This window comes from Oryza glaberrima, chromosome 2 (assembly GCF_000147395.1).
Source record: "Oryza glaberrima chromosome 2, OglaRS2, whole genome shotgun sequence".
NCBI lineage: Eukaryota > Viridiplantae > Streptophyta > Magnoliopsida > Poales > Poaceae > Oryza > Oryza glaberrima.
Window position 1 is genome coordinate 26919219 of NC_068327.1, and position 137278 is coordinate 27056496.

The 137278-nt window shown below is 44.7% G+C and overlaps 10 protein-coding genes across 13 annotated transcripts in view; 3 read left to right on the forward strand and 7 right to left on the reverse strand.

The window, feature by feature from the left end:
* LOC127763489 (mechanosensitive ion channel protein 1, mitochondrial-like) overlaps nt 1–3638 on the forward strand; it is a 5569-nt gene extending 1931 nt beyond the window's left edge. Inside the window, exons 2-7 of one of the 2 annotated variants that reach the window (XM_052288209.1) lie at nt 1–348; nt 765–1036; nt 1208–1308; nt 1987–2094; nt 2236–2445; nt 3335–3638. The exon at nt 1–348 is cut by the window's left edge and continues 504 nt beyond it. In XM_052288209.1, coding sequence (XP_052144169.1) covers nt 1–348; nt 765–1036; nt 1208–1308; nt 1987–2094; nt 2236–2445; nt 3335–3412 — 1117 coding nt within the window. In that variant the 3' untranslated portion in view covers nt 3413–3638. The remainder of the gene's footprint in view (nt 349–764; nt 1037–1207; nt 1309–1986; nt 2095–2235; nt 2446–3334) is intronic. The other variant, XM_052288210.1, reaches the window with a different exon arrangement.
* A 39-nt stretch (nt 3639–3677) lies between these two features.
* Nucleotides 3678–5590, reverse strand: LOC127763488 (uncharacterized). The gene is made up of 2 exons (XM_052288208.1): nt 3906–5590; nt 3678–3796 (listed from the first exon to the last, which is right to left on the reverse strand). Exons 1-2 carry the CDS (start codon nt 5331–5333, stop codon nt 3683–3685), a joined length of 1542 nt encoding a protein of 513 aa, XP_052144168.1. The 5' UTR covers nt 5334–5590; the 3' UTR covers nt 3678–3682.
* A 1400-nt stretch (nt 5591–6990) lies between these two features.
* LOC127761548 (brassinosteroid-responsive RING protein 1-like) lies at nt 6991–8063 on the reverse strand. The gene has a single exon (XM_052285857.1). The coding sequence runs from the start codon at nt 7942–7944 to the stop codon at nt 7306–7308; it is 639 nt and encodes a 212-aa protein (XP_052141817.1). The 5' UTR covers nt 7945–8063; the 3' UTR covers nt 6991–7305.
* A 17059-nt stretch (nt 8064–25122) lies between these two features.
* LOC127764251 (serine/threonine receptor-like kinase NFP) lies at nt 25123–28941 on the forward strand. The gene is made up of 2 exons (XM_052289104.1): nt 25123–26540; nt 27891–28941. Exons 1-2 carry the CDS (start codon nt 25341–25343, stop codon nt 28641–28643), a joined length of 1953 nt encoding a protein of 650 aa, XP_052145064.1. The 5' UTR covers nt 25123–25340; the 3' UTR covers nt 28644–28941.
* Nucleotides 28942–40982: 12041 nt separating this feature from the next.
* LOC127761007 (scarecrow-like protein 8) lies at nt 40983–44693 on the reverse strand. Its single transcript, XM_052285211.1, has one exon. The coding sequence runs from the start codon at nt 44487–44489 to the stop codon at nt 42633–42635; it is 1857 nt and encodes a 618-aa protein (XP_052141171.1). The 5' UTR covers nt 44490–44693; the 3' UTR covers nt 40983–42632.
* Nucleotides 44694–64411: 19718 nt separating this feature from the next.
* Nucleotides 64412–72402, forward strand: LOC127763292 (MADS-box transcription factor 6). Of its 2 annotated transcripts, none has more exons than XM_052287947.1 (8): nt 64412–64765; nt 67520–67598; nt 69508–69569; nt 69801–69885; nt 71228–71269; nt 71579–71620; nt 71720–71865; nt 72042–72402. In XM_052287947.1, the coding sequence occupies exons 1-8, from the start codon at nt 64584–64586 to the stop codon at nt 72139–72141; spliced, it is 738 nt and encodes a 245-aa protein (XP_052143907.1). In that variant the 5' UTR covers nt 64412–64583; the 3' UTR covers nt 72142–72402. The 2 variants fall into 2 exon arrangements, with proteins under 2 accessions (XP_052143907.1, XP_052143906.1); XM_052287946.1 differs by having other exon boundaries at nt 64417–64765; nt 69801–69900.
* A 3343-nt stretch (nt 72403–75745) lies between these two features.
* On the reverse strand, nt 75746–76800 carry LOC127763674 (brassinosteroid-responsive RING protein 1-like). Its single transcript, XM_052288450.1, has one exon. It carries the CDS (start codon nt 76645–76647, stop codon nt 76153–76155), a length of 495 nt encoding a protein of 164 aa, XP_052144410.1. The 5' UTR covers nt 76648–76800; the 3' UTR covers nt 75746–76152.
* A 6434-nt stretch (nt 76801–83234) lies between these two features.
* On the reverse strand, nt 83235–86468 carry LOC127763589 (protein TRANSPARENT TESTA GLABRA 1). Its single transcript, XM_052288339.1, has 2 exons — nt 85044–86468; nt 83235–83671 (listed from the first exon to the last, which is right to left on the reverse strand). The coding sequence occupies exon 1, from the start codon at nt 86113–86115 to the stop codon at nt 85048–85050; it is 1068 nt and encodes a 355-aa protein (XP_052144299.1). The 5' UTR covers nt 86116–86468; the 3' UTR covers nt 83235–83671; nt 85044–85047.
* A 143-nt stretch (nt 86469–86611) lies between these two features.
* Nucleotides 86612–88942, reverse strand: LOC127763590 (mitochondrial import inner membrane translocase subunit Tim13). Its single transcript, XM_052288340.1, has 2 exons — nt 88676–88942; nt 86612–86966 (listed from the first exon to the last, which is right to left on the reverse strand). Exons 1-2 carry the CDS (start codon nt 88778–88780, stop codon nt 86817–86819), a joined length of 255 nt encoding a protein of 84 aa, XP_052144300.1. The 5' UTR covers nt 88781–88942; the 3' UTR covers nt 86612–86816.
* Nucleotides 88943–97898: 8956 nt separating this feature from the next.
* On the reverse strand, nt 97899–107676 carry LOC127761232 (B3 domain-containing protein Os02g0683500). 2 transcript variants are annotated; one of them, XR_008015218.1, is made up of 2 exons: nt 105473–107676; nt 97899–99282 (listed from the first exon to the last, which is right to left on the reverse strand). XR_008015218.1 is itself a non-coding variant. In XM_052285496.1 (2 exons), exon 2 carries the CDS (start codon nt 107318–107320, stop codon nt 106085–106087), a length of 1236 nt encoding a protein of 411 aa, XP_052141456.1. In that variant the 5' UTR covers nt 107321–107409; nt 107485–107676; the 3' UTR covers nt 103250–106084. The 2 variants fall into 2 exon arrangements, 1 of the variants encoding a protein (XP_052141456.1); XM_052285496.1 differs by lacking the exon at nt 97899–99282 and having other exon boundaries at nt 103250–107409; nt 107485–107676.
* Nucleotides 107677–137278: the final 29602 nt, after the last annotated feature.

Below are 137278 nucleotides of genomic sequence, written 5' to 3' on the forward strand. Positions count from 1 at the left end.
TATTTTAGATAGTGCCCCTCACTCTACCATAGATGCTACTGCAGCCGCACTTAAGAAACTGAAGGCGATGACTGATCCAATTGTACCTTGCATCCAGGAGTTATACGCTACCTATCCAGATCTACAGAGGATGGTCATCCCACTTGGTGGGACACTGATGGGTACAGCAGTTGCATGGTTTGTGATGCCTATTGTTCTAAGGAAGCTCCACAAGTACACTTCAGAAAATCCTCTCATAACGCTTGAAGGGGAGTCAACTAAGAAATACATGTCCTATCAAACAAGCTTGTGGAGTGCATTGGAAGATCCTGCAAAATGTATTATCACTTTTATGGCATTTTCACAGATGTAGGTCCAATTTCACACTTCAAGGAGAAATTTATTCGTTTGATGCATAGTATTGTTATAGTACAGGTGCTAGAAATGACATCTAAATTCACCTAATCTTATTCTAAGGGAAATTCCGAAATTCCTCTAGTGTATCTTATATTTTTTAACAAAGATGCTATATGATGCATTTCACACTTGTTTTGTCCTCTAAAGCATTTGTCTGCAGCATTATGTGCAAGAAATTCGTTGGCAAATATATGTTCTTCACTTTTCCTTACAGATTGGTAGCATGATGTTATTTTCTTCTTTTGTACAATATGATACAAATTATAGATACTTTCTTAGTTAGATATAAATATGTAACTGAAATGATTTTTAGTGCTGTAATTCGTTCTGTATGTATGGAATGCATCTAATTCTTTCTCCTTCTTCAGGGCTGCAATTGTTGTGCCAAGTATTTCAGTTTATCTTCCACAGGCATGGAGAGGAGCATTTGTTGTATCTCTTCTGTGGTTTCTTCAGAAGTGGAAAACTAACTTCATTGCTAATATTATGACCAATCAATCTGCTATAGGGATGGACAGAGACAGATTGTTAACATTTGATAAGGTGTCATCGTTAGCACTAATTGCACTTGGAGGAATGGCTCTTGCTGAAGCTTGCGGTGTACCTGTGCAGTCAATATTGACTGTTGGTGGTGTCGGAGGTATGCTCAAGTTTTCAGGAAATAGTACACATAAGAGGCTGTTTGTTTCAACTCATACTTATTTCTTTTCATGACAAATTCCTCTTCAATCTGTATTATGGTAACTTTCCTGCCGATAACTAAAATCTGGATAAAATGTGAACTAACAGCTTTTCCTTTATGCTTCTCTAGGTGTTGCTACTGCTTTTGCTGCTAGAGATGTCTTAGGTAACATACTGAGTGGGCTCTCTCTACAATTTTCAAAGCCATTCTTGGTTGGGGATAACATAAAGGTGCATGCTCATTTTTTGGAACCATGAATTTATTTTTACATAAAATCTGTATGAGCTACCAAGTTTAAAGTCTTGATTCTTCAAATACTCTGGATGAGACGTTCTCTTGTCTTAATAGCTAATATGGTGGAAAGTTCAGATATATGTTTTTTATTATCTAGCCAAGTCACGGTCTGTTAGGAAGATAATCATTTTACAACAACAAAGGAGATGAAAAACGTTGGAGATTTAAATAAAAAATAACTCAACTACTTGATAAAGTTTGAAATAACCCATCCTATCTCAAGCATGTTTCGATTAAATGCATCCTAAGTCTAGAATAGTGCATTATGATTTTTGTTCTTTCAGAAAAAAAAAGGTGCAATTGATTCAACTCTTAGAAAAAGGACTAAGTATTGAAACCATCCAAAATTGACTTGTGAACGCTATATCCTGGCCTCCTGTGTAACATCAGATTCTTATTGGACTTTTTTCGAAGAGTGAGAACGTCAAACTATCAGTGGAAGGAGTAAATGTAGGCTTAGAAAAACAAAAACGTTCACTAAAATTATCAACCATTCAATATTCCATAATCCTGATCAGCAAGCATGCCTTGAGGTGTCTCTTTAGCTTTGATACTCCTATATCGAAATTCAGAGCAATAATACCTGAGTAATTTGAAGTTCTTTCCTTCTGCAGGCTGGGTCAATAGAAGGAAAAGTTATTGAAATTGGACTGACATCCACGTCATTGATTAACCCAGAAAACCTCCCTGTTGTAGTTCCTAACTCACTGTTCTCCAGCCAAGTAATTCCACCTTTGTGGTGATTCTGTTTTACTTTTGTTTCCTGAAAGACAATGCTCCTTGGACATGATTTCCATTTCATAGACCATTGTTTTGACACTGCTTCATGTTGACCCTCCATATGATTTCGTCTGATGATACAGATTATAGTCAATAAATCAAGAGCTGTGTGGCGTGCTAGTGTGGTAAAAATTCCTGTTATAATTGAAGACCTTGAAAAGATTCCTACTATATCAGAGGAGATAAAAGTGAAGTTAAGGTCCAACCCAAGCATTGATGCTCCTTACTGCTATCTCTCACGGTTAGAAAGTTCACATGGAGAGCTTACCATTGGTTGCAACATCAAAAGCATGGTATGTTAATTATACTCTTATCATAGTTCTGACAAGTTTGGAATATTAGTGATTTTTACCTCTCTTGCACTTCGATGTGAAATAAATCAGGGCTTCACAAGCACTTGCTATGGTAAACTGGTACCGACTGGTATGTCCTAGTGGTATAGTCTGCACTGATGTGTGTATGCATGTTTCGTACACAACTGCATATTGACACGAGCTCTACAGAGAACCATGGTTTCGAGCGAAGTAATAGACCGTCCAAAACAACACACATTATTCACTATAGTAGGAACATAATGTCATAGGCTCCAGTGATGTCTTGCACTCACACTGCAAGAAGTCTAGGAGCTCCCACAGCACAGTTGTTGACTGCTTCGTATGAGTAGGACAATTTGTGTATTTTGTTAGATTTTGTCAAATCTTGGGATTACATCATGCAGTTTTATGTTAGTTGTTTACAGATAAATGCATTTAGAGCATTCAAAATGCAGAATGACTATGTTATTATACGCACCTCAGCCTTTCATCCGGAATGGAGGAGAGATGGCGATGAGATAAGAGAGAATATATAGTGAAAGTCTCTACACACCCACCAATGGAGATCACAAAATGTGACTTGACACATATTCGAGGAAGAGGCAGAAAAAGCTAGAAACAGTGCGTTGTATTGTAAAAGTTGTTTCTACAACTCTTTCAGGTTATTATGGCAAAAGCGCTTTCTACGTTGTGAAATGCTCTTAGGAAGCAAATTAACAAAATGACTGCTCTTTTTAGTGGGGCTTGATAACTCAACCTGAACTTGATGATGTGTTTATAAAGAGCTGTTAGCTTAGAGAGTTAGAAAAGTCATTTGTATTCTATTTTCTTGATTACTCTTAACAATATTTTTATGATACTTTTGTAGAGAAGAGACGAATGGACAACAGTGGAACAAGATATTCTTTTGAAAGCTGCCAGCATTGTCAAGCAATACGAATCTTGAACTTGCGAGCACATTACAGTTCTGTTCTATCCCTCTCCATTTTACTGCGAGAAGAGGTTAAAGTGGTTACTCTTTTTCTAGTTTGGTATGGGTATATGGGACTGTAAATAGAGTTCTCATGTCCCATACTCTAATGTTTTGATCACATGTGCCATATGCCTTTCCTATTTAAGGAAGTGACCCTTTGTCATCCTACTGTTACATGGATACAAGAAAAGGAGAAGAAAGATGAATCACCTATGCACTTCTGTGTTCTGTCCGCCTAATGGATTATACTTGGCTGAATTCCCAATCCTTGCATACATCCACGTCTATGGTCATCGTCTTGTTTCCTTCCTGTCCTTTGGGAGACGACAGCACCCTGCAGCAATTTCGCATTGGAGACTGCAGATTCATGTAAAACTGACAGTTAATATACTTTGTACACTGCTGTGATTAAAAATTGCTCAATCCTCTGTTCATAAATCATCAATGTGAGATCGGTGAGGATTACCCGGTCCCATAAGCCGGGGTCAGGTTTCTTGAGCACGACTACGGTGTCGAGCAGCGCGTCCGGGTCGGCGATCTTCCACCGGCACGGCGGGCGCATGTCATTGCGGTGGCGCCACCGCTGGTACGTCGTCACGGTGGTCTCCCCGTCGCGCGCCACCGTGCGGCGCGCCGACGAGAGGTAGTAGAACGACGGCTTCTCGCAGGGGCGGCGCGCCAGGGGCCTCGTGTTGAAGGCGTGCGCCTTGTAGTCCGCGCGCTTGTACCAGTTCAAAAATGTCCGCGCCGGCAGCTCCATCTCCCGCGCCGAGATCCTGCCCCTCGACGCCATCACCACGAACCCCCACGACACGGACACCGTCCACCGGTTGCGCGCGTCGTAGCATATCGACTGCTGCACGGCCCCCGCCGAGTCCAGCGCCACCGGCCCTTCGAACAGCCTCCGCAAAGCCGCCGGCCGCGACCGCGCGTTGGGGAAGAGCGGCCGCACCACGTCGAGGTGGTGCAGCGACACGAGCGGCGCCACCGGGTGGGCGGCGAGGAGGCCGAGGAGGTCGCCGTACACGTCGTACTGGTGGAACCCCGGGTGCCTCGTGAGCGGCACGCCCAGCTCCGCCATGCACGCGTGGATCCGGTCGTCGCTCCCGTACAGCGACGGGTACCGGTGGATGCAGGCGTCCTGCATCCGCTCCAGCCTCGCCGCCAGCGGCTGGCTGATGGCGAACCCGCCGCCGCCGAACGCCATCCCGTACGAGAAGAAGATGTTCTGCAGGTGGCTCTCGGAAGGGTAGCCAATGTAGTACGGCTGCCGGTGATCCAGCTTCTGGAGGACCGCGACGAGGTTGTCTGGCAGGAAGACGGTGTCGTCGTCGCCCATGACGTACCAGCGCACGCCGGAGAGGCCGAGGCGGAACGTCTCGGAGACGATGCGGGAGATGCGGATGGCGGAGCGGTGGCCGCGGCGGTTCTTGTAAGGGAAGCCGGAGGTGTTCGACGAGATCTTGATTGGTGGCAGCCCGTCTGGCACGCCGGACTCCCGCACCGGCTGATCCATCCACACGAACCCGCGCATTCCGGCGTTAGGGCGCCACCAGATCTTGATATAATCCTTCCGCTTCTCCCACAGCCGAGCGGACGCCGCGATGCCGAACACCACGTGCTGCAGCGTCGTCGCCGCCATCGACACCGGGGCGGGTGGCGGCGTAGACAAGGAGGACGACGACGGCGTGTGGTTGCGGGTGGTGGAGAGTTGGGACAGAGAAACGGAGGAGGTGACGATGGGGCGATCAGGTGGGCAGGACGGCGTGGAGGAGAGAATGGCGTGGAGGGTGTACAGGATGTAGAGGACGGTGAACGGAACAATCAAGATGATGAGGTAGCGGAGGAGGGTGGCCGCGAGGGTCTCCTTGCCGCCGCCGCCGGCGGCCTTCATTGCGCGCGCCGTCTCTGACCGTCTTTACGGTTTCACCTCCTCGTTGCCGTTGCCGTCGCCGTCGGCGGCGAAAAGCGAGAGCTCTCCTGGCGAGAGGAACGGATTGGATTCGCTGGAAGCGATAGATTTTCACGGGGAATGGATCGGATTGGGATGGCGTGGCGTGAGAGCTCGTCGGGTCGCGCATTCTGCTCGCGCGCCGCGCGTGGCGCGTTTGATGGGAGCGGTTTGGCTCCTCCTCGGCTCCGTTTGTTTGTTTCAAGAGATCTCCCCCTCTTCGGTTTCGATTCGCAACCTTCGCTCCGTGGACCTCACTGGTTATGGTTTCGTGGGCTTCAATTCGTGGTTCATGGGCTTTCAGAAACAGTAACTGGACAGCAGATGGGCTCATGGCCCAAACCAGTAGAAGAGACTTGGACTTTGAGCCCAGCAGAAAAGAGGAATAGTCGCTCTGATTCCGCTCTAAGGCTGAACCTGTGGTCTCTTTCTCCGGACGGACAAACGCCCAATCTTGACAGGCACAGGGGCGAGAGAGTGCTCGGGTTGTCACTGTTACAGCTAAAAAAGCATGTGATTCCTTCCCTTGTCGTCAGGGCGAGGCACATGGATCATGAGATGCACAATATCTGTCTGCGGGTGGCATCTGTGTCGAGTGACCAACTGACCATGCATGGTCAAGTTCGGGAGTCCTGCTGCTAGAGTGTCTCTACATGCCAGCACGCATCTATATATATGATATGATGTATGTCCCTCTTGTTGTTTCAACAAGGCTGAAGTGATGCAGATAGTAGGATTTTATTGTTTATGAAGTTCCTTAAAAAGAAAAAAAGGGTTAGATCTCTGCTATTCAATCTACTACAGTTTGTAGTGGGTCACTTGATGTCCTTTGAACTGTAGTCGTACCACTTGAGCTATCGGAAGAGATTCAGTAGAGATCGTCCTTAGATTTCTTCCCTCGTAGACAAACTCGGGAAGGATATTAGTCCCTTTCTACGGGGTGAACCCGCGACAGCGAGACGGGAATCGGGCGTAGTCCACCCGATTCACGGCACGTCGAAAGCGTGTTGGGCCTCAGTTCGCTTGTTAATTGCTGGCTTGCTGCTTCTCAGGTTGAGGAATCCGCCACATTTTGCCACACGCGATGGGTTCGTCGCTCTAACTGTGACGGAATGACACGCGATAGTACATAGCTGCTCTGCCGATTTCGGTGTAGTGTAAAAGATGCGAAGGCACGAGGCGGCTTCTGGACTTCACTTGTCACTTGAGATTTCTTCTTGTTTATTATACTCGTATAATAGCTGTGTTGCGTGCAGGCTGGCAGCCGCGAAACCTACGATGGCCGCCGCGTGAGCTTACGAATGTTCGACGCAGCTGCACGGGGACGGAATTAGATTAGTGCCCGGGCGTGGCTGCTGCTGCCGCTGCCTGCCTGGAGCCGGTAGTCTGTCGCTGTCGAGAGCAACGCGTTGACCGGATTTAGCCGCATATTTAATGGATGTGCTCTCTATCTACCCGTCCGTCCTGTTAGCCGCGCGATGACGTGAGTGAAACCGGTCAACACAGGCCGTCGGTCGGTTAGATCACGCGAGATCTTCGTGCTCAGATGAGGTAAAACTCGGTGACCGTTCAGAATCGGTGAGCCAAAGGAGACGGGTAAGATTTGAATAGCGTGGGGAGATTGGATTAAACGGCTTGCCAAATTAGCAAGCACCAAACTGTGGCACTGCTCTGCTTCAACAAATTTAATATACTACTAGTAATCTGCAAAAAAAAAAGGATTCACAACTTCGCAGGCTTGGAAGGTGGAATCGACCTATATAGCAGCAAACTATTCCTACTTGTGTTTTTTTGGGGGGAGTTCTCCTTGGCGCCTATGTACAAATCAGGACGCCTATGTGCCCGTGTGCCGTAGTTGAGGCAGCTCTGTCATGCCGGTTGCAACGAAATTGACCGGGGCGGTGGATTGGCGGGCTCACTGGAAACCACCCAAGCCGTTGAGCAGCAGCTCGTGTGGTCGCAGCAGCGTCGGGGTGGGAGCCAGCGGCAGCGGGGATGGGTAGTACGAGAGGTCGTAGTCGGAGGGGTCAGGCAGGCCGGAGGCGGCGGGCAAGAGCTCGTCGGGGATGAGCGGCGCGCGGCAGAGCGGGCAGGTGCGCTGCTCGTGGGCCATCCAGCGGTCGAGGCAGCCGCGGTGGAAGACGTGGCGGCAGTTGGACAGCCGCCGCACCTCGTCGCGCCCGCAGATGCCGCTGAGGCAGACCGCGCAGTCGCCGCCACCGCACACCGCCGCCGGGGCGGACGCCACCAGCTCGTCGAACCGCACCACGGGGAGGGCCTCCTCGATGGCCATCGGCGGAATCGCCCTGAACTCGGGCCGGCGGTGCTGGAGCGCCGACGACGACGCCCAACCCTCCGCCATCCCGCCGCCGCGCCCCTGCAGCATCAGGTCCTGCTCCGTAGCCGCCAGGCCGGGCGGGTTGTCGATGAGGTCGCCGAGGCCGACTGCGTGGAAGGCCCAGAGGAGGAAGCGATGGAGGTGGCCGAGGAGGAGGAGCACCTGGAGCAGCAGCCTCGGGAGGAGCAGCTCCGAGTAGCCCACCGGGAAGCCCATGGCGGCGTCGATCTTGGATACAGCCGAATTGTGAGCTGAGCTGAGGTGAGCTTGCGTCTGTGCGGTGCGTGCGTGGTGGGGAGGGGAGCGAGTGAGGAGGCGGCGTTATATAAAAGCGGGGAGGAGGTGAGGGAAGCAGAGGAGAGGAGAGAGGGGGCGGAGAATTAACGCGGAAAGATCGTCGAGGCTGGGGGGAGTCGCTGGTTGGTTGGTTACCTTGTTGGTTTGTGCGTGCGCGTGGGTGTGCGTGTTGCGGTGCGGGTCGTGGGCTTGGCTTGGGTGGACTGGACTGGCTAGGCGCGCGGTCAGTAGCAGAGTGGAGTAGCAGCAAGGCGTAGCAGCGTGATCTGCTTTAGCCGTAGCAACTTGCCTACTCCTACTTGTGTAGGTAGGCCCTCCCCGTCCCTCTTGCGTAAGTAGGCCCTCACCGTCCCTGCAGGCTGGCTGCAAACACCGCTCCCAGTTTACTTCGGCCGCCTTTAGTTTTATTTAAAGTTTTTCTTCAAACTTCCAACTTTTCTATCGTATCAAAACTTTCCTACACACAAATTTTCAACTTTTCAATCACATCGTTCCAATTTCAACCAAACTTTCAATTTTTGCGTGAACTAAACACAGACAAACTGATGAAAGATTTGTTGCCGAGGGCTCGTGCAGTTCGCGGTAAACCTGGTAAGATTCTTACATCTAGCATAACGTCCATACTGTACGTTACATGGGACTGGATGAAATTGAGTAGGCTCAGTTTTTTTAGGGCAGTAGCAGTGCGCCCTACCTCCCAAGAAGCTCAAGGACGTCCACGTAGGAAAATGCAAACATGGCTTCTATATACACAGTGCGCGGAGCTTAATGTGGGCAAGCCCAAAAAACTTTTTACCCATATCTGTTCCACCACGAAAGCATTTGTTGCTTTCTCCGTCGCTCCTTCGCTCCTTCCCCCTCTCTCTCGCTCACACGGCGACCTCCCTCCCCCGCCCCCTTCTCTCCGTCCTCTCCACGCGGCGCATGGTGGCGATCCCCCGTCCCTCCACTCCTCCGACAGGCGGCACAGATCCAGCGCCGCTTGGAAGAAGAAGCGGGCGCTTCTCCCCTTCCTCCCCCCCCCAAAGGATCTGCCGGTGGCAAATGGGTCAGCGGCTAGTGGCGGCACGGATCGGGTCACGACGGAACAACGACGACAACAAGGTCAGGCGCCAGATCCGCTGCCTCCTCTTCTTCCGCTACCGCCATCTTCCCTTCTTTCCTCGGGATGGTGGCCTCACCGGCGACCACCGCTGCATGGGATGTGGGGGTGTCGCACAAGGCCATGCCTCTCCCAACGTGTCGTCCGACCCATTCCTCACCCCACCCTGACAAACCAAGAAAAAAAACGGGTGGTTCACTTTGGCTGTGCGGTCCTCAGGTTGGTAGCGGCAGATGTGTACATGGAGTGGAATCTCCGATGTGGCAGCCTGGGGCCGAACGCCAACTAAGCACATTGTGAACGCCCTTATGGAGCTTTCTTCGGTATTTATTTATTTATTTATTTTTCTCTATTACTTGATACTATTTTTTAGCGATGCGAGACAGAGTAATACCAGCCTTTGTTAAAAATTGAATAAATTTCGCTTTAAAATAAAAAATAGTTCAACGGGGCAAATTTCAACAGAGTGAGGTAAGTGAGCTTTTTTTTAATAGTGGATCCAATTTTCAATTAAGTTTGTAAGTCAAGAATATAATATATAAACAAATCTAAAACTTATACAAGCATACAATATTCTAAAACTTATTCATATGCAAATGTACAATATTTGTCTAAAATCTACAATCTTACGAGACCATGTCTGGTTGACAAATAATCACTACCGGAGAAACCATCTTTCATCGGTCGTCCAAAAACCACAATAGTCCGGGACTAAAGATTATTTTTAGTCCCAGTTAAATTTTTTTTGAAGATCAATTTTAGTCCCAGTTAAAAGAAGTTATCAGGTCTAGTCAGGCCCTAATTAACTTAGTCCCGGCTAGTATAAACAACCGGAACTAAAAATATATCTTTAGTCCCAGTTGTTTATCCCAAGCGGGACCAAAAATCCTCCCGAGCAACGCGCGCGCTAAGTCCTCTCTTGGGGACTCAACTGGTCTTATCAATCCCCTCCCCCTTCCTCTATCTTTAATATCGGCCTTATCCCTTCCTCTCATCTCGATGCAACATCGGCCGGGCACTTCCCCTCTCCTCTCCCCTTCCTCCCCCTCCCCGCCAAGTCCTCTCCTCTCTTGCTCTTTGGGTCGGCGGCGGCGGCCGGGCGGGAGTGGCGGTGGCCGGGCGGGCGCGGTGGCAGGAGAGGCGCGCGTGGTGGCCTCGCGCTCCCCTCCGCTAGATCTGGTGGCGGCAGTGGAGCGGAGGGGATGGCGGCGGCAGCGACGGCCGTCAGCCGGCAGTGCCCTCTCCTGCGGGTGCACGCATGCATGGAGGCCGGCCGGGCATCTCCTCTGCTGGAGATTTGTCATTTCTTTCTCTTTTTTTGGAGAATTTATGATTCATTGTATGGATTGAGATGAAGAATTTGTGATTCATTGGATGAATTGAGATGCATAATTCTTTTTTTTGAGAATATGTGATTCATTGCATGGATCTGAGATGTATAATCTATGATGTATTTGATTTGTGATATTTAAGATGTTACTTTGATTTTGGGTTTGATTTAGGGATATGTGTCCCACTCGATTTGGGAGAAAATCACTTAGGGATTAAGTAGTAAGTAGCAAAAAAAAAAAGAAAAAAAAGAGAAAAGGAAACTAACTGGGACTGACGCTGCCCTCTTTAGTCGGGACTAAAGATCCAACTTTAGTTCCGGTTATTTCACTCGGATTCGTAGCCCCGGTTGAAAGGTTCTCAACCGAAACTACAAAAGGTTTCTCCAGTAGTGAATTTTGCCACACATTCTTCCGCCAGATGACTATCCATAGCATTTCCATACTTTCGTGGCAACAAAATTAGCCACCAACCTTAGGCAAAGTTGGACACGAAGTTAAGGGTGAGTTCGGATCAACTGTTTGGCCAAATTTTTCAGTGACACGTAAAACAAGGTAAACCGTTAGCGCATAATTAATTAAGTATTAACTAAAATTTAGAAATGGATCTATATGGTTTTTTTAAAAGAAACTTCTTTATAGAATAATGTTTTTTTTAGAACCCACCGTTTAGTAGTTTGAGAAACATACTAATGGAAAACGATAAATCACCCTTTGGAGTTATAAAATAACTCCGCTAGTCTATCACAAATGGACCAGGAATCTAAGAAGTTATATGGACTGACCAACAACCCTAAGATTAGGAGTGGCACTTAGTTTGAAAACCACAAATAACCTTATAGTTAAAATATATGAAGTTGGTTTATTAGAAGTAAACTAATCATAGTCCATCTTTCTACTACGGAGGGTGTATTTGGTTGAGAATCACACTTTGCCATAACTAAGATCGGACAAGTTTTTGGTAGCTATAAAAATATTGTGGATAAATATATTGCTAAACCACAAAGTGTGGATAAAGTTGATGAGAAAATTAAGTCTATAATGTGTGAAGCATGCTATTAAAAAAAATATACAAGCTATAACTATAGCAGTGAACCAAATATATACCTAATAAACCGTGATAGTAAAAAGTGTGGTGTTATAAAGTGTGCCTATAAATCAAATACTTCCGTAGTTTTAATGGTATACAGGTAGAGGGAGCTAAGAAGGGGGCCGATGCGAGCTAAAGTGGAGAAACTTTGACCTTGTGACTTTGTGGGGGGATTGGGGCTGCAAAGCCACCCTAAGCTCACTCATCAAACCAGTTTTCAGTACCACTACGTATTGAGCTTGATGTGTTTCTTTCATCAAAGTGATCTTTTTATTGTCAGGTGGGACGACATGTCTTTTTGTTGGATTTTATTTATTTTTTATACAAACGAAGATATTGTAATTTAAGCTTTTTGTCTCTTTACACGGCTAATTTGCTCACAGTCAACCACGTGATACTTAACAAAATAGCCATGTGAAAAACTTTGCAACCTGCAATTAGTTCTATCAGTATTCACTTTTCTTGTACGTAGCATTGAATTATTGAAGTGCCACAAAACTCATAAACTAAAACAACCTTTGAGGTTGCGTCCGTGCTACAATTTCCTAATCTTGACTGCCTTGTTTTTTTTTTATGTCCGCGCTTCTCAAACTATATATTTCTTTAAAAAAATCTATAGAAATCATATTAATATATTTTTAATATTTAGTTAATACTTAATGAATGATGCGTTAATTCATCGCTTTGTTCTGCGTGCCGGAAGAAATGGTTTCCAACGCAGTCCGAGATTCTTCCACAAGTAAAATGAGTTTACTGTAACCATCCAACTGATCTATACAGTTAAAATATATGGAGTAAAATGCATGGGCGATCCTTAAACTTATAGGGGTATGTCATTTAGTTTTCTAAACTCTCAAAAATGCATATCTAAGTCCCAGAACTTGTCATAGTGTGTCATTAAGTCCCAAATCACCACAACCCCTATAAGAATCTACGTGGCGCTGATGTGGCATGCCACACAGACAGAACGTGGCATCATTTTGACTAACAAATATAACCCATTTAAAAATTTTACTTTTACCTTTTCTTCTCCTTTTCTCCTTCTTCTCTCTTTTTTTTTCATTTCTTCTCCTTTGTTTGTGACCCAAATAGAAGAAAAGAAAAAAAAGAATAATGAGAAGAAAACGAAAAAGAAAAAGAAGAAAAAAGAAGGGGAAAAAAGAAGAAAAATGACACGTCAAGTCCATATGGCATTGCCACATCAGCGCCACATAGGATCATATAGGAATTAGTTATGTTGATTTGGGATCTAAATGATACACTTTAACAAGTTGTGGGATATGAATATGTATTTTAAGAGTTTAAGAATCTAAATGATACAACCTTATCAGAGCTATGCCCGGATGTGTGGATCTGGATTTTCTCCTGAATAGTAGAATTGATTATTTCTGGATCGAAGATAGTCTACTGCTGGGGGGTGGGTTGTCCTGTCGGGCATAGAAAAGGAAGGGATGGTTGATGGTTGCGGGGAAGGTTCTTTGGATTCTTCAGGATTTAGAGCGGGGAGACGCTAGTTCTAGCAGGTTGGTCCCGTCCCGGTTTGTCTCGTCGCAGCAAGTCGCAAGTTAGCCAATTCCCACTGGGTTTGGATGTCATCATCCGCATGCTTTCTTAGGCGATAATTTGACCAACTTTCTCTGATCAGGGTTGCTGCTTCCACTTTTCCCCTGATTCAGAAATCAGAGCAGCAATTCTTCGGAAAGCATTTGGTCGTTTTAGTGAGGAATTTGGTCTTGACTTGAGTTCTGTTCCATTTAAACTAGTCACCTCAGGCGAAACAGTGGCTCTTTGTTCTTTTCTTTTGTTCTCCTTCGTTTGTCTCTCTAATTTAGCACTAGGTCAGGTAAGCTGAAGACGCTAATGCCTGTGATTAGCAGATGATAGTATATTATTACTTTTAGCTCGCTGCAGCCTTCTGATTGCTGAAGCTAACTTTATGGCCACATATTAAAAGCTAGCCCAATGCTAGCTCTCCTCAATAAAACGACAGAGGGATTAAGCACCATGCATGCATGCCACTTGCTTAATTAGGATTATGTTAGGTGCCGGTAGGTGACAAAGATGACATACATTGGCATCGCTCCAGCGATCAGCTTGCAGCCTCCCTCTTGGACCGGCTAACTAATAGCTAGCAGGTCTTTATTTCCTCCTCGATCGGCATTTGGCCATTTGCAAATTGCACACTTGCACGTACAATACCCTAATTTGAGTGGCTATACTTCTATCTCGAAAAGAAGGTGGCGTGCCCCGTTCTAAATGGTCAGGCAAGATTTTTTTTTTCCTTTTAATAACTATGCCGATTTTCAGGTTGGCCATCGATTATCTCTCTCTCTCTCTCTAACTGTCATATCTAGCATTTGTGGTTGGTTGCTATGTCTGAAGATTCAGATATGCTCGCACCATTGTGTGGCTAATACAACTCTACTAATGGATCGGAGCACATAACTACCATTGATAATATTGGTTGTTTGTGCGTCAATTGTGGGTTACTGCAGTTTGATCCCATGACTGCTGATCGACGCCTAACCAGCTCAGATTTTCACTATAGATGAACGTCTACGATGCCAATTTAAGACCAGCAATGGCTGCCAAAGCTGCTTGTCGATCAAAGTTATTGCATGATTAAACCAAATCACTTGAGTTGTTTGCACACATGAACTGGTTAAGAAGTACTAGCTAGTACTCCCTTCGTTTCACAATGTAAGTCATTCTAGTATTTTCCACATTTATATTGATGGTATCTAGATTCATTACCATTAATATAAATGTGGGAATATCTATCTAGATTTATTACCATCAATATAAATATAAAAAATGCTAGAATGACTTATATTGTGAAACGGAGGGAGTAGTAGGTTGCAAAGGTAGGCGAGAATTTGGTTTGGTGAAGAAACGGACGGAAAGGGACGTCTATGGCCAAGCCAGCTAGGCCCCAGCCGGCGGCCGGTCAATCGGTCCTTGCCATGACTTCCGGAGTCTCTCCAGCTGCTAGTGCCAAGAATGGCCACTGACCCGGCGGCGGCTAACATATACTACTCCTACTATAGGAGTAGTAAACATCAATAGTACAACCTACTCTTGCAACACACTCGTCGGCTTGTTAGCTACGATGAGGGGTGACGGTAAGAAAATTTTCGATCGTGCCGATGTCGTTCCGTAAAAATATTATCATTTATAACAGTTTCAGATTTTGTCATATAAAATTTAGCTTTTTTATTTTTAACTCGATCGTATTGAAATCAATGCTAAATAGTTAAATACATAAAAATATAAAACTCTGATCATATCATAACATAACAGTTTTCCTAAAAGTTAAAATGTAATATTGTTTCCGACTATTTTCAGTTATGATAGGATATGAATGGAAGTGTCAGCTGACTGCTAAATGAGAAACAACAAGGCACGATAGGCATGAGAGTTTGGCTATAGCTCTCAAACCTAGCCAAAACGCATGTGGGACTTGGCGAGCGATTGGTTGCTGTCTTGTTTGGTCCGTCGGTCGCACATCCAACCAAAATAAAGGCAATACGATGATCAGATGACAAATTGACAATATATTACTCCCTCCTTCTCTAAATGTTTGACACTGTTGACTTTTTTAAACATGTTTAACCATTCGTTTTATTAAAAACTTTTGTGATATGTGTAAAAATATATGTATACATAAAAGTATATTTAACAATAAATCAAATGATAGAAAAAGAATTAATAATTACTTAAATTTTTTAAATAAGACGAACGGTCAAACATTTTTAAAAAAGTCAACGGCGTCAAATATTTTGGGATGGAGGTAGTAGTTCTCTTGTGATGACAATATTTGTCGCAGGCATGCACACATGCATATCATGTGCGTATTTTAAGATGATGTGGCACTCAATCAGATATGCACACTTGCTAGTAGCTTAGTTAGCACTATAATGTAATTACTTTCCGGCCGGTAAGCACCATCAATATGACGCTTGAGTGGTGTGTATATTATTTTAGAGTGAATTGTATTTTAAACCATATTTTTATTACTAAAGTTTACTTTGAAACTATCCTTCTTTTTAATTTGATGAACTACGTAAGTTTGCATTGCCTTTGTCATACTTTAGATCACTCCAAAACACTTCTTCGCGGCATCAAAGACCTCAAGCACATCAACTCTGACACGCTAACGAACTCTCCTGTTTCCTCTGTTTCACAATGTAAGTTATTTTAACATTTTCCATATTTATGTTGATGTTAATAAATCTAGACATATATATCTATATAGATTTAATAACATCAATATAAATGTGGGAAATGTTAAAATGACTTACATTGTGAAACGGAGGAAGTACATATATGCATGTCCTTGTTTACCGGAGAAGAGGCTACATATAACTAGAGAAGATAATTAAGGTGGTCCTTTGGTATAGCAGGGACCACACACCACCTCCGATTTGCCAAAGACAGGCAGAATGTGCATCTTGCTTGTTTCAAATTGTGTTGCAGGTACCAAGTTAGAGGCGCGGCTGGTTCAAACCCAAGAACGTTCGAATGGACAAGTGACGGTCAAATGGTTGCTTATAAAGAAGAAGAGGTTGTCAACGAAGCAAGGTGGCTAGCTAGCAAGTTTCGATTGAGGGTCATTGCACATCAAGACGTGGCGTTAGGGGGACCAAAGCAAGGAAAGCAGCTATATTATGAGTAAGAGCTTCACCTGATGAAGTAGTCCCGAGGATGATTAGAGCATCACCAACAGTCTACCTATATGATTCCCAAAACTAATTTTGAGGGATTTTAGTCTAAGAATTAGCTCTAACAGATCCCCTACTCTCCTGCCCGAGTTTTGGAGTTCCCTTCCCCCGGTTCCTCGCTCCGTTTATATGCGGGCGCGAAAGTAGCTCCCAATCACGCAATCCCGCCTCTCTCCTTCGTTCCCGTGCGTGGGAGATAGCGATCTTTCTGCGCGTGAAAGAAAAAAAACGGAATTTTCTCTTAGTAGTTTAGCAGAAGGGCCCACTTTTAAGTTTTGGGGATTGAATTTAGGCTATCTGTTGGAGGGAGGAGTTTTTTCATTTCCGATATTCAGTTTAGGAAACCCAAAAACAAATTTTTGAGGAGAAAATTATAGATAATATGTTGGTGATGCTCTTAGTATGTATTATGTTCCCCACTTAAAAAAAATGCACTATAATACCTTAGACCTATATTCCTTTTTAAGAGCATTATTCCGTCAAGGGTTTGGAGGCCTATGTATAAATGCATCCGCCCATCCCATCGTCAGGGGAAAGGTAATACAACTGAGAATCTAGATCCTAATCCCGAATATTCACATCTTTCCTTCAAATCCTCTCTATCCCCACTAAGGATAAGCGGAGTTGTATGGCTTCTCTGCTTATCCCCGATTATCTATGATTCATTGTCATAATAGGTTCAAATTAAGTGCAACAAAGACAAATTTACCCAACCTAAAATGAAAATACCGGACAAATAGTTATCCATAGTAAAACTTTGATAATAAAAGTTGGCGCAAATTACAAGAATTTACTCTATATCCTACCTATGTTCTAATTTGTTCAGGGGGACATAGATAAACAAGGATCCATCTTTTTTTCACTTGCCCTTTTAGCTTGAGATGTTGGCATTTGCAACACTTGGGAAGTATCAACTTCTTCCAAATGATAGTGCTGGCTCAGATGCAATTCGGCATAAAAGGTTTTTTTTTATCTGACATGTGGGCCCAAGGGTATTTTAGAAGTTTCACGCAATTTCTCTCTCCTCTCTAACTAGAAATTATTATTTTAATGGGTGCGGTGTCCACCAGCAAATATCCAACTTTTGCGAGTGTCTTTTCCCAAAAGTCAATTCGCGCGGTGTCCTACAGCTAAAACCGTAAAGTCAATGTCCTGTAGCAAAATTTGCCTTACGTTAAAAGGGAGCACTCCTGCGATATATATATATAGAGAGAGAGAGTTTAATAGTTGTGAAAATAATTCTTTTTCATCGTGTGTGGGTACCACAAACCCACCGGCATATATTAGTTTGGCAGTTCAAGGCGTGATTGAGCATAACTAATGAAGATAATCTAAATGACGCTCTATCAAACTTCAACCTTTACCCTTTACTCGTCCTAGCTAAGCTACCTGCACAAGATAATAGATAATGTAGCACATCTATCGATCCAAAATGACATATACGATCTTTTTCCTGATATGGTGCCTCTTTACACACTGGATAGGCAGATAGCTACAACGAAAATGACATAAAGTGGTGAGTGCGCGAGGGGAAAAGTGTTTAATTAATCAAGGCTGCAATGCATTTTCGTTCGTGGATCACACGGCTAGGATAACTATTTTTACATAATGTAGTTCATTTATACAGTCTTAACGACTCTGTAAATGCGAGTTTCATGACAGTCTGAACCGCCTATAAAAATAAATGGTATGTCACATTTTGTTTTGTGGACCATACTACGTCTGCGAAAATAAATAACACGTCGCATTTCATTTGTGGATCACAATACTGTATAATAACTACTATAATCCAAGCTCTCCCTCTCTCTCACACATACACGAAATCCAAACTTGTAGTTCGGTGGAGAGAAAGAAGTGAGAAAGCAAGGTTCAAAATAAATCTCAAATTAATACAAGCCAAAGGCACGATTGCACAAAGACAAGCAATAGAGCCAACAAACCTAGTTTGTGGGTGGAGGGGCTATTTATAGCCACACCCTCAGATTTGCCTGTTGGAGGCAAAGATTTTATTTTTGAAAATTTCTGAAGTGTTTTCGTAAATATCCGAAAATCACCAGAGAGGAAAACAACTTTTGGAACTTTCTACGGTACTTTTGGAGTTTGCTACAGTACTTTTTGAATTTTCTCTGAGGTTGCTACAGTGGTTTCGGAATTTTCCTAACAGTGCAAATTTTCAGCAAGAGCATAGCAAAAAACTGGGCAAAATAACATTTAGGAAATTATTATATATGGTTTCTTAATAGGACAACCGGTAAAATTACCCTATTTCGAAAAAAAAAGAGAGTTTGTATCGAATATTTGTGCTCTAAAAAAATCTCAAATGAAAAACTTTCTGCTACAAAGTGGTAGGTCTTATCGAGAGGTATAATTTCACATAAATTTTTTCATCGTCCGATTTCACATAAAAATCACCCTATTTTCTTAAGAAACCGCTTCTAAAAATTATGACTTTTCACATGTGGTTCCTTGGGAGTCACAAACCGTGCATAGAAATATGGCTTTCATGTGCAAGTTTGAATATGTGAAAAATCATAATTTTTAGAAGCGGTTTCTTAATTTTTTATATGCAAGTTTGGCTTTCATATTTTTCGCATATAAATTAAAAAACCGCAAGTGTAAATTATTTTTTGTCATATAAATTAAGAAACCACATATTTTTCATATGCGATTGTTTTAAGGAGTCGCAAACCATACGTAGAAATATGGCTTTTGAAAGGCTCTACGATTACAATATGTCCTTAACCACCTTCACAGGTGGCTGCAAATTTGAACCGCCTGTGAACAAAAAAAAAAGTAAGGCCTGTAAAAACGCTTTTATACAGTGTCACTGATGAACTAGTTAGTTTTCTTGGCCCTCGATCATTGCATACCATTTCACCGTTTCACTTTCAGTTTGGCGGCAATCTGTCGCTCTTACTCCTACTCCCTCTGTACAATGCAAGTGGACTCCTGGAATATCAAAGAAGAAATCAGTAGATATGAGAAAAGACCCAAATGCCTCTCATAATGTAAAAAGTAGTAGGAAAAATTGATTTATGCCATTGCAAATTTACCATATTAAAATAGTATTATTACTATTCACCTATTTTGAACCATATCATTTCACAGTTATTTGGTATATGCCACTACTTATTCTTTCAATATATTTTGTAAAAAAAATTACCCATCTTCCTTCATTATCTCCTATATCCTGTTCTTCTCCAGTGAAGCAATGCCGGAGCCGGATAGATCCAATGAGATGGTGGCGGCTGGCAGCAGTGGAGTTGATCAGATGGCTGGTGACAGATCGCCGTTGCAGCTAGAGGTGTACAGCTGCTAGCAACTGGTTGGATCCAGAGAGACGGAAGTAGCTAGAGAGTAGAGACGTTGCTCCCAGCGAGGTGGAGAGGACTAACGGTGTGGAGCAGATTGGGCAGCTTGCGGTAGATTCACGGAGAGTGATCACGAACTAGATACCCCCGCGTCGCTCTCGTGCGGGCGGCTCGGGGGGCGAAAAACCCTAGCCACCCACGCCTCCCCTCTTCCCCCCACCTCGCCGCTGTTGGAGCTCGCCGGCAGCGAAGCTGGCAGCGAGCAGGGATGGCGGCGGCGAGGCCCTTCTCTTCTTGGCGTCTTCTTCCTTGGCGCTACGTGGATGGGGCGAACGATGAAGACCCCCACCGCGGTCGGAGTTGGCGACGTCGGGCCGGTGCGGGAGGCGGTGGATCCAGAGTCCCCAAGTCCTGATCCGGCCATCCTCGCCTGGATCTCGGCACGAGGTAGCTAGGGGTGGTGGTGGCGGCTCGGCGGCGTTGTCGCGGCTCGGCGGCGGCGGCAGCTTGGCGGCGGTGGAGTCTCAGCGGCATTGCGTGGCGGCGGTGCCGGCCTAGATGCGGAGGCGGATGCGGTCAGGGTGCATGGCGGCGGCATGCGGCCGAACCGTGCGGCGGCGGCAGCTCGGGGGCGTGGCCCGCCCATGCTGGCGGCGGTGTTGGCGCTGGTCAGCGCCCTGCCACCTCCCCCGCCCCCGCCTTCGCCTTCACTACCGCCGAGCCCTATGGCGCGGCTAGGCCTCGACGACCGGGCAGTCGGGCTGCCGCAGTGCCCTTAGCGGCTAGGTGGAGCGGCACGGTGCGGCTAGGTGGGGCAAGGAGGCCGGACAAAGGGGGCGCCGGCAGGTGACGCCGGAGCCGGAGCGGCAGCGTTTCCAGCGTCGGCGCAGGCCTAGATGGTAGTGAAAAGGGAGTTGGCGGCGGTAGATCATCTTCCTCGTTGTCGGTCGGCACCCTCGCCCTTCCTGGAGCTCCTTCCCTTCTTTGTGGGGAGTTTCTAAGCTGGATTGAGGCGGCAGCTTGTCAGTGGGGGAAGCTCAGGCTGCTGAAGCAATGCTACCTAGTCCCGGGTTCTCCTTCGGCCAGATCTGGCGAGGAGGTCGGCGGGTGGTTGAACGGAGGGGTCTTGGGTCAACACTCAGGGATGGTGGTTCAATGAAGTCAGCCGACGGAGGGGCATCAGTCGGGTGTGGCGGAAGCCATGTACCGCCGATGCTCAGATGGTGGATTCGGATTGGGTGACGGACCACGGCGGTAGAAGGTTCCGAGCGAAAGCTTAGCCCAATTTTTTTTGGGCCAACAGTGACTTCGCCTCCGGGCGTGGTAACCCTCATGAGGAGTGTTGAGGTACCCTTCCTCCCTCGGCAAGGAGCTCTGGGTGAAAACCTTGTCCAACTTTGGACGGATGATGACGACGTCTTTCGGCGTCCCGACCTTCATGAGGGTGTCATTTTAGAGTCTTCGTGTCGTGGTGGTGTTGTTGGTCCGGTGGCGATCGGTCTCGCATAGCGATGTCCGGTTCGGTGCTTGGCTTCCCTCTCTGTAGCGTGTGTTTAGGCGATTGGCACATGGTTCGGGGCGTGTGCTCTGGTGCACATCCTTCCTCGACAGCCAGCTGTTGATATAAAATTTTTCTTGTAACCTTTTCTTCCAATCTTAATTACGTTGAATGACCTCCTTCGGTCATTCCGGCAAAAAAAAAAGATTCACGGAGAGTGATATGACAAATTTGTAATAGCATAAATCAAAATATATTTGCAATGATATGGATAGTAATGAAATATTTTTTAATATGGTAAATTTGTAAATTGTAAAGGTATGGGTTAAAATTTATCATTTTAGGAGTACGATCGTTTCGTAGGTAGCAAAGTTTCAAGCTCTACTTCCTCTCCTCATGTCCCGGGCTCCTGAACGGTGACCTCTAATTTGTCCGTCTGTACCAGAGAGCAGCCATTATCGTTGCTACTTCCTCCGTTTCACAATGTAAGTCATTTATATATATGTCTAGATTCATTAGTATCAATATAAATATGAAAAATAGTAAAATAATTTATATTGTGAAACGGAGTGACGAGTAATTTTCTCAAGGACAGTGGACGAACAATCAACCCTCACAGATCAAACCCTCACTAGCTCGTTGTCTCGGCGGCAACGACACACGGAAATCTGTAGGGTAACGGACGATCCACCGGATGTCAAAAATGTCCGACTACGAAAACGAAAGCACGAATCAACAGCAGGCACGGGCGCGCAGCGGAGCCCTGCATCGTACGCGTGCACAGTTGCATCGGGTCGGTATATATCCACGTCGAAGCGTTCCTGCCTGCTGGCTGCTGTGCTGCTGCATGCACACGCTACCATACCAGCGGTATGGGCCGGCCATGTCATGGCCGCTGTGCCGGCCGCCGTACCACGATGATGGGTTCAGAGTTCAGACCATGAATACGACGGGCAATCGATCGCTACTAGTGCTCGAAGCCTCAGGGGATATGACCCTACGGAGTAGTAGGCGACTACAGTTATCACTCAGATCCAGGGCTGGATGCTGTTGGTACCGCGAGTTTTGGCCGCTGTTCGCCTAGTATTTGCCAGGTACGCACTCGCGCGGCACGCGCTCCGCGAGGACCGACAGCGACTCGAGCTGGCGCACAGTGCCACAGCACGTCTCCGGGCCCCAGGGCATAGCGATCGAGGGGCCGGACAGCGACGGCGGCCGGGGATTCGCGGGGCCAACCGCGCGTCATGCGCGTCCTTTGCGATCGGGATCGATCGAACGGTGCTTTGTCCCCGCCACTCAACGGCCTCGGCGGCATGGCCAGGGTTGAGGACTTGCCCTTTAGTGTACACCAGTCATTGCACGACAAAGCTTGGAGGCTTATCAATCGGTGAGATGGTCAAAAACCTCTATTTTACCGAAATAACATATTACGGAGAGATTTTTGAAAGTTACATACAAGTTACACTATAGTTATAATGTAATTATATGCAAGTTACAATGTAATTACACTATGATTATACTGTAATTACATTTGTCAAATTTTTAAGAGAAAATTTGTCGACAAATATATAGTAAAATCGTAGCCAATTATGCCGAAAATTTCCTGTCATCCTCCCGTGATATGGGCCAAAATTTAGGCCTTCATAACCAAGGCCGAGGGTTGGGCTGTATGATAGTGTTCTGGTGTCCACGGAGAGTTTCTGAGTTGGGCTCTTGATTCTTGACGTAAGAGGGAAGGACTAAGTCCACTATAGGCCTCTCAATTTATCATCAAGTCTGAAATTAGTCCTCATACCGAAATACAAGATACAATGCGTCTCGCAACTCTCAAAACCACTGCAACTAAGGTCCAAAGTGGTTTGAACAACGGTTTCAGCTGATGTGGCGCCTACATGAATGGTTTGATTTAATCGCCGTCCCACGTAGCTTAGCTGTGGCATTAAAATCAAGATCAACAAATTTTAAAATAAAAATAAAATATATGGATCCATATGCCAGTCAAATAAAAACATAAAAAATATAATACAACCCACATGTTGATGGATCCCATTTCCTCCATCTCGCCCCCTCTCTCCTCTCTATCTTCTTCATGTCCATGGTGTTACATCTCATCGCAACCCTCCCTCCCTCTCCCCCTGTCGCCGCCTCCACTCCCCCATGCCTACCTCCTCAAGGCCCCTCCACCGCCACTGCCTCGTCGCTGGGGGGGGGGGGGGGAGAAGCCCACAAGCCTCGACCGTCTCCCGCTGCCATCGGAGCAACAGCCCGTTGTTCACCACCACGGGTTGCAGAGGGAACCGGGGCCCTGCTGCTCTCGCCTCCCTCTGCGTTGGTATTGAGACAGTAGTCACTGAGGGGCAGCACCATGAGGTGGGCGGCACGTTTCGCGGGGCTTGGGCTGGGGCGCCGTTCACGTTGCTTTCGAGTTCATCAAATAGAAACAGAATCAACATTCACAATATTTACTTTGAAATTTTCAGGGCTTTCTTGAAGGAAAAGAAGAGGAGATCCAATGGATTTCTTTTTTAGTCAATTTGGAGGGAGAGACAACAGCGTGGCCGGATCGAGTGGAGGAGGCGGCATCAGTCTCGACTGTGCAAAAGAGTTCCATCCGCAGGAGGAAGACGACGACGGTAGAGCGATAGGGTCCAAGTGGTTAGTGAGATGGGAAGGAGATAGAGAGGAGAAAGAGGTGAGGTGGAGGAAGTGGGTCCCACTATATTTTTTATGTTTTTATTTGACTGACATGTGGGTCCATATATTCATTTAATTTATTATTGTTTTAAATTTTGATTCTAATGCCATATCCACACCACGTGGAATAAGGACCAAGTCAAACTATACACATAGATGTCACGTCAGCTAAAATTGGTGTCTGAACTACCTTAGGATCGTATTTGTAGTAGTTTTAAGAGTTGAGAGATATGTTGTATCTGGTATTTCACTTAACGAACGAATTTTAGACTCGGTGATAAATCGTGAAGTAAACTTATTCCCATGAGGGAACTGCACTCTGGATCTTACATTAAGCCCATATACTTGGTGGGCCAATGTCCGTGCAATTCTTGTTTGAGAGACTGAGATGTACTAGACTACTACTTCCTCCGTCCCAAAAAAAAGACAAACCCTGGTTTCCGTGCCCAACATTTGACCGTCCATCTTATTAAAAAATTATGAAAAAAAATTAAAAAGACAAGTCACGCATAAAATATTAATCATGTTTTATCATCTAACAACAATGAAAATACGAATTATAAAAAAATTTCATATAAGACAGACAGTTAAAGTTGGACACAGAAACCCAGGGTTTGCCTTTTTTTGAGACGGATGGAGTAGAGTAGTAGGAGTATATGTTGTTATACATTAACTTGGTTTAGTTCCTCTGATGATTATATAGCGTGTAGATGCTCAATTCAAAAGGCAAAGAGAACAGATTGCCTGAGAGGCTGAGACGGTCAAGACCTCATAACTTCTCTTAACCCGAACACACGGCAGCAATTTTGTCACGATCAAGCACTTAAATGAAGCCGTTGATTGTGGGGTCTAGAATTCTTATTGTACCGTCGGAAAATTGACGCCTGCACACCCCCGCCCCTTCTTCCACGATACTAGCACGACTGATCCACATTTCCACAAAGCCGATCTCCACCTTTGTGAGTCGTGAATACGTTTGATCGACAGTGTCCACTCCATTTCATGGGCAAAACCGAAGTGATAACACCGCGTGCATTTGTTGCCACCAACAAACAGAGGGTGACGGCATGATTAGGAAATCAGAGGGTGGGTGACGGAGACCACACTACCACACAAGTCAGGTCTCCGAAGCCGAAGCCCGTTCCCTTTAGTTCTTACAATCTTACCAAGTCATACCAATCAGTTGCTCGTTGCAGCAAGGGGTCGAAGTGCCACGATAGTGACCGGAGTGTAACGAAGTTTACATCGTGTTGCCTAGCAGCAAAGAAGAAAAATATCGTCGACCCCACCGGCCACCACGGCGCACAGGAGTCAACAGCGAAGACCGGGGCGACCAAAATATGCCACGGATCGATCGGAACGCGACGAACGCAGACGGGGCCCCGGGGCGACGCACGCTTGACGAATCCATCCGCAGACGAAACAGCGAGCTGCGCTGACACCGTCGCCGGCGCGGCTCCCCCGCATATATCACGCTAGCGCACGGAGAGGCGCACCGCACCACCGCTCGTGTTCTACCAACCAACCCAGACTCGATCCGCGGCCGCGCGCGCCTATCCGCAGCGAAGAGGATGACGCCGCGGCGGCGGCTGGCGCTGCCCGCGCTGCTGCTGTGGTGCCTGTGCGCGCTCCCGGCCCCGGCGCGGTCACAGAGAGCGGCCACGCCCGCGCCGGCGTCCAACGAGGGGTTCAACTGCACGGCGAACGCCACGTACCCGTGCCATGCCTACGCGCTCTACCGCGCGGGCTTCGGCGGGGTGCCGCTCGAGTTCGCGGCCATCGGCGACCTCTTCGCGGCCAGCCGATTCATGGTCGCGCACGCCAACAACCTGTCCACCTCGGCCGTCCTGGCCGCGGGGCAGCCGCTGCTGGTGCCGCTCCAGTGCGGGTGCCCCTCCCGCTCGCCCAACGCGTACGCGCCCATGCAGTACCAGATCAACGCCGGCGACACCTACTGGATCGTCTCCACCACCAAGCTGCAGAACCTGACGCAGTACCAGGCCGTCGAGCGGGTGAACCCCACGCTGGTGCCCACCAACCTCGACATCGGCCAGATCGTCACGTTCCCCATCTTCTGCCAGTGCCCGACCGCCGCGGACAACGCCACCGCGCTCGTCACCTACGTGATGCAGCCGGGCGACACCTACGCGTCCATCGCCACGGCGTTCGCCGTCGACGCCCAGTCGCTCGTCTCCCTCAACGGGCCCGAGCAGGGCACGCGGAACCTGAGCTCCCCGGAGATTCTGGTGCCGCTCCGCAGGCAGGTGCCCGAGTGGCTGCCGCCAATCGTGCGCGTGAACAACATCTCCACGACGCCCGCGTCCCCGCCGCCGTCCAATACGCCTGCCCCCACCGTCGTGAGCAACAATCGAGACGGGGTGGTGACCGGGCTAGCCATTGGATTGGGCGTCGTCGGTGGGCTGTGGCTGCTGCAGATGCTGCTGCTGGGCTGCCTGTGGAGGCGGCTTAAGGCGAGGGGGCGGCGAGCGGAGGCGGTGGCGAGCGGCGATGGCGGCGAGGGCGGCAGGTTTACCAAGGCCGCGTCCGGTGGCGGCGGCGGCGGCGGCGGGAGGTTCTTGGTCAGTGACATATCCGAGTGGCTGGACAAGTACAAGGTGTTCAAGGTGGAGGAGTTGGAGAGCGGCACGGGTGGTTTCGACGACGAGCACCTCATCCAGGGAAGCGTGTACAAGGCCTACATCGACGGTGAGGTGTTCGCCGTGAAGAAGATGAAGTGGGACGCCTGCGAAGAGCTCAAAATCCTGCAAAAGGTACACTCTTTTTCTTCCATAACTGAATTGTTCGTTTCAGCTCACTCCCAATTCAGAATGAACTGTTTCTTTTTCCTGTATTTTCCCTGAAAATTGCCTTCGGATTGCTAATTTACTGCTAACAGAACGAATCAATAATCGCTTAGGTGTCTTGCTGCTTACTAGTACTAGCTCAAATGAGTCCACTGAAATCATTGGTTCTGAGAGAGTGATTGAATTGTATAAAGAATAATTAGTGCTCGTATTCGATGATTAGATTAAACAGAAGTACGCACTTCTATACATTCCAACGCAGTGAGTTGTTAATTGGACTAGCGGCCGAGGCACTAGAGCAAATATTTTAGAGTCATGTTGGTGTCTGGATTTCCTTTTGTTGGTACATGGATAATTTGTTTTGGAGTGACACACTGACACTGATGTAAAAAGCCTTTTAGTTGTGCCAATTTGGACTGTGCCCAGCAGTAGCGATGCTAATGGAGTTATTAAGAAATTAGTGTTCGATCTGTCACTCTGCTAGTAGAGACGTAGAGTTAAGAAGTTAAGATTTGGATCTGTCACTCAGCTGCTGCCATCAGATGGTCAGATGCCTTGAGACGATTCTTAACGGCCTGCTGATAGCATAATGAGCCTTAGAAAATTAAAAGGGCCGCCCATGACCCATCTGCAAACGTACCGGCCATGTGATAGGCTTCAATGTTTAATCTCACAATCGATTGTTATTTGAATACGTTTGAACCGTGGGAGATTTGTAGTGCCGTGATAATTATGATGCCGCCAAAGAGTCACGTTAGGTGACGATGAAGTTCGGGTTGTCCTCTGATCCACTGGGAAATTTGGAAACCTTGTGCCTTCTATACCGTATCGTGTTTGATCCGTGTCTCTGTTAGTCTCTGCCACGAACGCACGAGTACTGCATCTCACCACGTACCTAGGTAGCTGCGTGCACCGCCGAATTGTTCTTCGCACGGTGATGTACGAGATTGGATTTTACGACGTTTTTTCAACGAAGGCTGCTGCATCGACAGCATGAACATTGACTGGCTCCTTGACTACCGACTACAGTACGCTTTGAGATGGGACCAGGTCCTTGACCTGCATCACATATGCACAACCAACTCAGGGCTAGTTGTGGAAGCTTTGAACTAAACTACAGGATAATGATAGGAGTGACAAAGTATGCCAATTGTCAAATGGCATTTGCATTTTTTTTTAGTATTATGTATTTTCCTCTCTTTTTTTTTCTTTTGCAAAAGAACCAGTTGTGTGCCCATTTGATCTCAGAAATCAGAACCTGTCAGTACTCAGTAGGTTGTAGCAAGGTGGGTGTTGATGTTGGCAACATTGTCGCAGGTGAACCACAGCAACCTAGTGAAGCTGGAGGGCTTCTGCATCAACTCGGAAACCGGCGACTGCTACCTGGTGTACGAGTACGTGGAGAACGGCTCGCTGGACCTGTGGCTCATGGACCGCGACCGCGCGCGGCGGCTGGACTGGCGCGCGCGCCTCCACATCGCCCTCGACCTCGCCCACGGCTTGCAGTACATCCACGAGCACACCTGGCCGCGCGTGGTGCACAAGGACATCAAGAGCAGCAACGTCCTGCTCGACGACCGCATGCGCGCCAAGATCGCCAACTTCGGCCTCGCCAAGACCGGCCACAACGCCGTCACCACGCACATCGTCGGCACGCAGGGGTACATCGCGCCGGAGTACCTCGCCGACGGCCTCGTCACCACCAAGATGGACGTGTTCGCCTACGGCGTCGTCCTGCTCGAGCTCGTGTCGGGGCGCGAGGCCGTCAGCGACGACAGCGGCGAGCCGCTGTGGGCCGACGCGGACGAGAGGCTGTTCCGCGGCCGGGAGGAGAGGCTGGAGGCGCGGGTCGCGGCGTGGATGGACCCCGCGCTCGCCGAGCAGACGTGCCCGCCGGGCAGCGTCGCCAGCGTGGTGAGCGTGGCGAAGGCTTGCCTGCACCGTGACCCGGCGAAGCGCCCCAGCATGGTGGACGTGGCGTACACGCTGTCGAAGGCAGACGAGAGCTTCGGCGACTACTCGGGCGAGAGCGTGTCCGTCGCCAGCAGCGGCGGGATCGCAGCGCGGTGAGGTGTCGCGGGCCAATCATCCCCAGTGCCCGTGTTTGTTAGTGGTAGAACTTGTACTAGTAGTAAATAGCGAGTGGCGATAGAGAGCAGGTAGCTAAATAATCTCTGTCGTTACGTTACACGCGAGGTTGGGATTGTCAATTAGTTTTCGTGGGGAGAAGTTGGTTGTTACTTGCAACTCAGAGTTGTGCAGAAACTGCATATAGAACTATAGAAGCATCAAGCATATCTGTGTCCGTCGGGACTCGGGAGTACCAAATGAAAGTAGCGATCGCCAATTGGCGGCTTCACATACGGCAGCTGAGATGCGATTCTCCATCCAGCAATATTACAGACAGATTCCAACCCTTGCCAGTCCACAATGGCGCTGAGAATCAAAGGCCGAAGGGAAAAGGAAGAAGAGATAAGTCTATTTAGCCTCTCTCATATCTTGCCTCGGTCAAGTCGTATCTCTCAACCGTAAAATTGGGTATGTTGTCTCCTCCAACTTCAGAAACCGGTTCAAAAATAGTCCCAAAGCAGTATTGAACCCGGTTTGGGCTTACATGTCATCCACATAACGTATTGACTAGGTCAGGAAAAGAATTAAAAACAATAAAACCCACATGTCAGGACCCTATCTTCTTCCGTCTGCCTCCTCTCTTCTCCATCTCTCCACCTCTCCACTCTCTTCCTTGTGACCTCCAGGCCGACCGGTGAGAGAGGAGCAAGGCGGCGCCTGGTGGGAGAGGAGCAAGGCAGTGATGGCATCTCCTATCTACCGAGCGTGGAAGGAGGATCGAGCCAAATGGATCATGCGTATGGGGTGCTTGGATTGCAGTTGCCCGCTCCATTGCCGTGCTTCTTCGCAACACTATCGCCTCCTCCACCCCTCCCGTGTCCATCGACGACCTCTTCACCGCCAGATCTAGAATCACGCTGACTACTCTACCCATGGCCAATGCGTCATTGTTCTGGGCGGTTGGTAAGTGCGAAGGCGGCGCAGATCCGGTTAAGAGGCGGAGGAGCGAAGGCGGCGGTGCAGACTTGAGCGCGTGATAGCGACGGACAGGAAGAGGAGAGACGGTGGCAACACAGACCTGCAGTGCGTGACGGCGACAAAGAGACGGAAGAGAAGAGGCGCTGAATCCCGCCCTCCTAAAGTCGCTAGTGCTGGATCTGGCCCCCAGTGGCTGTCGACGTCTTCTCCGCCACCCCCAATCTTACCATAGACAAGTCTATTGTACGGAACCTCCTGTTGACAGAAAACACGAGGCCTGGGAGATCTGCTTAACTCCAGTACAGGTCCAAAGCTCGCCTTCAAATGTATGAGCGTGCCAGTTGATTTGATCCTGTAATCAACAAGAAATAGAAGCAAAGAAACTGCAGTTAAATCTATAAATGATAGCCGATCGGCTAAGTGCCGATGACATATCATTTATCTTTGAGCCGATGTCATATATGCATCGATCGGCAGTCATTAATAAATAAGGAGGGACTAAATCTACTCGATCGACTGCAGATATTACCAATATATAATCTTTATATCGATATATACTTAAATCAAGTGATTGGGATAGATCGGTCGCCATGCCGAGACAGTATAAATCACTTAGATCAAAATATATATTAATAATGAGACTATATACGTTCATAGCATAGCCGATCAGATAGATCTAACATGTATCAGCTAATACTCCAATACCACTCTATATTAAGATATTAAAGCAAGTAGAATATACTAAACAAAAGCCTAATATACTTAAATGCAGCAAGATCTTAACGTAAATGGCATATTTAACATGTCAATCAAGCATATAGGATAAAAAAGTAGTTAAATCAGGTAAGATCGGCTGAAACTCCGATACTACCCTAATCAGCAACCAAGAAGCGGGCTAGAGATTGAGATTCTAATCACGACTCATAAGATCAAACTTAACTAATGCAGCTATAAGTATGAAAAGAAGGACAATATCTAGACAATCAAGCCGTTGGATGCGTCATAGAGTGATAGATATCCTATATAATCTAAGTCAACATCAGTATTTAACCTAATCGGCTGCCTTCTATTGATGGATGTTAGCCGATTATAGGTTGGATATCGATATTGCCAAGGATTGTGTAGGATATATGATTACTCGATGAATTACATAAACAAAATTAGAGTGTCATAAAGATGGAAGCACTAATCCCGAGAACGCAAGCCGCCATAACAAGTTTTACCTCTTGTTGAAGATCGAAACCGATGCAGTTCAACCTGAAAGCAAGAACTCATCGAAATAAAACTAAAGCAAAAAAGGGTGGCGATGCACCGAGATTGTATTGAACCTGTGTGTTCTAAGTTACATAGGGCTCGGGTCTATTTATACCCGAAAATTACAAGATATGTCCATAACGGACACGACTACTATCTCTAACAAACTCTATGATACCATAAGTCTTTGCGGCAGACTTTTGCCCAAGCATATCTCTAAGGAAATTACCTAAAACATTCTAATTAATAGATACAATTGCCTTCTCAGGACTCTATCCATGTGCGGCAATCACCTTGAAGCACCTCAATTCAACCCGATATCATACATCAAGTTGCATTGTCGGAATCGGCTGCATCAGCTTACCTAGCCGACTCAGACCCAGCCGATCCTAATCGTATCCGATCTGGACTCCAGCCGATTCCTGCTCTGTTTCCGAACTCGATCTCCGCCTCCGACTTTGCTTCGATCTAATCTTCTTTCCCGATGCCGATATTACCAAATTTGGTTGTTAACACCTCCTTACTGTCGGATGCACCGTCCTTGTTCCCCCCACGGTCAGATCACGTGCGCAGCGTGCTTGGGCTGGCTCGACCAGCAGCCAGTGGCTCACTGGCGTTCTCCTTCGACTCGGCGGCATGCTGACGACATAGCACATGCACTAGCTCGCGCTTGGCCTGGAGCTTAGCAGACAACACTTCCTATGGGTGGTGAGAGAGAGAGAGAGAGAGAGAAGAGGGGGGGAGGGAAGGGGGGACAAGTTGTGTAGGAGGAAAAAAGTAGTAGTCACTTACATGTGGGCTCATATATATTTTATAATTTCTTCTATGACTAGGATGCCACGTTAGCCAAACGGGAATGCTACATACCGGAATCCCGTCCGGACGGGACACTTGCTTATTCAAAGAGGAGCGATACCAGACCATGCATGTCCCGAGCAGCAGCAGCCTGTACAGGGCATGGTGCCGCTCTAGCATGCACGCATGGCTGACATGGGTGGCGGCGCTACGGTGCCCATGCCCGCACCGTCGACGCACTACCCCGCGCGCGACCGCGAGCTCCTCGCCGGCAGCTCCGGCGCCGGCGCAGGGGAGGAGGAGCCCAGCGCGGACGCAACGGCAGATGAGGAAGTAGAGCGCGAAGCTGCTGCCCTTGCCGCGTCGTTGGCGTGGAGCATGACGAGCACGTACTCGGCTAGCTCGTCGAGGCGGCAGAGGAAGCGGTCGCCCGCGACAAGCTCCGACGTGGCGTGGACGGTGGAGGATGTGACTGTCGGCGACGAGCTCCGGCATGGAACGTGGATGACGAAGAACACGCCCGTCGGCAACGAGCTCCGTCGTGGGATGTGGATGACGAAGGACGCGGCCACCGGTGACGAGCTCCGTGGCGTCGACGGTGGAGGATGCGGCCGTCGGCGACGAGCTCCGGCGTGGGGCGTGGATGACGGAGGACGCGGCCACCAGCGATGAGCTCCAACGTGGCGCGGACGGTGGAGGATGTGGCCGCCGGCAACGAGCTCCGGCGTGGGACGTGGACGGTGGGACCACCGGCGACGACACTTTAGTGCCCGGCTCCTGATATCTGGTAGGTATCGTCTGATACCTCATAAGTATCACCTTCTACGTGATAAGAATCGCATGATATCTGATACTCCATCCGTTTCATATTATAAGACTTTCTAGCATTGCCCAATTTCATCTAGATGTTAATGAATCTAGACATCTAGACATGGCTAGATTCATTAACAACTAGATGAATATGGATAATGCTCGAAAGTCTTATAATATGAACGGAGGAAGTAGGTATCATCTGATACCTAACAAGTATTACATGATACGTGGTAGAATCGCATGATACCTGATAGGTATCACCTGATACCGGTTAGGTATCAGGACCTAATACCTCGTAAGTATCACCCTCTACGTGGTAAAAATCGCATGATACATGATAGGTACCATCTGATACCTCACAAGTATCACCTGATACGTGGTAGAATCGCATGATACCTGATAGGTATCACCCGATACCGACTAGATATCAGGACCTGATACATCGCAAGCATCACCCACCACGTGATAAGAATCGCATGATAACTGATAGGTATCACCCGATACCGGCTAGGTATCAGGACCTAATACCTCGTAAGTATCACCCTCTACGTGGTAAAAATCGCATGATACATAATAGGTACCATCTGATACCTCACAAGTATCACCTGATACGTGGTAGAATCGCATGATACCTGATAGGTATCACCCGATACCGACTAGATATCAGGACCTGATACATCGCAAGCATCACCCACCACGTGATAAGAATCGCATGATAACTGATAGGTATCACCCGATACTGGCTAGGTATCAGGACCTGATACATCGCAAGCATCACCCACCACGTGGTAAGAATCGCATGATACCTCATAGGTATCATCTGATACCTCGCAAGTATCACCTGATACGTGGTAGAATCGCATGATACCTGATAGGTATCAGGACCTGATACATCGCAAGCATCACCCACCGCGTGGTAAGAATCGCATGGTACCTGATAGATATCATCTGATACATCACAAGTATCACCTGATACGTGGTAGAATCGCATGATACCTGATAGGTATCACCCGATACCGGCTAGGTATCAGGACCTGATACATCGCAAGCATCACCCACCACATGGTAAGACTTGCATGATGCCTGATAGGTATCATCTGATACCTCACAAGTATCACCTGATATGTGGCAGAAACGCATGATACCGGTTAGATATCAGGACTTGATAACCACCATGTATCGTTTATCAAGACCGATCCCACCATGTATCAAATATGATACTTGGCCATCCGGTTATCTGGTACTTGATACCAACCGATATCACACACGATGCCTATTATGAGGCATGGCACCCACTCGGTATCAGACATGTGTGATGCCTGTTATGAGGCATGGCACCCACTCGGTATCAGACGTGATACCTAATAATAGACTTGATGCTCACCCGGTATCAGATGTGATACCTACCTAGTATCAGATTTGACACCTAGTAGCTAGGTATGCTACTACTTGCTATATTGAACTAGTTTAGCTATCACATGAAGATTTTTTGCGTATGAACGTGGACAAAATGACAAACGATGGGGGTGACATGACACACCTTTTGAGACACGATGACAGACATACTAATTGAATGGAAGTAATCGTCCATCTAAATTGCTTGCAGGCTTATACCGTCCGAACGGTATACCGGTATATAGCGCCCCCCTAGCCAAAACAACCATCAAAACCATCGAGGGAGTCATTTTGCACTAGTTTTAATACTTAATAGAACAAATATATCCCCTTTTTCGGTTGAGGGATATGATTTAACAAAGGACAAGAGCTAAGGGAGGTAGAATAGACTTAATTCGTGGCACACTGCTGCACTAGCCCACAAATGGTAACTTAAAAAGTCCTAGACAGGCCAAGCCTTTTTCAGTTGAGAATTACGTTAATTGGGCCACCGTGGACATTTTCAACGTAGGGGATTGTTGTCATTTCGTTACATTCTGAAGCGATCCGGCTTATAATCGTCTATCCAATTCTGTCAAGGACGCAACTAACAACTTTGCAGTCTATTCTCAACATCCCTCAAGCCATAACCGTGTAGTTAAACAGAACACAACATACAAGCAGGTATCAGTTAATCCTCTTGCACCAAGTGACATTCCTTATGCTTGAACTCGGGTATCAGAGTTCGGTTTGTACTAATGCACATATTGGCACGAACTAGAGCTGGAGGCATGCATGTAGCTCGTTGCTGACAATCCAATTATTCTGCTGACGTTCTTCGATGGGTTATGCTCTCTGCTGTTCTGCTTATGGCATAGAGAGAGACAGAGAGGTAGGCAAAATTGGTGACAAGGCTATTCTGCTCCTGTTCTGAAATGTAGTATGTCGGCACTCGGTAGGTTTGGCGAAACTGATAATCCTTGTCGCTTGCCCTGCCTGCCTATTTGCTTAGTAGAGTTGTTGGTCTTGATCGTTCTTGAGCCTCATATGTGTTCTTGTCATTTGTAGTCATGGATGGCCTCTGTGAACATTGATGAATGCTGTGGAGAAATGCAGATTGATGATAGTTTTCACCTACTAACAATAATTGCCATGTCGTCAGGGTTACACTTGCACCGGAGTTGTTCTCCATGTCCCGTTTGCCATTCTGTCTTTCAGCTGATCTTCAACCAGTACTAAATTACAACCAATCTCATAGAGTTTGAACCTTGAAGCTTCATCCAGTAGTATAGCTTTCAGACTTTCAACTCCCTTCACCTGTTTGCCTGTATGTACAGTATCGGACTATAGGAGTACAACCGTTCCTCTTTTATGTTGCCTTTAACCAGCGGAAGATTCAACGGTTCATTGCTCACCGGCAACTTGAAGAGACCATACAGTAACTGAACACTGACAGATATTAACAACAGGGAGGGATTATGTCTTTAGGCTGTGTTTGCAGCCCCTTCTTCCCAACCCCTCTCTCTCGTTTTCCGTGCGCATGCTTTTCAAATTGTTAAACGGTATGTTTTTTGAAAAAAGTTTTAATATAAAAGTTGTTTAAAAAAATCAAATTAATCCATTTTTGAAAAAAAAATAGGTAATACTTAATTAATCACGCACTAATAGACCGCTTCGTTTTCCGTGCGGAGAGTAAAAGTTGCCATCTGGGACATGCGAGGCATTAAGCTATCACTCAAATTTTCATCCAAATTTTAGTGGCATCAAGCTATCACTCAAATTATCAAATACTCCTAATAATTAATCACAACACGCAGAAGAGGAAGACAAGTTGAGAAGTAGTGGTAGGCTAGTAGCTGTAAAATTGCGTACTTGGCCGGCAGAGCTGAAGTGTGCCTGAAACCATGGCATAATCCGTCCGAGACTCCGAATTGACATAAGATGAGAACTATTTGCAGCGGGAAGGTGACGTCTCAAGGCTGCCATGGACATTATTGCCCACGGGAGGACGAGCGTTATCATCTGCATTCTGCAGGCTTGGCGTCACGCCATCCTGCATCAAGCCATGAACTAACCACATGAACGACTTTACCTCATGTAAAACTCTTGTCTTGCTACTCGTATCAGGCCAGAGTGTCACACTGTCAGTCTGTCACCACCCCGGGGGCCCCGTGCCAATTGCCATGCATGCATGCCTTGCTATCAATCCTGCTGCTGCTGTACAAGTGTGTGAACTCGTGGCGCCATCGACAGCTCGATCTCGTTTTCACGTACAATGACTGGCAGGGCTCAGTAGGAGTACTTGCTAGTATAGTGTAAAAAGCCGAAAACCAAGATTGAAAGGGATGAAATAGTATCTTGGTACCACATGTTTATGAGAAATTTTGAACCATCTAGAATTCTAGATTTTTCAACAGTACCTTGGAAATATTTTTCTATGAAAAAACTGTTTAATAGAACTATCCATATGCGTGATTAAATAAGTACATCAGCAGCAGAAATGTTACCTATCTTCTGTATAACATTTGGAATGAGACGAAGGGAAGTACAAAAGAGTAGATGACGTATGTTACCAGCAAGTTGCAAGAAAAGTGAGGACTCCGATCATACAATGGCTTGTAATTTCACACTAGCATGCACAAATGCATGTGCTTAACATAGTGAGATGTCACGCTCCTCGCTAAAAATTGAAAAAAGAAAGGTAAGATGTCACGCTTCCAAAGAAACAATAATCCAGTAGCACTAGACACAGCCGCTCCTCTCGTCACCCGCGCATCAGCTCATCGACGTGTGCCAATAATTCATGTATCAACAACAACAGTAGTACTGTTCCATTATCTGAGAAAACAAATCAACTACAACACGGGCTTGTGTGTCTGTGGCTGTGGACTCTGCCGCATGGTGCTTGTGCTAATTGTGCTGATTCCCTCGACAAAACAGGGGACCAAAAGGGAGCTGATCTGTTCTTCCAGATTCTTTCTTGGTGCTTATTAGTTCCTCCTCCGTTTCATAATATAAGTTATTTTAGCATTTTCGATATTTATATTGTCTAGATTTATTGACATCAATATATCTAGATTCATTGACATCAATATTAATGTGAAAAATGCTAGAATGACTTACATTGTGAAACAGAGGGAGTAGTTCCGTGAAGAGGTTGGTAGTGCTCGATCATAGTAGCCTCGTTTTGCCTTGGCCAAAACTAAAATATCTCTGCTTGTGCTGTCTACTTAATTGATGGTATCAAGTGTCCAGCGACTGATCAAGCTTTTACTTAATTGATGGTTCATTCTGTACTTAATTAGCTACTATTCACTTCGTAGTACAGCCCAGGCTGCCCATCGAATTATTACTTTATAGGCAAGTCACCACACCGACGAACTCACTACTACTCCTTACAACAAGGTCACAATCCACGAGATTGTGTAGAAAACAAGTCTGAAATATCGCCAACAACAGGCAAACATAAGCCTTCAGAGTTCAGAGCAGCCGGTGATAGCACGCCGTGCTGAGCAAAGTCAATCGATAAGAGCTAAAAAACGCTGCAAAGCTAGCTCTTGAGGCCTGGTTTAGTACCAAAGTTTTTCTTCAAACTTTTAACTTTTTTATCACATCAAAACTTTCATACATATAAATTTCTAACTTTTCCATCACATCGTTTCAATTTTAATCAAACTTTTAATTTTGACGTGAACTAAACACACCCTGAGTCTTGAATTTCATGCCACACACTTGATATCACTTAACAGTACGGCCAATCCTTTAAGCATGCTCACCAGAGTCATCATACAGTACAAGTGTACCGTATTTACAAGGGTTCCCTATTTACAATATCTTGAGCTCCTGTTTGGACGTGTTTGATTGCGCAGGCAAGCAGTACCAGTGTACGATAGTCCTAAAAAAATATAGACTTTCGATAGTAATATCTCGAGCTCCTGTTTGACAAGCTAAACGTATCGCATTCACCGGCAGGCGCGGTGGCGCCACCCGGTTCTCTCATCTCATGTCACAGCCGGAGACCGGAGTGACGCGCACACGCGAAATGAGACAATCCTTTCTTCCGTGGGGCGTATGACATGCAACAGAGGATTTTGTCTCTGCGGATGGACAGGCGCTGTTGAGTCGCGCATGCCGGCCGGCCGGCCACACCTCTCGTACTTTGCGTCCACTGCTTCTGTGTGTGTGCTGCCTTTTCACTTCGTACAGCTGATGCTAATGGCAACAGTGTACAGTACAATACTCCGAGTGTAATATAAACGTGTGTGTTTTGATTCTTATTCTATGATGAACAATTGGCATCTGTGGTTATTGGTTTTAATATTTGGAATTTATTCACGAAGTGGTTTTAGAGATAATTGATTTTCAGGTGATGAACAGGGTTTGCTGTATTGTCGGGATCGGTTAGACCGGGCGGTGGTTGCCGGTCAGACCGGCGCTATGTGAGCGGTCAGACCGGCTTGCCCTCGGTATGACCGGCCGACGCTGTGTCGGTTTCGGTTTCGGGTTGTTTCTTTGGATATCCGTGATTGTTTCATGGCTATGTCTTCTATATGGATACTATACATATGTAATACTATTGTTTGCTAACAATGAGTCAAGTAGGTGATAGCTTGGTCTTGGAATATGGTTTCTTTGTTTGTTTCATGTGTAGGTGACTCGATGCCTCGGGAGATTATTTGCGGTGATAGATCGGGAGTCGGCTTGGTGGTAAGACAATGTCCGTGGTGGTCAGATATCATGCGCGATACTTAGGCTAGAGTTGATGCACGTGGTTGGTGAAGATTCCATATGGCATACGATGGAGGTATTGTGTGCGTATGGGATGCGGAGTCGAATTTGGAAGGAGTCCAAATTTGGTACGATTGGTTATGTAAAGTTTCTTTCTTGTACTAGAGGGTTTCCTAAGGTGTTTAGAACTCTTAGTATGAGTTTGGTTCATGGCTTTAGGCTGCCTACCTCATGTATAAATAGAGGGGGAGCGTGAGGCTTCCCGGTATCGTTTTTGAGAGCAATTGAGTTGCTAGTTTAGTTAGGGTTTTGACTTTAGTCGAGATTTTTGTAAGGAGTACTGTTGGTGCACTTTGTAAACACAGAGAGAAGTAATAAAGTTGTCATATACTTTGAGAGTTCTTCGATTTGTGTTGCATCGGGTTTCGACGGTCTAACCGGCGACTCACCGGCGGTCAGACCGGCGACGCACCGGCGGTCAGACCGGCTAGGACGCGGCAGTTGATCAGGCAGTCAGACCGGTGTTCCAATCTCGGTCAGACCGGTGGCTTTCAAGCGGTCAGACCGGCGCATCTACTTCGGTCAGACCGAGATCCATCGATTTCGAGGGTAACTTTTATTTCCACTAAAAGTTTGGGTTTTTAGGTATACCAACCATTCACCCCCCTCTGGTTGGTTTAGTTCTCATGATTCGATTCTACATGGAGTACTTAGTCTTTTGCCAATGAAACCAGCAGAAAGAAGCGTACGGGAAGGCAGGCCCCTAGGCATAAAAACATCGTTCTCCAACTGGACTGAATTTTAGGTTGTTTACTGGATGAATGTGAATGGATAGGCTGAATATTCTGGAAGCTCGTTTCACACCGAGTTTAGCAGTTGACCATTCCCACATCACCCAATGGGGGAATTTGAAGAAAATAATAATCTTGTAGTCTTGTCCTCGTGTGGTGGTGCGGAACTACGTTTGCGGCATTAAAAAAAATCTATGTTGGTGAGTCCACATCTAGAGTCACAAAATAATATTTCTTGGAAGAGGATAAGCCGACCTATATAAAAAAGTGTTACGGATAAAACAGAAAAGATAATGGTTAATGTTGTAATAGGAGGCAAAAAATCATCCCCTATTCAACCGAAACAGTTTCTCATTCGCCAACCAAATAAACTTTTACTTATGGTAAATACTTAATGCAAATACAAAATGACCGGCGTCTCGAAATAAGCATTCAAGCCTACGACAAAAGAAAAGGGATAAAATTTGAAGGTTAAGCCATCAAACGAGAAAAATTCCCCGGAATATACCGCGGAAACCACTTTAACCACTATTGTAAGTTGGCACCGAAAGTTTCGGGGACCACCAAATGTACAATTGTACTCTTAGAATTTAGGGGTATTATAGTAACTTAGGCAGTGTTCTTTGTCCTGGGTTCCCAACCCCTCTCCCTCGTTTTCCACACGCATGCTTTTTAAATTGCTAAATGGTACTTTTTTTAAAAAAGTTTCTATACGAAAGTTGCTTACAAAATCAAATTAATCACGCGCTAATGGATTGCTCTGTTTTCCATGCAGAGAAGATGGGTTCTCAACCCCCATTAGCAAACACACCCTTCCTATGTATTCTTTAGGGTAAGATTGTAACTTCGTATATACATTCGGGGACTATATAAGCTGATCCTAATTTTGCAATGGCAAAATACCATATCACATATTGAACTTTACGTTTCGAGGTCATCCCATTCTCAGGATACGCACAAGAAATAATACCTTTTCGCCTATATTTGATATGTCCGTGGCTGAAGGTCTCGACAGTCAACAAATGAAGAAATCCTAATTTCTCAGTCCAATCACGAGGCGTTTCATCGGAGCTAGGCGACAGAGAGAGTACGTACACACTCGGTGGCGAAATTTCCTTACGACTATTATCCCCTGACGATTTCTGAAGCAAAGAAGACCTGAATGGCTGAATGTATACAGTAACAATGCGGTTGAGTACGCTCGCGATTGACATGATTCGGGAGATACACACTACCTTGGTTTTCCATATGTTTTTGCTCCATTCATACTAGAAACTTGGGCTGTCGTCGTTAGGACATCACCAATATATATGGTAAAAGTGGTCTATAGATAGGACCAACATAAATAAACTTTAACTATGGCAATCCTCACAATGTACTCCCTCCGTTTTTAATAGATGACGCTGTTGACTTTTTCTCACATGTTTGACCATTCGTCTTATTCAAAAAATTTACGTAATTATAATTTATTTTGTTATGAGTTGTTTTATTACTCATAGTACTTTAAGTGTGATTTATATCTTATACATTTGCATAAAATTTTTGAATAAGACGAATGGTCAAACATGTGAGAAAAAGTCAATGGCGTCATCTATTAAAAAACGGAGATAGTATATGGATACAAGGTAGTATTAGAAAAAGAGAGAAGTAGATATAGATAATATTATTTATTTCATATAGGTAGTCCATATGCATATAGGTATTTTAGTTATTTTTTTATATGGACTAGTTGTACAGTGTTACTAGGTGGTTGAATGGAATAGTTTATTTTCTATGGAACTTTTGTAATACACTGTGGATACATTGTGGATGCAACACAACTCATTCCTGCCACGTTGGTTGGTTTGCTTTTCAGTACACCTACCAGGTAGTACGTATCATTCACCCAACAAACCTGACGCCCGTATTCGGAGTCTCGTATTAACTCTCCGTGTTCTCTCTCGTGGCGCCGGTGGCACGTCAACGCATCCAACAACTAATAATAACCACCCCCCAAGTCGTACGTCGTACTCACCGGCCACCACAGGAGCACGCTGGTGCTACTACACACACTGCTTAGCTAGTCTGGTCCTCAGCTCGTCTGCGTGGAAATGCATACACACACTGACACACACAACACATATAAGTAGACTACTCCTACCCTTCATTCTCTTGTGCATGCGTGGTGATGCAGGATTGCAAGGTGCATCGAGCAACTTGCACGTTTGCACCCTGCCCAAGTCGACAGATTGTCCTTGCGAAATGCATCATGTTCCGGCATAGGTTAAGCCGGCACGGTTCCAAAGTCCCCACCCCACATGGGGGACTCAGCGTCCATGCATGCATGCGCGCTGGCTCTAGCAGTCTAGCTTTAGCCGGACGAGGAAGCGATATGTAGCGGGCAACCTGCCTAGCGGCATCAGCCGCATGCGGAGGCTGTTACACAAGACGACGATTCGTTGCCGGATTGCCGGCGGCAGTTCATCGAAGCGGGGCAGTGTGGTTCCTTCCGCTGTCTCGCGCAGCGGCTCTCACTCATGACAACGGCGGCAGGCAGGATGATGATCTTTTCCTCGTCACGGCGCAATTGAACGCGACCCATACCGCTTCTTCCCTTGCGTGTCATCAGTTCATCACTCGACCAAACCACAGGGACGCAGAGAGATTAGAGATATATACTCCACTTACATCGCTAGATTTTTCGTATCAGTGTTCAACCTTTTTTCGATTTTCATGCTAATCTTCTTCCCCTACTTTCACTTGCGAAAGGGAGTACTAGTATTTATGACGGCCCATACCGCGGGCTGTAACACGATCGTTGCCACTACACAGCTCAGGTCGCATGCCACCGCCACTCGCTAGTCGCTGTTTTGTCACGGCTCACGTCACGGATGGGTCCCTTCTCTAGCGCCGACGTGGCAGGATAGCATTGATCCCGGAAGACAGTAGACCAGGCGGCCCCATGCAACGAATTTTTCCCAGTGGATGGACTACTGGAATAGAGAAACACACTACAGTACTAGTACTACACATCCAATTACTATAGTTTACTATTTTCTCCACATACTAGTACTCCATATCAGTTCTAGCAGTAGTGCAGTACTTTAAAAGCGATCAAGAAATTACCTGACGTAGCAGGCTAATGACAGCTAAGGTAAACTGAGGTGGGTATGAACAGGTTCACTACTCCTTACCAAAGGAGAAAAACGCTAAAAATAGAAGCTTATCAATCGATTTGATCACGGCAATAATGCTGCATGCGGGCTCACCTTGTGGATTAACGCCAGGCGGATGCGACAGTGACGACGCGGCCCATCCACCCGACCCCGAGCCGGCCATTGTCGAGCTTCACGTCGAACGCCGGCAGCGCAGGGCCGAGCCGAGCCCTGACGCGGCCGCCGATGTCCTCCCCGATCGCCACGGCGCGGAACCCCGCCATGCCGAACCGTGCGCGCCACTTGCCGAACACCTCGCACCGCTCCACCCGGTCCGGGCCCTCCCGGCCCACCGCGTTGGCCACCTTGCTCGCCAGGGCCGCCTCGGCCCGGGTTCTGTCCGCGCTGTCCCGGCCCAGGGTCGCGTCCAGCGACTCCAGCACGGCGCCGTAGTGCGCGCTCGCGTCGGAGAAGCGCGCCGCCATCGGCGCCGTGTTCGTGTTCAGCTCCTGCTCCACCAGGGTCACGACCCGCGGGCCCAGCGCGCGCACGCGCCGGAGTAGCTCGTCGCGCGGGTTCGCCGGCGACACGCTCTCGTCGGGCACGCGCGACAGCGTGAAGGCGAGGTTCACGGCCAGCGCCTCTCCCGGCTCGCACCCTAGCTTGGATGCCTCGATCTCCGGTGCTCGGCAGCTGACTGCCCTGAAGCGGAAGTCTATCCCGGCTTGCTGCGCGAGCTTCTTGAGCCGCTCGCATGTGGCCGCGAGCGATTGTGTCATCGCCGGGGTGAATGGCGAGGTGGGATCCGCCACGACGGTGACCTTGAGGGAAGTGGCGGGCACGCGCCGGTCGGCGAGGGCTTTGATGAGGGCGACGTGCTGCGCGGCGCTGACGTCGAAGTCGACGAGGTGGATGGCACGGTGGCCCGCCACGGCGTCGAGGATGGCGAGGTTGGCTCCGTGGAGTGCGAGGCCGAAGCATGGCGAGACGTCTTGGAGGAGTTGGCACGCCGCGCGGTGCTCACCGCTGTAGAGGTCCGCGAGATGTTGAGACGGGCCTGTGCCAACGCGGGAGGATAGGGCGGCCACCATCATCGCCACCAGCCTCTGCTCCGCGTCGCCGCGCGGGTTAGCCGACAGCTTCAGGGCAGACAGGAGAGAGGCCGCCGCTGTGTGGTTGCCATCGGCGACGGCAGCGGCTGCCTCGGAAAGAAGCTGCCGCGACGAGGCCGCGGAGATCGGCGGCGAGCTGGACGCTGACGACGAAGCCGTGGACGAAGAGGAGTTCGTCGGGGACCGCGCCAATAGCGCGGTGCTGTTCACGGAGGTCGGCAGGGGAAGCGACGGCGACGACGCGGCGGTGACGGAGTTAAGCCTCTGGATCGTGTCGCCCCAATCGGAGCTTGTGATACCAGAGCCGCAACCGCTCCCTGCCGCGTCCGCCTCCTCGTCGTCGCCCAGCAGCTGCTTCTCCAGCTCTTGCAACAAGACCAGTTCGGTCGCCGTTGCCGGCCTAGCAGCGGGCGCCCTCGCCACCGCTTGATTCTGCGCGGTCGGAACGGCCATCATCCGCCGCTGCTGCTGCATCCCTGGCATCACCGTGCGCGACGCGGTGGTCAACGACGACATCGTCGACGACGGCTGCTGCTGCGAGATACCGCCAAAACCAGACGACAAGCCGGAAATGCCATAGGCCGGCGAGGAGGCGGCCCCACCGAGCACAGCGCCGATATCCATGCGCTGCCTCACCGAGCGCAGGTACATGGCCTGCTGCGCCGCCACCTGCCGCTGCTGCTGCCACCTCTCCATCTCCCCCAGGCTCCTCTTGAGCACGCCTCCGGTGACGCCCGCGCCTCCCGCACCATCAGATCGCGGCTGCTGCGATTGTTGCCGCGCCGCCGCCTGCAACGCCACCGATCCAACACCGTAGCCGCCGTACCCTCGGCGAGGGTCGCACCACGGCGCACCCGCCGGGTCCATGGCGAGAGGAAGGCCAAGACCAAAAACACCACGAGACACGAGAGACGCGAGAGCAAAGGCTCAATGGAAACGAGCGAGACACAGAGAAAGGAGAAAAAAAAAAAGGCCTTTGGATGGAACGAACCTTACCGTGGAGGAATCCTACCTACAGCGGCTATAAACCGCTTGCGCCATTCAATGGCTTCCCCCTAATAAAACGCCTACCTTTTTACGGCCCACCCTGACGTTAATATACTCCCCGAATAATAAAAAAGAAAGGACTGACTCGTGGATCCACACCCATACGGCAGCAGTGACTCTGACAGTTTGGCCCCACGTCCGGTGAATCGGTGCGTGGGACCTGAGCCTTCGCTGCCGTGGATATGGGGCCCACTCCTCCGCTCCGGTAGTGCGCAAATAGTAAATGAGAGGAGAGCCGGGAGGGCGATCGTGTACTCCATGGCGAAAGACAGGGTTTGGATGCGTGTGCAAGTGTAAAATCCGTAATGACGAGGTGAGAACTTGCGTGGTGGTGTGATTGTTGTGTGAAGGGATGGGAAAAAACGGGAGAGGCAGGGCGCGCCAACGCGGTGCGTTTCCAAGCGAAGCGACGACCACACGATCGCGTGCGGCGCCGCCGGCTGCGCACGATCGGGACGAAACAGCCGGCCTAGCGTGTTTAGCTGGGTGTTTTTGTGGAAACAGCTCCTGATTCCATGGCATGGTTGAATCCCTGATTTTTCTGACGAGTCATGTGGAGTCTGAATCCGTTGGTGCGGGGACTCGCGGTTGAAGAGAGAGAAACTTCTCTACAACTGTACTTCACCTGCCGCCACAGATTCGTACATGCTTACGTTTTTTGATACCGGGGTATCTTGCGGAGATAACCAAGCAACCACCACAACTTTTTATTAGCGGTAAACACATCGCTAGGGTGTTTACTCCAGTTCAGAACCGCCTTGAGGGTCTTTTCATGTGTTCTCAGTTCGCAGGGACAACTTTACTTTAGGAATCTGTCCACGTTGCTTTGCTCCGCATGATTACATAGCTTAAAAAAACCTTTGCAATTTGGCATATTTCAGGGTGCCAAGGCGATTGTTGGTTGCCTTCTTGATCATATTAAATGCTACTCCCACTTTCATAGTTGGGGATACTACAACTACTTGCTCGGGCGGCCACGATCCATTCCTCGGGCCACACGAGAAATCCATGTGACATCCACGACAGCGATGGCCCTCGTATACTAGATGACGAGCAGGTAGTACGTGATAGAGGACGACTATACTAAAAGGTCATTGCATTGAGTCAGTGCACAGCAGCATTCTTTCGTTTAAAATTTGTTCTTTTATCTAAGAAGGCAGTGTTTATGAAGGTTGTTTTTATGTGAAGATATTTGGAGTTAGCTAAGAAACTGGTGGGTAAAGCCGGTTCACCCAACTACTAGAACGTTATCGGCTCTCTGCTTACGCACCTTTTCCATATCCTAACACATATTTTATCGAGATCTCACCTTTTTTATATCCTAACCCATATTTTATGGCCTTGTTTAGTTCCAATTTTTTCCTTCAAACTTTCAACTTTTCCATCACATCAAAAGTTTCATACACATATAAACTTCCAACTTTTCCGTCACATCATTTCAATTTCAATCAAACTTCCAATTTTAGCGTGAACTAAACACACAAAAAGTGCCTATGAAGGTTGTTTTGGCAGTGTTTTATGAAGGTTGTTTTTATAATAGAACCAATATATACTACCAAAAAGTGCCTCACAAAAATATAATACGGGTAATATCCGTATAATTATCCGGGTAATACCCGGATTATTTACCGAATAATCCGTATCCGTCGGATACTACGTTCCCGAACCTGATCTCGTATCCGCCAAAAAAGACTCGTATTTGGACCCGATATCCATGAAAAGTCCTAGGTACCCGAATTTTCGATCGGAATTTGTTCCGAAATAATGTGGTCGGGCGGGCGGGCGGGAAATACCCACCCCATTTTCACTCCTACACCTGCATAACCACGACCGACTATTTCTTCTGCGCGAGTGCACATTTTAAGGATATGTCCACTCTAAGGTCCTATTTGAAATGAATTAAGGATTACCATATGAATTTTAGAGGATTTAATTTCCTAGGAAAATTTCCTAAAAACCTTTGATCATAGGGAAGAATAAGAATAATTTTCATAGTATTACGTTCTTATGGTTTAATTTTATAGATAAAATAAGCAAAGAGATCTAATCTCTTGATAATTTTCCTTTATTTTGTCTGTTTGATAAAAGTTTCGACTTCGTTCTTTTCTGTGCTTAACATTTCTATATAATTAGACAAACATGGCATTTGGATTTCTATCTTTTTTATATCTTACATTTCAAAATATGGCAGGACATAAACGACAGGCAAACGACAATGAATAAGTCGGGTTGACTATTGACCAGAAATTAGTAAATTTTATATAACTACATATACTTGGATTAAATTAGCACAAAACTACATATGTAAGATAGGTTATCATAAAAATAAAATTAGATGAAAAATTTATCACGAACCTACATGTTTAGTGCCAATTAAATCACAAAACTATAATGTTCTTAGGTCCAACATAATGGTAGTGCTAGGGATTTAAATTTTAGAATAAGTAGTTTTGTGATAACTTTAATATTAAATCTGTAGTTTAGTGCTATTAAGCCTTAATCTATAGTTTTGTCATAAATTTACCATTGATCTATAGTTTTATGAAATAATACTTTAAATCTATAGTTTTATGAAACAATACCTTAAATCTATAGTTTTACAATTGTTTAGTTAAAATGCCTCTAATTTAGTGAAATGTGCTCGTAAGAAAATGGTCGTATGCCACTACTAAAAGTTTGGTTAGTCCATATTTAATTGTTAGGGGACCCATAACTCATATATAAATTACACATGCAAGGACAACTATTGGAGGCACAATTTTTATGCTGCTATATAGAAAATTCAGAGGAACATTAGTAAGTAGTTAGTTGCTTGGAATATAGAAAATTGGGGTTTCACGATTTCTAACTTCTAGTTTTTTTAAAAAATTCTATTGCTATAAATTTTTAGAATTTGGATGAGAATCCGGATTGTCTGAGGGGAGCTGCAGGCACTATAATCTCCTCAAACAAGAGCCTAATCCCCTACCTTAAGAGACACAGAAAGAGGTTAAGAGAGATCCATCTATTCAATAGGTGACAGATGTTTCTTATCCACTACTACCTCTGTTCTATAATAATTGACGTTTTAGACAAGGTTGATGTCAAACTTTTATAACTTTGACTATCAATAACTTTAAAAATATTTAGTTTAAAGAAACTAGAACAACATGTATAGATTTGTCTTTCAAAGCACTATAATAAAAGTAAACATGTCCAAAATGTCAATAAAAATGAAACCGGAGGGAGTAATCACTTTTTAACCACTAAACCAACAATAATTAGAAGTTCATTATGTAAGGAGTAAATTTCAGAAAACTGTAACTTGAGTGACAGAACTATCAGTTTACTGCAACATTAGCGACATGTTTCAGTTTGCTGCAACAATAGCGTAAGAAATTATCACAAAACCGCAACTTTAACACTATATGCTGCTACAGTTGTCACCTGTATGTACTGTAGCAGTATATAACGTAAAAGTTGTAGTTTTGTGATAATTTCCCACACTATTATTGCAGCAAACTGAAACATGTCGCTAATGTTGTAGCATACTGATAGTTTTATCACTAAAGTTGTAGTTTTTCTAAAATTTACTCTTATGTAAGCATAAATAAATAGTTTTCAAAAATAAATTCTAGAGTATCATAGTTTAGCCTGAGCACGTATGCATGGGAAGCTACCCTGTTCGTTTCATATTATAAATTTTTTTATAACTTTTTTAAGCTTGACAATATTTATAGAAAAATGTACCTATGCCTTGAATACCAAATTAGTTTCGTTAAATCCAGTCTTGAACATTTTTTATTGTGTATTTGTTTTGTGTTAAAAAGTCTCTAGGATTTCATGCGAGTGTAGTGTGGCTCTGCCCCCTTCCTGCTGATCGGAGTTGCATTTAGCCGTCGTAGTAAAATTTTCTCCTTTTCCTTGCTGCAACTTTTGTTTTGTTTTTTCTCCCTTCCTTGGCATAAACCGGTCTTGCTTATTGCGTTGTGTAACAAAAATTCTTTTTCTTCTAATATATTGACATGTAATGTTTTTGCGTTCGCGAAAAATGTGTTAAACAGTCCTTTTATAAACTTAATTGAAGTTAAAAGAAGTTTAATTAAAAAGAGTTAGTCGAAGTTTATTTTAGAGGACTGTCAAACCAATCAAGTCCTATAATTAAAACGTGCTCTCTGGTTAAGTGGTCCCAGTATTTCTCATACAATGATTTTCGTAGCATTAAATAATATATCACATAGATTAAAACTTGATATGTCAACCTATTAGATGAGAAAAGAGAATAAAGCAAGGTAGCAAGATACTACTACTAAACATGAGTTAAATAGTACTATCTCAGGCACATAATAATTGTATTTTTTATTCAATTTTGTCTCAAAATAATTATCACAATAGTGTACTAATTATCTCATCAATCACTTATCATTCTAATTTCTTTCTCTCACTCAGCAACTCTTATCTATACACCATTTGGTCTTTCTTCTAAAATCTTAATATATGCTAAATAATTACTCTCTCACTTTTATCTATACACAATTTAATGAGGGACATCATATTTTTTTCTTTTAAAATCTTATTATATAGTAAATAATTTAGAATTACAACTATTTTGGGACAAATGTAGTAATCCACAGTATGGGATAAGTAGTGGTCCTAATTAGCTTGGGAAAGAATAGTTGCAGAAAATCCAACAGACAAACATCCGAACAAATCCGAATGTTTCGAACGAAATTGCTTCCCCAAGGCAACCAGCAAGGCCTCAGCCAACTGCCAACAAGTTCATTGTAGCCAAAACAACATCCGTGGGCCCATACTTCTCTCCTGGGAACCCACACTCCCGAAAGCTTTGCCGAGTACTCTCTCCGGCCAAGAAAAAAAAAAGACAATTTCTAAGGATAAATTTGGACAAACATTTTATATATTTTATATAGATTCATTCTTAGAAGTTAGTTTTTTATGGAACGGTGTAGAGCGGTCAAAACTACCCCACCGTGCCACCGGCCTGGTCGGTCCCACCTAGTATTAGTTTACATTCTCCCTGGGACCCACCCGGTGACAGGCCGGCTGCCTGGTCAGGGTTGTTATCCGTTGGCCTATTATTAATATGTACTCCATCTATTTTATTTTTAAATCATTTGATTTTCTTTATAATCAATAAATTTAAGTTTAACTATATTTATAAAAATATAGTAATATTTTTAATAGAAAATAAACATATTATTTATTTAAGGATATATTTAATAAAACTAATTTGAGGTCGAAGATGTTATTAAATCTTTGTATAAACTTGGTCAAATCTAAATAAGTTTGACTGAAAAAAATTCAAAACAACTTCTAATATTATAATATGGTGGGAGTATATGTGTATTTAGATATTAAAAAATTAATGCGAGATGTAAATTACGACGGGAGAAGTTATAATCAACTTTAAATTTAAAAATATTTAATTTTTAAATTCTATCAGTGGATTGTAAATTATAAGACAAATGGTGGGAGTATTTACTCTAGTTGCACCCGGGTGTTAGGACTATTTTGGTTTGGTGTCAAATCTTATCCTACACGAAATACTTGTTTGATTGGGTTGATTTTAAAACTTGCCAAACAATAGAAATCTCCACCAATACATTGGTAGCATCAAAACTTGTTTAGCTATCGGAAGAACTACATATTTAAGATGTTTTTATCACAAAACTATATAGTTAGCGACTAATTTATCAAATGAAGTATTGAGGCAAAGTATCGTAAAATTACACATTTTATAAAGAAGTAGAAGTTATCACAAAATCGAGGAACTTGCCCCATCCATGTTCAGTCCTAATGACTTCATCGTTCTCCTATAGGCGCTTACCCGGTGTTTTTAACGATTTCTTGCTTTAAAAAGGGACCGTCCACGGGTTACTAAAATGCTACATTTCTTCCATGTGTATCATCGTTCAAAATTTCTCATGTTTATTACAAAATTTATTTATACCTTTATTATTTTTGAACTCGAGTGGAGCTCTCACGCTAATTAGAAAAATCTAGTTGTTGATTAGATAGTTCGTATTATCGTAATTGTAGATCATATTGATAACTCACGTTAGATACAATATGCAATTGTAAATATTATGAACTCTTCAGTTTTCCTATATTTAATAATTGTAAAGTATAATAAATATTAATCCATATCACTCTAGATTTAGTGTTTTATTAATTTATTTCTGAAAGGAAAAAGTAAGAATTACCTCCACGAACTATCGCGGTCGTCCGAATTACCCCCCTGAACAACAAAACCGAACATTATTTACCCTCAACTATGCAAACCGGACGAATTACCCTCCTCGACCCAATCCACGGTGGTTTTGGTCTACGTGGCGTACGCGTGGCAGTCCAGTCAGCATTTTATTTAATAAAAAACGTGGGACCCACCTGTCATACTTTCTTCCCCTCTCTCTATTCTCTCTTTCACACAGCGCGCACGGCGAGGACGGGGCCACGGGCGGTGGGCGCGGGCGGTCGGCGAGGACGGCGCGGACAGCGTGGACGTTGGCGCGGAGACGGAGGCGGAGGTGGCGGAGGAGCGTGGCGGCGGTGAGGTGAGGACGACAGCGGCCGGCGACGGAGGTGGAGGCCGACCGGGCGAGCGGGCAAGCGCTGTGGGCGGTGGGCTCCTCCTTCTTGTCGTAGGCGCGCGGGGGCCGCGGCTCCTCCTCCGAGCCTGTTGATGTGAAAACACAAGGCCTGGGAGATCTGCTTAACTCCAGTGCAGGTCCAAAAGCTTGCCTTTAAGTGTGTGAGCATGCCATTGATTTGATCCTGCAATCAACAAGAAATAAAAACAAAGAGAACGCGGTTAAATCCATAAACGATAGCTGATCGGCTAGTTGCCGATGACGTATCATTTATCTCTGAGCCGATGTCATATGTGAATCGATCGGCAATCATGAATGAACAAGAAAGAACTAAATCTACCCGATCAGCTGTAGATATTAACGATATATAATCTTTATGTCGATATATACTTGAATTAAGTGATTGGGATAGATCGGTCGCCATGTTGAGACAGTATAAATCACTTAGATTGAAATATATATTAACAACAAGACTATATATGTTCATAGCATAGCCGATCAGATAGATCTAGCATGTACCGGCTAATACTCCGATATTACTCTATATTAAGATATTAAAGCAAGTAGAATATACTAAACAAAAGCCTACTATACTTGAATGCAACAAGATCTTAATATAAAAGGCATACTTAACATGTCAATCAAGCATATAAAATAAAAGTAGTTAAATCAGAAAAGATCGGCTGAAACCCCGATGTTACCCTAATCGGCAACCAAAAGCAGGCTAGATATTGAGATTCTAATCACGACTTATAACGTCAAACTCAACTGATGCAGCTATAAATATGAAAAGAAGGACAATATCTATACAATCAAGCCGTTGGATGTTTCATAGAGTGGTGGATATTCTATATAATTTAAGTCAACATTGGTATTTAACCTAATCGGCTGCCTTATAGCGACAGATGTTAACCGACTGGAGGTTAGATAACAATATTACCAGATTATATAGAATATATGATAACTCGACGAATTACATAAGCAAGATTAGAGTATCATAAAGATGGAAGCACTAATCCCGAGAACGCAAGCCGCCATAACAAGTTTTACCTCTAGTTGAAGATCGAAACCAATGCAGCTCAACCCGAAAGCAAGAACTCGTCAAAACAAAACGAAAGTAAAAGGATAGTGATGCACCGAGATTGTATTGAACGTGTGTTGTTGTATTACATGGGGTTCGGGGTCTATTTATAACCGAGATTACAAAATATGTCCGTATCGGACACGACTCTTATCTCTAACAAACTCTAAGATACCATAAGTCTTTGCGGCAGACTTTTGCCCAAATATATCTCTAAGGAAATTACATAAAATATCCTAATTAATAGATACAATTGCCTTCTCAGGACTCTATCCATGCATGGCAATCCTCATGAAGCACATTAACTCAACCTGACAACGCGTACCACGTCATATTGTCGGTATCGGCTTGATCGGCTAACCTTGTCCAACTCGGACTCTGCCGATCCTGGTCTCAGCCGATTCGGACTTTAGCCGATCCTTGCTATATTTCCGGAACGATTTCCATCTTGAATTCCGCTTCGATCTTATCTTCATCTCCGATACTCAGATTACCAAATTTGGTTGTTAACAGAGCCGTCGCGCCGCGCCTCGTTCCCCGTCTGTCGCACGCTATCCTCGTCTGCCGGCGAAGCGCCGCCGCCAACACAGCGAACCGGGCCCAAGGGCGGGAGGAAGAGCGCGACAAATGTGGACCTCGTTCGTGCAGGCGGCAAGGCGGAGCAGCCTCCCCGGCATCAACGTCAAGCCTTGCTTCCGCCGTATGCCGCCACCTCCGGCCTTGGCTCCTCGCCACGCTTGCCCGCCGCTCACTGCCACCTCCACCCCGCTGCCTGTCGCCAGCCTCGCGCCCACCCACCACCCGCTGCCTTCTCCACCCCCGCTTGTCGCCAGCCTCGCGCCCACCCACCACCCGCTGCCTTCTCCACCCCCGCTTGTCGCCGGCCTCGACTCCTCGACCGCCGCCCGCCCGTGGTCGCCTCCGCACCCACCAGCTGCCTCATGTGTGGCTGTGTCCAGAGAGAGGGGGGGTAAAGGAAGAGAGAGAGGAAGAGTATGACATGTGGGTCCCCCGCTGCTCCGTGTCCCCCGCCGCCGCCGACCCACCTGTGAGAGAGAGATATATAAAGGAAGAGTGAGACAGATTGAGAGAGAGAAGAGAGAGAGGAAGAGTACGACATGTGGGTCCCACTTTTTTTTTATAAATAGAATGCTGACTGGACTGCCACGCGTACACACGTAGATAAAAACCACCGTGGATTGAGCCGAGGAGGGTAATTCGTCTGGTTTGCATAGTTGGGGTGAAGAATGTCCGGTCTTGTGGTTCAGGGGGTAATTCGAACGACCGCGCTAGTTCGGAGGTAGTTCGTACTTTTTCTGAAATAGTAATTAGCAAGTTGTACTAGATGTTTTTATAATTTAACTGAGTGTTATAAAAAAACACCTAACATATTTACGGCATGATTAAACCTTTTAAAGTACAAATATATAAGCCTGTGCAGCACATGGGTGGGCGACCGATGACATCCTAATTCTCGTGATTTTCTAATTTTCTTGTCCCGCTCTTAATTTCAACTCTGGTATACTCAATTTAACTTGTTCCCCTCAAGTTATTTATTTCGTGAAAAAAATACGACGGATTTTTTTTTCTCTCGCTGTACTGCCCCGGTGCCCGACGGCGGCTGTATGTGGAAAATGTCGCTTTGATCTTGTGATCGGTGAGTTCCATTAGGCCTTCTAATTTTTTTTTCAAAACATCACACCAATCTTTGACATATGCATAGAGCATTAAATATAGATAAAATAAAAAACTAATTGCACAATTTGAATGAAAATCACGAGACGAATCTTTTGAGACCAATTAGTTCATGATTAGTCATAAGTGCTGCAGTAAACCATATGTGCTAATGATGGATTAATTATACTTAATAAATTCGTCTCATGATTTTCAGGCGAGCTATTAAATTAGTTTTTTCATTCGTGTCCGAAAATTTCTTCGGACATCCAATCAAATGTCTGATGTGACACCTAAAGATTTTCTTTTCGCGAACTAAACAAGGCCTTAGCATATTTCCACTGTTCATCTATTGTTGATACTTTTGTTTCGTTTCGGTGTTCCTCTTTTTGGTTCTGAGAACAACGTCCGCAGCATCACACGTCCACCTGTGACCTGTCCACGGGTTGACGAAACAGAGCAAAGAATCTCTCGCTTCGCTGGCATGCAAGTATGCGACCTGTGGCCCGCGCGCGCGTGGTACAAGACCCTCCCAGGTGTGCGATATCACGTGGACAAGTGCTCGCTTAGACGCTGACCCCAACAGCTGAAGAAGTCAGAAGCAACGCGCAGAGGCTCCTCCATGCGTTTGGCTCCCTCTCGTTCTGTCGAGCGGTGTTAACCGGGCGCTGCCAATGGATCTGATCGCTCCGCTTACGTTTGAGGCGGCCACCGGCTAACCCGAACGAAGCGGAAGCTAGCTCAGGAACAGCAAGCAGATCACGAAATTAAAACGAGCCGTGTTGTACGTACGGAGGATGGCGATGTAGCAACTAGCAACGGTGCGTAACCTGGCGTCGTGGCGCGATGTGAGCCTGTCGCTCCATAGCTCTCCACTCATGTATGCCAACGCCTCCGAGCCGGAAACGCACGTTGATGGCATCCGTGATCCATCCAGTCGTCCACTCGCGAGCGAGCCTTTCAGCTACGTGTCACGTTCTCCTTCTGGCATTCCCGTTCCGAGTATGGCCTTATATACGAGAACATTTTGCACATGGTGAGGAACAAAAGAAGGGCACGGAGAAAAGTTCGGATAAAGATATACCATCTCTTGTACCTTTTCTTTTCGGATTTGGATTTGACATGGACCGCAGACCAAAACGAACATCGAAACGATTACTTCAGATGTTGCAATCGACATGGAAACGAAGTAGAGACCGACAGGGGTAGAACGAGAATCGACCATACATGGAGGCATTTGAGGAGAAAAAAAGAAGGTAGCATCACGTACTGCAGCCAAACTGTCAGCTCTCGCATCTGCAAGCGGCACACGGCAGCAACAGCACACAACGCTAGTAGGCCAAAAGCCTTCAACGCGAGCCGCAGCCGACAGATGATCCAACGGTGGATGGATAGACGGGCCATCCCGCCGGCCGAGAAAGAGAAGGCCCAATATAGTTATTCTCGTGCAACATACTCAGGATCGGAATAAGTTCACAAAGGTCCTTTAACCTGAGAGCGAGTTCGATTTTGATCCTTAAACCACAATACCAGATACAACGGGTACTTCAACTATCAAAACCAATGTAATATAAGTCCCATGACGGTTTCAGCTGACATGGCATCTACGTGACTAATTTGACTCGATCTTCATCTAACGTGACATTGATGTGGCACATGAAGCAAAATTTAACAATTTAAAAAATAAAACAAAATATGTGGGTCCACATGTCAGTCAAATAATAAGATTTAAAAATAGTGGGACGCACATATCAGTAGACCCCACTTCCTCCACCTCATCCTCTCTCTTCTCTATCTCCTCCCCTCCTCCATTCTTCCTCTTCTTCCTCAGATTTAGCCGGCACGATTGTGGTGGTGGTATGTGGTGGCCGGCGGTGGCTGTTGTGTGGGCGAGCACTGCTCGCCGCCACTTAGCCCGTGGGCGTCACGGTCCGCCGGCAAGCGTGCACATAAAGAGAGGAGCGCGGGGAGGACGGCGAGCGGGGCAGCGTGTGGACATGCAACGGAACGTGTCGTGGCAATACTCATTCGTCGTCTCATGGCGACGGGTAGTGCTCACCCACACAACAGCCACCGGCGGCCATGACCACCACCAGGCACAACCATGCCGACCGAATCTGGGAAAGAAAGGGGAAGATGGGAGAAGGAGAATGGGAGGAGAGGAGATAGAGAAGAGAAAGGATGAGGGGAGGAAGTGGGGCCCACTAACATGTAGGTCACATTATTTTTTAATCTTATTATTTAATTGTCATGTGGGCGCCTATGTTAAATTTTGCTTCATTTTTAAATCGTTAAATTTTGCTTCATGTGCCACGTCGATGTCACGTCAGATGAAACTGAGTCAAATTAGCCACGTAGGCGTTACGTCAGCTGAAACCGCCATGAGACCTATATTGCACCGGTTTTGATAGTTTAGGGACCCGTTGTATATAGTTATGTGGATCAAGGATGAGAATCAAACTCAATGTCAAGTTAAGGGAGCTAAAGTGAACTTGTTCCCTCATGATGTGATTACTTCAAGGCCCCGTCAAAAGCTGGCTCACATTGATCGATGTTGCGAGGAAATTGCAGTAACTGGTCTCCTGGCCCAAACAGTAACCATGCCAATTCCGGCAAAGCACAGCTTTTAGTCGAAATAGTTCTCTCGATTCAACGCATTTCCTTCCACGAACTGTGCCTCCAGCAAAAGCAATCGGTTGTGTGATGTGTGACCCAACGAGCAATCACCGAGCTAGCCCAGCGCACACATGAAACTCGTCATGGAACACCAGAAAAAAAAAACAGTACGTGTGTTCAGTGATCGCATTCATCTACGAACAGTGTCATTATTATTGCGGGATCTGCCGATCTGAAGTTGGCGACTGGCGGGGTTGATGGCTTGGCGTTGATGGCACGCGCCCCCGGAAGGATGACCACCCTATATGTGTTGTACGACATCACTTGACCACTGATAATTTTTTTTAAGCGAACCACAGCTCAATTTGTTTTACTCAATTATAGTTAATTTTTTTTAAGTTTTACCAAGTTTATAAAATAAAATTAGTAACATTTTTAACACAAAACAAACATAATGTTAAAATAAATTTGGTGCTGGATTCAATAAAACTAGTTTGGTTTTGTAGGTGTTATTATTTTTCTACACTTAGTTAAACTTAAATTGATGATTAGAACAAAACCGAAAATGATTTCTGGTGTGGAACAAAGGGAATACTGTGATGTGTGGTAACCTAATTTTGACAAGCCAACTCAACACTTTAGATGGTATAGTGCTTTTGAAAATAATTGGGACATATATAGGGACAGACTTTTCTTAGATTTTCCTGCAGAAAAGGAGATTTTCTTAGATTTGGATTGATCCCTTGCAAAGGGATAAGATATGCATGGCTATGATGCGATGGTAGATTAATCTGACGGCTCTTAGTGGCAGCCGTAGGACTAGGATTTAGTGGTTAACGGTAAACTAACGAACTTCAATTTACATGTGGTTACAAATTGTCTCTAATTGAGATAAGTAACTAGCTAGGTGACATGTAAGGTAAATTGTTGGTAATAGCATTTCCAGCAGTCTCCTAATATTCCATCTCTATAAACAGGTTATTGGGATGTCCCAATACTAGTATAATAAGAAATTTTAGCGATGTGCTTTTATAGCTCCCTAATATCATATCCCTAATATTAATGGGTCCCATGTGACACACGCACACGAGATAGAGAGACCTCTGATAGCACGGTAAGCTTTGAGTGGCGGCGGTCGTAAGAGCTCAAGGCGGTAGATGAACTCGGGTGGAGCTCTAGGGAAGATTTTTGGCAAGTACCGAGCAGCACGCATGTCGTGGACAATGGTCATCGGGGGCCGAGCAACGCCTCCAGGCGATCCTCATGGTGTCTTCGATGGCCGGCTAAGCTAGCGTTGGCGGTTAGGTGTAGCGGAGGATCAACTATGGTATTGGGGGAATTGCAACTCCCCCTTCATTCGGAAGGAGTTGGGGTGATTCATTGGTATAGATTTTTTGGATATGGGAAAATAGAAAACTGTTGGTGCACCCACATTTTCAATATGAATATATATATATCTGGACATATATCTGTACATGCTGATACATAGCCAGGGTTTGTCTTTTTTTGGGACGGAGGGAGTGTATATATAAAATATATATATGAGATATCTGGGAAGTGGGAACTGATGAATATGCTCTTACTTTAATAAAAGGTTATTTTTCTTGGTCATGGGTCAAACCTGCTTCCTCTATCTACCAAAGAGTTTATTTTAAGTTTTATGCTACAAAGTGTTTATTTGGAGTCCACAAATTTGTCCACGAAGAGTTTATTATTAACATTTCTCCAGCAATAAATGAGTGGCACATAAGTCATTTCTCCGAAGTATCAAACTGCCTGAGAATCACTTAATTAAAAGAACTTTTCGTAGTACGAGGGAGTACTAACAAATGGGAGAAAATTGTATAAAGAACAAGTACTCAATCGTTCACTAGGACAAGGCTAAGCTACAAGTCTACAACACTACTTCACGTTGAAAATTATCTGTATTCGTAAAATCTTGTTCGTGAAAGAAGGGCAAGAACTGCCGCTGCTCTGGGTTCCCGGTTTTAAGGGTTCAGTACTCTGATATACATGACGAGACCACCTAGCACACCTTTTGTAATCTAAAGCGCAAGGAAATATATAATATCCTTGCAAAAACAAAAAGAGAAAAGATCAGGATAGCTGGAGAGTAATAATGTACTCCCTCCCTTTTAGATTATAAGTTGTTTTTGACTTTGGCTAAATTCAAATTGCTCTAAGGCCCTGTTTAGTTCCAAAGTTTTTTTTTTCCAAATTTCCAACTTTCCATCACATTAAACTTTTAATACACACACAACTTTTCAGTCACATCATTCCAATTTGAACCAAACTTACAAACTTCAATGTGAACTAAATACAACCTAAGTTTGATCAAGTTTATAGAAGAAAAAATAGTAACATTTTTAACCCAAGACAAACATATAAAGAAAATATATTCAGTTATAGGTTTAATGAAACTAATTTATTGTAAATGTTACTATATTTGTCTACAAACTTGATCAAAGCTGAAGTTGTTTGACTTTGACCAAATTCAAAACGAATTATAATCTGAAATGGAGAGAGTAGTATATAGATCGAGGCATGTATACGGATATACTATCTACGTATCGCTATCCAGTATTCTAGTGCCATGACTTTACCTCAATCAAATCAAGACTTTCTTTACGGAGTGTAGCTGGTCGGCATCGATCTGCATAGCTAGCTAGGAGTACTTAAAAAACAAAGGGACCTGGTATGCGTATATATCTACAGCCTATACTGCTATATACAGTCTATAGAAAGTCACAGCCTGAGGAGAATATATCACGTACACCTGCCATGTTGCGCAAAACCTGCCCTGAAAATGTGGGATTTGGCCCTTCCCGTCACATACGTACCTCAGCTAGCCAACCAGCTGGTACGTATGAGTACATGCACTAGCTGCCAGTAGAGCTAGCTGCATGAACATCTTCCACTACCAAAAGCAAGGATGCTTATGTCCATGATGACCCTGCAAGTAAGTCACCTGTACGTGTAACACCTATCCTGAGGTCCACATGACGTACTAACTCCGTCACATAAAAAATAAATTTCTAGAGAATTAAGGACATACTAGGAGGATAGGCAAATGACTACAATAACCTCATTTAATAAATACAATACATGCACATATTCCATATATAAACTTGATTAAAAGGAATGTTGAGATAATGGGTTAGAGATGGGATAGAAGGAAGGAAGATTACAAGGAAATGTAATCAGTTTACTGGGTCCCATATTAGTAGAAATACAATTTTTATGGGACATAAGTTCAAAGGTAGAAATTCAATTTTTATGGGACGGAGGTGGTACGTATATACGAGACATACGGATAGGACAACCAACTTAAATTGCCTCTGGGGCTCAAGGCCAGTTCGATCTACAGATTAAATTGCCCCAGCTTGCTAGATCTTGCATGTATAATCGCCGATCATTTTGGATACTTTTTATCTGATAACACCATCAGACGATCGACGCTGTGAGATGTCACTACTACACCCAGCAAATTAATGGCAACCGATCGTTGGGCGATCTCTCCCTCTCTCTCTCTCTCTGCGATCTAGCCTTTCCCAGTTTGTGCAACGATCTAATCTCTGATCTCTCCTTCCCTCCGTGGCGTAGCCACCACAAAGCTTTTCTTGCTAGCATGGCCGGCAATGGAAACGTACGACTGGAGCATGCTCTCCCTGCGTTTCGAGAAGGAATATTGACACTTTCGGGGTGGTGATCGAACCTGTGCCGTGGGTCGGTTTGTGTATGGTGGCGTGGCGTGGCTAGCCAGCCAAGCCGGCCCAGGCAGTGGTGGATGTGTGAGTGATGCAGGGGAGATCTAAGCGAAAGATATGCGCCGCATTGATGCCACAGGGGAGGGAGGGCTACTTGAGTAGTTGAGTGTTTTTCCCGTTCTGGCGCTGGAGGGAATCGTCCGTCGCGGGCAGCCAGATCGAACGCGCTTTAATTCCCTTGCCTATGTACATCAACTGTACTACGCGCGGACGGGCGCGCGGCGCGGCGCGGGCCGGACGTGACAGGAGTCAGGAGGAGACTGAGGCGCCGGCGCGGCGGGGCGGAGCTAGTATAGCTAGGTTAGCGCGCGGGCGCGCGGCGTACGATGGATCGGCGAGGGAAACCCGGGGTACGTACGGCGCGTTCGCTCGCTCGCCGGCCGTCTCTCGCTCGCGCGAGGCGATGCGTAATGCGTTGTTGCAACCCCCCCGCGCGTGCGGGGACCCCGAGGTGAATGCGCGCCAACGACACAGCGTGCATGCATAGCATCCTCGCACTCGCCAGCGCTCTCCCCGTCCATCGATCCGGAGATGCCGGAGCTGGCCATTGATTGAGGGCGAGGAGAGAGGAGAGAGACGGACGGATCGGCCGGCGAGCAAAGGACAAGGAGGAAACCGACGGCTTCAGTTTGATGGTTTCCAGCGACATGAAGGCGGGCCACAGGACGGGCGACACGTAGCTCTCTGGCTGCTTGTCAGTGGCTCCTTACCTAGGATGTTCAGTGTCTTCCATAGGATAGGTCATCTCAGGCCAGCTCTCTCTCCCCCCCCCTCTCTCCCTCTCTCTCTCTCTCCTCTCTGAAAGAGCCTGTTCGATCACATGCATGTTCTACAACAAAGAATGAAAAAGACCTGTATACAACTTGTAAATCACTGAAAACCTGAGTTGATGAGTACCATATGAGCTATAGTCCAATAAAGTAGAGCTTGCGAAAAATGCCTATCATTGTACACAAGTAATATAATAGTGGTTTGCATTTTTTGAATTAATGTACCTCGCCATTATAAAAAAAAGCTACCCGGACAAGAATAATTAAGGACGGAGAGTGAACTTGTTGAGAATTGAGCGGGACCTACATCTGGGTTAAAACCATACACACCTACAACTACACACTTGAAAGTGCATCTCAAATAATCAAAAATAAAGTGTGGGCATGTCAAAAATCGAACATAGGTCCACAGGGTTAAAACCATATATACATCCCCATCACTACGCTAACAATCAGAATAAAATTTTAATGAAAAATCTCGATCACAAGTTCTTTTGCTAGGGAGAATGTACACGTATAAAAGTTTTCTTAAAAATGTTTTAAAACACTAGTTAAAAATAATTTTAACTTGACAAGTTCAATCTTGTTGGTGCACACTGTAACATGACGAGAGAATCTCTTATATGCCACTGAAAATTGGCTATGTCCTTATATGTCATTGGACCAAATTTGCGCACTCTCTTATGCCACTCTCGTCTGTTGCCTGTGGGTTGACTGTTAACTCTCAAGTAAAAAAGACGTATTTGCCCTTCTGAGTATAGGACATGCCTAACAACTCAAGAAGGGCAAATGTGTCTTTTTTACTTTAGAGTTAACGGTCAACACAGTCAACTGACGGAAGTTGTATGATAGGGTGCGCAATTTTGGATCAATGGCATATAGGGGAAGAATCAATTTTCAGTGGCATATAAGGGATCAGACCGATTTTCAGTGGCATATAAAGGATTCTATCTAACATGATGGTAGCTCGGGTAATGTTAATAAATGTTCTAACTACAAGTTAGAATGTTTTAAGTTGTGGATTTTCCATGGTTTATCTAGTCGTGACATTGCAAAGTCTTATATATAATGGGCATGCTAACAAATCATCATATGTTGTTTCAGTTAACTGATTATAGACGATATGGATAGTTAATTTGGATATCATTTGCAGTGTAATTCATTTAAACTTTCTCTCCGGTGCTGTTGTAAAAAAAAATGAATTGTCTGGAGAGACATGATAAAAAAGAAATTAACGGAAAGAAAATGAATATTATTTTTATGAGAGATTTAATGATCCTTGTTGCCAAGAGCTATACCGTTCTTTCTAGCAAATTTTGCTAAAGTACATCATCATTGTGTGGTTAATTTTAGTTAGCACCTCACAATATATTTAACTTTTGGAGGGAGACTTTGAGATGTAGTAATTGATTTCATGGTAGAGATCGCCCTCCCCATTATTTTATATTTTTTTGAATGGATGAGGGCGTAGAAGGCACATGCGCAAATGAAAAGACAGAAATGCACCTGGGGTATCCAGTTCATCGGGGCGGTGTCGTCCCCCAAGTGATGAGCACGGTAGCATACGCATACCACGCTCCATTGTTGGTACCACGCTACCCATATCCCCGTGTCTACCGACTTATCCTCCTAGCTTGACCACCACCCTGATCGCATTCTCGTCTCTGCCGGTAGGATCTGGCACAGTGGATCATAGTGACAGTGTGCTCATGGGGCTACTTGGGGAAGCCAACGGCTCCCCTGCAATGATGTGTTGACGACCTCGGACGACCATTGCTGCTAGAGGTGGTGCGAACTCTTATCCAACTGGTGGAGATTGAAAGAAGGTGGCCATTGGCCGGCAGAGGATGTCTGGCCTCCTGTTAATTGCCTCCACCATGACCAGTGGGGGGCTTAAAGGATGTCAAAGGTTGGGACGGTTTCTAGGACGATGGTGTGATGTGGGAACACGAAGAAAACATGAGGAAAAATATTAAAATGAATTTCCCACTTAAAATGCATCAAATAAAAAAAATAAAGAAACGACCGGGAATAGACACAGGATTTGTGAACTAGCTAGGGCAAACATCATATGGTCCCTTGCTGATGCACAAGTACATTGAGATGTCATTTCAATTCTGTGCATCATATGCATGTGGTCCCTTGCTGAATATTACTCTTGAAATATCTACCAGTGCCAATCTATTGCATGACTTAATTAATTCACAGGTTTTGTTGATTACATTATTAGTAAGCTTGAGAGCACAAGCTCAATGGATTTTTCTATAAATGGGGATCATTTTGCAATTTTCTTTGTCGTGCAAAGTTAGCCTTCTTTATTACTACTTCTGTTTTTAAATATACGATCCTATTGACTTTTGGTCATATATTAAACCATGTATCTTATTTAGATAGTTTGCGCAAATATATATACCTTCAATGATAAAATTAGTTACAACGAAACAAATGATATTTACGCAATTCTTTTTACTAAACAAGTCACAAGAAGTACCTGCAGCAATATATGTTGGAACCGTGCAGTAGATCGAGCCTAGCTACGCAAAAAAACAAAAAGAGAAAAAAAGGGAAAGGAAAAACATTAATCATGCATGAGCAGTATGCCCGGCAACTGGAATTTGTCAAAGATATGGGGAGAGGAGAATAATACAAGTACTACTACTACCTAGCTCTACCATGCATATGCACCCAAAGGCAAACTGGATTATTGGATAAAGCACAGATGCTGGCAAAACAATCCTTAAGCCTCCCCTCCCTGCTTCTTTATTTTTGGGCAGCCTCTACCGGACGGTGCCGTGGTCCATTGGACCAGTAGGTGGCGACATACATGGTTTGGGTTAAGTCTAGGAGAGCAGTGTGTGTGCGCGCGCAAGAGAGAGAGACTGTGAGTCTGGGAGTAGCTCTCTCCCCTCCTTTGGCCATCTTCCTCGTGTATATGCATATATGCATCATCGCAACGGTGTATATTTGTGGTGTGGCGGGTGTGGCATTGGATTGCCCCCATTTTGGCTCGTGCTTCCCAGTTAGGGTAAAACCTGTGGTAAACTTGCTAGCCCCACGCCAAAGTTACCCTTCTTTATTGTTGAAAGGGAGAGGAGGTGTGTGAATTGTGATGGAGGGAGAGAGAGAGAGAGAGAGATAGAAAGAGAGATGTGTGTCAAAGCAAGCAAGAAACCAGTTTCACAAAGAGCTACTACTAGTACTAGTGTACTACTGTGGTACAGTGCCCAATGTCCTTTCTCCGGACTCGACTCCACTAATATTCTCCTCTTCTCGCGCGGCTCGTTATATTCTCGTCATCATTGGAGGCTTTAGCAAGCAAGAAGAGAGGCAGTGGTGGTGGTGGTGGAGGAGGAGCTAGCTAGCCTGTGCTTGCTGATCGGTGCTGAGCTGAGGAATCGTTCGATCGATCGGGCGAGATGGGGAGGGGAAGAGTTGAGCTGAAGCGCATCGAGAACAAGATCAACAGGCAGGTCACCTTCTCCAAGCGCCGCAACGGCCTCCTCAAGAAGGCCTACGAGCTGTCCGTTCTCTGCGACGCCGAGGTCGCGCTCATCATCTTCTCCAGCCGCGGCAAGCTCTACGAGTTCGGCAGCGCCGGGTATAATTAATACAGACACAACAACACACACAACCAACAAACCAGCATCAATTTGAACCTGCAGATCTGCTGTTTTCTCTGATCAATTGCTTCTTTTTTTTGTTCTTTTTTTGTTTCTTTTATCTGCTGCAACGGCGTCCTGCTCCTCTGGGGTTTCTCGTTTTCTTTTTCATTTATTTTTAGCAGGTGCCAAGTAGCCGAGCTACTATACTTACCTGGCCATGTTAATTATTTTATTCCGTCTGTCTGTGTGTGTCTGTGCATACTACTATAGGGACATGGCGCGGTGTTCTTATAAACCGGGAGGCCGGATCCCTAACTAGCATGGGAGGATATCTTTTCAGCGGATCTATACAAACCCTACTCCTGCTGACCTCTTTCTTCCAGTTTCTCCGGGTCTTCCTTGGATTATTATTGCCCATCTTCCGGGTTGTGCGTGTGTCAGAGACAGCTCGAACGACAAATTTCTCAAAACCAGTACTAGAGAGGGTGTGTTGTGTGTGAGAACTGAGTGGAGAGTTAGCATGAAGGCTGCAAACTAGAAAGGAAGGTATGTTCTTTCCTTTTTGATCCATCAGGGGAGCCCCTTCTGGTATTAAGATCTTTCCGGCACATTGATTTTCATACTTTGTGATGACCCTGGAAGAATCGGCGTAGCAGCGTAGCACCGCTCCATTTTGGTCTTACCCTCACCTCCCCATGCTATGAACTGATCAATTTCATTGTTCTTCATCACCCTTCTCCTAGCTTTCCACTTCCTTCGGATCTCATGCCATGTTTCTCAGCATGAATCAAATTTAATTCGTGTTTTCTACTTCCATATATACTGGAAGAAATTTAATTAGATCTATTTTTGCTCGGGAGGTCTTCATACTTTGAGTTCTGATGCCATCACCTTATTTCCCCCCCTTCTCTTGTTCTATCTTCTTCCTCATCTTGGCTTGATCATTTTGATCTGTCAGTTATAGCATGATGCATTCTCAATTTGACTGTATGTAAGTTCAACCGGAAGTATGTTGAATGGATTTTCTATATATCAACACTTGATGTCAGGCCTGCATCTGTTTCGCTTGTGGTGGTGTGGCCAAAATTGTCTATATTTGATCTTTGCTCTTCTTTCTCCTCATTTCATGACGATTCCTACTACGGCTTAAACCATTCTTTATTCTTTACTAATCATGGATGTTGCTTGACTCCTAGTTGTTTCGTACTAGCTCAACTTGGAGATCTTTTCATTATTTGCCTAGTTGGTGGGTACGTTTGTGACAGATCTAAAATGGTGCACGAAAAGTTTTACTTATTATGAAAAAAGGGAGCTTAACAGGGTAATTTCTCTATTTATTCGTGATGACATTTTTTCCTTGATAAGGGGGATTTTTTATAATCTGCACTCACATGTTTATATGTAAAATCTAGCTCTTTTGTTTTGTTTTTGGCATATTTCCCGCTAAGTATAGAGTTCAAGTGGATAACATTATAACTTTTCAAGATCCAATCCACATCTTTGATTGTGAAAATCATACAATAGGGAAAATCAACTGAAGGGTTAATTAGATGCTATATGTATATATATGTGTGTGTGCGCGCGCGCGCCTGAATTTAACTATGTATGCATCCAACTGTTTCATTGAAAAAGATTTGATATTTTTCAGTATATTCTTTTTCGAATATATATTTAATATGTTTCAATCTGTTTTCACCATTATAAGATAAAGCCTATATTCACCAAGCATTTGAGATGATCTTTTCATGCATGAAAAAGCTGTTGTTATCACTTCAACTAACCAGACGATCTAACATGTATTTGTATAAGAAACAGACCTTGATTTCCTTCTGTAAAATCATGCATGTGTTCGTTTTGAATTGGAGTCGGCGCGCCTGTGTTTTGACCGTCAGGAAAGTCTTTTTTTTTTCCCTGAATAGTCAAGGGTCTATACTTCTTGAAGCTATTGGGACACTAATTAATTATTGTTTATACCTCGGACCATCTTTTCCTTCTTCACACCACTAATCAGTTTATGCCTTGGACCATTAATTGTGTTGTTCACAAGCTTCTTGTTTATGGTTTACAAAGCATTCGCCTAGATTTGTGTGTGTCTCTACACATCGATCACTTTTAAATACTTGTCGCTTTCAGTTATTCTTTTAACGTTTGGTTATTTATCTTATTTAAAAAAATTATCGCATTATTATTTATTTTGTTTGTGATTTACTCTATTATCAAAAGTATTTCAAATATGACTTATCCTTTTTTATAAGTGCACTAATTTTTCAAATAAGACGAATGGTCAAATGTTACGAGAAAAAGTTAAAGCAACCACTAATTTAGGGCGGAGGTAGTAAAACCTAGTTATTGTAACCAATAATTTTATCAATCTATAAATGCAACACAAAGTCACTTCGTGATATCTCACACAAAGCCACTTCAACGATGAAAGCTGACTGCATGTTTTATCAAAACACATGTGATCAGTTTGTTGGATGAAAAAAATTATCTATGTCATAAATCAAGAGTTATAATATAAGCTTCTGGCTCTACAAGTAACATTTCTATGTTTTTCTTTTACGTTCATACATACTATGTTTTGCCAAAAAAAACATGATCATTTTGTTGGACGAAAAGAAATAGTAAATATAGAGTGACCTTTGATATCATTATAATATAATCTTCTGCCTCTATAAATAACATCTATGCACTTTTTACGTCGTAGTAATTTGATATATGAGAAATTTACATATAACATTTTTGTGCAGCATAACAAAGACTTTAGAAAGGTACCAACATTGTTGCTACAATGCTCAAGATTCCAACAATGCACTTTCTGAAACCCAGGTATATATGTCTGCATGAACTGGTCATGAATTTCTGCTGTTGGTTTTGGTTTCAAAATGGGTCTTGTTTTTTTACTATATATTTTTTTTGTATGAATATGCAATTATCAATGTCCTGACATTGAAATTAGCTACAGTATAAACCTAGCTAGGTATTTTCATCGTATTGTGAGATTACATTCAATAAAAAGTACACAGATTAGCATAACTGTGTTAATTTGATGATGTATCCCAAAGCTAATTTGCAGTGACTTAAAATATTTTACTTGACACGCATTCTAAAGAATGGCAAAGTTTAGAAGAATTAAACTAGTAGAATTTCAACACCGGCATGCATTAACCATATTTTATGAAATAAATGAAGTTTTTATTGACATGTCAAAGGAGGACAACAAAGACAATCCCTTCTTCCTATATAGTTGGTACCCACTACAAGCATTAACACTATAAAGAAGCATCCAGGTTAAGCCACATCATCGATAATCAATAGCCGTCGGATCAAATGCATCTTTGTTTGTTTAACTGTGAATGTCTTAAGTAAGGAAACTGCCATGGGTAATTAGGCACATCAATGGATGACCCACTTAAGTGCTCCTGGTCATGCATTACATGCATCCCCCATATTAAGCCACTGCTATATCCCTTAACCATCTACCACTCAAATGCCAACTTTACACTTTATTATTTTAGAATGTTTACTTTTGATATTTCAATTCTTCAATTCTGTTTGTAAGCACATATTTACAAAGTTGTTTATCATCACCATAAAATCCCGCAGCAACGCGCGGGGTATCAAACTAGTTGTTTGTTATAATTATACCATATTACAATGCAAGATCGTGCTGTTTAGGGCGTATATGTATTCAGAAATGTTGCACCTAGTATAGGTTTTTACCAGCATAGAATATACAAATAGCTAGTCTAAATGACTTTTTGTGCCCCTAGCTCCCTAGTGTAACCTTACATGAAGTATTCCCTGCATCGGATATGAAGTATATATTCCCTGCATCGACTAATATACAAATATACTCCTAGCTAGGCTAAAATACAGCCACCAGTATGAAGTAAATTAGTCGATGTAGTTCAATATTTAAATATAGATGGTGATTGAATGTACAACCTGATATAGTGCACATCCCAAAAAAATAAGGGTGTACCTCTGTGACCAGATAGTACTCCCTCAGGGGGTATGTCCAGATTCATTGGACTAGGATATGTTACATCCAGTACTAGGGCCCTGTTTAGATTCCAACTTTTTTCTTCAAACTTTTAACTTTTCCGTCACATCGAACTTTCCTATACACAAACTTCCAACTTTTCCGTCACATCGTTCCAATATCTTCAAACTTCCAATTTTGGCGTGGAACTAAACACAGCCTAGGTTGATTTTTCGTGGGACGGAGGGAGTACTCTTTATGGTGATTCTAAATTTCAATCAATCAATTAGAGTACGTCCTCTTAACATTTCAAACAAAAACATAGATGCCCTTGTGCATAATTTCAAAAGTCATGAGATCAAATTGAAATTCTTGAGAACTTACCAACCGCAAAATATCTAAGGAGTTATGTCACTTGGTTATATTTATATCATTGACATCCTGCAACTTATTTGCCCAATAATCAGTATATATAGTTTGCTAGCTGTATCATTAATAGCATGTTTCACAAAATTTTTAAAAAAGAATAAGCCCAACGTATATGTACAAGGAGGCCATGTGACATATTTAGTTAAAATTCACAAACGACTTTTATCAAGTGTTTAAAGAAACCGCAGAAAGTTAATTTGCTCTGTGTAACACTAATATTCAGTGTATGATTCGCCAAACACACAGTTCCTTAGTCGTTAGAACTAGCTGATAAATATTTTTGTGAACTGAACTAATGGTTTTTCTTTTCCTCTGATCCTGAAGAGTTGGTACCATGAAATGTCAAAGTTGAAAGCAAAATTTGAAGCTTTGCAGCGCACTCAAAGGTATTTCACTATGATCTCTCCAAGAAGCATAACTCCTGCAAATACACAATATATTTTTCTATAACATGCATGCAAGTGATAATGTTGTGTTAAGGGAAAGAGGGAAGAAGCAGCCCATAACGTGCATTTACACACATTATTCTGTAATATAGCTGCTGCGAAACTTTATGTGTCATGCAATTTACCTTAATATTTACATTATGCTCTTTGGGTTTTGCTTGATTCTTAAAGGCACTTGCTTGGGGAGGATCTTGGACCACTCAGCGTCAAAGAATTGCAGCAGCTGGAGAAACAGCTTGAATGTGCACTATCACAGGCGAGACAGAGAAAGGTTTATGGCATTCTGCAGTCCTTTGTTTGGAACCAAAATACTTCTGTTTCTAGCCTACCCTGGTTCGCTTGTTATTTGTCCACTGATTTGGATATAGGTGCAATACGTGAGAAGCAATAAAATATACAGTATGTCTTTAGTTTGTAGGTAAAGTTATATATATTTATAAATAGACAGGAGGTGTACGCTAGCTATGGAATATCCCCTTGCTAAAGTTTATATAAAGAGCACCTAACTAATTTGTTTTTGTTCATGGAAGTGAACATAATAACTGGGAATGCTTATCCTACATTATCTAAAGAGAATTGCATAAAATTGTTTCAATCTCTAGCTAATGCATGGTGGTGGTTTGGTAGAAAGCCAAGACATATTTCACTTAGAATATTGATACCTTATTTTATGGTAAAGGTCAACTGATGATATTTTTAAAGAAGTGTGAAAGCTACTATGCAGCATAAGTAATCCCTTTGTTTCATAAATTTGCCCTAAGTCATTATCTTTAACCATCAATTTCTGGAAATTTGTGTAGTTTAACAAAATGTGAACTGTACATTCTGTAAGGATTTTTCATGTTGTGTATCTAACAACATAACCCTTGTGGTGTTAAACTATAGTATCATTTTTTAGAAACTAATGGTCAAAAATATATATAAGTGTTTGAATTAGGACAAACGTAGAATGACAAGTAATTTGAAGCAACTGGGCGTAGCATGTATCTTGATAAATTCACACTATTCTAGGCACGAAGATGATGCATACAGTGGCACTAAATTTCATATAAAAGACTATCTAAGTATAGAATAGAAATATAGAATGGCTAGCACGCATGCCCTTTTTCTTGTTATGGATACATGTGTAGTGACAGGGCCGAGCAACTGCAACATTAATCTAAACTGTCAATTTCAGATATACTACTACTTATGGCTGCTTGTTTAGGCTAATTAATAATTATATGTTTACTCTTTTCAAAATAAAACACTTCAAAGCTGCATGACAATCCCGTCAACGAGGATAGTAATGACAATGAGTAGCTGATGAAATAATATGGCTTCAATTCTGGAGTTTCAGGAAAATTTAGCTGCTAAAAAAAGAATAAGTGAATAACCCAAAGAAAATAGAACTTTGAAGGATAGAGGTAGAGAGATTAAATATACACTAGTATTCATTTTGTGGTGCGTCGTACATGCTTCAAAATCTCCCAAGGACCATAAAAGATCCCAAGAAATAGCTAGGTAGAACACATGAAAGTTCAGAAACTGGATATAATCTACACTTCATTATATTACTGTCAACTCAATATGACTGTGCTTGAATGGTTTTTGTGCAGACGCAACTGATGATGGAACAAGTGGAGGAACTTCGCAGAAAGGTACATTATCAATCCAAAGTTTCTCAAGCATACATACAGTATCAGCATTGCCATGGGCGGGTGACTTCAGGAGTGCTAGCTACTAGTGATAATCTAAATTAAACCACGAAATGACTTGGCTAGCTTTGACAATGCATCTATATTGCCAGCAAGGCTGCTAGGGTATACCGCATGCAAGTTAATTAGGGTAGATCGTGTAGCCTTTGACTGTATAACTAAAGAAATGGTAGCTTCGTTCTTGCGAGAGATTTCTTTCATGAGAGTTGTTACATATTATACTATCTCCAATATATTTTTCTTGTGCCACAGGAGCGTCAGCTGGGTGAAATTAATAGGCAACTCAAGCACAAGGTTCTTATTCACTCGGAAATCTGTTATGCCAATGCGGTGCACATATAATTATTTATTGATTGAATTTTCGTTCATATATTCTCATATCCAATGCTGCAGCTCGAGGTTGAAGGTTCCACCAGCAACTACAGAGCCATGCAGCAAGCCTCCTGGGCTCAGGGCGCCGTGGTGGAGAATGGCGCCGCATACGTGCAGCCGCCGCCACACTCCGCGGCCATGGACTCTGAACCCACCTTGCAAATTGGGTAAGATTAATCAAGAAAAGCCAAGACCAGAAATGCATATACTTATAACTTCTAGCTCAAATGCATACAGCTCGATCACAGCATCCGAACTAGTAGAACTAATGAAAGATTCTCATCGAACTGACTGTGTATATCTTGCTTCCATTATATTATCTGAAAAACGATTATGTTACTAGGTATCCTCATCAATTTGTGCCTGCTGAAGCAAACACTATTCAGAGGAGCACTGCCCCTGCAGGTGCAGAGAACAACTTCATGCTGGGATGGGTTCTTTGAGCTAAGCAGCCATCGATCAGCTGTCAGAAGTTGGAGCTAATAATAAAAGGGATGTGGAGTGGGCTACATGTATCTCGGATCTCTCTGCGAGCCACCTAATGGTCTTGCGTGGCCCTTTAATCTGTATGTTTTTGTGTGTAAGCTACTGCTAGCTGTTTGCACCTTCTGCGTCCGTGGTTGTGTTTCCGTGCTACCTTTTTATGTTTTGATTTGGATCTTGTTTGAAAATAATCTTACCAGCTTTGGGTAAACTGTTTATTACGTACTCTATAGCATATGTGACCGACGACAACGGCTTCATTTTAGATGATGTGTATGGATGATTTCTTTCCAAAATCACATCTTTAGTATAAGAGCAATTTTACCATCCAATACCAAATTTTATACTAGAAAACATTTTGGGATATCAAAATTTATGGTACCTCCAGGTACCAAATGTTAATGGTAAACTTTCATAATATACAAGTCACTCTAGGATATTTATGACAATTTTTAGTTTTTTCTTATTGTTGCCCTTGTTAAATACATGAGAAATTTTACATCACTTAAAAGGTATCAAGAGGTATCAAATTTTTTTAATACAAAATTTAGTACTTCCTCCGTTTCATATTATAAGACTTTCTAGTATTGCCTACATTCATATATATGTTCATTAATCTAGACATATATGTGTCCCTAGATTCATTAACATATATTTGAATGTGGGCAATGCTAGAAAGTCTTATAACTTGAAACTGAGGTAGTGTATCGAGAGGTACAAAATTTTACACTAAAATATGGTATCTCCCAGTACTTACTCAATAACTATAAAATTACTCTAAATATGTACTCCCTCTATTTCAGATTATAAGTTGTTTTAACTTTAGTTAAAGTTAAACTGTTTCAAGTTTGACCAAGTTTGTAGATAAAAGTAGTAACATATTCAACACAAGACAAATATATTATAAAAACATATTGAATTATAGATTTAATTAAATTAATTTGGTATTGTAAGTATTACTAAATTTGTTTATAAATTTGGTCGAATTTAAAATAGTTTGACTTTAACCAAAGTCAAAACAAATTATAATCTAAAACAAAGGTAATACATTGTATCACTCTCATGAATGGATTGTAACATACATTAATTTAATCACTATTTTAGTTCTTGTGCAAAAGTTGAAAACGATTTATGTTTGGAATCTTTTTGTGGTGTATATATATGAAACCATTCCTCTACCATCCTTCCCCAACCATAATCCTCACAACCGTTAGCCCCATTGTGATCTCACCCAGTTGCTAGCCTCTTTTGTCACCTTGTCACAACTCTCCTCCATTCATTACACAATGGCATCAGCCTTCTAATCCTCGTTGTGTAGCAATCTTTCACATGCTTGACACACATGAAGGTATGATCAGCATCTAATTTGTTTTCTTTTTCTGATTTAGTATCACCATCCAATATGTGACTTCAATTCTTGGATTTTCTATTAATATTTTTTTAGAGTAATCACTTTGACGATTCATGAAATTGTGAGGCGCGGTTATAATCTAGCACACAAATTTGTAAAATATTTATTTTTATATACAAACTATATAGTGCGTGTGAACCATAGCCAAAACAACTCATGGTTACAAGAAAATTTGTGACGATATATAACATATATAACATATTGGACTTTTGATCGACATCCCCTTTTCAATGAAAACACAACATGTATGCAATGTTTATCTCCAGAACTTCATTCCAGCTAGTACTGTTTAGTTATCGAATAATGACAATGACATGACAATCAGAAGCATGAAGATGATCTCGTTTTTTTCTTGTAACGGTATGGGTGCAAACTAATTGTACTATTGAATAAAGGAATCTGATCGAATTTGCCATAACCCAATAATTAATCAAGTAGGATGTCATGTGCACTCATCAATTGATTGGTACGTACATATGCATTCAATATTATACAGAATTTTTTCCTTCAGTTTCTGTAGATTGCTGAAGCTGTAGCCTTTATCTCACAAGGGAAGGTGGCTCAACAGGCACGCAGGGCCATCTGATCATGGCCGAAAATGATTGGTGTTGCTGATATTGATGAATGTACTTTCGTTCAAGGTGAGAGAAGAACGTTGGAAGAATCCAGTTAATGGCGCAAGTACATACTAGTAGTAGATTTAATTCAAACTGCTGGTCTAGTTAAATACGTACTATATTCATATTTATTTAGATGATATTTTATTTAAACATATAATAGACGCAAATATAGAAACGCTTGTATACACTTATATATTTGTCCTTATGAACACTCATGCACACCATGCTTCCAATTATGAGTGTATATCATAAGAATGATAAAGTTATCGTAGGAGCCTCGTTGTTGACAAGTACATTGCTAACAACTTAAAGAACAATTAACCGTAAATACGAACAACCATACCTACTAAGTGTGATACTTAAACTCGATACACAGGTTCATTATAAAGGACCTTAGCAGGTAAGCTAGACTGTTTGCTTTTTAAAGGTTAAATTTGATGCCAATGTGCTTTCAAGGTTGTGTTCTTTTCTTCTGAAGATGCCCCGTTCGTTTCTTCTGCAAGGGTATGATAAAATTTTGGATTCTCGTGGCACGCTTTTTAAACTACTAAACGATGTGTTTTGTGCGAAAACTTTCTATATGAAAGTTGCTCTAAAATATCATATTACTCCATTTTTCAAGTTTGTAATAATTAAAACTCAATTAATCACATGTTATTACCACCTCGTTTTGCGTGAAACACTTAATCTTTATCTTCATCTTCATCTTCAGTAGATTCAAACACCACCTAAGATTAAATTTTTTACGCAAAACGAGATGGTATTAACGTATGATTGATTGAGTTTTAATTATTACGAACTTGAAAAATATATTAATATGATATTTTAGAGCAACTTTTATATAGAAAATTTTCGCACGAAACATATCATTTAGTAGTTTAAAAAAGTGCCACGAAAATCTTAATTTTTCATCCAACTCTTATTAGAGAAAAGAACGGGACCAGTCAATTCAGTCAGCTTATCTTGGGCCGTTTGTTTGTTTACTTCGAACACAGTCAATAATTAAATAACAAAGTACTAAGAACGAGGAGGGATTAAGATCATCTAGCTTCTCTCTAACGTGGATTACTCATTACTGATATATGGCCGGGTTCCTTATGTAGCGGGTCCACACGTCAACAATTGAAAATCAGAGAGAAGTAATTGAGTCGCACTTAATTTAAAAAAGTTATACTCGAAATTTACACCGAAAGTTCAGAAATATGAGTGTAGCTGACTCGAAATAGATATATGCCCTGTTCCTTCCACATTTAGAACTGTGGAAGGATAAAGAGGCAAATTTGGAATATTCCACACATTAGTTTTGCAACGACTAGCTAGGAGCTTCTGTATAGGACAAATGATCCCAGTCCTACAAAATCATAAAGACATTCCAGTTGATACACAATCATGCATCATGATCAAGTGGATCAATAAATTATATATGCAAAATGGACCAGTTCAGCTCTCGGTTCAGTGACGTACTAGTATAACCATAAAGGTTCAATTTGCAAACATTGAAAAACCCAATACCGGACCAGAAAAACAGAGACATACCAAATGAACCGTTTATCATTATACCACTGTACACAGGTGTATTATCTCTATGACATAATTTACTTACATGCAGTATCTAATCATCGCAGTAATTACATGAACCTCCCAATGATCATGCCAGGTGCCAGGCCGGGCCAACCAACCAGCTGCTTGCCTGCTTCTAATTAATTGTTCCTACCAGACCGTCTAATCATCGATATATTCCACCGCATTCCGACACGTACCACTCTCCTCCAGCTGGATAATCCTCGGCAGAAAAAGAAAAAGGAAACGAAAGGGAAAGAGAGCTTTGTCTCCGTTGATTAACAGCAGCAGTAAGCTAGCTTAGGCTGTGAAATGGCGCGACTGCCCTCCCACCCAACCGATCCCGTGTCGCGTCGCGGTCGCGCGGGCCAAATATTGATTCACCAGACGACGCCCGTGAGGCGGGTGGCGAGGCGGCCCAGTCGCCCGCGCGGGCCGGCGGCGGGGCGCGCGCGCGGCAGCAGGGTGGAGCGGCACAGCGGGCACGTCAACCGGCCGAGGTCGATCCACCGGTCGATGCAGCCGCGGTGGAACGCGTGCGCGCAGTTGCCCAGCCGCCGCACCACGTCATCCGCCTCCAGCCTCTCCAGGCAAACGATGCACCCCGCCACCGCCTCGTCGTCGTCGCAGCCATGACAGCCGTGCTCCGAGGCCGCGAGCAGCTGGGCGAACTCGAGGGGCGGGAGGCGGTCCTTCACCTCGTCGGGCAGCGGGGCGTCGACGGCAGCCGGGCGGCCCGATCGCTCCGGGTGGTGGCAGATCCCGACGACGAAGAGCATCAGCTGGAGGGCCTCCCTGATGGCGGCGAGGAGCTTGGCCAAGGCGATGAGCGGCTTGGGGATCGCCATGCAGTAGCACACCAGAGGGAACCCCATGATCGCCGCTGTATCGAGCTTGCTACGCACAATTGGCAATACTACTATACACCGAGTCGCCGAACACCGATGGATGCACGGAAGCAGAGACTGCGGCGAAAGAGAGTCGTGGAAAGCAAAGGGGGAGGATGGTGACGAGTGACGACTAGTCGTTACGAGCGCGCGCGCTTATATAGAGCGCCAGCGGTGATGGGCGCCGGTCGGCGGTCGCGGGCGGTGTGGTGAGGTGATCGATACCGAGACGTTTTCACGTGGTTTTTGGTGGATAACGCGCGTGCGGCGTGCGGAAGGAACCAGAGGCGCGCTTGCCGTACGTTTTAACCGCGTGGCGTGGCAAGCTGACGCGTAACGGGACAACGTCGCGGGTTGTTTTGAGTTCGTTTGAGTTTGACCGGGGTGGTGCCCCCGCCGCCCTGGTACGTGCGCACGGACTACGGGCGTGGGGGCACATGGGAAACACACGCCGAAACTTGATTTGGGCGAGGGCGAGTGGGCGTGGGGTCCCCGGCGCGGCAAAGACGGATGACGGGCTCGCTGGTCAGACGGAAAATTCGTAGGTGCTTCTACTCCATACTGTTGCTTGTGTTGTTTAATCCTACTAATAATACACTTGTACAACTTGCTATGCGGTTTTCGACTTTTCTCGCTTCACCAGAGTACAGCACGGAAGTGGAGTCATGTTTTGCTTTTTTTTCCCCGATGCTCACTGCGTGACGGAGTCCACCAGGCACTAGTGGTTCAGAGCGAGACTCAAGGGTACTATACGGAGTAATTCGCAACCGTATGTCCATGTTCAATTCATACAGTTGACAGGCGCTATCCGAGATGAAGACGATCGAAGAACAAGTCAGCGCTTGACGGTTGTAAACCACATTGGCTAGTCCTAGTGTGGACGAGAGAGAGGACACATCCGTTAGTTGCATTGATGGAGACACTAGCACATGGATAGAGATGGACGGTTGGGATTGGGACACAGATAGCAGTGACGAACTTGGTAACGTTATGGGGAATAGGTTTTGCAATCAAACTAGTCTAGGGCAGATTCTGAGTTGGAAAGAGCGAAATCGAACTATGTAACATTAAAAAAAATATTCAAATTAATTTCTTGATACAATTTTTTTTGAAGAAAAAGTAAATTTCATATAATTACAAATATATTAACTAATCTATCATAATACCATAGATTTTAAATAATGTACCATAAAACTACAAATTTAACACCAAATTCATAATAAAACTATAAATTTAACGTGAAGTATGGTAAAACTATAAATTTATTAACAAAGTTATCATAAATCTAGATTTAGTATCAATTTAATAACAAAACTTAGATATTTATAACTCAATGTAACATTAGTGCTAGAAACTCAAACTCTAAATTATATAGGTTTTGTGATAATTGTATTACTAAATCTTTAGATTTGCAATAGTTTAGTTAAATTATATGTGGTTTTGAGAAACTTACTTGGAAAAGAAAATGACAAAAATCAATTTTCAAGTATGGTCTTTTCAAAAGCTACCCGCCTTACTTTAAATAGGGTAATGGGAGAGGATGACAATGACTAGAGAGAATCAAAGCCAATAAGACTGGAGAACTTAAGTGGTGATTATATGTTAAAGGTGGATGATAGTGTAACCACTCTGCTTCTCTAGATTGAGGAGATAGCGAAATTGATGATGGGAGAGGGGGGAGGGGTATAGGGCCTAGATAGATGGATAATCTACTTGAAAAGGTTGAAATGAGTTAGGTGATGGTGCGATGGTACTAGAGGGATTATAAGACGTAGTCAATTTTTCTGAGCAATTTTGTATTTTATCTCCAGATCTAAAGACGCGATTGCATTTCCTACACATTCATTGCTATAATCTGCATCGTTATAGTTAGCATGATCCAAATACATGTCACAATGAAATTTTTTTTTTCGCTGGTCTTTAGAGCAACTAGAAAAATTGTGCTTTTCTTAAAATATGAATTTAATAATCTATTTTTTTTACACTAAATGTATTTGTTATTGGACTACTGGTTGATCAAAATCTGTAAAATTTACGTTTTAAAATCAGGACGCACCACATAAAAAAAAAATTCAACCGAGGCAGTATCGCTCTAAAGCCAACAACACGGGGACCGATGTCAAAAACATTATAGGCGCTAGTCGCCATCTGTGCCCATTTCGTCCTGACGAAAAAAGATTTAGGAGAACAAGAACTTTTGCAAGTTTTTAAGGAGAGCATCTTGGCTTTGTGGGCGCCTGGGCAATCATGGATCATGGCCACCTCATGGTTGTGCTCTCGCAAACCCCTCTTCTAAACCCCAGCGGCACAGTGGCACACGACGGTGCACGTTGCAATCAATTGCCTTTGCGTGTTTACATGGGAAGGGTGCACGAATTCGGTGAGCCATTCTCTCTGTCGCGAAGAGGCATGTCTACCGGTGGCACGCACGGCCGAGCGCATGATTTCGGTTCGCTGCGCGGTCTCTTTCGCGGTTAGGCGAGTGAATTGACACCGAGACACAGCGATGTGCACGGCAGCACGGGGAATGGGGTAGAATTTGCCGCGGCAGTAAGAGATTGGTTCGAGTTGGCTGTTGCTGTCGGGCAAGATTTGGGTCGCGTTACGCAGCTACGCTCGAGCCGCAGCGTGACCAGCGTGGCTGGAAAAGGGTTCTCGTAGACGATTGGAGTTCGAGAATCAATGCGAAAAGCAAACGGTGCCGAATGTACCAAGAATGGGTCGACAGCCATTTGGCCGAACCGCTGAAGGGAGATGCATGACAGGAGAGGCGGAACAAATGAACAAATACGTTCACGGAGCAGGTATGATAGTAGTAACACGACACTGTTTGATGGATGATCCAATGAGGATGTCCAAATTAACTCATGTCACTGCCATGGTTTCTTGTATATGATTGCTGCCATGTTGATTGGATGCAAAAGTGCACCATTAACATTATTAGAGCTGAAAGGCTCGTCAGTTACAGTTGCGGCATCCAAATCAATTGATGGATAGGTACCGGATGTGGAATAAGTTCACTTTAGTTCTTTCAATTTATCGTCCAGTCTAGAAAACCGGACAATACATCCCCTAACTTATAAAACTAGTACAAACGAGGTCCCTCGGCAGTATTGACCCTGGTTTTAGCTGACGTGGATCTTTTGACTAAGTCTTTGTCCTACTATGCATTGACGTGAGGCTTGCATGACAGATTGATCCAAAAAAAGAGCAAAATTGAAAAAAAAATAAAAAAATAAAACAAAAGATGTGGGGCCCATATGTCAGTCAAGCAAGAAGATAAAATTGTGTGTTAGTGGGTCCCACTTCCTCCACCTCACCCCTCTCCTCCATCTCCTCCCCCTCGCTCTCAATGGTGAGTCAACGGCGACTGAATATGCCAAGGGAGGCAATTGTGGCGGAGGTGGCCAGCGAGGCAGCGAGGAGGGAGTTGCGGCGTTCCGGTGGAGGAGAGGATGGAGGCGAGGGAGCCGACGAGCTCGAGCTCACCATCCCTGCTCCAGCCTCATGAGGCGTTGGAGGAGTCAGAGGAGAAGGCCGAGCCGCATCAATGCCACCACCAGCAGTGGTGACGGTAGCGGGGTCTAGGGCGGCGGTGCTTGCGAGCAAGCCCTTGCGGTGGTCGAGGCATCACATCGTCGGAGGGAGGAGATGGGGGTGTCGGGGAAGGTGTCGTCGAGGTATTGGAGGATAAAAGACTCATAGGCGGTGTGGCCGGCATGGAGGAAGACGGGGATCCTCTTGTGGATGAGGTTGGAGCGTAGCAGGAGGTTGCTCTAGTTACCGAGGTCAGACGGGGATTTTCCCGACGCCTAGAAGGGACCGGCTTGGGGGAAGGGGCTCGACAGTGGTGGAGGGGTAGAGATGGTGGCATCGATGCCGAGAACAACCTCCTCCTACGCTCAAACCCTACCATCTCCGCCCCTCCACCACTGCCGACGCCCCGCCGACAACAGAGCTCCTCGCTAGGGACAACAGTGAAGAGGCGGCGGCCTAAATCTGTGCTTTGGACCTGCACTGGAGTTAAGCAGATCTCCCAGGCCTTGTGTTTTCTATCAACATGTTTTTGGCACGTCCAGTGGGACACGAATTTTATATCCACATGTCTGAAGAAGAAGTCAATGCCAAGATCATTCAATCTCGGCTCGGGGGGCAATCACATCAATATCAACTCATGAAAGCCGATTACAAGATCAGACAGAAGAGAATTTTGGAGCATGAGTCCTGATACTCCAAAACTGGGGGGCATGTGTTAACAGTGAAATTTGGTAATTGGCAAAGACGTCATCGGCTTAGAATCATTATCGGCTGCAGCATCTCAGAATCAGCCGATGAGAGTTATCAAGTTGCCAATAGTCGGATTCCTGCTATATTCGGTTAAGGAAATCAATCTACTAAAGGAAGCTTATCCCTAAGTGACCGAGTTTAAAAAGGATGCGGCATGGCAGTTTATCTATTAATTAAGAATAGTTTGTTAGTTTCCTTTTATCTTTAGGAAAGTGTGTTTAGTGTCCGATAAGGACTTTATATTTTCCTTTTATCTTTAGGTTAGTTTCTTTCTTGTCCGACAAGGACTTGTATCAATCCATGGGTATAAATATGTACACCCGGGGTCTATGTAATCTATCTCCATGATCAATATAATTCGGCGCATCGCCACCTTTTACCTTTTCTACTTTATTTTATCGTCCAGCGGAACTTGGCACCCGATGCGGGGCTGCATCGTCTTCGATCTCCGGCGAAGGGATAAGTCCAATGTTCCGTCGGCCCAGGCAATTTTATCGTTTACGTCGGCGTCGTTCGAGGCTGCATCAGTACATTCGACCTCTTGGATTGCTCTAGTTTGGATGATATATTTACCTACCTATTTATCATATGTCTCTGTTAATCTAGTCTTAGCATATCAATTTAGCTCTATCGACTGCTTCTCGTTTTAAGGTTTCTGCCGGTATCGGCTAAATCGTGTTGCTAGATTAGATTAGCTTAGACATCTACCACCCTGAAAACTCAGTCAACGGCTTGATTGTCTAGATATTATGTTTCTTTTCATACTTAGTGTTGCATCAGTTAAGTTTGATATACTAAGTCGTGTTTAGAACCATAATCTCTAGCCTACTTCTTGATTGCCAATAAGGGTATCATCGGGGTTTCAGCCGGTGAGTTATCTGGACGTTGCATCGGCTCATAAGGATTGCATATATATATAAGTTGGATTTAGCCGATGGCAACAAAGGTTTCACTGTTTAATCAAATCTTGTGGATCTTATGACATCGGACATCCAGCCGATGTGTGCTTTAACCTTCGGATCAATATTTGTTCTACTATTTCATATTATATTGTTAGCCGATTGGTTTCTACTGGATTATATTGCTATATTATATTATCATCAGCCGATTGCCTTTATATCATTATCTACATTGAACATATAGCCGATTGCTTAAACCCTATCGTTATCGGCTGGTATCGGCATCGGCTATTATCGACTATCGGCTGGAACTACTCCATCGGCTTGTCAGCCGATCGGCTGTTTGATCTATTATTTGCAAATCTTGTCAGTTGCAGGATTAAACTGACTGTCACGCCCGCATCGCATTAATCTTTGGACCTGCACAGGAGCTAAGCAGATCTCCCAGGCCGGTGTGTTCGATTTTTTCGTCAACAGGCGGGGAGACCGTGGCTGTCGTGAGGGCGGCGCTGCGGTGGTCGGCCACACCCCAGCGTCGCCAACGGGGTTGGGGAGTGAGGAGGGCCATTGAGGCTATGGAGTGTCGTTGTCGCGAGCAACCCCGCTCGGTGGCCCAACCGGCGAACATCTTCTAGGAGCTCGCCCGCCGCTGCTCCGCCCTTCTCCTTGTAGTGCAGGGTAGAGAGAGGGGGATAGAGAGAAGATGGAGTGAGGATGACATGTGGGACCACATGGGCCCCACTTTTTTATTATTTTGTGTGTAGCTGGTTATGTGGGTCCCACGGTTTTTATTATTTTTCTAAGATCGAATTGTCACGCAAGCGCCACGTCAATGCCACGTGGGACGAGGATCTAGTCAAAGGAGCCATGTAGGTGCCACGTCCACGTCATCCAAAACTAGGCACAATGCTGCGGAGGGACCTCATCTGCACGGTTTTGTAAGTTGGGGATGGGTTATATCCGGTTTTCTAGATTGAGGATGGAAATCAGACTAGGCAACAAATTGAGGGACCAACTGTGAAATTATTCCACCGGAAGATGGCCCAAGGACCTAATTCAGCCCATCATCCCTCGGAAGATGGAATATTGTACTGCTTTGAATTACGTTTCAGGGCATTTACATACCTCTGGATTAATTAATTTCAAAACATAGTACTCCACTAAGTTTGAATATCGAAAAACATATGGAGATGTTATACAGAGTAGAATAAAAAAAGACTGAGAATGTGTTGGCATCAAAATCTTTGCTAGGCCCTCAAAAGCTTTAATTACAGGTTTGAAATAATCTCTTCAGACCTCTTAGGTGGTTGAGAAGACCCCCCTACTCCCTACCTAAATCCTACTCCAGGAAATATGTATGAAAAGAAGACACATTGTACAACCTAAACATGATCAAATATCCAGGAAATATTATATTAGCATATGATAATGTTATCAAGAAGCAAATGAAGAAAGCTAGCGCGATGAATAGCACAGCACGAGCAGAAAAACGAAAATGACTACAGGACTAAATGCAGGAGCAGTGAGCAGTCCATCTATCCATTCATCAGCTGATTCTTGTACTGGCAGGCTAGTATCTATATTTCTATGTTCACAACACAGATAACTTCCACAAAGTTCAAGTTAAAGCTGGCCGATAACTTCCACAAAGTTCAAGTTAAAGCTGGCCACAAGATCAATCGTTGCTGCAAGTTTCATGCTTTACGTAGCTTAGCAGGAGAGTAGAGTAATGAATATATCAAGAGATCACCAACATAAGACACATGTGAACTGATGGAATAGAAGAAACGCCAAGGCTTCAGAGTCGAACATCCTTCAGAAAACATCTGCATGGCAAAAAAGGGGGTTTCATATCAAATGTACAGGGATACTACATCGATAATAGACAAAGGTTAAGATGATTCACAAGACATTAGAAATGCTAGGCAGCTGAAGGAGAAGTTAAATATTTTCGAAGTAGAACATAATCAAATTCCATGCCATGTTCCATTGATGTCCCAGTTGTGAAGCGATTTGAACATTGCTTGGATTGCTTTAGAAATTTGGCGGTATGTCATGCTGGCATTAAAGAATATATCATCTAAGCAAATAAAATGCAGCTTGCACCAGAGAAGAGTAAGCAGGGAGGCCTAGGAATTGTTGTATGGGCTTTATGTTTATACAGATAGATTAAACAATCGGCTGCAAAAAATATCAAATTACTCAATATAGAATTAGAACTGTTGGGACTAAGATTAAAAGAAACATATATATTACAAGGACACTGACATAGACAATAATATCCAGAAACAGTATCTGAAGTGCGAGTACGGTAGGATAAATGGCAGTCAGACATACTAGGTTCTGCTTCTAGTTAGCGCTTCTTATTTGATGTTGAACAAAATACCTTGTTGGCTCTTGTTGTGATGGGAATTTACACCTTGTAAACAGAATAATGAAAAGAATGGAGCATAGTCTAAATCTGTTTTTTTTTCCATCAACAGTCAGAATATAACTTACGATCATAAATAGACACAAGTCCAGGACATCAAGAAAATAAGAAGATTTCATCTAATCCTGGTCAGTGCTGACTAACATTGAGGGAAGGGGCAGAGGAGGTGGTACAATCACAGGATGAAATAATGGACAAATGAAGGTGACAAAGTGTCATAAAAAGTGCTTGTGTGCTGATTGATGTTTCGATTTGGTTTGAACCGATAACCTTTGTTCAGTTGGGGCAAGTACAACACCACTATAATAATCGTGCCTTCTAGTTTGTATGGAAATGAAGCATCTTGTATTGTCGATCATTCCAGAAACATATCCACCAGACAGTTCATCACAAATTGAGTTCACCCAACAATATTAGGAAATTCTAAGGGCCTGTTCACTTTGATGCCAAAAAAAACTTTACTAAATTTTGGCAGGATTTCTTATATAGTTACCAAAATTTGGCAGCAAACTAAATGTAGCCACTTTTTTGGCTACTTTAACAAAATTTGGTAAGGTTGAAAATGGCATCAAAGTGAACAGGCCCTAACCTTTATAGGACTGATGAATGAGGTTACTTTTGCAGTATAATGTGGAAGCTTCTGATAAATCAAATTCAACAATCCCAAAATCTAATACTAATGTTTAGAATCAGCATTATTCAATCTTAAAAATATTATGCTATGAATCAATAGACTATTTGAACCATGAAGGGCCAAAGGAACCAACCTCGTCAGACCCTGAGAAGCTGGACCTTGTTCTCAAAGGCAATCGATATCCACTCCGGGTAAGCTGCCGCCCATTGCAGTTGGTTTATCTCTGCACCGGCATCATACACCATCACAGGATCAATCCCCTCGGCCGGCACTGCGCCGGGCGTCGCTGGCAGCTCCCAAATCAGCGCTTGGCCGTCGTCCCCAGCCGAGCAGAGGTGCCTCGTGGCCTGTGGCGCCCAAGCGACCGCGTTGGCGCACGCCCGGTGTCTGTGTAGCTCGGCCACCGGCACCCCGGGCGCGCGCATGTCGAGCACGACGACGGCGCTGCTGTCCATGAGCAGGGTGGCCATGTAGTGGAAGTCATAGCGGTTCCATGCCAGCCTGAGGAGCGGCGTGTCCGGGCGGGGGCTCTCGTAGAAGATGGTGGAATGCTCCTTGTCCCGGAGGTCGAAGACGCGGACGGAACCGTCGGCTGAGACGGAGGCGAAGATGCCGTTCTCCCCCCAGGCGATGTCGTGCACGGCCTTGTCGTGCGCGATGAGCTGCGTCTCGACGACGCCGCGCTCGATGTCCCAGATGGTGCAGGTGGTGTCGATGGAGGCGGTCCCGATGCGGCGGGGCTCGGCCTCGTTCCAGTCGAAGGAGGTGAGGGGGGCGCAGAACTCGGAGGCGGATGTCTTGCGGTTGTCGAGGACGGAGCGGAGCTCGGGCGCGGCGGCGGTGGCGGTGGCGGCGAGATCGTCGAGCGGGGCAAGCCAGAGCCGCAGCGCGTCGGAGGAGGAGGCGAGGAGGTGGGGCGCGGAGGCGGCGCGCGGGTGGAACTGGAGCTTGGTGGGCGGGTAGGGGTGGTCGAAGGAGAGCGCGGGGAGGGCGCGGAAGGAGGCGGCGGTGGGGTGGACGGGGTCGAAGGAGAGGAGGGAGACGCGGTTGTGGAGGTCCTCGAGGAAGCTGCCGGCGGCGAGGACGGGCGCGGAGGGGGAGAAAGCCAGCGCGTAGATGGAGTGCGGCAGCTCGCAGGTGAAGGCGTTCGGGTTCTGCGCCTCCGCCGCCGAGGCGGCTACCGACGGCGGCTTGGGCTGCTCCATGGGAAAAATCGTTGGATTCGCTTCGCTTTGCTTCCTTTCTTTCTCGGGTGGATTTGGGGATGAATGGACTCACGCGCCGCGGTGGTTGATCGGGTCGGGGAGTTCAGAGTAAAAAACGCGAGCAGCCAGGCCGAGCAGGTAGGAGGGACGGCGAAGGAGGAGGAGGCGCGTCAACGCGCGCGTGCCACGGCAACCGGCCGGTAAACGTCAGCTCGGCACGAGGGTTGAACGGGCGACGATGTGGGCATGCGGCCGCCGGGCTGCTGCAGTTGGTGGCCGCCTGAAGCTGATTCAACGGTGGGGCCAGACCGTCAGTGACTTATAGTCAAAGCTGGTTTCGACTTTCGACTGGAATCAGTTTAACTTAAACAGGATGTACTCATTTACTCAACCAGCCTCTCATGAGTTCTTGAGCAACCGGCAGGACAGGTCAGTCCTCTCAAGCAATGCAAACGATGCTACTACCATCATGATAGGGTAGTGCCCCATGGGGAACAAAAGAAACAAACAGTTAAGAGAAACTGCAAGGCAGAATTTGTGGCTTTTAACAGCTGAAAACCAGCTTAGCTAATAGTTGCCACTTAATTAATATAAAGGTTGCTCTCTTTCTCACAGATTAGAAAGGCAAAAATAACGAGTCTAGGAAAAACATTTTTCCCCAATTCTGATTTAAGCAGCAACTGAAGGCTACACATCGTCGCTCAGCGTGTGGAACTGAACAGAGCTCGGCTGACAATACCAGTTGCCTCAATGTAACGATCAACACAGCGTGATATGCAACTGCTCTCGCTCCCGCTCAAGCTTGATCCTGGCTTTGTCACGCACTTGGCAAAGCACTTGTTTCCAACAGTCTGTAACAACAAAACAAGAGAGAATTACGACCATGTCATGTGTTTAACAAAGAAGCAATGCCTGGAATTGGCATGTTTTATTTCAAACACTACCCTTTTTCTCATGTAATCTGTATTACATATATGTCATGTAAACCAACAGTGGCAGAATCACTTGATCAGCAAGACTAAGGGTGAGTTTGAGGAGAAGGTGATTGAGGAGATTGCGAAGATATACAAAACGAGGTGAGCCATTAGCTCATGATTAATTGAGTATTAATTATTTTAAATTTCAAAAATGGATTAATATGATTTTTAAAAGCAACTTCCCTATAGGAAATCTTTACAAAAAACGCACCGTTTAGTAGTTTGGAAAGCGTGCGCGCGGAAAACGAGATGTTATCTCCCTCAATGTTACCCGAACGAACGCAGCCTAATTACTCATATGTCAAACTTCGTAGTAATAGTGTAGCAACAGGAAGGGTCAACTTCAATGCTAACTTTGTGAACACATATTTTACCTTTCTGGTCGTGGCAGGCCAGCACAAGTTAATAGTTCTGACTCTATGAGGCCTTGAAATAGAAAATGCAACAGTTCGAAGTATATACCAAAAATCAGGCCTGTATTATAAAGTCTAGGTGACTCGATGTCCCTGGTCCAGTCAATTTAAATAGTTAACTATTATATCTATTGGTTTTATAATATGCTTAAGTCATGGGTATGTACTGGATCCTAAGTTCCTTCTATCAGTCCTACAAGGTTGTGGTCATCACTAGACTGGGGAGATCTTACCTCATCAAGACAACATTTTAAGTTTCCAAATTCAATATGTATTGTAAATGATAGATGAGTTTGATGCACCTATTCCAAATACGTTGTTACAGTTCACCAAAGGGTGTGCTCAACTGTGCTTGCTGCGCAGCCACAGACAGCCCCAATTTCTCTTGGTACTTAAAGTGTGCATTAAGACTGTTAAATTTATGCTCTTCAATCCTCAGTTTTCTTGATAAATTCAAGAAGTCATCACCGTATAACCGTATATGCCAAGTAAAAATAACAAAAGAAATCAACAGATGAGCCACCACATCCAATTGCGTGATTCAATTGGACATTTGGACGCAATGCACACCAGTATGATCAACTCGTATCAGTATGCAGATTACAATCAATGAATACAGTGAGCATGAAAGTCACAGCATGGGCATGTTGATTCCAATTTAATAATACTTTCTTAAGCGGTTCCAAGTTAATAATCCTTTTCTTGGACAAAAATCAATTTATGAGTTTTAGCCATCCTATGCAAACAATAGGACTTACTGGAGTGTAATGGGATTGTTGAGTATAGATTTAATCATACAAGATACAACACTAGGGATACAGAAACTAAAATCCATCCTATGCCAACATGTTTAAACTGTATCGCCCTCCAATCCGGTAAATGGAACTGTTGTAACTTGTAGAACATCAAACCACTCTAACGAAGCTATTGTTAAGCTTGTTGAAGGTGCTACTGAATACTGATGCTCATTACTTTAGTACTAGAATACGGAAAACCACAAAACAGGAAACTAATTCTACCCCCAAATATTCGCTTCCGTAGAGTGCTACCAGCGAAATCTAGTGTCACCTAAACCAAGTATCCACCTACCTAATGAATATTCATCCATACAGATTCGCATTAACAAACGAGATACAAGAGAGGAAACGATTTGGGTGGGGAGGATCTCACCTCAAGGAACTCCTGGGCGTAGGCCTGAGCGAGCTGCGCCTTGATCTGGTCCATGAGCGCCTCCGTGTTGGGGGGCGACCCGGACGACGACGAGAAGGAGTCCATGCCGGCTTCCCACCTTCTTGATTCCCAAGCCTTCGTCGGCGACCGGTTGTTGAAGAGCGCTCTCCAGCAACGACGATTCTCCGGCGCGGCGGGGTGTGCGAAGCGGAGGCGGCGGGCAGAGCGGAGTAATAAAACCCTAGCTTTACTGGATCAGAACCACGAATCCACGATTGGGAGGAAAGGGTAGTAGGCCCACATTTATCCCCCAAGAAAGAGCCCATATAGAAATTGGGCCGTACGGCGGACCATCTCTCGTGGCTATGTGGATTTAAGCCGCAAAAAGTCTACTTCGAGTTCTTAAAGTAGTCCGAATCTAATTTGTACCCCTTAACCAGAAAGTTAGGTAGGACGACTCCCCAAACTATTGGAACCAGTATAATTTGACTCCCTCGAAGGTTTTGGAGGACAGTTTCGCTGATGTGGTGCTTTGACCTAGTATAACTAGTTGAGTTGGTGTGTGGGGCTACCTTTCTTCTCTTCGTTCCCTATCCCCTCCTCACCTTCCTCTCCGCGGGAAGCATCAAGGCAGTAGATCGACGGCAATAGGGGGTGCACAGCGGCAGTAGCAAGGGAGCTAGGCCCCAAAGGAAAACCGCGCACCACCATCAGACGTGGCACCCCCACGTTGGGTCATGCCACTGGCCTCGATAAAGATCCGTACGCATCAGCATTGGTCGCGGCGCCATATCCCAACCTCCCCCGGTCGATGGCGGCGGCATGGAGCGGAAAAGGGGTAGTAGGGGCGGCAGCGCGTTGCGAGCGATTCGAGGCGAACTGAGCGACGACGCGACCTCGTGGCAGAGAGCGGCGATGTCTCTTTCTCCCTTCCCACACAAGTACACGATTCGAGATGAACCGAGTGACGATGCAGCTGAGTCGGAGCGCGGCGCGACTTCGTGGCGGAGAGTGGCACAACTTTGAGGCATTGCACAATGCGGCCCAAGGAGGAGCAAGCGGATCTAAGCGGGTCACGTCATCGACAGCCGGACCACGCCACCCTCCCTATGGCGTCAGCCCTCCCTCGGGTAGAGCACACCGTGCCCTCCCTGTGGCTCCCGCGATGCTCAAAGCCCTCCTCGTGAGGGGTGCACAAAAGCTTGAAACTCATGAGCTAACTCAACTCGTGTAAAACTCGGGTCGACTTGAGTAGTTAATGAGTCGAGTTGAGTTTGAACTTTTACTCGTTTGCTTAACGAGCCAACTCGAGCTAGCTCGTGAGTTACTTGGTTAGCTCGCTGAGCTCATGATGCATTAAGATAGAAATTAATTGTTCATATTTTGCAGGTGTAAAAGTCGTGAACTCATAATTATACATTGTAGCACAATCTTATGAGTCATGATACATAGCATGGCAATCATAATCTTTGGTCATAAAATCACAAATTATACTGCATATGATTTTTAAACCATGTATTTCGGTGTAACGAGTTTAGTGAGTTTAATGAATCAACTCGGACTTTTATTGAGCCGAGTTGAGTTCCATTTTTAACTCGTTATGTTAACGAGTCGAGCCAAAATAGCTCTTTAACTTAATGAGTTTTTACGAGTCGAGGTAAGTCGGCTTGTGAGCCACCCAACCTCGTGGCGTCGGCCCAGGCTGCCGAAGCACGCCGCGTGCTCCTTGTGGCCGCTGCGCTGCTCAAGCACCATCACGTCGAGGCCCTCTCGCAGTCTGGCTCCTTTCCCCGCTGACCACCACCCACTGCCCTGGAGAAAAAGAGAAAATAAAAAGGAATGAAGAAAATGTGACACTAACACTGAGTTAGCCGATTGGACTGGGTCTAAGCACCATGTCAGCGAAATTAAACCACACTCCAAAACTGTTAAGGGAGTCAAATTATACCAATTTCAATAGTTAGGGGAGTCATCCGGTTTTCCGATTAAGAGGTACGAATAGGATTCTACCTACTTTTTTTAAGGGAGTTAAAGTAGACTTTTTGCATTTAAGCCTTGGAATGGCCTACGTACTCACAAATAATGACGGGCCCATTTCATGTTCGAAATAGGAAGTTTTTGGACTATACAAAGCTACTAGTGTACTACTACTGTATATATATATATGAGATTCTCACGATTTCCATGAGAAAACCAGGAGATTGTCCTACCTTACTCTGCGCGTGCAATACATCCATCACTCAATCCATCCAAGTCCAGACATTCTGGCAACTAGGCCTAGTCACGATCACGGGAACCTGACTACAAATCCAGATTCATCAAACACATCAACCAGACGATTCTGGATTATAATTATTTTCCGCCGGGCCCTGGATTATAATTATCGACACAGCATCACTGATCAGGATCAGGCATTGGCGCATTGCCTGTTGTTACAGTAAAAGAACAGTAAAACCATTGGTGTACCTGTACCGGACGCCGGGCGAGCAATGGAGAGGGTTGCTAGTTGCTACTGGGCTGTACAGCAGAAGGCAGGCAGCGCCACAGCGCGCGGCGTGTGTGCGACCCCGCTTCGGCGCGGCATGCAAAGCCTGCGGCATCGTCGTGGCAGGGGAGGGGAGTGGAGAAGGGGGGACCCCGCCTGCCTCCCGGAACCATCCAAATGCAAAGTTCAAAGGCCCTGTAGCCAGAGCGCGCGTCGTAGCGAAAGCCAGAGCGAGAGCGAGGTGGTTCTCGCCATGCATGCGCGCGGGGGCGATCGCGTGGGGGGCGACGACGTCTCGCGCCTGCAGGCCGCGCAGCTGAGCTGCAGTCCTTGTTGTTGTGGTCATCACTCACTCACGCATGCATATGGCTGGGCTGTGGCTAGCGAACGACGACGAGCGAGCTAGGGCGGTTTGCCGGTGTGGTGGCCACTGCCGTGGCATGAAGTAGTATTCACCTCGCCGTGGTTTGATCCTGGCTAGCTGTCCGCCTGATTTTTCACGTAATCACCAACCTAACGTTAGAAAACGATATGAAAACAAACGATAAAAAACAATATATCGTTCACAGAAGACACGAGATTTAACGTAGAAAACCCTTCCAAAGCAGAAGAGAAAAAACCACGAGCGCCAGCCAGTAAAATATCTTCACAATATCGGAGTGAGGTTACAATACCGAACGACGGCTTACAAGAGGTATATATATGATGTGAAATTCTAAAAGGGATGACGATCCGTACCTCTGCTTCGCTCCGGCCCAGCCTCCGGCATCTACTGGCCTCCACTTCACCTTGGTAGAAGCTGGCCTTTACACTACTAGAAAACACATTTTTCCTGTATTTTTCCCAACGCAGGGGTCTTTTTTTCGCAGGCGGACATGATTCTTATAGCCAAATGACCGCCTAAAAAATATAAATCGGGGTGAAGTTCGCTGTCCGCCTGTGAAAATCTATTTTCGCAGGCGGACCACTTAAGCGGCGCATTTTCACAGGCGGACTACTTAAGCGGCACCTGCGAAAATAGATTTTCACAGGCGAACCTTATGTAGTCCGACTGCAAAAATCGTACCTACCCCAAAAAAAACCCCACCCTTATCTTCTCATCCCACCCCTCCCACCACTCAACTCTCTCTCTCTCTCTCCTTCTCCCTCCACTGACTCAGTCTCCTCTCCTCTCCTCTCCCTCACTGACTCTCCTCTCCTCTCATCTCTGGCGGCGCGGCGGGGCCGATGGCGGCGACGACGGCGCGGGGCGGCGGCGGCGGCGTGGGGCGCGTGGCCGGCGGCGTCTCCCCTCGCCCCCTCCCTCCTAGATCTGGCCGAAGGAGGGAGGGGGGAGGCCAGCGAGGGCGACGACGGCGCGGGGCGGCCGGCGGCGTCTCCCCTCGCCCCCTCCCTCCTAGATCTGGCCGGAGGAGGGAGGGGGGCGGCGAGGGCGACGGCGGCGACGACGGCGCGGGGCGACGTGGAGCGGCGGCGGCGACGACGACGGCGGCAACGGTGCGTGTGGTGCGGCGTGGGCCGGCCAGTGGCGTCTCCCCTCCCTCCCTCCCTCGCAGATCTGGCCGGAGGAGGGAGGGGGGAGGCCGACGGCGGCGATGATGGCGTGGAGCGGCGGCGGCGGCGACGACGACGGCGGCGACGACGGCGGCGGCGGCGGCTCCCCTCCCCTCCCTTCTTAGATCCGGCCGAGGGAGGGGGGCGGCGGCGAGGCGCGTGGCGGCGGCGGTGCGGCGATTTGTTTTGTTCGTTTTTTTGCATTTTCGCAGGCGGGCCGTTGCCCCGACTGCGAAAATCATCGATTTTCACAGTCGTTGTGTTGCAGGCGGACCTCCCTCCCGCCTGTGAAAATTAGTTTTGGCCGCTTGGGAAAATTGGTTTCCAGTAGTGTTATAAAGTACAAATAAATTTGGATCACAACTCAACCCCTAATGCCCGGATCAAACCACTGTTCGATTCTTTCTTAGCCGAAGTTTTGCGATGTTGGTGGGCTCGACGGATGGGAGGGCCTGCTTTACTGGAGACGGCCGGGTGGGCCCCTCCTGCGCTCCGGTTAACTGCGCCCATGCTATGGAGGTTTCGGTGGTGTGGTGGCGCCGTCGTTTCCCGGTCTGGAGACCGGAATTCACCACCTCCGTCTCGCTCTCTTATCCCCTCGTGTCGTCCGGCCGGGGTCCGGCCCCGTGGACAGGTTAGTGTTTACCCACTTTGCGATCCTTTTTTCTCGTTCTCTTTCGTCTTTTCGAGCAGCAGCAGCCGCAGCCGCGCGCGTGACGGGGACGGGCCATCATGTGCATATCCATCGTTCGTGCGCGCATGATAGATGCTTCTGCGTTTGCCGGTGTTGCGCTGCCCCGTCTTAATGCAAATATGCAATCATAATGTTCGCGTGGATCATGATTGGTTGGTTGATTACAACGTGCACTGCGGGCACGGCGTGCTACCACTGTACACGCGTACATCAATACAAAGGGTTTCCCAAACCGCCGGGGCCGGGATTATGGCGCCCCGGCGGTAAGCACGGTTACCACGCGGTAACCGTGAAAAACCGTGTAAAATTTATCAAAAATTTAAATTATTTTTTAAATTTATTTGAATTTAAGGAGGTTACCGCGGTATTTATATTGCCGTACCCCACGGTAAACCCGGTAACCACGTGGTTACCGACGGTAAGGGAAACCCATGTATATATCACTCAGATCTACGAGAGGATCTTCGAACCGCTCGAGATTAGTGATCGATTGAGAGTTAGATCGAAAAGATGTGCAGATGCTTGAGTTCAGTATATATATTAAAGCACAACACATGTTATATTATACCGTAAAAGTTTTCCTTCTTTTTTTATTGTTGTGAATTAATGCAGTGTATATCTATCTATTTAATCTAATAAAAATATGAGGGAAAGTAGGCTGGATTGATTCCTTGGTTCGTGCATGACAACGGGGAGGTGAAGAACATTTCCTGTTCTAGATGCGACCAATTTGATCCTCCGTGTCAATCATATATATCATTTGGTATGAGCCATGCCACCTCTTCTCCTCAGTCCTCTGCGTGTGCTTTAGCCGGCAGGCTAGCTTGCGCGATGTGGTCCAAAACTAAAGACAGCATCCACATCTCCCTCCTCCTACCTTCGGCAGCGACGTTTGCCGGTCGGCCGGCCGCCGGAGGACGGATGTCCCTTCAATCTGATCGATCCCCTCTCCGGCATCACAGACGAATACAGCGTATTAGATATTTAGATAGGCAGCTATCAGCTGGCTATAGATCGATGCTCTTTCTGAAGTCCGAGAAAATGAAGTGCATGAGTACATCGTCTGTACTGGGGTATTAATTTATCAACCCCAAACCCTGCTGACCTTCAGTGAGAGAGAGAGAGAGCTGCAGTAGTTGTGTCCATGGATGGGAGAGAGAGCGAGCATGGGAACAAAAGCATGTACAAGCCAGGTATGCATGCCATGCATGCCGATCCGCCTGCGCTTCTCTGCGTGCACACTACGGCTGGTGATGGGAGCGCTGGAAAGCTGCAGACGCGAGCCTGCGCTCAAGACTACTTGTCGTTGACATGAACTGACAGTTCGTTTGTTTCTTTCTACATGCAGTGTCAGTTTATGTATGGCCATTGTGCTGGAGAGGATCTACATATATAGGAGTATATATCGATCCAACCTCTATACGGAAACTTGCAGGCAGAATAGCTGTAGTATCTTTTCTTTAGCTGTACAAAATATAGTTGTCGCATATAAATAGACAGCACATGCGCCCACATATATATGGTACTAGTTTAATTTTGCTTTACAGTAGATAGCAATAGCCTAAAGATATTTGCTAGCTAAGATTTAATAACCTTCCAAATGAGTCGTCAGTTGAAGGATTTCAACAATTGAGAGCCGCGCCATTGATATGTGCAATTAACTTAACCAATGGAAATTGATACTCCCTCCATCCTATAATATAAGGGATTTTAAGTTTTTGCTTATACTGTTTGATCATTCGTCTTATTCAAAAAAATTTTATAATTATTATTTATTTTCTTTGTGACTTACTTTATTATTCCAAGTACTTTAAGCACAACTTTTCGTTTTTATATTTGCACAAATTTGTTGAATAAGACGAGTGGTCAAACATTGCAAACAAAAACTCAAAATCCCTTATATTATAGGACGGAGGGAGTAATAAATATTTATCATGTTATAACTTATAAGAAATTAAACCAAAACTGGCAACACTGGCAACAATGACGGTATTGGTAGCTAAACACGGACGAACACCATAGAAGATCCAACCTTTATGATGGTACCGAAGCATGATATTTGTGAATGAGGTCCAGCAGAAGCTAGCCTACATCCCTACTGGTTATAGGCATATAGCTTAATCGGCCATCGACTAGCATAATTATAGTGTATCTGAGTATCACACTTCTCTTAGATCTAGTACAATTACGATGTATCTGAGTATCTACGACCTTCGAATAGCTTGGCTGTCGCCCAGTAGTATCTATACCTATGCTATAGTCACCATGTAGTTAAAACACTACGACAAAACTTGTAATAGGAGACGCAATTATATGTGTCGGTTCATCTAAAACAGCACATATGAGGCTTTTCCCGCTTTCCCAACCCCTCATGTGGATCTAAAATAAAAAAATCGGCACCTATAACACCTTATAAGTGCCGGTTTATTAAACAATTGCGCTTTAGGGTTGGAGCTGAGCTGAACACATATTTCTCTGTTTTTTTAAATCTTCCTCAGTCTAAAGTCCTAATCTTATGTTCTCCCAACCACCCCCTCTCTCTCATCCTCCATCCCCATTCGCTCTCTCCCCACCTCACCGAGTTGGCGAGCGATGCATGCAACGACGATGGCTCGTCTCTCTTGCTAACGTGATGACGGTGGTTCTACTACCTCGGTGACGGCCCGCCTATTCTCAGCGATGCCATGGCAGTGTCAGGTCCTCCTCATGCTGCCGTCGGACATGGCCTCGGCTCCGTCTATTGGATTTGATGGTGATGGCGATAGAATTGGCACCTACGCCAGATTCAGCGGGCCCAAGCTCAGGGGTCTCCGAATATGGCCCCAGTATCATCTCATCTACCGCACCAAGAGGGGCCGCCATAACCACATCGCCTCGGTGGCTAGGTCCCCAGATTTGACCTCAGGCAATGGCAAGACGCAACGTCAATTCTCCACTATGAAGAGCTTCAAGGGCCTCGTGAGGTAGGACTCCTCCTTGAACTGGCCCCCTCCCTGTTGCGGGGATTCCCTAGCAACAACGGCGAGGACCTCAACTGCTCACCGTCATCCAGCAACCAGGCCCAAGGCCCGATTACTTCGTCTCTGGGTGGTGCTCTCCTTTGTGTTTTTGTCTTGGGATTTCTCGATTTTTGTGGAAAGGGAAATGTATGGGAGTTTGTGTTCTAGGGCCTATGAGTTCTTGTTGGATCTGAACATGAACTCTTGTGTGCAATGTAGCTAGCTTATTGTTGTTGATGTAGGGCCTTATATGTGATGAATGTTCTTGATTTGTTTTTCCATGAAATACAATGGACGTTCTTGATTTTTCTCCCATGGCTTCTTAATCTATGCCATGGATGTGGATATGGGGGAATGTGCTGCTCGAAGCATCGACACAATTCATCGAGCCGACTCCCTTTTTTTTCTCCGTCATAGGCCTCATATGTGTTGTTGTGCCTGTTTTGAAACCGACACCAAAAGCATGGCTCATCAGTGCCGGTTGCAGAAACCAGCACATATATGGACTTATAGACCGACACTGTAATAGCAGGCCCTCCAGAACTGCACAACCCAACCCATCCAACGGACGGGCATACTTACACATACTATCCCATTTATACTTTCATCCTCACTTCGTGTAAAAGGGTTAAGCCAAGAGTGACATGGTTGGAGAGACAAGCTCTTATAAGTTGGTTCTATACTTGCTAAACTAGTAAGCTGGTATTAAACATGCACACATAGCTCTCATGCGACATGTAAGTCTCATCCTAATTGGGTCAGGATGTACCATACATACATAAGGCCATGAAAGACTTTAGACCACTCTAAGTTGTTATGAATACCTGAATTCCTAGTTTGGGCTTGTAAATAATGAAATGGCACTAAATGTCTTGGTAATGAGATATATTATCGCTATTGGGGGAGCGGCTTTGCCCTCGTCCTAGGGAGGCAGTTGCCCCCTTTTCTTCTCTCTTTTGTCTCTGTCTGTGCATCTCAAGACTGGCTTCGGACAAGGGGCCCCTAAGAAAGCCTTTGGAGGGGCTTTGGGGAAGAAAGAGGCCCCCTCGTAACCCATAAAAATGCCTCGGAGAGGGGCACCCTGAAGGAGCCTACGGGGTGGCTTACCCGACACGGGGCTCCCAAATAAGGCATTCCCCATGGTGGGGAGATGGCAACAACATTGATGGGGCATTCAAGGGGCAGGCTCAACCACTCCTGACATCCACGAGGAAAGGCCCTAAGCAATGTATACATTTCACTCTTTTTCCTTGTGCTCGATCCCTATTGGATTCTATTCCAACATACCATATTGCACTCTTTCTCCTTGTGCTCGATCCCTATTGGATTCTGTTCCAACATACCTCCATTTATTAAATAGATGACGCCATTGACTTTTAGACACACATTTGATCATTTATAATATTAATTTTTTACATAATTATAATTTATTTTGCAGTGAGTTATTGTGCCACTAAAAAGTATTATAAACATGGTTTATATTTTATACATTTGCATAAAATTTTTAAATTAGATGAATGGTTAAATATGTGTCCGAAAGTTAATGATGGTCTCTATTAATAAATAGAGGAAGTATATGCTATGTAACTTTACTTTAGCACACGGCAGTATATAGGAATCTACTGAAATGAATTAAGGTCATCACACACGAAATTTCGATTACTGATCAGTACCAAATGGCAGCTGGGATCACAGATTAGATTCAGAACAATTATACTAATTCAGAGTAATTAAGGATATAAACCTTCAATAAATAGAAATCCTTATTTATATAGATCAAGTAACTTGCACTGGAAGCACAAATTTCTTAACTGTAATAGATCAAGTTATGGTAAAAAAACGTAAGTTATATACACACACACTCGCGCGTACAAAAATTAATTTTCACCCAAGTAATTAATTCATCAGAGAATATATGCAGGACTTGAGTTGCATATATACTCCCTCCGTCATCTAATATAAGGGATTTTAACATTTTGCTTGTCCTGTTTAACCATTCGTCTTATTTAAAATTTTTTAGAATTATTATTTATTTTTACTTACTTTATTATCCAAAGTACTTTAAGCGCAGCTTTTCGTTTTTTATATTTTGCACAAATTTTTTTAATAAGATGAGTGGTCAAATAGTGCAAGCAAAATATCAAGATCCCTTATATTAAGGGACGGAGAGGGAGTAGTTATTATTTTCAGTTTTTCACCCTGATAAATAAAAAATGCAGAATCATGATGGGCAATAATGCATAATGCACATCTCATGCAAACACTGCGGTTGTCACAAAACTAAACCACGATTAACACCAGTACACACACATGTACACTAACCCATATATTTATCGATGCGGTTCGTTAGCCATATGATTCCCCTCGTAACTAGTACCACATGATCGACTAGTATGCAGAATTTAAGTATATATATATATATAAATAACGATGTCTTGCTTAATTTTGACACATAGTAGAATTTAAGTATGCAGAGTATAGATAACTAGCACTTAGGGCGCTCCCTTTGACATATACTATGCAGGAATGGTAAAACACATAAATAGAAAAAAAACACAACATTTTGGGACGAATGCATATGCAAAACGGATGAATACACAAAACATATATATAGAAACACGGAAATGGGCGTAAGGTGTTTGATAGACTCTTCCAATTAGAAAAACATATGATTTAGATTAGAGAGATATATAGACTCAATAGAAATCGGAAAACTCCAATTCGTTTCTTAAAAGATTAGGTAAGAATACTCTATAGGATCAAATCTTATAAAATTTCTTCACATACCATTTGTCTCGAGGGAGGTCTTAAAAGATGTTTCTGCTGGGTGCTGGTTAAGAGAGACAGTTTACACTTTTACAGCCGCCTGCCATCTCTGCCATAGTAGTTCAAAGGCATTGATCAGATAAGGAAGAGTACTCGTATATATATGCGGCTATATACGCGCGCTGCCCAGGCAGGCAGCACGCCAAATATGCCCGTACCTCACTATTACTACACAGTGAAACCAGACGTTGCAGAGCCTGAAGAAAGCCCCCCACTTCTCTGACTATCTGAACATCACCCATGCATAAGCTCATCATCGCCCTCGCTCTCACAGTCACATGCATGCATGTATATGTGTACGTATATCTGCAGTTATGCAATGTGTAACTGGCCCATGCATATGTACTATCAGCCAGGGAGAACAGGCTCGATCTTTTAATGCTACTTTAATTTCATTATTTTTTTATATACTGTTGCTATGTGGATATATATTGTACACATACCTGTATCAATATATGCATTAGTGCATGTGTTCCCTCCGTACGTTTTAGTTGCAAAAAGAATAGCCAAAGATTAACATTTTGTTTTATACTCCAAGTTTCCCATATTTCTCTCTTCTAGATCCCTCCACCATCCTCCATCTTTAATTACAATTATACATATATATATATACACACACACACACACCTATCATTAACTCATTATGTATGCATGAGATGATGAGATACTATTGAGGAATGCTTTGCTAGCTTATCTAAATTGAAAGTACAGTTGTCTTGGTATATGCATTTTTAAATGGCAAAATTTGTCACAGGACATGCAAAAAATGTGTAATTGGCTAGGAGACACCACAAAAACGTGATACGGCTGATGGACACTACAAAAAATGTGTAATTGGTTGTAGGACACCGGTCGCATTATTTTATTATTTCCGGGTCAAAAGAGGTGAGATATTTTTCTAAATGCCCAGATTGCCCATCTCTTTCCTTCCTTTTCTCTTACTCTGTCCTTCTTTCCCCCTTCTTGTTGATTTCGCCGGGAACGGCATAGCAGCCTCAAAGCAGCGGTGGGGCGAGGTCGGCGCGGCGTGGTGCGGAATCACCAGCGGCCGGCGCGGTCGACGGCATGGCGCAACCATGGAGGCGTGGTGTTCAGCCAGATCGATAGCAGGCAGGCGACGACAGTGCCGGTGCGGTGGGGCGCGGCCGGGAGGCAGCACCAAGCGTAGGCGGGGAGGCTACGATGGGTCCCGGCGTCACCACTGCTACGATGGCCAGTGCCCTTGCTCCCTTCGGTGCGCTTGACGAGTGCCGCCGACTGCGGCGGGTTTAGATCGGCGCCGATGAAGAAGGGGTGCGATCTCCCTCTCCGGTGCACCATTTTTCGGGGTCCTTGAGGGGAGATGGAGAGGAGGATGAGGCGAAGATGCTGGCGCGACAGCTTGGCCCGGCTTGGTCCAGATAAGTGGGAATGTCGATGATGTCGCTGCGGCGGTGCGCAGAGCATGCTCTAGAGCTCCGGTGGGCACAACAGCATTCCCATCGATTGGCTGCACGAATCGAGAGGTTGTCAAAGCAAGATTTGATCGGCATGGAGAGAAGATAATAGAACATGAATTAGATAGGAACGGAGATAGCTCGTTGGTGATCGGCGGCGTCCTCCTTCTCAGCGGCTGACGACGAAAGATAGGTGGAGAGGGAGAGCTGGAGCTCTCTTCCTCGGTTTGCTTTGTGTGGAAATGAAGTGGAGTAGATGGCGATGTAGTAGGGACGAGATGAAGACTCGCCTCGGCGTTTTGAGGCGTTGACACGTCGTGCACACGCGTCGAACTCAGCCGGCGCCTATCTCTCTCTCGGCTGTCTCTGGTCGATCTCTCTCCCGTCGCGTGCTAGCTCATGTCGCTTGGCCCAACCTCCCCCAAACACGACGAGCTGAGGAGGCTATTCTCCAGGTTCGGCAAGATTGAGAGGGAGAAGAAGATAAGGGCAAAACTTTCATTTTACATTGTTTCTCTCTCATCAATTGACCGAATATTATATTTTAATGTGTCCAATGTCCTGCAGCAAATTACCACATTTTTGGAGTGTCCTCGGGCAAATTCACGTCTTTAGGGTGTTCAACAGCTAATTACACATTTTTTGAGTGTCCTGTAGCAAATTTTGCCTTTTTAAATTTGTCAAGGGTGTATCACAGAGCTTTGTCAACATAGATCAATCCCACTTAAGTGCCATACACATGCATGTCAATGAGAAATCAATATGTGATCTATAAAAAAAAATTCTATATTCCAAATATATATACTTTCTTGATTTCTCAAGTGTAATTAGATATATTTGTGCAACATGTCAATCAGCTCTGTAATGAAGTGTTTGTTCTCAATTACTCTCTACTCCCTCCGTCCCTAAATATAAGGGATTTTGGTTGGATGTGGCATATCCTAGTATAACGAATCTGGACAGGAGCTTGTCCAGATTCATTGTATTAGGATATGTCACATCCAACCAAAATCCCTTATATTTAGGGATGGAGGGAGTATGTCCCAAAATAAATTAACCTAGTACGAAATGTGATATATTTTAGTACTACGAATCTGGACAGCTCATAGAATGTATCACATCCCGTACTACGTTAACTTATTTTGGGGGCAGAGGGAGTACGATTCCTCACATCAACAACTCCGCACAACTAAAACTAACCAAATTTTAGCAATATATAGTGCATGCATGTATTGTAGTATAGATGTAATTCATGAGTTAATATGAAAAAATATAACATACATAAAATATATAACTAACGACTTTAGTGCGTCACTTCCCAATTGTGAGTTATTTTTTTAACTGCCGCCTTACTAGATAGCTAGCCCTACATTATGATGTCATCTCAGAAAAATCATAGCGAAAAAAAAAGGTTTTCGAATAGACTATATATATGTTAGACACAACGTAAAACTTTCAACATCTTGTTGTTTTCTTGTGGACTTTAAGTACCTTCATTTTTTTTACAATTAATTGTACCTTCTTGATCAATATATATTTGCTTGTTAACTAATCTAATGATTAATTAGAAATACATGCATGCATAGGCGTTCCCATATTATAGTATTGATTACCACGTGAACATAAAAGTGGAATTGCTAGATTTCAAGTGCCTAAAATTTCACATATAGTACCTAAAATTAATTGCAGTGCTATGCAAAATGCGATTTCGGTTCATTTTAACTACATTATGTTGTTATATATATGGTTTGAATTCATTTTTGTCTATATATGTTTGAATTTTCTTTCATGTATCTTAATTTGTAATGTTTTATGAGTTATATGAATTTATTTGTAATTTTGTTTTTTTTCTTGTTTGTTAGAATAATTTATTGTTCAACCATTGGGTAGTTGTAAGTACCACTAAGTAACAGGAATGTAATGGGAACCATTGGATTATTATCTAACAAGGGACGATAAAAGTGAGTGGACTTTTTGAAAATTTCAGGCGCCTAAAATCTAGACACTCACGAAAAAAATAATTACACAAGGGCATGATGATTTACTAACACATCTTGATATGTTGTTGATCATATGTAACCATAATCAACTCATGATCACTCATCATGTATATCCAAAATATTTGGCCTTTTAGCCCTGTCGTAGGTTTTAATTTGCCTAGTAGTACTGGCCATATTATATATCTACATCTTCATATAAAATAGCTCACTAGCAAGATAAGTATATATATGGACAGGAATAGAGCTAGACACCATAAGTTGCCATTTCATCCTGGTAACCGGGCTATATATGTAATATGGATATTTGTCACCTTCACAAATACAATTATTGTGTCAATCAGTAATATGCTATAAATTCATTGGAGTCTGTTGTGGACCCTAATTACAACTGAACAATATATAGAAGTGCATGTTACTATGCAGCCTATTTAAACTTAAATGGGGAGAAATAAATTAAGATAGAGTTAATAAACTAGGGAGAAACATATATATATATATATATATATATATATATATATATATATATATGTATATATATATATATATATATATATATATATATATATATATATAAGGAGACTGAAAGCAAAAAAGGAAAATAATTGGGCTTAGTGGGACTAATGCCCATTGAAAGAAGCAAGAATCAATTGGAAAGAGGTAAGAACTATATATTTTCACTCAAACAAAAGCTAATTAAACTATATACGTACGGAAAATATGTCTAGATATACCATGGTTTGATAACCTTGCTGGAAATGAAGATATATAAGATCAATGTTCTGATCCGCTCGATCTCAATTTGCAAAATATTGGTCATTTCAGTATACAGATTCACGGAACAAGAAATAATTAAGCTATGTTTTGACTATAGATACTCAGATTTATATACTTGATATAATTATGTTCCAAGGAATTAATTAGTTCTCTGGGAGATTGGCAACACTGTCAATCTATGGAGAAACTTTGTTCAGCATAACTGGGGGGATAAGAGATGTAATAGAAGCTTATTTATGAAAGAATTAATGGATCAAATTAGACATCTATTTTCATCATGTATATTACTATATATATTAATTACCTATTATTCTCAATCTAGATCATATATATCATTAGATATAGAGATAGTAAACTAGAGTTTATATTAGAACTTAAGAAAACGAGCAAGACTAGCTACATGTAAAGTTTTCATGCTAGGTGATGCAGATAATAATTTAAGAAAAAGACGTTCTAATTTCAGGCAAGATGCTACATTTTAATTTCTGTGCTTAGCTACTCAAGAATAGTACCTGTAGTCCTTAATTAGTAATTCAGACTTTTCAATTCACAGGATAGCTAGGACCAACCGGCAAACTCTCATCCTAGCTAGATGGATGTTCATAGCCTATACGAAGATCCTCAAAAAGAAGCTAGGCAGATTCCCTCAAAGGCATGCTAACTGCACCCTAGGAGAGAAAACTTAACCATGAGCTATCAAATTGCAGCCACCATCTAGAGGGTATATACATGCACACATATAGCATGGACTGAGCTTGGGAAGCAAAAACTGAAGCAAAGCAGAAGAAAGAATAAGCAGACGACAGTTACATGTACCAACACACCTCCATTCGTCCCCCTTTTGTTTTGCGAAGGAGATAGTAGAAGACTTCCCTTTCTCTTTTCAACTTCCCATAACGTACTCCCTCTCCCTTTCCCCTTTCCCCTTTCCCAATCTTACAAATGGACCAAAATGTACTCCCTTGCAAGCTAGCTATCCTCATCAGCATCAATCAATCCATCTCTATTCTCTGAATTCCAAACCCTTCCAGTGCAAAACAAAAACCGAAATGCATGCGCCTACTCTCTTACTACAGATGATTGCTAGTTACATATCGACAATGCATATGCATCTATATATCTAGCCAAGGCCGGCTCATGTCCTCCCTTTTGCTCCCATCACTCTCTGAACACACCCACACCGTGCAGGCCAGTAGTCCTAGCTAGCTACACTACACTACACTTGATGACTTGATCAGTGAAAAGGAAAAGGGGAGAGAGAGAGAGAGAGAGAGAGAGAGCATATAGGGGAGCTGAGATCAAAACAGCACAAGCGCACAGCCAAGAACGGAAGCAGCTAAGCTAGCTAGCAGCCGCAGCACAACGACAGCCAACAAGTGTACACCTCCTCACTGTTTGCTACTCCCAAATCAACAGTGATCGCTCGTACTCGCCCCATAAATTCTCCTAGCGGGACGTACAAGGAAGTTATGGCCAGTGAGTGCCACTGCATATATTGTGGCAATATTGCCCCCTCTTTACAGACTGCCACGGCCATAAAGATCTCGTGGACTGGTATACTGTTCGCGCTCAAGGCCCAGACAATCCAAACTATACGTAATCTGGCCCACTGCCATCAGTTAATTTTCCAGTGTACCCCGCTAATCAGCAACAGAATTATGCGTAATCTGGTCCACCCTGCATCACTTAATTCAGTGTCCCCCGTTAATCAGCAACAGAAAAATTTAAGACATGGAAAACTCAACACCGTACTGGATATGCCAGTAGTATATATATCCCCCATATGCTGCTACTAGTAGCTAGCTCAGTACTACACTCTATACCATGACGTTACTTATACAGATATCATACATCCATGATATATATACATGCAGAAGAGAGCGACAGTACTACTGCCACTGTAGCAGGGGAAAAAGCGGCGGCAAAGAGGGGGAAAAATATATAGAAGAGGAATGTACGTTCACGACGACTTTCACTGTAAATACTGAAATTATGGTGCAGTGAATGGAAGAGAATTTTGAGATCTAACCTGCAATTGTTGCTCTCTGGAGTTGTTTGTTGTCGATCGATGCATGGTTATTAACGCGCCGTCCAAACGTTGGGGTCGAGATCGATGCGATCGATTGGATACAGCATATCGCACACATATGATGTGCAAGCGAAGTGAGGCAGCCAGGCACTGCTTGCTTGCTTGCTTTGTGTTCGTCCATGGATATATGTTCAAATCTTGGCAGATGTTAGGAGAGATTATATAAAGAATTTTGCAGATGTATGTTATCATATGTAGGAAATGGGCTTGTGTTTATGGTAACAAATCATTGGACAGAAGTAATCGAGCAAGAATGGAATGTAATAGAACAAAGCAAAGGAAGAGCTCAAGCTCATCACACGGATTTGGGGAAAACTTTCAAGTTCCTAATAATTCTCTATATCTTCTCAAACCAACAGAAAAATTCCAATTAAGTGGCCAACAAAACAAAAATGTCAAATCCTAATGCTGTCATCAAATTTCAGGTTATAATGGAATCACAAGAGAAAGTGAGATCGATGTTGCTGCGAGAAGAAGAACAAACCAAATCAAAACAGAAGAAGAAAAAAGAATCGTTGATGAACTTTCCTTTGTTTTTCTCTCTTTAGGTCGCTACAGATCGAGATCCAAGGCCGAATGCGCGTCCCTCTTGGAGGAAGACGACGACGACGGAGACGATGCAGCGGACGACTCGGCGCCATGGTGGTGGTGAGGAGGCAATTCCAGCAGCCGCAGTGTTGGATCCCTCCTCATCCACGCGGGCGTCTGCAATGACAGTGCATTGCCATGATTGCTCGACTCGCCGGCGGCGGCGGCGGCGCCGCCGCCGCCATGCGGGTTGTCGAGGTTCACGCCGAACAGCCGCACGCGCTTCGCGGCCGTCGTGGGGCTCTCGATGACCGGAACCGAGTCGAGCACCACCGGTGAGCCCGCCGCCCTTACACCATCGCCGCTCGGCTGCAGCGTGTAGTGGTGGTGCAGCGGCGACGGCGCGCGCGTCAGCAGTGGTGCTTGCGGAGGAATCCTCGCCGAGCCGAACAGGAGGACCTGCCTCCCCATCGCGGCGGCGGGGTTGAAGGCGCGGAAGTCGAGGCCTTGCCTGAGGCGGTGCTCGTAGAGCGTGGCCGGCGGCGAGGGCGGCACGAAGAATCCCCCTCCGCCGCCGATCCCCCACGGGGCGTAGTGCGACGTGAGCGGCATCGGGAGCGGCAGCCCGCGGGGCAGCCGGAGCGGGTCGCGGGTGTCGGCGCGGCGCTTCCAGTCGATGAAGAGGCGGTGCCGCGCCGCCTCGTCGCCGATGCCGCGGGAGAAGGAGACGGTGTCCCCGGCGTCGAGGCGCTTCTCCTTGACGAAGCGGCTCCACCCCTTGGTCATCACGTAGCTCTGGCTGCTGTTCCAGTAGGAGTAGCGGAACCGCCATGGCTTCCCCGCGCGGTCCTCGAAGTTGAGCAGGAGGCCCTTCTCGTTCGCCGCCGCGTCCAGCGGGAAGTACTTCTCGGCGTACTGCTTCGGGATCACCAGCCGGTTCAGCTTCCCGACGTCGCTCGGCGTCACCACCTTGTCGAACATGTGCTCCTTCTCCACCACCTCCGCTTCTCCGCCGCCGCCGCCGCCGCCGCTCCCAGAAGCCCCGGCGCCATCGTCGGAGCGAAAGGGAGTGCTGCTCCCTGACGCAGACGCCGACGCCGACGCGGAAGCCGCGTGATGAGCAGGAGACGACGACGACGACGTGGGCGCAGGCGCGGCTTCGGCCGTGGCCGTCATGAAGGGGATCTCTCGCCTTCCCGCCTCATCCTGCTCCTCGTCCTCCTCTTCTTTAGAAAACCTACTGCTTGTAGTGAACTCCATAGAAAACTATCACTATTTTCTCAAATTCTTGGCTGTATTTCTTGCTCCTCTCTCCCAACTCCTCCTTCTACTTCTTCCTTCTTCCTCCTCTGCAAGATGTTCGAGGATAGGCACTGTTACAAAGAAGTAAGCTATAGGATACTAGAGAGGGGGATATGATCTACCTATGTATGCGTGTATGTATTGTATTGTTGTTCCTATGAATTCCTATTGATCTCGAGCTGTGTTTGGAGGAAGCAAGCCAAGCTCTAGCTAGGGAGAGGGAGAAGAGCAGAGAGAGGAGGAATCAGAGCGGTTTGCATTGAGTCTTGTGCGCTTCTAAGCTATGGGGATATGGTGGGAAGAGAGAGAGAGAGAGAAAGTGACCATGGAATTGGATGTAGATCGGTGGTTCTTACTGGTTATACTACTGACACTGTCATCGAATACGTCACTCCGTCATTTTCTTTCTCGATTTTTTTTGTTCCCAAATACAAGGCATTCATAAGTTCAAATACTTCGATGCCATTTTCATCCGTACAAATGATCCCAGTAAATGTCTAGTACTGCACGTGCATATTTTAGTAAGATATTGGAAACTATTTTGATATGATTATTCCTCGATGGGTTGTCCTCTCATTTGCTTAAAAGCCATCCAAATAGTTATGAAAAATTCTAGAAAAATTTGATAACACTCATGCCACATATCTATATAACTTAATAAAATTTTAGGTCCAAACTGATCAACTCACTAGTCGAGATATAAAAAAACAAATTCAACGTATGAATAGTGACATACTATTCACTATATATACTTTATATTATCACTTTTTGAAAAAAAATCATAACATAGTTTGTATCTAATTTGAAAGAAAAAGGTATACAAAGGGATATCCCTTCGAAGGATTAGAATCCACTCTCTCAGATATTTAACCAATATTTTCTAATGATGAGATTTTTTTCTAGACACTACAACTGTGTGTGGTAGCATTTGTATTTTTATGACTTAATTATTCGTCGCTGATGTCGTGGGGTCTAATAAGGAGAGGACAAAATGAAACTACTGTTCTAGTTTCTTTCGTTCTAAAATATAGTTAACTTTATATATATATACACACACACTCTCTCCGTCCTAAATTATAGGGCGATCTCTTTTTAAGGAAAATTAAACTCGGTAACTTTTGACTAATAATTATACTAATCATATTTATATTTATGCTAAGTATTATGCATGCTATATTAATATATTTATATTTTAAAGTACTTTCATGTGATGCTAATTTTATATTTGTTAGTAACATAATATGGAATAAATTAATTGTCAAAATATGTCATTGAAGACCGTGTAAAAAAATATATGGCTTATAATTTAGGACGGAGGAAGTATGTTATTTTCGAAACTTAATTGCGAAGTTGTACATTTATTTTCTTTTTCTCTCTTTGTGAAAGAAGATGTAGGTGTAGAGGTGGAGACCGGAGAAAGAGCTAGAAAAGTGGGGTGTACTGTACCGTGTAGTTTCTTAGCTTTATAAAGGGGTTGAGATGGATTGAGGGAGAGAGGTGGAGCCCATGAATTTCTCTGGGTTGGGCTCATGTGAGCTTGTCCTTGTCACCATACGGGTATCAAATATCACACGCCTGCCTATATAGCTGCTAAGCTACCCAAAGGATATAGCTTGATTGCGTAGAGTGTAGACCTGGTTCCTAGGTTGGGCCTCCTGGTACTCATCAAGGGGATTTTGTCATTTATATATGTTCATGTCTTGAAAAAGATTTGTGATAATTGTATGATATGATGTGGAATGAGAAGACCGCAGTGTATATATGCCTCAAAAAAATTAAAACAGCTAGCTTGACTTAATTAATTAATATGTTCAGCAATATATAGTACTGAGTATGTATCTATACGTTCAAGAGAACTTACTAGTATAACCTAAAATCAATATATATTGGAAAAAGTCCAAATACCCTCCTAAACTTTAGATGGTAGTCCGTCTAACACCCTAAACTTTAAAATCGGGCATCCATCCCCTTGAACTTTGCCATACCATCCATATATATTACCCCCTAATGTGGTTTTGGACGATGGTTTTGTATATCTTGAAAGCTTAAACAAACAATTTTAAATAACTAATATAACATATTTGCATATCATCAGTTATAAATAATCAATTTATTTTTATATAGTGATATCATACTATTATTATGGTGGTACTCGTTTGTAAGTTGGAGCTAATAAGGAGAAAAAAGAAATATCTAAGTAAAAATTTTAATATATATGTCCAAAGTGTATGGCATGTGATTAAACTCATCCAACTTATATACAAATTAGATAAAAACCACTATGCAAAAGCATCTTAGGGGGTTTTACAAACGGTGTTATAAAGTTTACGGGGCTGAATGTCCGGTTTCAAAGTTGATGGTGTTAGATGGACTTTCATCCAAAGTTTAGGGCCTTTTTTTTTGACTTTTGCCATATATATTTGCATATTGATGTCATGAAAATCTCAAAGATTTTCTACATGAAGTATATGCAATATTACCCCCAAACAATAAGGTCACTTACATAATATGTATGCAAGCTTTGATGCTCATATATAAAGTTACTATGATTTCCCCAAATGCAAGTTCCCTAGCCATTGGATCTCAACGTAAGAACTCACCGATGTCTGACGGTGCGACCTGAACTTCAGAAAGCATGCCAAATTGAGGTCTCTAGGGTTGGAGGGGCGACGACGTACAGATCCAACGTCATAAGTGCACTAGAGTTTCAGGAAGACAAGAGGAGCGGAGCAAAATTATTGAGAAAGCGGAGCAAAATTTTATTATGACATTAATCTATTAATGGTTTGCATATACTCTATTTTGGAAAGCTTTACACATGTTATGTTCAAGCAAATACTTTAGTCTAGATTTCTACAAAAAAAATGACGTTTTATTTTACATAAAAACTACTCCATTTGGTCCAAAAATATATATTTTTTGAAAATTCTTACAATAAACATAAGTTAATTTTGAACGTTGTTATTATTTTTATGCAAGTTGTAGGTATATGCAAATGACATAGTTAAGTTTTATATAAATAAGAAAAACATTCATGATACTCCATGCATGTTTATAACTATTTTTTATTTATGCAAAAGAAATAAGTGGTCAAAATTGTATATCTTATAAACTTCTAAAAGTATAATTAAAAAAACATCTTTTGGGGTATAACCGGAGGAATTATGTTATATACTGGTCTAAATGTCTTGCATATCCTTCCTATTGCTTAGGTTGCAATTTATTAATTTCCGGATAATTGGTGCTAATTAAGCTGTAGATTGGTCGTTAGTGCAGCAAATATAGGTCCACATCAGTTAATTAGTAGTGGGCTGAACCATGCTTATACGCGAATATTTTTCAGCTTCTTGTTCCATTCTTATTGGCCGACTACAATTTCCCCCTTTTCGTCCACCATATGTATATAAACAGGTTGAAATTTCCCTAATGGTAGTCAGTAGTAGTAGAATTTGGTTCTCATTTGGCCATCTCTCTGGTCAAAAACTACCTTTAACTGATCCGTACGTATAAGGTGAGCAGGTTTTTCTCAGTAGTCACCAAGTTGAAGATCTGCTGCTGATGACTGATGTGATGAGGCATCTTTCCAAACCGACAAAACCCTAACGATACACACTAGTGTGGCTAGAAAGGCAGGTGCGTTCCCCCTTGTGCAATACGCGTGCCTTCGCATGTGTGGAGAGACAAAAGTTGAGGGGGAAATGGGAGGCAGATCGGCACAAGGCTAGCTAGGAGAAGAGAGATCAGTGAGAGAGATGGTTGGCCGAGTTCAAGATATCTATATATCGATCTAGCTAGCTCCTGGACCGCATATATGCAGCTCTCCCCGAAACTTTAATTATTCGTAGAATCGTAGTATATCAGTACAACTGTTCAACATGCCTATCTTATTAAGAGTTGAGCAGAGCAGAGACAGTGGTAGATATTTAACATGCTTCTCAGATGGTTTTGATTTGATATGCATATGTCAAGGGAGCATGTGACTCTCTGGGTGCCCACTTCTCTCACTCTTGCTACTACATGGAATTTAATAATTTGTGGCTAAGGTTAGTATCTAATTATCAAGAAAAGGATATGTAGGATCGAATCACAAGAACTAAGCCAACCAGAGGAGGGGTGAATGGTTGGTATACCCAAAAACCAAAAACTTTTAGCGGAAATAAAAGTTACCCTCGAAATCGACGGAGATCGGTCTGACCGAGATTGATCTGTCGGTCTGACCGAGTGAGTGCCGCCGATCTGACCGATGTAGAACGATCGGTCGAACCGCCGAAGTCGCCTGCCGCTCGCTGTCGCCGCCGCCGGTCTGACTGCCGTGCTCCCGCCGGTCTGACCGCCGCAATACCGTCGGTCTGACCGCCGGTGAGTTGCTGGTTAGACCGCCGAAACCCGGTGAAACACAAATTGAAGAACTCTTAAAGTAGATGACAACTTTATTGCTTCTCTCTGTGTTTACAAAGTGCACCAACAGCACTCCTTACAAAAATTTCGACTAAACTCGAAACGCTGACTAAACTAGCAACTCAATTGCTCTCAAAAGCAATACAAAAGCGATACCGGGAAGCCTCACGCTCCACCTCTATTTATACATGAGGTAGGCAGCCTAAAGCCATGAACCAAACTCATACTAAGAATCCTAAACACCTTAGGAAACCCTCTAGTACAAGATACAAACTTTACATAACCAATTGTACCAAATTTGGACTCCTTCCAAATTCGACTCCGTATCCCATACGCACACAATACCTCCATCGTATGCCATATGGAATCTTCACCAACCACGTGCATCAACTCTAGCCTTAGTATCCCGCATGATATCTGACCACCACGGACATCGTCTTACCACCAAGCCGACTCCCGGTCCATCACCGCAAATATTCTCCCGAGGCATCGAGTCACCTACACATGAAACAAACAAAGAAACCATATTCCGAGACCAAGCTATCACCAACTTGACTCATTGTTAGCAAACAACAGTATTACATACGTATAGTATCCATCTAGAAGCCATAACCATGAAACAATCACGGATATCCAAAGAAACAACCCGAAACCGAAACCGACACAGCGTCGGCCGGTCAGACCGCGGGCCGGCCGGTCTGACCGCTCGATCACCGCCGGTCTGACCGGCATACACAGCCCGGTCAGACCGGTCACATAAAATAACAGTGAATCCGATCATCACCTGAAAATTGATTATCTCCAAAACCACTTCGACGATAATCTCCAAATATCAAAACCAATAATCACAGATGCCAATTGTTCATCACAGAATAAGAATCAAAACACACATTGATCTTACAGGATCTTCACGTGCCTTAGTCTGACATCATTTGTGTAAGCAAACACTTGTTTTCAGCTGGCTCTATTGAAGGGAAAAACATTAAACAAAGCCAACACGTGTTATTCCTATTATATCGGTCAATGATATACCTATCTTATCTTGTTAGAGTTTCACATGAGGGTTTGAAAGCATCCGCGTTCAAGTACTACCTCTGTCCCAATATATATAGCAATCTATTATCGGATGAGATATATCATAGTACAACGAATCTGGATATATCTCTTGTTCAGATTCATAAAATTAGGATATGTCTTATTTAGTATCATGTTGTTATATTTTGGGTTGAAAGGAGTAGAAATTACTATTCAACAATACTAAGTTTATTATGTAAAACCAAGTAAAAATTAAAAAAGGGAGTGTGTCCATCTTTCTCTTGAAAACTAGCTAAATCTTAGTCACTATTAGCTCTAAATTCAGTCATCCTCCTCGTCCCTATATAACCCACAATCCTATGGTCAAATCCTGATGTTTCCCGTTACTATTAGCTCTAATTAAATTCATTGTCAGTTTGTCACCCCCGCCCCATAACATACGCTGGCTGACCACCACAGTATGTGTGATGTCTACTAGGCTTCCCACAGAGCTGATGCATTGCCCATGTGGAATGCCATCGCACTTTTTCACCCTCTTAGCTGTCTTAGCTTTCACCTTGTACCATTTGGATTAATTTGGTCTCCAGTCTCATTTTAATTTAGGGTGTACTATTGGTGAGGTGGTGGACATCCACTAGTTCAAATTTTGTTGTCCACAAATATTGTTGTGTTTATCTTTAGTTGTAACCAAGAGACTAGTATTTACATTGCTTAAAAAAAATCCCAGGTGCACACGAACCCCTGAAGATTAACTTTGCTTTAATTCTGACTCCAACTTCCACCGCGCCATCTACCATATTACCCAAATGGGATGATGTTGAAATGAGAACGTATCACAAACGAGATAACATTGAAAGCCAACAAAAAATTAGTGACTTTTTTATGGGTCATTAATTGCTGAATATTCTAGCATATAAAAGAAATTATTATATACCAAGAAAACATGAATTAATTACATAGAAATAATGTTAATATATTTTAAGTATGCGACACGATCAACAACATTTTTTTTCTTGTCAACATTGTCTATTAAAGTTTGTGTCGAATATGTGTACGTGATCGGTTACAGTTTAGGACTTGGAGTTGTACTAGGTATAGGAATAGAGTAAGAATCGGACTCTATCCTGGGAACTCTCTTAAATAGAGGGACATATCTGTTGTAACCGTAAGACGACAATAGTATAGGTGTGTGGGTACGACTGGCCGACGACCTAGCAAGTGGAGGGTCGTGGATACCTGGATACACTGTAATATGCTGGATCGGGGAGAGGAGCGCCCGTAATTAGTGTCCTGGAGATGTAGGCCTCGACTGAACTCCGTTATCAAATATCGTGTCTCGGTATCATCATTATGTTTAGATGTTCTATGACGTTTTCTTCCACGATTTGGTTTCTGATGTGATTTCGGGGCCGGTTTTATAACATTATCACGCATATCCTGTGTTCTAGACTAGTAACAGTTAAGACTGCCCTTGCCAGCAATCAGATACATTAATTAATTATGGTTTACACTTGCCAAGAGCCCAACTGATATTAATAATGTGCTTATGCAGTACATGTAAGACAAAATTTTCGTCCTATCTATCATGCTTCGTAATAGTAGCAGCCTTAATTTATTGGTACCCCATACAATTTAGGAAACTATACGAGTGCTCTGGCTATGGATCTAGACCTAGTACGCAGTTCCTGTACACCTTAATTGACATGTATGTGTACTGTAGCCCATGTAATCTGGTACATAGTTTTTATGATTTATTTCAGCCGTCAGCCGGCAGCCGGTCCTACTCTGTCAGGTTAAGTCTGATAAGATCCTAACACGATGCTGACCTGCCGGCTTTGTTTGCCTGTCACCGCCATGGATATCTCAATAGTCCTATAAAGATAATGTAGTTCAAAAAAAGAAGGGAGAAACAAATATATCTCTGGCGCTTGGAATCAAAACGACTGAAGAAGTACTTCAGGTTTTTCAGTGCCTGGCAAGTACTCCAGAATAAATCAAACAGAGCAAATTGTAACTATAACCTTCGCGCAGCAGATATATGTTTTTTAGAAATCCAATTTCATCCTATAACCTGTTTTAATCAAGAGGTAGTACTACTTTGTTTTTTTAAAACAAAAAGGCAATCCAGGGCTGAAAAAAAAACATGCATCGCCATGGACACGAACTGAAGAAAGAACAGCAGGCGACTGTCTCGGTTGTAGTTAATCATTATTGCCTCTGCATAATATTCCCGGCCGCTTAAATTAGCAAGTGAACTTGAGCATCTAGCTGACAAGGCGCTTATATATATATGGTCCCAGCAGCATGCGAGCTCCAACGTACCAAAAATGGAGGGGCAACGACTCTGACTGAATGCATGGCCAGTCTGGTTAAATGATGATCTAGATTAAAAGGTGTATACAAGTGTCGTCTCTTTAACAACAACCATAGCAGCTAGAAGCAGATGATTATTAAATGGTGATCATGTGGCTTGCTTTTGTAACGATAAAAACCATAGCAGTACTGGCTGTAACCTCTTTACATAGAAGGCGGCACGTTGTAGCGCCCGTTCCGTCGTGGCGCCTAGCGGGAAAATTTAAATCCTAAAAACCCTAATTGCGAAAATTATTTCTTTGCTTGTTGTCAGTCTCCGTGCCAATTCCAGATCCCAAATCCCCAATCCATCGTCAAATTCAAATCCCTAAATCTTAATCCTTCCCAAATCAATCCTTCTCAAAAAGTCTATTTTGCCTCCCTCAGGTTCGGTGGGCCGATTCCCTCTCGGCCCATCTTTCTCTCTCTCTCTCTCTCTCTCTCTCTCTCTCTCTCTCCCTCGCTCTGCCCGTGCGCCGCGCGCGCATGCGCGAGCGCGTGCGCGTGCGCATGAGCCGCGCCAAGCCGAGCGCCCTCCCCCTCCACTTCCTCGGCCCGAGGCCGAAACGATCACGTTTCGCGCCGTCAGCTCTTGTCACTGCGCCCCATCCTGCCCGGTAGTGCATCTCCCCGTTCTCCCTCTTCGCTCCTCCTCCCCCCCTTAGACTGTGTGGTAGCACTCGTAGTACCCATAGAAGCCCGCAGGCGCCGCCCAAGACCTTCCCACCGCCTCGCGGAATTTTTTTCATTTTTAATTTTTTTTTATTTAAAGTTTTACAAAAATAATTTTCCATTTTGAAAATTGACGGAAGTGGTCGCCTACCGCCCTCTGGGAGGGCGATTTTTAAAAATCGCCATCCCAGAGGGCGGCGAAAGTGACGTGGCAGACGACCGTTCGCTCTCGGGCGACGGCCGTCAACGAAATTTGCAGGCGGCCCCCTTGCCGCCCTCCGCTAGGGCGATTTTGTACTATGCGGGGGGCCGCCTGCAAATGGGCGGCGAGGGGGGCATGGAATTTTGCAGGCGGCCCCCTTGCCGCCCTGGGGGAGGGCGATTTTTGCCTCCCCCCTATAAAGCCCAGTCCCCCCTCTCTGAAATTTCATTATATTCACTAAAAATCCAAAAAAAAAAATGAAAGAGAGAGAGGGGAGGGCAGCAGAAGGGGAGTGGCGAAGCCCTGCTGGTTCGCTCACTTCATCACAGGTTTGCTCCCATACATCTTTTGCATTTGTACTAATATGTTATGTTTGAGTATATATGTTGCATTTTAGTTTTAGTTCCATATATTTTAGCAGATCTGTAGCACACAGCACATATGTGTAGATCCAGAGCATAGAATATAATAGTATGAATTGAGACATAGACAGTAGTGTTAATTGTAAGATGTAGTTTAGTTTGATCTGGAGAATGTAACCTACTTTTAGAATTTTGGATAACAATATTGTAGAGAATGTAACTTAGGGCGTAGTACAGAAATGCGAGGTTAACGTAGTTATTGTTTTCATCAGGCACAATGTCAAATAAGGTCACATTTCAGATAGTTCACGGTGAAGGAAATATTAGATTTGGTCCAGATGGTGTTGATCTGTCAGATTTTGTAATGACATCTAAGGGCATCGATAGGCCTGCGGAGAGAACATTTCAGTCAATTTATAGTTGGTTGTTGAGAGGATTTAGAATAGACCAAGAAGTCTACACAATGTCAGTATCAGTTGTAGTGAGTCGTGCAACAGAAGGTTATTTTTGGGAACTAATGCGATGGACAGCACTGCTTCTTGGAGACGGTATGTGGAAATGGCTTTTGAACGGTCATGGCCCCTCGTAATATTTGTGTCGGTACAAGAGAAAGATATAAATGTTTCAATGTAAACCGAAGATGTAGAGGGTCCTAGCAATGCAGGGGATGTTGTTGGACCATCGATGCAAAATGAGGAAAATCAACCAAGGGAGGAGCAGGCCATGGGCATGACGGATGAGGGGGAGAGAGTCGGTATAATTGTTGATGACATGGAGAGGGAAGATTCGGATAATGAGCAAGCGGACGACGACGCATCATCCGATGAGGAAGGTGATGTAATGGCCACTGATTGGGCAAATGAGGACTTCTCTGGACTTGTTATATCAGAGGGTGATCATGTAACCTGGGAGTATAAAGAGAACGAGGTAATTGAGGGTGCAAGGTATGCTCATAAGGATGAGATGAAGGAGGCGGTGAAGCATTGGGCAGTTTCCTTGCAGAGAGAGTTTAGGGTGGTCAAGTCAACAAATTATGTGTATGAAGTGAGGTGCATGAAGGAAGATTGTCCGTGGCGTGTCCATGCTTATAAGGGTAAATGGAATGATTATTGGAAAGTTAGCATTGTGACCGAGCACAAGTGCTACTTACAAGGGGTGGAGAAGTATCACCGAAACATCACTTCAGCTTTTGTTGCAAGTGAGATGTACAGCAGTGTTGTTGGTAACATTGGCTTTGAACCAAAATCAATTATTAGGCACATCAAGAACAAATTCAAGTACACCATAAGCTATGCAAAGGCCTGGAGAGCCAAACAAAAGATTATTGAGATGAGGTATGGCACATTTGAAGCTTCTTATGATAATTTGCCTCGTTTGTTAGCCACCATTACCCAGAGGAATAATAATACTTACTATGACCTACATACATTTACATCGGTTGATGATCGAACAAAGAGTGTGCTGCAAAGAGCCTTTTTCTCATTGGGTGCTTGCATCAATGCTTTTGTGCATTGTCGACCTGTTCTATGCATAGATGGAACTTTTTTGACAGGTAAATACCGAGGTCAGATATTGACAGCAATTGGGTGTGATGGGAACAACCAGGTTCTACCTATGGCTTTTGCATTTGTAGAGTGAGAACACTGAAAGCTGGTACTGGTTCCTAGAGAGAGTGCACATTGCAGTGGTGCGTATGAGGCCCAACGTTTGCCTTATACATGATCGTCATGCGGGCATGTTGCGGGCTATTGACTACTTGCAGAACGGTTGGGATGAGAAGGGACTTCCAGCTAAGTGGCCTGATGTTCGGAGTCGGTGGTGCATGCGTCACATGGGTGCAAATTTCTATAAGCAATTCAAGAACAAGCATCTTATGGAGCTCTTTAAGAGGCTCTGTGCACAGAACCAAGAGAAGAAATTTAATGAGTTGTGGGACAAGTTGGATGAGTTGACAACGAAGCAAACAGACGAGCAATCTCGCAGACCACAAATTGAAGGTGACGAGCCTCCCATACCTCTTGGTGCATTACATGATGACCCACCAACAATGAGAAGGAGGTCGGGGTCGTCCATCAGAAATTTCACTCAGTGGATTGAGAATGAGCCTAAGGAGAAGTGGTCTCTATTGTTCGACACCGATGGATCTCGGTATGGCATAATGACAACCAATTTGGCAGAGGTGTACAACTGGGTAATGCGAGGAGTTCGGGTACTTCCATTGGTTGCTATTGTTGAATTCATCCTTCATGGCACGCAAGCCTACTTTAGGGATCGATACAAGAAAATTGGTCCATCCATGGCAGATAACAACATAGTGTTTGACAACGTAGTGACAAAGTACATGGAAGATAAAATCAAAAAGGCACGGAGACATAGAGTTGTTGCTCAAGGCACACAAGTGCATCGGTATGAAATAATGTGTGTTGATAGGAGCAGGTGTGGTATCTATCGCAAGCAAGCCGTGCAGGAACGTGTCTTGAAGGCGGATGGTGGATGTACCTGCAGTTGTATGAAGCCGAAGCTTCATCACCTTCCTTGCTCACACGTTCTTGCTGCTGCCGGTGATTGTGGCATATCTCCCAATGTGTACGTCTCAAATTATTTCAGGAAAGAAGCAATCTTTCATACATGGAGTGAGGAGATATATGGGTTCGGGATCTCAGGATCTTACACAACGCCGAGTGCCTAAGTTTTTTATATTCCAGATCCATCTAAGTTAAGAGTGAAAAAGGGTCGACGCCAAACTAGACGCATCAGAAATGATATGGATGAGTCAGAAGCAGGTGGGAGGACTTTACGCTGCAGCAAGTGTGATCTGCGCGGCCATACTTACAAGAAATGCCCGAAGAATGCAGAAGTTCCAAGCGGCGCATATGCTAGTCCATCTGGACAGTCAAGTGCCACCTGGTGAAGGAACAACAAGCAGGCGCGCAAGGCCAAGGCGTCGTCGCGCAGCAGGCGATTCCATGGTGTAACAATGCTATCGATTTAGGAAATAAAATGCTATTGTGATGTGATGAGTGTTCGGACAAAATACTTCTATCGTGTAATTTCAATTGAATGTTGTTGTAATGAGTACCTCCGACTATTGTTGTACTAGTAGTATTGCGAACTACTCGTTGTTGTATCATAATGTTATCGTGATGAGTGTTCGGACTAAGTACTCATATCGTGTAACTGCAGTTATTGTTGTAATCAGAAATATTCGGTATTGTGACACTTTAGTTTGTTTGTACTCTTGTTTAATATGTGTTAGGAATTCGCTTATGAACATTTATTACTTATGTTGAACTAATTATTTCTATGTTTCTGATCAATCTATTTGCTGCAGGTATGGCGTACGACACACCGGCGCTGTTGAACCGTGGGATTGACAGGAACCACTGCTCGTTCCTGTCAGCAGTCGAGGGTGCACAGCTTGGCACCTTCCGTCCACGCACGTCGCGCGAGTGGTTGCGTGTCGACCCCCGTCACGTTCCTTGGTACACGTATGTTCACATTTCAACTCAACTTTGCTTTGTGTTGTACTTATGTTTAAAGTTTGCTCTATACAGGTTGCGTGCGGCAGGCCTTCTACCACTTTGTAGGCTTGTTGAGGCGGCGGCGGACGACCGTGACCCAGCGAAGCGGTGGGATACAGACCGGTCACTCCTTGCCGCTCTGGTAGACCGCTGGAGACCTGAGACGCACACGTTACACCTTCCCTGTGGGGAGATGGCTCCGACACTGCAGGACGTGTCGTACCTGCTCGGGCTACCGCTGGCCGGAGCACCAGTTGGTCCCCTGGACGGTGTTTTTGGGTGGAATGAGGATATCACTGCGCGCTTCGAGCAGGTGATGCGCCTTCCACTCCTAGGACCGGCCAACACCCTTCCTCCGTACTCTACCGTCGGGCCTAGCAAGGCTTGGTTGCTCCAGTTCACTGTAACTAAATAAGTTGTTATTATCATACATGCTTATTTGCGGTCAACAGAGTGTTTTGTACTAACATTTCATTCTTAATTGTAGGCGGACCTTCTGCACCCTGACGCTGATGATTACTCGGTCCGACGCTCCCTTGAGGCGTACCTGTTGTGGTTGTTCGGGTGGGTGATGTTCACTAGCACCCACGGGCACGCTGTGGACTGCCGGCTAGTCCACTACGCACGGTCCATCGCGGATGCTCAGTCGTCTTCTTTTTTTATCATCACATAACATGTCTAATTCCGATCATGTTTATTGCAGCGTCGTTACGCTCACGTCCAGGTGAGACGAGGTTACCCAGACTTCGTGTTTGAGTTTGACCGTCTCCAGCCGAGCGACGTCATATGGGAGCCATACACAGAAGAGGCCGTCACTGCGAGAGCACCGCTAGGACTTTTGTCCTTGTGCACACGCGGCCAGGCTTACTGGCTCACCATCCTGCCGATGGTGTTCGACATTTTCGTTGAGCCTCACTGCCCGCAGCGTGTGATGAGACAGTTCAGACTTAGGCAGGTATTTCCGGGCAACGTGCAGCCGACCGTCCTCCCTGCCGACCACTCGTGAGTTCGGATTGTTCATTTCAAAAATTTTATGGTAATTACTTCATCGAGCCATATAATTTACCTCTCTTCACAGGTTGACTCGACGGGGACAGCTAGCAGGCGCACTTTGGGCTCCACGTGTACAGCAGTACGTTGACGACTGGGTGTTAGCTACAGAGGAGGTGATCAACGAGCTCTTCCCACACATGGAGGAGAACTACCGTGACTACCTTCGCTGGTACCTTCCTCGCACTCGTGCGCGTGTGACCTTCACTCCAAACGCCCCAGAGCCGCACGCTGCCGCTGTCACGGACGCGTATCCCACGCACCGTGACCAAGACTACTTCGTGGGGGTACGTCGAATTTGTATTAGTTTTTACAATTATTTCATTTGTCTTGCATAATATAGGACAATTACTGAATTTCAAATTTCCATCTTGCATAGGCCGATGCCGCACGGGATATCAGTGCCGATATCACCGCAGTCCAAGTGAGGTTGAACAGAGGTTTGCACTTGACTGACGTTGAGCAGAGGGTGACCTTCGACCGGATGCAGGAGAAGATGCGTGCGGTCATGCGCGTCTTCTCCTGTCGCAGCGCCGTGGACGTCGTACCTCCAGCTGGTCCGGTACAACCACGGCCTCGCGCGCCTACCTTCGGAGCACGACCTCGACCTACGGCACCTGTTTCGCACGGTACTGCTCAGCCCAGAGGTTTCTTAAGTTTTGTTTCTGTTTTTGTACGAAAACATCACCCCGTCGTAACTTGATGTTCCATCCTCGCAGGACCTCGTTTGCCTTCGAGCGCCCCTAGCTTCGGAGTAGTGCGACCTACAGCACCGGTTAGGCACGGTACAGTTCAGCCCAGAGGTTAGTTCATTTTTGTTTCAGCTTTTGCACGAATATGTCACCATGTTTTAACTACACGTTTCCTCATCGCAGGACCTCGTCTGCCTTCGAGCGCGTTCGCAGCCACGACCGGCGCTTCCGTGATCTCCGCAGGGGCATTTGCCAGCACTTCCGGCGCGTTCGCCACCTCTTCGGGCGCGTTCGCCAGCTCTTCCTCTCACGGAGCGTCGATCCCTCACCCACACGGTACTTTAATTTTTATTAATACTATTAAATACCTGTATGAAACTGATGGTCCTTGTCCAGCAGGATTTGCAGCCGGGATCTTCGGTACTGGGGCATCTTCGTCTCACGCCGGTAGGACTGGTCCTACTAGCCAGTTCTACGACGACGACTTGCACGGTGCACACCACCACGACGTACTAGGCTCCTCTCAGCTTGGAGGAGCTCCAGAGGCGCACACTCAGGAGCAGCCAGAGGTCACACCTGTATAGGTAGGACGGGTTGGCCGTGCCATACCCCCGGACCGACTCACGTACTCCCAGGGGCACGTTAGGGCGCAGGGTAGGAGGGACAGGGGTAAGAGGCCTCCTCAGTAGTGTTCTACCTCTTCAGTCCTTATGTGACCGTTTCTTTTGGCTTACAAACTTGTAAAGCAGTACTACTTTTGCTATTACTACTGCAGTACTACTTGTGTTTGTCTCGTCTACATAGTTCTTTTCATTCATATGGTGCTAGAACAACTTATGCTCACGACAACACACTTTCGGCGCTTCACGGTAGTGTCAGATCCAGTAGCGCGCACAGTCCGCAACAGCACACATGAAAAGCGGCAGCTCGAGTAGTCACTATCAACTTTCGGCACTGCCTGCTGACATAAAGTGAATCATGCCCGTGTGTGCTCGTCTTGTCACATCTAATGAATAATGTATCTCATTGAGTTCACATATATTGCACTGAAAACGACGTTATATAATTGACAATCTGAAGGCAACCTCTTCATATCTTCTTTCCCATTAGCACACAACTAACGAAAATGGAAGCGTCATTCCTTAAGCGTCTCAATTGGCGAAGTGATCCTTTTGCTGGTTGGTTTCCACCATGGTGTGACCGTCCTTTGTGCGATTGTGGGGATGGATGCATACTCAAGTCTTCCCTCATGATACAAACTCGGGGCAGGAGATTCTTCCAATGCGCGAACTTTGATCAGGTATGCTTCATCTATTCGAAGTTCAAATGGATAAAAAAACTAACTTCTTCGTACACAATTGTAACATCTTACGCAGACATATCGTCCAATGTGCAACTTCATCGAGTGGGTAGACATGGAGAACCCACAAAACGACGGAACACGTGCATACCCACGTAGTGAAACAAGATCGGACTACCTAAGGCGGAAGGATGAGCATGAACATCGAATTGCTGCTGAGGCTTTAGAATGGCAGGTAAATCCCCTAGGACTCCCCACGTGGCGTGAGCGTCCGGAGTGCCGTTGTGGTGACCGTTGTCAGGTCATAAGGTCCGTAAGGCACCGAACTCGAGGACAAAGGTGTTTCGTGTGTCCAAACATTGTCGACGATGATTTCGTGGTAATTACAACTATTCTTTTCATCACTCCTCAGTACTATCATTAACTTAACTATCCCAAAATGGATGTACATAGGAGGATGTAAGGAAATGTCAATTCGTACAATGGATTGACACAGTCAGAGTTACTTCAAGTGGCGGGCCGATAACGCAACCTGAACCGACCATACAGTTCATTCATGCTTGGATGGAGTACGAACGTCGGGTGGAAATTGCAAGCTTAGACTGGAGGAACAATCCATTAGGGTTACCTAAATGGTCCGAGCGTCCAAAGTGTGGGTGCAGAGATCGCTGCCAGGTGGCTACATCCTTTGCTGAACAAACATTTGGAAGGAGATATTTTGTCTGCCCAATGTAGACAACGATTTCGTTGTATGTCGAACCGTTTAAAAATCTGCTATGATTTGCACAAAATTACTACCCAAACTGAATAACATTACTATTTTTACAGGGCAATCCAAGGATGTGTGGATTTACTCGATGGATCGACAATGTCACTCCATCATATCATGGCCAAAAGATAACAGAGTCAGAAACACAAGTAGAGTATCAACGATTGAAGGACCACGAGAATGCAATGCATTCTGACCGACCTAGAAGGGGCCGATAGGTTACCGCATGCTTGATTCGTCGGGGTCGACAAATTTGTACCGTGTATCGATGGCACTTCTTATCTATCTTATCATTACAATGTTTAATTATGGTGGTGAATTTTTGTATGCATAAGACTAAGGGCCTATTTGGATTGCTACCAAAAACATGCCCTACCAATATTTTGGTAATTTGAATAGTACTTGTGTTTGATTTCGATTGAAGCCTATTCATTGGTAATACCTAATCTAGATTTGAGATTATGTAGAACATTCTTCACTACAATTTTACATTTTGGCAGCAAACCAAATATGATCAAATGCAATTTTACCTTACCAAAGATTTGGTAGTGCCAAAACTTGCTTATATTTTGGCACTAACAAAATATTTGTACGGTGACATTCCAAATAGGCCCTAAAAAATAATAAAATTGTATTTTACCAGTCTTGGAGATTTTAATCTTGTATAGTTTTCAATATAAAAAGATTTGATAACTATTGATATTTATAAAAAAATTTATTTCTCAAATAAAGCATAGTATAAAATCGCCCTCCCCCCAGGACGGCAAAGGGGCGCCTGCAAAATTCCAGGCCCCCCGCCGCCCATTTGCAGGCGGCCCCCCGTAATGTACAAAATCGCCCTATTGGAGGGCGGCAAGGGGGCCGCCTGCAAATTTCCATGCCCCCTCGCCGCCCATTTGCAGGCGGCCCCCGCACAGTACAAAATCGCCCTAGCGGAGGGCGGCAAGGGGGCCGCCTGCAAATTTCGTTGACGGCCGTCGCCCGAGAGCGAACGGCCGTCTGCCACGTCACTTTCGCCGCCCTCTGGGATGGCGATTTTTAAAAATCGCCCTCCCAGAGGGCGGTAGGCGACCACTTCCGTCAATTTTCAAAATGGAAAATTATTTTTGTAAAACTTTTAATAAAAAAATTAAAAATAAAAAAAATTCCCGCCTGGCGCGGCCTCGCCGCCATTGCCGCTCGCCGCCGCAAACCGCCGCTCGTCGCCAGCTTTTCTCGGCGTAGCTCCGCCCAATCCGGTGCTAGGACTGCAATCCCGAGGTCGTGTAGATGCTCTAGTCCGGAGGAATCGAACCCTAGTCGTCTCGTCGCCGTTTCCCTCTTCTCTCGCCGCCGGTGGTCGCCGCCACAAATCGCCGCCGTCGAGCATCCTCCGGCGAATCCAAGCCGTTGGTTCGCTCCCTCTCGTTCCCCCTTGTCATTCCGGTGTACACCCCATCGCCCCTCGTCGTCGCACGGCGTCCCGGAGAAACCGCCGCCGCCCGCCGTCCATTCGCGGCCGGCGCCTTCGTCTTCCTGCAGCCGGCCCGCGTGGCAGCCACGTAGGCGCCACGTCGGTGCCACCTCGACACGACCGAGACGGCTGACCCAGTCAGCCGCTCCTTCCGTTCCACCCTCCCCGTGCGCGTGGTCCACGGTGAGCCGAGCCACCGACAAGCGGGCCCCACTCGGGACCACGCAAGATGGACCCGGCCCACCGGCTCCCTCTCTCCTCCCCGCCCGCGCGTGCCTTGGGCTGCCTTCTCGGGCCGGCCGGCCCATTAAGCTCGGCCGAGCCGCCCCTTTCTCTCGGGCCGCGCCCTAGCCGCCCGAGGGAAGTCTGATTCCCCTCCCTCTTTCCTTTCTTTTTCAAAAAGGATTTAAATAAATCCTTTCCCTTTAGACAAAAAAATCCAATAATCTTAGAAATTCAATATCTTCTCAACCGTATGTCCGTTTGACTCCGTTCAACTTCCAAAATTCCTCAAATCTCGAGATCTATCTAATGGCACGCTTAGAGGTCAATAATAGGGCTTTATTTCCACTGTTTGTTGAGTTGTCCCGTTTCGCGTGTAGTTTCGGAGCCCGAAGACCCGCAGTGCGAGGATTTCGAGGATCAAGCTCAAGATCTCGAGCAAAGCAAGTCACCTTTGATCATCTTGCACCTATAATTTAAATCTAAGTATTTCTTTTTCACAAATATTGCATAAATAGGATTATCACGAATAATTCGGCCGCGGCTTGCGAGATAGCCTGCCGGCCCCCAATCCTAAATTGCTGCAAATACCCTCCGTGAATTATTGAACACTTAAACCTCCTTTGTCGACCGTTGTGCTTCGATGCACGGGCCTTCGGACACGCGCATCAGAACACCTCCCCTCAAATTTAAAATATCCAACGATGGGTAAAACTTGTGTGTTACAAAAGACTTGGAAAGCCCGACACCTGGGTCGGTGCTTGCGAACTAAATGAATTTTTCCAAAATCGCGGACCAGGGAACGTACCGGGAGTACGGTTTCCTGCTCTTGCACTTAAGGACCGTTTCCTTGGAATTTCATCCGAACATAAGACAAGTGCGACCACATGGGTGGAATGGGACACCCCTGGCTGAGTAACTAGCTAATCAGGGGAGCCATGATGCCAAAAGACATGTGGATTCAACGGGGTGGTGTCGGGGAGAACCCCCGGGCTTCCTGGCACAGTATGGTCTGGGACCTAACCTGGTGTTGGTCTGGGACCCCTCTCGTTGGCATATGGTAAACCTGTGTCGGCTTTCGAAATGCCTTGTCATGAAAGCCTCAAGGTCTCCAGACGTGGCTGTTCTGCACGGGCTGGGTGATCCGGGTTAGTAATGTCGTGTGGGTAAAGTGTACCCCCTCTGCAGAGGTTATTAAACTGTTCGAACAGCCGTGCCCACGGTCATGGGCGGATGTGAGATGATTCCTAGCGTAGTTTTGTTTGACTACTGCTTTGTGAAATTGCTGTTGTGGAATGGATTCGATGTTTGGAAAATCTGCGGCTGATGGGATCAGCCAGGCCCGGGTGGCCGTTTTGAGGTTGTTGGCCGGGTGCCAACATTGAATCAATTCAAACACTGATACACTGCACGTACTCCGACCGGACGAGACGCACTGTCTCATTCGTGTCGTTTGAGAAGCACTCGCTTAATTGTTTCAAAAAGGAGTTTAAATAAAATCAATTGCAAAAACAACAGCCTTTCCTTTGAAGCCTGCATTAAAAACTTAATTCCCATGGCTTGCTGAGTACTCCAGTACTCACCCTTGCTCTATATAAATAATTCCCCCCCCCCCCCAAGTCGCTGAAGAAGATGATGTGGATCGCGCTGACAAGGAGTTCTTCCAGGAGCAAGTCAGTTAGATGAGTTTTAGGGTTTCGGCCTAGTTCCCAAGTCGCGCCTGTGATGACTGGTCCAAGTCTTGGCTTCCGCTTTCCCTTTTGTAATGCAGTTGTGAGCTCGGGATCTGTCCGCAGCCCAAGATGACTGTACTCCTACTCTGTAATAAAGAGACCTCTGTTGTTGTGATATTCTGTCTTCCTGTGATACCAGCACTGTTTCCTGGGATTGGTATCGATTGACAGGTTAATTTAGAGCATCACGGGCTAGTTCTGTTCAGGGCTAGTTCGGGGCGTGACACACGTCCATTTCGTTTTTCCGTCGTCAGTGGGTGTGCAATCTCTTGCATTGACCTACACGGTCTACCACAGCTTCGATCGATCGATGGTTTAATGAGATGTTTAGCTAGTGAAATTGGCTTTGGCAGATGCCGCTACCTTTGTAATTCTTTATTATTATTATTATTTGAACATTTTCTAATAACATTTTGAAAAGAAATAATCATCATGTAACTTATACGGAAAAGAAGCGAGCAACTTTCGGTGTCGGCTTACATATGTAGTTTTTGCAATAGGCACACGCACGTGACCGCTATTTGCATCATGCCTTATTGGTTTGGGACGAAACCAAGCGAGACATGTAATAGATGAATGAAGCAACTACAACCCAGTTGGAAGGTCAAAATCTGTAATTTTGAAGTTGCAAACCCTAACTTCGAAGTTAGATCGAGTGCTGTTATAGCCATTTGGACTGTGTTCGAGATATGGTGGTTTATTAATATATAATTAATTAAATATTAACTAAAAATAACTTGAAAATATATTAATATAAATTTTAAAGCAACTTTTGTGTAGAAAATTTTATTAAAAATATACCGTTTAGCAGTTTTAAAAGTGTGCACGTAAAAAACGAGAGTGGTGTGTTGAAAAGTGAAGAAAAGAATTCAGCCTTAGTTGATACTCCCGGATGTGTGAACTTTTGATAACTCCTCCTTAAACGTATGTGTGAACTTTTGATAACTCCTCCTTAAATGTGATAATGGGGGCGTGGTAAGGGTTTGGACATGCCATAATAACCTTGTGAAAGGAAGGAAAACGATGTTGCGGTAGTAAACTGGTGTCATCGTGGCTGGTACTGTAGCTAAAAGGTCTATTTTTTTAAGAAAAAACAATATGATGGATTTATTACAAAATTCTGGAAATTCGAATCCTTGTCTTGTTTGAGTGTTCGCTGCTAGTTTTAATTAAAGAGAACGTCTAATTTTAAATACTAACATATGCAATGTAACAGCGAAAGATGGTACTAAAAAATTCGGCGTAACATTTTATAAGAAAGCAAAAGGCTGACAAAAATTGTACGAAATTTACACTATAGTTGTAGCTATCTAGAGTGGGGATAACAGGCGAGGATTCGAATCCCATGAAGTTAATGGAGGTAAAGTGCAGTTCTGCACATACATTAAATCCAGCATCAAGTGGTCCGAGAATTTCTTCAGAAAGAATTCTGCATCATGCACTCAACAAAGTCCTATGTACCCCTATGTTCGAATGAGGAAGAGAAAATGGCGCTAATTAACATGATATATATGTACGATTTGCTTAAACACAGGTAGAGGGGGAAACAAATTAAATACGAAACAGTGCCAGGACAGGGAGAGGAACGGCACAACACAACTGTACTAACACAAATTAGTGTGTTCAAGGGTATTGCAGCACTATTGTGTTTTTTGGCTGCCACAAATTAACTTCCCTACTGTACCTGTAGATCTGAGATGTTTGGTTTAGATTAACTATGGCTAAAACGCACTGAAGACACACACCGTACTGTTCATTTCGGCTTTTGCTCATGCAACGACAGAGGATATGTTTCCCTCCATGCATGGCTCCATAATAGAGTACTGTAGGGGACCGAACCAAGAAAACAAAAACAGAGCACTATCTGTTCGCATTGCCATAATCCATGTAAAGTTGTTCGATAATCAGACTAGAAACAGTTGTCGCATATTTTATAAAAACGACAAAATTATATATATGATACTAAAAAAGTTAAGTATATATACTAGTTACCGACCTGTATATGTGTGGACTATGATATATTATATTTAACCAAATGCTGGCTATTTTTAAATTATACTAGTCGGCTAAACCAAAAGTAAATTAAGTCCATATATACATAGTTAAAACTTGCTAACTATTAGTTTGAATTTCAAAACCAAATTATAAAGTACTAAACTGAGTTTCCACTATGGGTATAACTATATTTCTGTTAACTCTGAAACTTTTAGAATTATTAGATATTAGAAAAACTAAAAATATGTAGTCTTTAATATCTTCAATGGCATGCTTTTATTTAATATCGATCCATGATACATATGAATTACTTAAATTAGTAGCCAGATCTTTCTACTTAATATGAGAACTTACATTGAGCTTATAATTAACGCTGGTGCAGATAGATCAACATGCTTGATTCTCTTGATGAGTACTCCCTCCGTCCAAAAAAATCTAATCTAGTTGGAAATGACAGTACCTAACTAGGTTAATTAGGGTTTTTTTTGATAGTGGAAATAACTACTTGTACTATTTTCATCTGGCCAACGAGTGCATATAGATATTTTAACATATAATAGGCGAATAGTTAATCGCAGTTTTGTCTCCGTCGCACGAAACTAAATCGAGGTCTTATTTTTTTAAAATAGAAAATTTACTATATTGACTGGAGATTTGATTGAAATTTTGAACGAAACCAAATGTTGGGAGCTGGGACAGGCATAGTCCCCACAATTAAATCAAATCAACACTCATCCTGGTGATGAGTTAAACTGGGGCATTTATACACAGGGACCTAGCTATGGCAAAGGATATAACCATAGGCCGCTCTTGATGCGCACTAAACCGCTGGCAGAGATTCTTCTCTATATGCTCAACTATCCCCTGCATATGTATATATTTTTGCAGTACAAGCTAGGGTTCTTTTAGGCTGTACTTCCCTGGTAATAAAAACTCTAAGCTGGCTAAACAGTCCAGGTAAACGGCGACGATGCTCATAAATTGTGTCATATATACGCGTCGTTCAAAGGTGAGTTTCTGGACCACACACACTAGCTACTGCAGGATACTATGCACGGTTTCGTTAATAACAGTGCCACAGCTACAGGGACGAACGATCGTCAGGGCAGATTAAAGGAGCACAGGTGGTGATAATTCAAACACTTGCTGCCATGCATGCATGATCCCGTAAGCTAGCTAGCGTGGAATAGTAAAAGGGGAATGGATCATTAGAGCACAGAGTTAGGTCTCTGAACACTGCAGAAACTTAATGCTGGTTGGGCCTGAACCCCCAAAATATTCCAAAGTCGCTGTTGCGTTTCACCATCGCCTCCAAGCTAGTAGTAACAATCACACAAGAACAGCAGTCCACTTGTCTATAGCGATATCCATCTAGGGATGACTATGCACAGTATATAAACATGTATATATATTGTGCTACACAACCTAACACATGCATATCGATCGATCTGTACGCATGCATATGCATCTCACCTTGGAAATTAATTAGTACCATTATTTTCAAAGCCCTGCTACTCTACAGCAATAGAATGCACACATGAGATACAGCATAACAGCAAGATCAGTAGTAGGACGCATGGATGCAACATATGCATGGATCAAGAGCCCTTTTTCTGGTTTTCTCCTTAGCGTCAAACTGTCAATCAAGCTGAAATGGAGCGCGTGCGCGTGCGTGAATGCATGGCATGGCACGCACTCTCACAGGGAACAAATTCTTTGCCTTTGTGCAGCGGCCCGCGCGCGCACACACACACACTACTACACCAAAGCACGCTGCATGCATGCAGCATGCATAAAATGGATGCATGGTCGAGTATCATTTGAACTTTTTGCATGGGCAAATCTCAAGCTTACACGTCTTTTGCAGTAGGGAACACATGACTTTAAAGGGCCCAAATTTGCTGCCTGGCTGCCCGGCCAGCCTTTGCTCCAAGTACCACCACTACTACTACAACAACAATACAACCACCAAGTCTCATGTTGACGCACACATACACGCTGCTGGCCTCACTACCCACCAGCCAGAGAGTGAGGAAAAGGCTGTTTTGTGTGTGTGAGATCGAGAGAGAGAGAGAGAGAGAGAGAGAGAGAGAGAGAGAGAGAGAGAGAGAGAGATAGCTGGCCGGCCGGGTGTGGTCCAGGGAAGAAGAGGTGTCAGTGACAGTGAGCTAGCTAGCTGGGGGTGATGGTGCATGGCATGGCACTGCTCACATTCATGTCGACACACACAGATCGATGCATGCATGCGACTATGTTCTGATCAACCGGGGAGTACCACCTTTCAGCCCCAAAATCAACGGTGATACTTCAGTCCTACAGTAGCTAGCACCCAACCACGTACATACTGATTGATGGCTCCATGCACACACACACACTAGACACTACTATAGCTGATCGATCGAGACGTATAGGTGTGTGTACCGTGTATCGGTGTATGTGTAGGAGTAGCTCGATGTGCATGGCGAGTAGTATGTGTAATTTGCCGCGTCCGGCCGTATGACCGTATATCGCTTGTTTGGTTGGCACCGTACGTACGTACAAGTACGTCGCATGGAGTTAGTGTTATGGATACGGACGTACACTGTACGATTATCTCATGTTGTGTCGCTGCAAGTACGTACCATGGGGTTGATATATACCTGGCGATACGCTGGTGTAGCGTACACCGTTACATCTGTACAAGCATGCAGCTACTAGCTTCTAGCTAGCTCGATCTCACATTTACTGGCGCCATGAATGTGGTAGTCGTAGTAGTAGTAAGAACAGCAGCAGCTGCAGGGGTACATGGCCATCTCACACAGATCTGCAGAGGCTTCTAATTCCACACCTGACACATGCATCATGATGTTCAATCTTTTCCCTCTCCCCACACTGTTGGCCGGTAGAGGCCGAAGACCTGCAACTGAAAGCAATTAAGCGAGCACACCTAGAGAGAGAGAGAGGAGCATGCATGGGCATTGTCATTGGGGCGCAGTGGCAGAAAGGAAAGATAAATCTGATGGAGAGGCCAAAGAGATGGGCAGCCTTTTGCTATCGTAGAACATGCAAAACAAAAGGCCCCTTCTTTTTCAGAGAGCGGCAGAAGGAAGGCAGGCAGGGCGCGGGGGGGGGGGGGGGGGGGGGGGGGGGGGGAGGGCGCTTCGCTTTCCATTTCCACGCAGCCCAAAAGAGGTCTCGGTTTCTTCTCATCTCATCGATCTCGGTTTCTACCTAGCTCGATCATCAGCTGCCCCATGCTTCCTCTCCCTCTCTACCGGTCGAGTAGCTTCTTGTTGCATTGCCTGATGCTACCTGCAAACTGCATTGCGCTATCTCCCCTGGCATATTCATATCGCTCGTAACGTAGATCAGCTGGCATTAATTTGCACAAATGCAGTACTACTACATGCATAGGATCACCGGCCGGCACAAGTCATTGCAGTAACTACTGGCACATGGGACTGTACATGTGCCCGCAGCATATATGCATGATTTGATTTTTCAAAAAGATGCACGAGTACGTGCTCGCCTAAACGATCGCGACTCTAATTCATGGCATTGTACAGATCGAGCGCGCTCGACATATGTAAGATAAATACAAGTTATGCACTGCAATCGCCATGAGCTAGTAGTGTAGTTCTGAACTCCCTGATCTTATATCGCCTAATATAAGTTTATAACCCTCATCTCGATCTCTCTACGTCCGTACATCGCAATGTGTATATTGAGTAATGAACTGCCAGGCACGCAGGTTTCGAGGGGTTATGTAACGACACGCTAGCTGCAATACAGTACAGGTACATACTCCATCAGCTCACATACAGGTAGTACGAGATGGCATGCATGCGGGAGTTAGCGGCGTCGCTAGCTGGACTGGCCGGCTAGCCACCTCTCTCTTAGCAGCAACAGAGCAACAGGCTAGTCGCGCAGTGAGCACTGAGCTCCGCATGGCACCTGCTACTCTGCTAGCTGAGCTGCCGCTACTCCTCCAAGCTGCATCATGCGGGCGGAGGCCCACGCCTCCGCGACCCAAGTAAGACACGCACATGATCGACATGCCGCGCGCTGGGCCACGCATCTCTCTCCACCCCATCTCTACCGGCGACTAGGTACGTACTACTGTTCAACTGTATGCCACGCCGTCGTCGCTCTGAGGCTGAGACTCTCTCTCTCTCTCTCTCTCTCTCTCTCTCTCTCTCTCTGATCTATCTCTCACTCCAAACAGTGCCTGCTTGACGACTCCGGCCAACAGACAGGCCTGGCTGGGGTACATGGGGCATGCAGGGCATGCATGCTTCCAAGCCATCTCGTTAATGCGAGGCCTATGGACTTTAACCAGCCCATCACTGGACTCGATTGGTGGTCCAAACTCCTCCTCCTCCTCCTCATTATCAGCATCCCCTCGATTATTTGGTTCCATATCATTTGCTAAGAATTTTTTTTTTCGGAATGGTTAGGTGGCCGGAAGGACTTTTTTGGGTTGTTTGAAACATGCATACCTTGATGATTTCAATTAGCATGATCCTCAAAAATAATGTTCCTGTAATAATTAATCATCTCTTGATTTTTCAGTAAAGAAAAATCACGTTGAATATGTGGTTCAGATTTTGCATTGTGGTGTCGGATATGGATTATGTAAGATCTCTCTAGTTTGCTGTTTCATGTTACGGGGGAAACAAATTTGGTGTGGTGAGGGAGTTGTAGGCATCAGAGTTGAAATCCTTGTGCATCTATAAATGATACAGGAAATGAATGTTATATATTTTCACTGCCTTAAATAAAGTTTCCTACGATGACTCAACACATTCACCACCTTATATATGTAGCGCACTAGTACAAAAAAATGTTTTTGCATGCATGCGGTCAGAATCGATCTTCGCAAGGGCCTAGGCGGCCCGCCTGTACGTAGGTGTCTACAGAATTCAACATTTTCACATGCGGGCGATCCAACAGCTTGCGAAAATCCATTATCCGTAGGCGGTTGCCTCTCATTTTTCACAGATTGTCAGATGTTGTGTTTTTTTTTCACAGATTATTTCACTTTAGAGTTTGCCTCTCGTTTTTATCTACAAATTTAGTCGCTAAATTTCACATAACCGAAAAATCACATGATCAAAGTTGAAATAAGTTTTATTCGCAAAATAAAGTTGAAGTAACAATAAGTTTGATTGTATGTTTTCAAAAGCATTGATTGAATGGATATATGGCCAGGGTGAAATAGATCGATCAGTATATGGCCTGTAAGGGTGCGTTCGTTCTGGGGGATTGGGTGAGAAAGGTACATCGTATTCCGCACGCACGCTTCCCAAACTACTAAACGGTGTATTTTTTTGCAAAAATTTTCTATAGGAAAGTTGCTTTAAAAAATCATATTAATCCATTTTTGAAATTTAAAATAGTTAATACTCAATTAATTATGCGCTAATGGCTCACCTCGTTTTACGTATCTTCCCAATCTTCTCGATCCCCCTCTCCTCAAACTCACCCTAAGTCAAGCTCATATATAATCCTTTGGGTCCCACACGCAGCCTTGCATGCATGCTTAGTGACCACGGTATTACGCCTGCCGCAGCCTGCAGCTAGCCAACCTGCACCTCCGGACTTACTTGGCGCATGTGAGTAGAACCATCCAACCAGAAGCCAACAAGCTGCATTAAGGGCCGGGTAAGGCACGCGCGCAGCGCGCTCAATCTTGCACGGCAAGGGAAGGATCAGACGAGAGAGACGACAGCTGAGAGAGACGCGTACGTGTTGGTCGTTGAGGGCGAGAGAATCAGAGAAAGCAAACGGATCCGGTATAATACGGTCTGTGCTTTGTGTAGCATCACAACTGGATTGAGAGAAAGAGGACGGACGACGCATAAAGCCACCGATCGATCTTGCCGTCTTTGGGGCCCCCGGCCTCTCTCTATCATATATGATGTACACTAGAAAAATATCCGTGCGTTACAACAGGTGAAGGCTATTTTAATTTTATTATTGTTATATACGTTTTAGTTTAGGTGAAATCTACTGTGAGAATATATATTTTATCCAACTTCCTTTCGTGTTGATTTGGTGTTTTTCATCATCTGAATTTGAAAATTTAGAGTTCTAATTTGGGAACTTTTGAAACGGGGGTTTCATATTTGGCTTGTGGGTTTGATTGCTTGTGGTTGTCGGCCTTGCGTGGTTTACACAGGATGCGGAAGACGCATGCTCGACGTGAGGTGGTGGAATCGGACAGCGCGAGCGCGTGCGACGACGGACGAAAAAATCTACGGAAGCCAAATTTAAATTCAGTTTAATTTATTTATTACTACATCCGTACTAATCAAAATATAAAAAGTTTTATAGTTAGACACAAGTATTAAGAAAACTTGTGAAATTAAATAGGAATAAATTCTAAAGGCTAAAATTATTAAATTTTGAGACGGAGAAAATACCAAATAGCATACTCTATGGCCAATCACAATTACAAGATTATGGGCTGATACGTTACTTGGGCTGAGGCCCAGGCAGGCATTGAGGACGTCAGCCCCTTCGCTGTCCGTCTCGCCTGCAATACCTGTCTAATCTTTTTTTTTTCTTCTCGCTAATAAACGAAACGGCTAAACAGAATAAACGAAACCGCAAAACAAAAACAAAATTGGATTAGAAAGACGTACGAAAATTTGTGGCAAAAATATCTTTAATTTTTATAATAGGTAAAGATATGGGATGCTATACATTAATCACGGTCGATCGATAGTGGGTGTGCAAATCGTGCATACTACGCCGTATTATCGCATGATAGTGTGTATGTATGCTGCATGCATAGGCTGTAGGGGTGGGCATTCGGTTTAACCGAAAATTTCGGTCTCGATCTTCGGTCTTTCGGTTTTTTCGGTCTTTGAAAAGGGAAAATCGAATTTCAGCGCAAAAAATGTTAGGACCGACAAATTCGGTCTCGGTCCTGACCGAAATTCAACAACATTTTCATATATGCAAAGAAATAATGGAAATTTTCAACATAAAAATCACAAAAAAAATCATAAGCACTTATTAGTAAAGACTCTTATTAGCTTGCATGCCTAGAAGAAGTAGGGATGTGAAAAATTAGAGTTTAATCCTATGGATTGTAGGTTGCATTTAGACATTTTTTTTGATAATTCGGTCTATTCGGTTACCCGAGGAAAATTAACCGAATTGACCGAACAAAATTCATTTTTTCGCTATGTATGACCGAATTGATGATAAATTTTTCGGTCTCGGTTTTTTTCTGCCCACCCCTAATAGGCTGGGAGCTAGGCTCGCTGGAGCATGCATGCCTCGATGTGCCCTGGCCCCTCATGATCACCCTCCGTTTCCTCTCTCTCTCTCGCGCGCGCGCGATCCATTCACCGTCCTGCTCTCGAACCGCCGTCTCGTCACGTCGCTTTCGCGCGGCGCGCTTTCCCCACCCACCTCTTGTCTCGCTCTCGCGCGCGCGCGAGAGCGCACCGGTACATCACCACCACCACCACCACGTCGTCCACCCGATCGGCCGCATGTGCTTCCGTGGGAGGCGGCAGCAGACGTGCGCGCGGAGAGAGGATGTGTACATCATCCCGCGGCCCGTGAGGCCGTGACAAGGACGGCCAATCGCCAGATCGAATGAAGCAAGGGCGCGCGCCGGCTAGGCGCGCGTGGAAGGGGAATATCCACATGCACGCCGGCCGGTGTGGCCCCCGGCCCGGGCGCGACCCCTGCCTTGCCGGCAAGATACCGATCCATCCACGACACCGAATGCGCGCGCGCGAGATGGACGAATCAAAAAGGGGAATTATGGAGTAGCGCTGCATGCACACTAGCTGATCTACTGTAGATTCACCTACTACGTACAGTATATATTCCAAATAGAGCAAAGACATGGTTGAGCCCATCGCAAATAATATTGATGATCATGATGGTGTTGAGAAAGTACAGCTATACAGAGACGAGCTGCCAAACACCAACCAAAAAGCGCATTCCGTTACAAACTATCATTAAGTAACATGACTTTTTTTTCAGCTATCACATTTTCGGCCTCTAAAATGCGGCACAAAGCCAATAAGTTCTTTAACTGAATAACAGTACGTGATCAAGGGATAAACCCCAACTACCCTAACAAAGAAAATCGATCGATAAATTAAACTTAAAGAACCATATAGATTCTAAGAAATAAGCCTACAAATATTGTGG

Excerpts from the sequence above, each read along its gene's own strand:
- LOC127763674 (XM_052288450.1), bottom strand. The coding sequence starts at position 76,647 with ATGGGGTTCCCTCTGGTGTGCTACTGCATGGCGATCCCCAAGCCGCTC.
- LOC127764251 (XM_052289104.1), top strand. The coding sequence starts at position 25,341 with ATGACGCCGCGGCGGCGGCTGGCGCTGCCCGCGCTGCTGCTGTGGTGC. Across the intron at positions 26,541-27,890 it reads AGCTCAAAATCCTGCAAAAG|GTGAACCACAGCAACCTAGT; the intron begins GTACACTCTTTT and ends ACATTGTCGCAG.
- LOC127761548 (XM_052285857.1), bottom strand. The coding sequence starts at position 7,944 with ATGGGCTTCCCGGTGGGCTACTCGGAGCTGCTCCTCCCGAGGCTGCTG.
- LOC127763590 (XM_052288340.1), bottom strand. The coding sequence starts at position 88,780 with ATGGACTCCTTCTCGTCGTCGTCCGGGTCGCCCCCCAACACGGAGGCG. Across the intron at positions 86,967-88,675 it reads ACGCCCAGGAGTTCCTTGAG|ACTGTTGGAAACAAGTGCTT; the intron begins GTGAGATCCTCC and ends TTGTTGTTACAG.
- LOC127761007 (XM_052285211.1), bottom strand. The coding sequence starts at position 44,489 with ATGGACCCGGCGGGTGCGCCGTGGTGCGACCCTCGCCGAGGGTACGGC.
- LOC127763488 (XM_052288208.1), bottom strand. The coding sequence starts at position 5,333 with ATGAAGGCCGCCGGCGGCGGCGGCAAGGAGACCCTCGCGGCCACCCTC. Across the intron at positions 3,797-3,905 it reads ACCCCGGCTTATGGGACCGG|TCTCCAATGCGAAATTGCTG; the intron begins GTAATCCTCACC and ends ATGAATCTGCAG.
- LOC127763589 (XM_052288339.1), bottom strand. The coding sequence starts at position 86,115 with ATGGAGCAGCCCAAGCCGCCGTCGGTAGCCGCCTCGGCGGCGGAGGCG.
- LOC127763292 (XM_052287946.1), top strand. The coding sequence starts at position 64,584 with ATGGGGAGGGGAAGAGTTGAGCTGAAGCGCATCGAGAACAAGATCAAC. Across the intron at positions 71,270-71,578 it reads TGGAGGAACTTCGCAGAAAG|GAGCGTCAGCTGGGTGAAAT; the intron begins GTACATTATCAA and ends CTTGTGCCACAG. Across the intron at positions 71,621-71,719 it reads ATAGGCAACTCAAGCACAAG|CTCGAGGTTGAAGGTTCCAC; the intron begins GTTCTTATTCAC and ends CCAATGCTGCAG.
- LOC127761232 (XM_052285496.1), bottom strand. The coding sequence starts at position 107,320 with ATGGAGTTCACTACAAGCAGTAGGTTTTCTAAAGAAGAGGAGGACGAG.